This window comes from Cibotium barometz, chromosome 21 (genome assembly GCF_041138505.1).
Source record: "Cibotium barometz isolate CiBa-2024 chromosome 21, ASM4113850v1, whole genome shotgun sequence".
NCBI lineage: Eukaryota > Viridiplantae > Streptophyta > Polypodiopsida > Cyatheales > Cibotiaceae > Cibotium > Cibotium barometz.
This window is the reverse complement of record NC_141066.1, coordinates 31,236,601-31,380,779: the sequence shown is the minus strand read 5'-3', so window position 1 is coordinate 31,380,779 and position 144,179 is coordinate 31,236,601. Positions and strand designations below refer to the sequence as shown.

The window sequence follows — 144,179 nt, the reverse complement described above, 5'->3', positions numbered from 1 at the left end:
GGGGGATAACTTCTTGTACCTCCCAAGAGATAAAGAACTTCTTTTGGGACGTACTCGAATGAAAACCATATCTACTTCTTGAATTTTCTGTCTGATCTCTTCTTATCTACATACTGCTTCTGTCTATCCTGGGTAATCTTTCTAAGCATAGAAATTAAATTTAATGAGAATAACACTTTTATAATAATAAAAATTCCATTATGCATCTTTCTATGTATAGAAATTAAATTTAATAAGAATAACACTTTTATAATTTAAAAAAAATTTCATTATGCATCTTTCTATGCATAGAAATTAAATTTAATGAAAATAATATTTTTATAATAAAAAAATTTCCATTATGCATCTTTCTATGCATAGAAATTAAATTTAATGAGAATAACACTTTTATAATAATAAAAAATTCCATTATGCATCTTTTTATGCATAAAAATCAATTCTAATAATTAATGTTAGTGATATCCATGCATATTCATAGGTGAATATGTACATGGAGTAATTAGAATATTTCCTCTAGATGCAAAAATGGTGGGAATTACTCTTTTGGAATAACATAAAAACAAACTTTCTTTTCTACAAAATTCTAGAAAATTTTGCCATAACCTCCTTTGTATGGCTGACCATTTCTCATTTTTATCATTCTTTAATTGACTTAAACTAACCCAAATTAGATGTATAGGACTCTAATCTACACAATTTTTAAAATTCAAGAGAGTAAACAATAAGAAAAGTTCAATCAATCTTTTAGTTAATCTTTCTAGGATTAAGAAAGGCTGGAATGTAAAGAAGAGAAGGGGTGGCCTTTTCCTCAAAGGCATAACATTAGAATTTAATTCAATCAACAATAAAACATGAAAATCAAGAAAACCATAGATTTAAAAATTAAACAAGTTAGAAAAATTAGCTTACATGGAGCTTGTAAGCTTTCCTTTGGCTTGAGGGATTGAGGGTTCTACTCTTGTTTGAAGCAAGAGTGGCCACCAATTCACTTTGGAGAGGATTAGGCTAAAAACAATTGAATTATCAAGAAATCCAATGTAGATGGCTCAGGGCAAGAGTAGAGTAATAGTGCATAAACACCATTAATATTTTACAAAGGGGGAGGCTTCTATTTATAGGAAAAAGTGAGCCTCAAACCAAGCAAACTGATTCTAGAATTTTTCAAATCAGTTTAGTCAATTTTTGACCATTTTTGGGTCAGTTCAGCTTACTTTTTGGATCTAGTTTTGAAATAGGAGAGAGGAGAGATGAAATATCTCATTTTATTGATTTAAAATGGGGGGTAATGATGAGAAAAAAGGCGCCTACTTCATGAGGGGAGATCCCCACTCTGAGATGTCAAAATCCAGTTTTTTAATTGTTTTCTTTGCTCCTTAGTCCACTCTTCATCTTATGTGAGCATTTACTCATTTTTGGGAGGGTTTTCTTTTATCCTTCAACTCCTCCCTACATTTGGATTAATCTTATTGGTCCATAAGAACCTTAATCCAAAATTTTCAAAAAATCTGGACCCTTAGACTAAGGTCTTTTGTGCAGATTATAATTTATTTCTAATGCACCTTAGGAATTTCTTTTTAAACTTCTGTTTCAGGGGAATTTATTTTAATAAGAAAGGATATTTTTCCATCCAAAGATATCTAAAAACTGAATTATCTCTCTCTAAACAGGCAAAAATAAGATCTTTATTATTCTGAAAAGGGGATTGATTACAGGGGAATAAACTAGACATCTTGAGGGTCTGGGGAGGAATCTTACATCCTCTCCCACTTGAAAAACGCAAGATGTCCTCATCTTGCAAATTGGGGGTAATCCCACATCAGTTCGGCTTCTTTCTCCGAGGTGGCATCTTCAAAAGGATAGAACTTTCATTTGACTAATAATTCTCTCAGAATTCTGTTCCTGAGAACCTTCTCTCGAACATCAAGGATTTCTTCTGGTTGGAGTTCCATCTGCCCTTGGGTTGAAGAAGTTAAGAGTTCATCAAGCACTTGATTCAGGCTTGGTACATACTTCAAAAGGATAGAACTTTCATTTGACTAATAATTCTCTCAGAATTCTGTTCCTGAGAACCTTCTCTCAAACATCAAGGATTTCTTCTCGTTGGAGTTCCATCTGCCCTTGGGTTGAAGAAGTTAAGAGTTCATCATTAAGCACTTAGTAGGCTAACATGAAATACATTATGTACTTTAAGATGAGGAGACAGAAGAATTTCATAGGCTAAGTCACCTACTTTCTTTGTAATCAAAATGGCCCACAATTTTTGGGGGATAGCTTCTTGTACTTCCCAAGAGATAGAGAACTTCTTTTGGGGCGTACTCGAATGAAGACCATATCTGCTTCTTCGTCGAATTTTCTGTCTGACCTCTTCTTATCTGCATACTGCTTCTCTCTATCCTGGGCAATCTTTCTAAGCATAGAAATTAAATTTAATGAGAATAACACTTTTATAATAAAAAAATTCCATTATGCATCTTTCTATGCATAGAAATTAAATTTAATGAGTAACACTTTTATAATTTTAAAAAAAATCCATTATGCATCTTTCTATGCATAGAAATTAAATTTAATGAAAATAATACTTTTATAATTAAAAATAATAATTATGCATCTTTCTATGCATAAAAATTAAATTTAACGAGAATAACACTTTTATAATTAAAAAAATTCTATTATGCATCTTTCTATGCATAAAAATCAATTCTAATAATTAATGTCAGTGATATCCATGCATATTCATAGGTGAATATGTACATGTAGTAATTAGAATATTTCTTTTAGATGCAAAAATGGTGGGAATTACTCTTTTGGAATAACATAAAAACAAACTTTCTTTTCTACAAAATTTTAGAAAATTTTACCATAACCTCCTTTGTATGGCTGACCATTTCTCATTTTTATCATTCTTTAATTGACTTAAATTAACCCAAATTAGATGTATAGGACTCTAATCTACACAATTTTTAAAATTTAAGAGAGTAAACAATAAGAAAAGTTTAATGAATCTTTTAGTTAATCTTTCTAGGATTAAGAAAGGATGGAATGTAAAGAAGAGAAGGGGTGGCCTTTTTCTCAAAGGCATAACATTAGAATTTAATTCAATCAACAGTAAAACATGAAAATCAAGAAAATCATATATTTAAAAATTAAACAAGTTAGAAAAGTTAGCTTACATGGAGCTTGTAAGCTTTCCTTGGGCTTGAGGAATTGAGGGTTCTACTCTTGTTTAAAGCAAGAGTGACCACCAATTCACTTTGGAGAGGATTAGGCCAAAAATAATTAAATTATCAAGAAATTCAATGTAGATGGCTCAGGGCAGGAGTAGAGTAACAGTGCATAAACAACATTAAGCTTTTACAAAGGGGGAGGCTTCTATTTATAGGAAAAAGTGAGCCTCAAACCAAGCAAACTGATTCGAGATTTTTCCAGATCAATTTAGTCAATTTTTGACCGTTTTTGGGTTAGTTCAGCTTACTTTTTGGATCTAGTTTTGAAATAGAAGAGAGGAGAGATGAAATATCTCATTTTATTGATTTAAAATGGGGAGTAATGATGAGAAAAAAGGTGCCTACTTCATGAGGGGATATCCTCACTCCTGAGGTGTCAATTTAGTTTTTTAATTATTTTCTTTGCTCCTTAGTCCACTCTTCATCTTATGTAAGCATTTACTCATTTTTGGGGGGGTTTCTTTTATTCTTCAATTTATCTCCTCCCTACATTTGGATTAATCTTGTTGGTCCATAAGAACCTTATTCCAAAATTTTCAGAAAATATGGACCCTTAGGCTTAGGTCTTTTGTGCAAATATTTTTCCATCCAAAGATATCTAAAAACTGAATTATCTCTCTCTAGAATATTTTCTCTCTCTAGGCCAAAACAGGCAAAAACAAGATCTTTTATTATTCTGAAAAGGGGATTGATTACAGGGGAATAAACTGGACATCTTGAGGGGTTGGGGAGGAATCTTACATCCTCTCCCACTTGAAAAACGCGAGATGTCCTCATCTCACAAACTGGGGATAATCGCGCATCAGTTCGGCTTCTTTCTCCCAGGTGGCACCTTCAAAAGGATAGAACTTCCATTTGACTAATAATTCTCTCAGAATTCTGTTCCTGAGAACCTTCTCTCGAACATCAAGGATTTCTTCAGGTTGGAGTTCCATCTGCCCTTGGGTTGAAGAAGTTAAGAGTTCATCATCATTAAGCACTTCATTCGGGCTCGGTACATACTTCTTAAGTAGGCTAACATGAAATACATTATGTACTTTGAGATAAGGAGATAGAAGAAGTTCATAGGCTAAGTCACCTACTTTCTTTGTAATCAGATATGGCCCACAGTATCTGGGGGATAACTTCTTGTACTTCCTAAGAGATAGAGAACTTCTTTTGGGGCGTACTCGAATGAAGACCATATCTGCTTCTTCGAATTTTCTGTCTGACCTCTTCTTATCTACATACTACTTCTGTCTATCCTGGGTAATCTTTCTAAGCATAGAAATTAAATTTAATGAGAATAATACTTTTATAATAAAAAAATTTCCATTATGCATCTTTCTATGCATAGAAATTAAATTTAATGATAATAACACTTTTATAATTTAAAAAATTTTCCATTATGCATCTTTCTATGCATAGAAATTAAATTTAATGAAAATAATACTTTTAATTTCTATGCATAGAAATTAAATTTAATGAAAATAATACTTTTATAATTAAAAAAATTTCATTATGCATCTTTCTATGCATAGAAATTAATTTTAATGAGAATAACACTTTTATAATAAAAAAATTTCCATTATGCATCTTTCTATGCATAAAAATCAATTCTAATAATTAATGTCAGTGATATCCATGCATATTCATAGGTGAATATGTACATGGAGTTTCTTTTAGATGCAAAAATGGTGGGAATTACTATTTTGGAATAACATAAAAACAAACTTTCTTTTCTACAAAATTCTAGAAAATTTTGCCATGACCTCCTTTGTATGGCTCACCATTTCTCATTTTTATCATTCTTTAATTGACTAAAATTAACCGAAATCTTTAATTGACTTAAATTAACCCGAATTAGATGTATAGGACTCTAATCTACACAATTTTTAAAATTCAAGAGAGTAAACAATAAGAAAAGTTTAATCAATCTTTTAGTTAATCTTTCTAGGATTAAGAAAGGCTCTAATGTAAGGAAGAGAAGGGGTGGCCTTTTCCTCAAAGGCATAACATTAGAATTTAATTCAATCAACAGTAAAACATGAAAATCAAGAAAACCATAGATTTAAAAATTAAACAAGTTAGAAAAACTAGCTTACATGGAGCTTGTAAGCTTTCCTTTGGCTTGAGGGATTGAGGGTTCTACTCTTGTTTGAAGCAAGAGTGGCCACCAATTCACTTTGGAGAGGATTAGGCCAAAAACAATTGAATTATCAAGAAATTCAATGTAGATGGCTCAGGGCGCGGCAGAAGTAGAGTAACAGTGCATAAACAACATTAAGCTTTTACAAAGGGGGAGGCTTCTATTTATAGGAAAAAGTGAGCCTCAAACCAAGCAAACTGATTCTAGAATTTTCCAGATCAGTTTGGTCAATTTTTGACCGTTTTTGGGTCAGTTCAGCTTACCTTTTTATCCATTCAATCCTGTCTCCTTATTGTTTTTGGGTCAGTTCAGCTTACTTTTTATCCATTCAATCCTGTCTCCTTATTGTTTTAAAAGTGTCTAATTGTTGTTTTAAAAATGTCTAATCTTTTGGTTTTATGCAGATATTTATCCATCCAATAGGATAGACTGGCAACCAGTAGAGAATATAAGTGGGATTTTTGACGCTTTCCATGCATCTATAGGAGAACAAATTTACAAAGGAAGAACTCATAGAGATCTTGCAGACCACGACATAGTTTTCTATGATATGCACTACTTTGAACCAAACATATCTTCTGGTGGATGGGGTTGTTGACTCCATTACCCCTCCCATTATTTGGAAGCAAATATTGGCCATTGCCAACTTCACAAGTGAAAGTTATAGGATCAGGTTATATCACGACATATAGAAGTCTCTTAAGGCATCTGTGCAACAAAGAATGTCAAGCTTACTATTTTTATGCTTATTGAAGTGTTTGTTGATTTTTTCTTTGATGAAGAAATAAGAAATACTTCAACAATGTTTAGTCAAGTAAGGCACTAGACTTTTTGGACAATGGTTGGGATAGGAGAAAGATAGAAGACATCATTTCTATTTTGGAGAAGAAGTCAATGGTTTGCAAGTACAGTATTGGCTCTCAAAACTTCATTGTTGCAACTTTTCACTACACCAGATATCATTATGTTAATGGCAACCTTGTTCCATTAGATCAAGATTTAGAGTCAGATCCCGAGAATATGCCTCTAGTAATGAAGATATATTTGGAAGGGCAATTGCTTGTAATGCTGAACACACTATCTAAAACATCTCTTTCTCAAATTAGAGAAGACCTTACATATAAGGAGATTGAACAATTGCCAAAAGATTATACATTTACAATGGATACTAAAAAGGTAAACCATTTATATTTACATTCACCATTTAGTATGTTGTGCAGAACATTATGTAAGATACCACTAACAAAACCCCTTTTTTTATAGGTGCCAAGGCCAAAAGAGAAAATGACTTTCTGCAAAGAATCTGTCTCTCATACTATTCACTTGATTAGTCATTGAATGATGAAAATCAAAACATTGTAACTCTAAAAGCAATTTAATATATGAAAGATTTTTTTCTTACAAAACAATGTCAGGTCTCTTACAAGGCAAAAAGAGAAAATGACTTTCTGCAAAGAATCTATCTCTCATACTATTCACTTAATTAGTCATTGAATGATGAAAATCAAAACATTATAACTCTAAAAGCAATTTAATATATGAAAGATTTTTTTCTTACAAAACAATGTCAGGTCTCTTACAAAATTAATGTTAATGTTACAAATGTAAATAAAAGTCTAATGATGCTAACGTCGATCAGAAGACTCTAGGGCACGGAAGCGATGCCGTGATTGAGAACTTGACTGTGCTTGGGACTGAGGGGCAGCCTTCGATTTTTCTCCTCTTGCAGTTTTTTCATTTCTTCCCATAGTCTTTCTTCTCTTTCCCTCTCTGCTGCCTGCATCTCGACCTGCCTCCTGGATTCCACCCATTCATCCACCTCAACTTGCAACCTGTCATAATCATTGAGGGAAGCCACATGTGCTTCAAATTGTCTTTGCTGCTTCTCGTCTCGCTGACGTACTCTCTCTGTAGCTTCCCTTGCAAATTCATATGCCCTCTTGATCTCTTCTTCTACACGATCAAGGACTGCTAAAGTATTTATTTGTACAGCTTTGGTCCTGAACTATTTTATGTGCAAGGGAGCATATTTGTTCAGAATTATTTCCTGTACATAGAGAAAAGATTTGTTAGGGACATATTAGATTATGCAAGTCTACGTTACAAACATCACTTAGCAAACATCACTTACATCAAGAATATCAAAAAATTTCTTTATTAAAAGGTAGGCGTTTAGGGCCGTCCTCCATCCCATAGCTGACATCTCTGGGCTGGGCTGGCACCCTTATCCTACGATATGTCATGTTTTGTATAAGGTTCAGCTCCGTTAAGAGATGTTCCAATGCATATACAAATTTTTGAGCACATCTGAGAGGTCGAAAAAACAAGCATCATCTTATCCTACTTAAATAAATCTACATGCTTGTGGAAGACGGAGATGTCAATAGGTACTTACTCTCTAACGTGGCCATGATATTGTTGAACAAAGTTTGCAAAATAACACATATTTTACTCAATGTCGTACAAAAGCAAACTCTAGTGCGGCTAAAAAAAACAAAGAGGACATAGGTGTTATTAAAGAAAACACATATAGATTACCAAATATTTGATGTTAATTTAAAACTTAACATGAGACTCACTCTTCATGGTAAGCCGTGAAAATAAGTCTTGCCAAATCGAGGTTCATTGGCTCAAACCAAGACATAAGGCTCAAAAATGATGAGTTATCATTTTGTAATGCTGTGGAAATGAGAGGATCCACAGTATATGTACAGTTTTGGACCTCTTCTAGTAGTAGTAATATACAATACCTAAAGGCAATAATGAAAAGGACAAAGAATTAGTCCATTGGTACTTACAGCTCAGTCATGCATCATACTATATACATCATGCATTATATATACTATACATACCATAGTAAAATATTGATAATGTTATATGTGATTTTCATTGCGTTATTCCTCAATAACTATTGAAATATACAAGTGAATAGGGTGTGTGCGGGAACAAGCCCTTAGTAGCAAGAGGCTGTTGAAACTGTTGAAATATATAAGTGAATAGGGTGTGTGCGGGAACAAGCCCTTAGTAGCAAGAGGCTGTAAAAGAGAATCTGTATATGTGAGAGAAGCTGTGAAAAGGTGAGAAGTATCTACTGGGAAAGAATAAAGGGTAGCATGATAAGATTTAGGAGGTGTGGAGATATTCTGGGAAGAGGTGGAGAGAATCAAGAAAAAGAGGTGGAGTGAGCCAAGGAGAGATCAGTGGGATTAGATTGGCCTAATGAGAATTTGCTAGTTTTTTATTATCCATGCCTACATTAAGCTATCAGTTAATTGCTCACTAATCACATCTTAATTATTATCTAATCTCTTTTCTAATGATGTTGATTCTAGCATTTGATCCACCACCATAGCTCATCACATTGCTGCAAATTTAACATGGTATGAGAGCCTAGCTTAGAATCCATCAAATTTATGAGCCCATTATCTTGTTAATCACCTAGCTAATCAAGATTAGTAGATAATCAAGTTTTTTTTAAAAACCTCTTTTTCAATTAGCCTCTGTACCCCCAGCTGGTGGAGGAGCTCTCTCTCCCTTCACACATAAAATTGGCCCAAACCCTTTTATCCAAGCATAGCCATACCCCTTGTGCTTCAGCCCATCCAATCACATCAGCAAACCGCCGGCGCACGACACCGGCGCACGCTGCAGATTTTCACATTTTTTTAGGCATCTTTTTTCTGAAGGAAATTTGAGATCTTGTTTGCACACCAGAAGACATTTCTCTAATTCCTCTTGGCCCCAGGGGTTTTCAAGGGTGCTCTACAAGCTGGTGAAGATAGTTTTTTATTTCATCAAGTCTATAGTGAGATCCAAGCTCTCCATCAAATTTGCAAGTGACTTGGTAAAACAGAGATTAAGCATTCAATGTTGTTTGGTCAAATCTTGTGTTTCTTGGCTTAATCCTCTACTAGACTAACTGCTATTGATGGCCTTGAAAGGATTTGAGCTCATTTGAACTCTAAGGCCCCAGATCTGGACTCCCCGCATACTCTATTTTTTGCACACAAAACAAAGGATTAATTTGCTAATCAGTGACACTCATCACTATATCTTGGTACAATTGAGGGTTCAAATTAACCATTGGGTATCTGATACAGATCCCTATAACTTCAGATTGGATTTCGGAGATGGTTTGATACTCCAACCATTCAGTACAGATTTGTGGTAAATTTATGCTGATAAATTTGTTGTAATCATCACCTAAACACCAAATTGAGTTTTAAAAGGGTAGACACTGCCCTTGCATCTTGAAATTGGAACAAGAGGTAAGACCCCCTTCACACCATCATGAGCACGACACAAGAGATAGCCAAATTCAATGGGGAGTAGTTTTATACATGGCAAACAAAAACCATGTATTTGCTCATGAGGAAAAATCTGTGGGGGCTAGTTTAGGGAAGAGATGAATGCCCAGAGATGAGTGGGAAAAACGAGTGGAAGAGTAGGAATGAGAAAGCATTAGGACTTATCGCACTCAGTTTAAATGATGAAATCATTCATCACATCATAGGGATACAATGGGCAAAAGATGCATGGGATGAACTCAATAAATTATTTGGCACTCAAGCAAAAAATTCAAAGATAAATCTGTTAATGCAATTCTACAAACTGGATATGAAGGAAAGTGAACCTTTAATCACACACTTGAACAAATATAAAAGCATTAAGCAACAATTGTCAGCCCATTGGCAAAAAGGCAGAAGATGATGAGGTACTAGCAGTGCTTCTAAAGAGTGTGGACAAAGGTGAATATGAAAACATTGTATAGCAACATTAAAGAATATACCTGAATTGAAGTTGCACGAGATAGAAGGAGCTCTACTAGAGCAAGAGACCAGAGTCAAAGAGGAGAAATGGCTGGACTCAACAACTGGAGAAGAAAAAGCATTCTTCACCACCCGAGGGGGATCCTCTTGAGGACGAGGATGAGGAAGAGGAGTAGGAGGAAGGATCTTCACTTGCCACAACTGTGGGAAGCCAGGACACATGGCAAGAGACTGCTATAGCAAACCTAGTGGAGAAGGAATGACATCAGCAAACTTCATGGAGGCTCCTAAGGAAGTGGAGTCAGATCATCTTTTTTGAGAGAGAGAGAGAGAGAGAGAGAGAGAGAGAGAGAGAAACCCCACAACCCAATGTAGCCTGCCCCAACAAAGTAAAACCACCTCTAAGCCACCGATGATGTAGGCCATGTGGTAGATGTATGTGTGAGCACTTTAGTCAAGGTCACGAGCACTTGTAGTAGCCTTGGACACATAGAGAGAGTGTGTGTGTCAAGGACTATGAGTTTAGGGACTTGAGGCACTGGTCACAGACTATCAAGTAAGAGGGAAACTTGGTAGTATAGGGTCCAGGTGTGCTAAGAGTATTCACTTGAGGGGAGGTGTTGAAATATACAAGTGAATAGGGTGCGTACGAGAACAAGCCCTTAGCAAGAGGCTATAAAAGAGAATCTGTAAATTTGAGAGAAGCTGTGAAAAGGTGAGAAGTATCTACTAGGAGAGAATAAAGGGTAGCATGAGAAGATTTAGGAGGTGTGGAGATATTCTGGGAAGAGGTGGAGAGAATCAAGCAAAAGAGGTGGAGTGAATCAAGTAGAGATCAAAGGGATTAGATGCTTTGGATATAAACTCTATAAATTGAGGCATTGGCCTAATGAGAATTTGTTAGTTTTGATTATCCATGCCTACATTAAGCTATCAGTTAATTGCTCACTAATCACGTCTTAATTATCATCTAATCTCTTTTCTAATGATGTTGATTCTAGCATTTGATCCACCATAGCTCACCACATTGCTGCAAATTTAACAAAAACATGTAAATCGAATCCATCCAAATGCCTGACAAGTCTTTGGCCCCGAAGTGAAAATGCCGCTCTAACTGAGCGCAACAGCCTCCAAAACTCTCAATTCTCTGATATTCGCTGCTTTAATTAGACTTAATTCCCTCTCTATCATGTCTACATCTTCTTCTTTTGTAACAAATTCAACTTCAGCAGGAGGGTTGTGGCTGTGCTGTAGTAGCCTCCGGTTGTGGTTGGTCCTCCGGTTGTGGTTGTGCCTCCAGTTCTAGTTGTATGTGAGGTTCTGCTTGAGGAGAATCATCACTGGGGTGTTCTAGTCTTAATCTACTCTGTGAACGGATGTCCTTGTCGTCGTGATGAGGAGCACGGGAGCTCTCAGATGGCCTTGTACTAGGATGGAGAGGGGGAACTGTAAGGATATGCCGCATTCAAGGATCGCTTACAGAAACAGGAACAAGCATCTGGTTGTATCTGTACCAGAATCGACGAAGGGTATCAAAATCCCTCAGCATTATTGTCAGCATATGGGCATGAGCGGTGAGAAAGTAAGCATCTTCAAAAAACTCGATGATCCAGTCCTCAGTGATTTCTTGAAGACATAATAATGTAGATGCTTGCCACTGCATGCCAATACTCCATTGCTCACAAATTTCACACACAATCCTCTAGAAAGGGAGCCTGGATATCGCAGGCTACATGTGTCGCTCAATGCGATGAAGCTCCTGCAAAACTGCCATGTGAGCTTGATACCTCCTTGTTCTACCTTGTGCCTGTAGTGACTCGGTAGGTCTTTCAAGCCTCCGAGTAGTTGCCTTGGTACGAGCCATCTAAACAAATAAACAAAGAGTGATGAGAAACGCATTTAAAAAGTCAGTACCAAGCGATATAACACAAATAGGATTCCATAGTACATTGTATCGCTTGGTACTGACCCCATGACCAACGTTATCACAGTGGGGTCGGTATACCAAGCGATATAAAGTAGACAGGATTTCGGAGGCCTTTAAATCGCTTGGTAGTACTGACTCCATGAAAAACATTATGACAATGGGGTCGCCACCAAGCAATATAAAACATTATGACAATGGGGTCGCTACCAAGCGATATAAAACAAACAGGACTCCAAAGGGCTTCGAATCGCTTGGTATTGATCCCATGAAAAACATTATGACAATGGGGTCTCCGAAACAAGCAATATGAAACAAACAAGAGTCCAGAGGGCTTAGAATTGCTTGTTACTGACCCCATGACCAATGTTATCACAGTGGGGTCGGTACCAAGGGATATAAAGCAGATAGAATTCCGTAGGCCTTTGGATCGCTTGGTACTGACCCCATGAAAAACATTATGACAATGGGGTCGCTACCAAAGTGATATGAAACAAACAGGAGTCAAGAGGGCTTAGAATCGCTTGGTACTAACCCCATGACCAACGTTATCACAGTGGGGTCGGTACCGATATGCATAGACAAAACCCATAGGCCTTTGAAATTGCTTGGTACTGAGCCCGTGGACCACAAGATATCATAGTGGGGTCGGTACCAAAACGAGAATCAATTAAAAAGAAATTCACAGGCCTATTAATCGCTTTATATTGACCCCATGACCAACATTGTGCATGGTTTGTGCCTGCTATGGGGTTTGAACCCGTGGGCAACATTCCACAAGAGAGCTAGTACAAAGAGACTTTCTAATCGTTTGGTACTAGACCAGCGGGCAACATGAGCCAAGGGGGTCAGTATTAAGTGATATGGGACCAGAAGGACCCCAATGAAACCCTAAGCGCTTTATACAGACACCATTATCAACATTCACAAAACAGACAGCAAAACGTTAATAGAAGGTCTAAAAGAACTCTAAAATACCTGCAATGGATGTAGAGGCCGATGGCGTTTGGCTCAGTTTGGGGGGTGTTGAGGAGGCTGATGTAGTTGGAGACTCGGAGGATGATGGATGTAGCAGCGATGGCATTTGGCTCTTGCTATTTTGTCAGAGACTTCAGAGGTGAAAAAAACAAACACATGCAAGAAAGGAGAGGAGTGAGCAGATAGTACATACCATATTGACGTGTCATTAATATGTCTGACCTTTTAAATGTCCACACGAGTGGTATGAGTCGATAACGTCCCAAATCTCCTCGTGTGGTACAAGTCGATAACGTCCCAAGGGAAGAGACCAATACTCACAAAGTAAGCATCAATCCTCTGGCTTCAGCCCATAGAGTGCATTTTATAACCTACAAACTTTGCTTTTAGAACTAGGAAACCACAAAGCCTTGTGGCTATTCCACATATAACTTCTCCTGGGAGAGGAAAGAATATTTTACATCCATTTAGAGAACATGTCATACCCCTTACATTGCTAATGCAAGAATAATACGGATTATGGTGAACCTAGCTATAGGAGAATAAAGTTTCCTGAAAGTCAAAACCTTCGACTTATGCAAGGCCTTTGGCGACTAGCCATGCCTTGTACTTTTCCAAAGTATCATCAAATCTGTATTTAACTTCGTAAAGACACTTAATGATAATACCTTGCACCTTGGAGGATGATCTACAAGATCCCAAGTGTGATTTTTCATGATGGAGTCATATTTTTCTTGCATGGCTACCATCCACTTCAGATCCCCTTGTGCTTCAAAAGGTGGTAGGCTCTTGAATCTTGAGTAACTTTTTCATGAGAGAAAAATTTACAAGATTCTCTTGAGCCTCTTTTTGCTTGCTCCATCAAAAAGTTTCTTGTACCACTTAGGGAATGGCTGACCTTTTTATGGCACATCATGCTCTTATTCTTCTTCTTCAAAATCCATGTCCATAGGAAATGGAGGGGGCTGCCCTTCATCAAACCTCCATCAAAATGTGAGGAAGCTTAGCTACATGCAGAGGTTGTGTTGCTTGTTACATTATGATGAAGAAGAATGAATCTCCTCCTCCATCCAATGTGGTTGTTCTTGGAATACCACATCATGGATCACTACGATCTTCTTTGCCTGAGGGTTAATATAGAGCTTGAGGATCAATATAGAGCTTGAAGGTTATAGAGCCGTTGATATCCCTTCGACTCTATGCACATTTAGGTTTCTTAACCGAGTAGGCCCATAATGGAGTTAGCCCTTTGACGACCTTCGTTGTACTCTTGTTGAGAATATACATGTTAACTATCTCATCCCAAAAGAATTTAAATACATTTCTTCCATTTCACATACTCCTTTTGCCATCTCAATAATTACACAATTCTTGCCCTCTATAACACCATTTTGCTACAGTTGGTTAACTGTCTCATCCCAAAGAATTTAGGTACATTTCTCCCATTCAACATACTCCTTACCATCTCAACAATAGTGCGATTCTTATTCTCTATAACACCATTTTGTTGTGTACGAGTGAGTTGCTTCTTTTTTTCAAGAAACTCAAGAATTCATCAAAACATGAATTCTCCTTCTCAGTTTGTTCTAAACTGCTTCAATATTTCATGTCTCAATTTTAACCAATGCAAGCCATTCCTTAAACGTTCTAAAAGACTAAGAATACACATAAATCTTCCTACTATAATCATCTATCAATGTGAAAAAATAGGAAGAAAATCCAAATGCATTTATACTCATCTTCCACAAAGGCTAGCATATATGAGCTGAAGAGGAGCATTAAACCTAAAATTGGCCTCTTGTGGAAAGGGTTTCCAGTGCTATGCTAACCCATCTTGCTAACCCATCATGCAAGCTTCACATACATCTAAATTGTCAAAAATTAGTGGCAAATGTAACTAGCTTACCTTTCTACATCTCTAAAAAGAATGTCTCCATACTAAGATGCCCATATCTCTCATGCCAAAGTTTGATGCTACCCAAGTCGATCTAGACTCTGCAAACACCAAAAGCTCATACAAGTTATTCCTTAGAATGGCCTATGTAATGACCTTATCATCTCCATCAAGAATAACTACACCATTCTTGTCGAAGTGAACCCGCAAGTCATGGCCCATGATGGCTGATGAGATAGAAGGATGTTTCTCTTTTATATCTGAAACTTAAAGAACAATTGAAAGACTTTTTATACAACCTTCTTTAGACATAAGTGAAATAGTACCTGAACCTTTTATTGGGTCTTTACATCATTACTCGCTACCACCATGATGCCATCTCCCATAGACTTTAGGGAGGAACCAATCCTTGTGACTCGTTACGTGCTGAGAAGGCCCACTATCAATGGTCCGAGAATCATTACGTGCTACACTATTAGCTGTCTCATTGCACAATTCTTTAACAACAAACTCTTCTATTTCTATAGTATGAGTGGATTTTTCCTTAGTCTTTAGATTGCCATTTTTGTATTTGCTTGCTAGTAAAAGTATTGTTTGGCTACATTCCCTTTGTTGTTATAGAATCCTTACCCTTCTTCTTTGTGTTGGTAGAGAAAGCCTAGTCCCTCTATTTTTAGAAAGACCAATACTTCCACAAAAAGTATCTATCCTCTAGTACCATGCTCGAGAGGTCTATTCAAGCCCGTATAATGCCTTTCAAAGTCAGGACACTTTGTTTTTTTGAAATGCTTATCTCAAACCCTCCTCCTTGAGATGGCCATTTAGAAATGCTTATCTCAAACCCTCCTCCTTGAGATGGCCATTTAGAAATGATGACTTCACATCCATTTGCAATATTGGTGACTTCCCATGAGCAACCAATACAAATAGTGATTAATCTAGCCATGGTGTGAATGTCTCTTAAAAGTTGAACGGTTCACCCTGTTAAAAACCCTTTTCCCATGAGCCTTGCCTTGTACTTATCCAATGACCCCATCATCAGATACTCATGAATTTTTTTACTTTTGCACATATTTCTTATATTTCCACAAACTCCAATTTCGCTTTAGCACTAGTCTAGGACTCCTTCCAAGGGTTCAAAGTGCCATTGTTCTCATTTTCTTCCTTCAATCTATATTTTTTGACCACATGACTAGTCTTATCATAGAGTAGAAACACTTTGCCTTAGATTTCTTCTTCTTTTCAAAAGCATTGGCATTACCAGAGCCCTTCCCCATAGCTTTCTTTTGAAATTGTGAAGAATGTTGCATCGCTACCATCTATGGATTTGAAATGCATCTTTTCCTCCACTAGCATTATGCCAAACTCCTCAAAAAGTAAGAGGTGCATTATACTCTTGCGTGTTAAGTGAGGTCACCAAACTATCATACTTTGGGGGCAACACCCCGATGTACCTATGTGCTAGCTCTTTACTAGTCTTAGTGATCCCCATTGCTACCATCTGATCTTACAAATTCTTTATTTGCCCCATGGTATGAACTGCTTTACTGCTTCTCCATCAGAGTGCCTTTTTTGCAAGATGATTCTCTCAAGGTTTTGAATCCTTGTTTGATTCCTCCTCTCAAGGTTTTGAATCCTTGTTTGATTCCTCCTCTCATACTAGTTCTTTAGAACTTTCTGTGCTTCATAAGTTGTGATAGTATATTGGTCATCACCGAATCAATAACGCTGGTGAAAAAGGCACATAGTGTATATGCATTCCTTCACGTCCATGCCACCAAAGTAAGAGAAAGATCTAGTGGTATGGTCTATATTATCAACTTTTATCACAATTTCCCATGTCATATGAATCAAGAATGACCTAATCTTGAACTTTCTAAGAGTGTAATTTGTCCCATCCAATTTTCCATCACCAAAACATGGAGGGTGGGCATAAGCAGCTTTGTTATTTGTAGGTTGGCCCATCTCTCTAAATCTTCCTTCAAATAGAAACCTCCTAAAAGGGTGGATGCAAGTGTTCATGCCATTTTGGATTAACAAGCATGCTCCTCCAATCGAGGACATTAATAAGTGTCATGAAACGGCACTATAAAACTTATACATTATAAGATATTGGCCACCCAAGGCCTAGTTAAGTAAGTTTTGGGCGCCCAAGTGTAAGGGCCAAATGTATACAAGGCCTAGTTAAGTAAGTTTTGGGCGCCCAAGTGTAAGGGCCAAATGTATACAAGGCATTTTCTCATAATGAAAAGACACAATCCCATTTTGTGCTATAGAGAGCTCTTCCTTGTGTCTTGAGAGAGATTGAGAGAGAGAGAGCATTCTAGCACTGTACCTCTTCTATGCTTGTATGATTCATTCTTGTGTGGGAGAGTGAGAGAGAGTGAATGCCTTATGTGATGGTGTGAGCAACTCTACGGTGAGACACCGTGGAGGTAGAGCTTGGAGGTTTAGAGCTTAACAAGTGAGCTAGGAGGCCTCAAGGGACTCAAGTTCAAAGCATTGGTAAGTGCCCTACGATGGTTGTGATCTATTGCTCATCCTTTAGGTGAATGCATTGAGTTCCCTATTGGAGGTGTGGTAGCCCATAACATTTTTGGCACCGCTATCAAGGAACACCTTTGTTTATTCCTTCCTCTTGGAGTTTCAGCTCCCATTGCACACAAGATTCATGATTGCCTTTGCATTCTGGTAGTGCATTGTGTAGAAAATGAATTGATAAGAATTGTGTGGAAGTAAAAAATCACGTGAAATTGGTTGTGTTTGTTGTGTATATGTGTGGTGGAGTGGTCTTGGAATAGAGCTTCACTATTTTTTCTGACTAATTTTGATATTTTCATCGTTGGAAGCATCAACATGAATGAGCAAGTTGGTGTTCTATTTTTCTTCTTTTCCAAAAATCCATAAAAATCTAGAAAATAAGGAGCCATTGACTGTGCCCCCTTGAACTTGTATTCCACTCCTTAGATGTGGCACAATCATTTTGGGAACGATTGGATAAGTATTTTTTGCACCCAAAATCATAATAGTCTACGCGGGAAGTTTCCACGTGAAACTGTAGGAAAATGTTCATGCCGTGAATGCAACTTCACGTCGCGAACCGCTCCTGACATCAGCGCACAATTAACGTCGCAAATCACGGGATTACCTTGCCAAAAATAGGTAACCTTATCCTAACACCTATGATGCCACAAGGTCTGAAAAAATCAAGAATCGTGAAAGGTGTAGAAATTCGTTCACGACGTGAATATTTTCAGAACTCACGGTGTGAACCATTTTTTATTACAACGTGAACCATTTTAGAAGACTTTCATGACGTGAACCCATTATTTTTCACAATGTGAACTTTTTCCTGAAAACTCATGGTTTCGTCCAATCCAATGCACGAGTTTGGTATAGTCAGAGGCTAAGGCTACGAAGGTCTAGAAAGAGGTAACACCTACAACAAGGACAAGGAATTCTAACCCCAAGAGCAAACATTTTTGAACACTTGAAAGAGCAAAAAAATGTTCACGACGTGAACTGTTTTCTGACACGTCATGTCATGAACTATTCTCTGCAATCTCACGGCCTCAGGAACAGATCGATAGAAACTCATCAAAAGTAAATTAGGTCATCAAAGTAGCTTATCAAATCATACATACATGCACTTAAGATCTAGAAAGCTCATCGAAGACGATCTTACACTTGACAATAGTGCATCGAATCACGCGAGATCTTCTTATCAAAAAAGTGTGAGTTCACGTCACTCAATAAATAAGCACACTTGAGTGTCCTAAGGAACCTGACCACCATTGAAACTAGTAGAGTGAAGAGTCCATGGAAGAAGGGCTAAGGTACTCTGGGTTTGGGGAAGAGAAGAAACCACCCTCCCCAACTGGATCCAGTGGTATCATTGACATCGCTCGGGGATTTTTTGGTCTCCAAACAAAGAAGCGCAGTCTGCAGGCATGGGTCTGTCAACTAGCGCTGGACTTGGTCCAAGACAAGAAGTGCCCATCCAAACGTCAAATTCAAGGCTGTCGAACACTGGCACCCCCCAAATGAGAGAGGACATGGAAAGTGCAACCAAGATGGGTCAAGTATTCTTCCCCACCTCAGAGGAAGTAGAGTTAGATCTAAGAATGATCAAGGTGGAATGACCGTTACAAGAGTTGAGCTTAAGAAAACAAGAGCTCGACACTCGAAGGACAAGAGCTGAACTAAAGGAGATGGGAGGTTTAAACTTAAACCAATCACAGGGTAAGGAGCCGGAATTAGTCATGGGAGGAACTCATATTGCATTATGAGATTAAAGTTGAGTTTTGTTGAATATTGTTAGTCCATTAAATTTTCAAGTAGGTATTTTATTACAAAATATGGTCTTCTACTAGTGATGAATGGTAATCATGTTACGAGCATTAAATGTTTGGAAATAGGAAAATGAGAGGGAAAGAATGAGGGAGAGAGAGAATCATGGTGGGCCACAAATAACATGGTGCCTTTAAGTAGGCAAGAAATTTTTTCTAAAATCACACGTACAAAAAGAAAAGATACATACTTGCTCTTCCCCCAAAAAATATGGAAAATGCCTTTATTATTGTGCACTAGAAAATGAGGAAAGATGTCTTTATTATTGTTATCAAAAAATAAAAAAGAGGTTTCTTTTGGACATCCAAAACTACAAGGAATATATCTTTATATACCTCTCCCACTCCTATAAATATAGAGAAAAAGCTCCATTGCACTTTGTCAATCATCATTTAACTAAGCGTTATTAGTAGAGTACACTACCCACAACCCTCCTATATATTTCATATGATGGCCTCATCAAATGTTAGCATTAAAGTTGTTTTTGGGAATATCATGAGGGAGGCCACCAATGTGGAGGTCAAGTAAAATATCGTAGATGTTGCACAAGCATGAAAAGGTCTCACATCCTTATCACTCCTCACACTGATGATATTTCTCAAGTGAAGACCAAAGTGGTGGGCCTAATTGTGATATGAAAATCTTATAGTTTTATTGATGATGGATCCGAGTGTCTCCTGCTTGAGAAAGTGCAAAAGGGAACGAATGCCATTTGTTTACTTTATGCATTCACCCTGAGAAGAAGTGAAGCCCATGGAAGTAAACGAGATTGTGTACTTCTTATTAGTATCTTTCATACCAAAACTAAAAATAGTTTTGACTGAAGAGTTGTATTTGGAAGTGTTGTGGCATCCATAGGGTCACACATGGAACTATGAAGGACGAAATATCATCATCATGGTGGAGTGTGAAGGGGAGAGAGAGAGAGAGAGAGAGAGAGAGAGATTGCACAACTTGAATGAAACTCATTGTATGAGAATGAAGGACCCAAGTACATGCTTTTATCGGCACAAAGGCCTTATCTTTTGACCTAGACCTAACTAAGGGGTGTTCACACCACAAAGGACACGAGACTAGACAAATCCCCCTTCGCAAGTGATGGTGGTGGAGTTGCATGGATTACCTTCAATAGTCCCGTACACCAACTCAGGAAAAGACACAAGACGTGTTCCCTGCTTCAAACTTAGAGGCTAGTAAGCATGGCTCAAGGGCCAGTGAGCATGGCACAAAAGGCTTAAAGGCTTAACAAGCATGGCTTAGAGGCTGGTCTTGTTCTGCCTTAGGTGACAAAGACAGCCTACATCAACATACCAAAACAACCCCCCTCGCCTAAAGCAGGGAAAAAAAGGGTATGATGGAGAGGATCTTTTTATAGAAAGAAGGTGTTACAAAATCCAAAAGGATCAAAAATAAATAACTCAAATTTGGGAAACTACCCAGGCAGAGAACCCTTGACTCAAACATAATGGAAACTAGAAGGTAGATTAAAAAGGAAGTTTAAGAACTTCCACTTGAGCATATGTCAGTGAATATCTTTTTGCGATGTCGTTTTTCCAAGAAATGGATGCTTGGGTTATCCTTTTAGGCTTATGGGCTAGGGTAGAGTGCAAGGAAGTGGATGTGTTCATAAAGAAGTAAATGTCAATGCAGAACAAAAAAGTCTTGAAATAGGCATCAATACTGACTTCTGAAGATCCTGTATATGAATAGCTCCATGAAAGAAGCATAGGATGTATGTTGCCCATGTGCTTGTCCCAATAACAAAGACCGAACGACTTTCTTGGCCTTCTTGGTTGCCATGGTTGAGTAGCAAACTGTTAATCACATCAAATATACTCATGATAGAGTCAAACATAGCAACTAATGCAAAGAATATATCCTCTCTTATGACCAAGATACCACGTAGATGAGATATACAACATAGATGAGATATATCATTGAAGATTTCAACAACATTGAGTGAAGCACCTCTTTGTGTAATTGCCTCCTCCTTGAAGCAAGGAAAACATTGGAAACAAGTTTGATCCATAGAATATCTGAGTGTTAACGCGTTGAGGTGCCTTGTGTGAATGTGGCAACCAGCTCTTTAGTAGGCAACATGGACCAGAAAGGAGTGCCAGTCTGCAGAAAGGTCGTTTCCCACTTGAGGTGTTATAGAGATGACATGAGGAGAGAAGAGCTAATGATGGCCATCGAGTAGTGCACCCTGCACATTAAAACTGAGGTTGAGGAGTTGGTGAGCTTTGAGCGGTTGGCTCAAGCAAAGGAGGATGAAAAAAAAACACACGAGATGTAGGTTCGCCTACCGCATTGGAGTCACGCGTGGTGGAGTGGAGCTACTAATAGAGCCCAAAGCTGCTCGAAGAGGCTGTGTAGAGAGAGCTCTACTACACTGACCGTGTGGATTGTGGTGGTAGCCAAAGTAGCCGAGGTGGGCAGACATCTCACACATGGGACTATGGAGGATGAAATATCATCATCATAGTGGAGTGTGTGAAGGAGAGAGAGATTGCACAACTTGAATGGTACTCATTGTATGAGAATGAAGGACCCAAGTACATAATTTTATAGACACCAAGGCCTTATTTTTTGACCTAGGCCTAAATAAGGGGCGTTCACACCACAAAGGACACTAGAGTAGACTCCATACTAACTACAAAATATCCAACATGAAGTTGTATGTGAATGAACTTGTTTTTATTTTCACTTGGTAGCAACAAACTCAATTTAGAGGATGTACTGTTAACATATTTTTCTCTCCCTCTCTCTCTCTCTCTCTCTCTCTCTCTCTCTCTCTCTCTCTCTATCATTTAATGTTGACATGTCTCTCTCTCCCTCTCTCTCTCTCTCTCTCTCTCTCTCTCTCTCTCTCTCACTCACTCTATTCTTCCCTCTCTCTCTCTCTCTCTCTCTCTCTCTCTCTCTCTCTCTCTCTCTCTCTCATTTAATGTTGACATGTCTCTCTCTCCCTCTCTCTCTCTCTCTCTCTCTCACTCTATTCTTTCCTCTCTCTTGATGAAGGGAATCTTGTTGGAATCCACTCGCCTAATTACAAAAAAGCGCTCCATAGAAATTTCTCACCATAAAAAATCCCCGTTTGGAGGCAATTATGTGTGCCACTTATGTGCCGCCTCATGTTTTTTGGTTAGAGGTAGTTATGTGTGCCACTTATGTGCTGATGCCCCACCAAGGACTTATAAAGATAGTTACCCTTTATCAAGCTTCGAATGGCAGGAAGCTCTTTGTGGATCATTTACGTGTTTTTGGTTGTCTTGCTTATGGTCTTGTTTTTTGAGAAACAATGCAATACGCTAAATAATAAGGCAATAAAACACATTTTTATGAAATAAATCTCAGAAAGTAACGAATATAGACTTTACCATCTAGTCATAAACATCTAGTCACAAAGTAGATTTTGGTGAGTAGTTATCTTTGTTAAGAACTAAGTTCAGTCCATGCTTTTATGGAAAAAAACAATAAAATGTATGCTTACATGACATTTTTGTGGTATAGACTCTCCCATCTAGTCACAAAGCATATTTTGGCAAGTAGAGATGCTATCTTTATTGAGAACTAAGTTTAGTCCATGCTTTTATGCAAAAAATAATAAAATGTATGCTCACAGGACATCAACCATATGTTGAGCAAATGAATGCTCAAAAAGGTGCTAAAAAATCAGCCCACACTAGCTAAAAATTAGCTCGAATTTTAGCACCATAGATTAGGCTACTAATGAGGCAACTATGTGGATAATGCAATGAATTGAGAAAAGGGCATATAATTATCCAAGAGTATGCCAAAATGGTTGGTGAAGACATAGTGGGATAGTAAATTATCTACTCCTTTATCTAGCAAGACATGTGCAAGTTCTTATCACGCATGTTATTCTTTTATGGATTATGCTCTCATTGCTAGTATATGAAATAAAGAGGAACAATGTTTCCTTTGAGGAAGCACATAAAAATGATCATTGGATGTAGGCTTGTAGGATGATACTGAATCCTAAAAGATGACAATTGGTATTTAGCAGATTTGCCTTTTGGTAAAAAGGCCATTGGTATGAAGTGGGTTTATAAGCTTAAGTATAAAGATGATGGTAGCGTTGATGATTGCTATAAGGCAAGGCTTGTTATGCAAAGGGTTATGCTTAAGAGAAGGGCATATATTATAATCAAACCTTTTCATCAACCTCTCGTATGAGATCATGTGTATTATTGCATTGGTAGCACATCATGGTTGGAATGTATATCAGTTGAATATCAAGATTACCTTCTAAAATATGAGGAGGTTTATGTATCTCAGTCTCATATGGTTTTGTTAAGAAGGAGTAGGAATCTAAAGTATACACGTTTAGAAAATCTTGATATGGCCTTAAGTAGGCTCCAAGAGCATGGTATGAAAAGATAAACACGTACAAGTTGGTTGCAAATTAGTTTTTGCAACAGTCTAACTGAGAGTACCATCTATGTAAAGAGGAGTAAACATTTTTTGGTCATCGTTTATACGTTGATGCCATGCTGCTCATAGGCCCTAATGAGGATTAGATTTCATCCTTCAAGATTGAATTACATGTGTCATTTGAGATGGCACATTTGGGCTCATTGTGTTATTATTATTTGGACATCCAATTTTTGCAACATGATCATGGTATTGTGATGATGTATCACTTTATCAGCAAGCTATTGGATGCCTCATCTATATATATATAATATAAAGTTAGACATTTAGCAAGCTGTTGGATGCCTCATCTATCTATATATAATACAAGGCCAAACATTCAGTTTGGGGTATCTTGAATATGAGTAGATTTATGCACAGTCTCAGAAGTAAGCATTGGTAGGCTACCAATAAGCGATTATTCAGCTACCTACAGGGCACTCAGTCCCTTGGATTATTCTATGCTAAGGGGGATATTGTTTAGCTGCATGCTTTTAGTGATTCTGATTGGGCTAGATGTTACGACATATAAGTGTCCACACTAGTGGATTTTTCTTTCACCTTGGTGATCCATGTATATCATAGCTCAGCCAACAATGGCCACTTTAAGCTGTGAAGTTGAGTACAGAGGGTAGCTTTTTACAACGATTATGGAGTGTGCATAGCTCAGACACCTTTAGCAGATCTTGGTGTTCAACAATAGTCCCCCCACCTCCATCTTCACTGGCAGAGCTAGAGTACATAGCCATTGCGAGTAACCCAACATTTTATGCTCGCACAAAGCACATTGAGGTGCATTATCATTACGTTAGGGAGAGGCTCATTGTTGTAGGAGAGATTAGCTTGACTTATGTCTCTATACATGACAATGTGGCATATATATTCATGAAGTCTCTCTCTCTCAACAACGAGATAAGTTTGAGGCTTTTCATCAAAGCTTTGGTTATTTCCATCTAGGGATTAATTAGCCACATTATCCTTGTACATGTTCACTCCATCACTATAGGAGGGATTTGTAGCCATATATATGGTAGTGAGTGTGTGGACGTGGGCTAATAATGAGTAGGTAACTTTTTCCCTTGATCGTATATATGCACTCTTATGAGCGTGTAAGTAACCTTATCATGTCACTTCATTTGTATTTCACTCATTCTCATCAATTTACTTTGAGTGGTGTGCTTCCATCTATCTCTTCTTATTTGCTACATCTATGTGTGTGTTGCTACTTTGATCTCTTCTTACTTGCTACATCTATGTGTGTGTTGCTACTTTGATCTCCACTCCAACACTTCCAAGATTTTAAAAAAAAGGAGATTGCACATACTTGAACACAATGAAAACCTTAGATAGTCATAATCCATGCTAAGATACCTACTAAGATACCATGAACATAAAATGTCTATTGGCCTTTAGATATCTAAAATTGTCCTCCATTCATCCCACCATCACTATAAATCCTCAAGCAATGGAGTCTCAAAGGGTAGCATGAGTCCTACCACCGACGAAGTCTCATAACATGCTAGAGTCACCCCCTAGAACCGAAAGATCAAGGTCAAAGAAGATAGGATAAGGGGAAGATTGCGTGACAATTCAAGAGGGTTTAGGAAGTGGGGATACAACTACCAACGTCACTTCATCCTCTTTAGAGGATAAATCGAATCCTCAGCCCACTAGGGACCGAGAAGAACAAATCATAGACCCTAGAAACCTACCTAAAAAGCTAACATAGTACCACAGTCCTATTGAGGAAAAAAGTATGCTAGAAGTAACCCATGAACTATTTGGTAAGGATATGCAAGCACAAATGGATGTTGAACCTCTAGTAGTTCCCACTAATGAAGTGGATGCCAATGTATATGCCGGCTTCACATTGCTCAAGAGGAGACCGTGCAAAGAACTAGTTCATTCCACAACCCAAGGAGACTTAGAACAAGGATTAGGCAAAGAGGGAAAAATCTTTAAAGCCATTGCCTCCAAGATCCTAGGAGATGATAGAGAGTTCCCCATACATGTTCCATATGCCATTACGAGCCTCATAGCTATGTAAGTGACAATGGACATATAACAAGACTCACTACCTTCCTCTCCTCTCAAGTCCTTGTTGTAAGGAAGCCCAAGCCTATCAAAGGACCTAAAGGATTGGATGGACAGAAGATTAAGGACGGGTATGGAAGAACAACCACCCCATGGCTCCTCAGATGAGTCTGATGATGATGATGAACCCAATAGGAGGTTCTCCTAATTCTATCATTTGAGGCACTCTCTTCTAGTGCAAAATTGAGTCCAAAAATCCTTCTTGATCTTGTGTACATGAAAGGGTGATCAGCTTAGAGTACACCCTTCACTATACAAGTCCCATGGTGGCCCTAGAAATTTTGGATTCAGTTGGATTTTTTTAAAGATTTTTCAGTCTCTTGGACTCATGAACGTGCATTCACAAGTTGAGAATGTGTGTTCCCACTTGGGTATATACATGGCTAGTTGAGTTGGAAACATGCATGTCTAGTGGACTTTTGAACATGCATTCTCAAGTCTAGGAACGTGTGTGGAGAGAAGAAAACGTGCATGGGTAGGTGAGTTAGAAATGTGTGTGGGGTTCTGCGAATGGAAAAATTTAGGAATATGTATGGGCATTATCAAGAGAGAACATGCGTTCCCACTTGGGTACATGCGTACATGAATATGACGGTCTACCACTTCCAGTGGTGTTTTTAGTACTTTTTATCATTATGGTCATTTATGAAGGGAATATTTTTTGGCCTTTCCTTAATGAGAATATTGTGTAGATTTTCCCTATTAGACTTAGGAACATACATTCCTACTTGCAAATGTGCATTCATAGGCTCAGCCGAGCACGTACGTGCATTCATAGGCTCAGTCGAGCACGTACGTAGGCAAACTAGAGGGAAGTTTTCATTTTGGTCAAAAAAATCCAGATTTTGTCCTCTAATTCCTACTTAATGGTACATGTTTTGGGTTTTTGATTTGATAGGATGTTTTAGATTTTTATGACCTATCTAATGATATGCTTAATATAACCTAATGGTATTCCTACAAGTTCTGGCGTGATTGAAGCTTTTTCAGGGTTCTTCTCTGAATGCAGAGTGTGATCTCCAGAACCTGGTGTTAACCATATCTTCGAATGTTACATGCATGTATGTAGGTAGACATCTTAGGCAATGATAATATAACATCATGCCTCTATCAATAGGGCCTTGATTCATGTCAAATTGTAGCTGATCGCATCATATCTCTCTTTAGATTGATCAATGAGGATCACGATCAATTTCAAAAATCGGACACTGGCGGCAATGCAGGGTTCGGGATGCGATGCCATGCATGTATCCAAGTCAGCAATTGCTTCCTCTTCTATCCTATATCTAGAAATGTTGCTGGAAAGAATAAAGGAAAGTTGTTAGCAGACATGTGAATCCCTCTGCTTAGCCTCTTGGAATTCCAATGGTGAACATCTTCTTTTCATTGGCATATACAAAGGGTCCACTCTCTGTGTTGGTAGGGCACACATATACTGATGACTATATTCTGGAATAGTCAGTTACTCCTTCCTCCATGCTGGATGTATACCAAAATCTTGTAGTTTGGGGTTGGCATCATCTGTGAAAATGGTTGTATATCCCCCTCATGTATGGACTGGATTTGCCTTTCTCCACCTGCAGAAGTAGTAATTGATCATGAATGTAACAATTCTAAAGTCAAGCAAATTTTCCAAGTGCAGGTTTGCCAGCTTTATATGTCGTGCCACATTTGACCATAATGTGCCCTCTCCAGCCAAGGGCAATAACTCTTCTAATTCTCGCTTTGGTCCTCGGAGAGAGTATAGTACATATGGCTACTTCGTTGGAGTAACATCAGAATATACCTCTGGTAGGATCCACCAAGTAGGTTCAAAAGGTGTTATTTTCATTAACACTTTGAACATTAACTTTGGCTTGAGTAGAGGATTCCCTGCTCTAATTAATCCCTCGTATTCTGCAGCAGAGCAAACAAAGAATCAAGAATAGTATTATCAGTAAATGGCTCAAGAGTATCTTGGGGTAGAGTGTGACTAACTTTTTGAGTTGGCCGTGGTGGAGACGAGTCAGGTACCGGCAACTCCTCGAGGGCGAGAGTGTTAGTGGAAAATTCCAAGGGATGAGAGAGAAGTCTAGAAAATATACAATCAGCCTGAGATTTGTCAGTAGGAGAAACACTTGGGTATGGATTAAGTAATTTACTTGCAATGTTTGAAAATACAAGGTAAGCTGGATTAGATGAGGAACTTGATGTTTCCTCTTGACTCTCTCTGGAACTAGGGGTTGGGTGGCTGGGTTTATTGAGCTTCAGAAATTCTTGTAGCTCAATGATATCCTCCGAAGATATGTTAGGATATTCAATATGTATTTTATCAAAATTATAAAGTACGGTAGTCAGCATGGCTTCTAGATGTTTGTGGATATTTCGATATAGTTTAAGAATGCCAAAAGGATGATATAGTGTAGACTCACAGAGATTTAAATATTGGTGGGTACTATATACTTCTAAACCACCCATGACTTATGATCCACTGCCTGGTAACTGCGAGCTACAACCTCATAATTGGCTGGTGTATCATGAATATCATCTGGAACAAACGAGTCTAATTTGTCGAGAGACTGTTGTCCAGGATGTCTGAGTTTTGTAACACCCGACACCAACTACAAAGGTTGAGCACAATGGGGTGTAATGGATAGAAGAAAATATCCTTTGGAGGATCAGTTTAGTACTAGGTTCCCTCAGAAAATCCCCATGATTATAGTAGGGTCAGCATCACGCTATGTATTTTGTTTAATTAGTGTTGATTTTCCTAGGCTCAAATCATCACACAGATTGATTTCATATTGTAGTAAAGAGAGTGTTACTGTAGATAAAAAGAGAGTCAAAGTTTGAGGAGGGGCCCAAGGAGTTACTGGCATAATGAAGCTATTTTCGAGGCTCGCTCAAGAAGTAGTCACAACTCGTCGGTAGGCTCTTTGTCTTGGCTGCATTCCTGGATTGCCTGTTGGCGCTCCAATTCCTATATCCGAGAATCCGTGGTGATGAGAAGTTCTGAGATGCTTGTTTCCGCACCATTCTTGTAGCATCCAATTCTTCAAAGCGTCTTGTGGCCGCCTCTTATGCTCGTATGGCCCGCAGCTTCCATTTCTTGAACCTCTGCAATCTTTTGAAGCCTTTCAATGGCCAAGGCTTGACTAGCTTGGAGTTGCTGAGTAATCTACAACATTTCTTGTTTGTGTGTGTCCATCAACTTCTGCATCTCCAAGGATTTGGTGTTGATGGTCTCATTCAGTGCTTGCCCGTACTTTTTCTGCATTGGCTTTATTAATTTGTTCTCTTTCTTGTTGAAGTTGGAGCACTCATTGATCAACATCCTTAAGGGCTGCAGATATTGATTTCAAGTTGCTTTGTAGTTCCTCTTCCTTAGCCTGGAATGTATTTTAGAAGTCCTATAGCTGTTGAGCCTGGATGCTCGCTTGTTCCTTGTTATGTGCCACTTCTCTTTAAATCTGTTCTTTTGCCTGCTCAAGTTGTGCCTTTAAGTCTGTATTTTCTTTAATTCTTTGTACCAATGTTTGGCTCAGAACAAGATTATTACTTTCAAGTTTTTTTGATACCTTAATTCGTGCTCCTATGCAGCCTTTAAGCTTTTTAAGATTACATCTCTGTGAGTTTCTTCTATTGCTGTTAAATGCTCTTGGAGCGTTTGAACTTGGTTGGTGGCATCCTGGACCTACCTCCACAGTGTTGTATTTCTTTCTTGAAGCGTATGGGTGGTCAAGAGATGGCATCGCCACACCCTCTTCTCTTGTTCCCAAAGAGAAGCAGTTGTTCCCATCGCTCCTTCCAATCCAGAGTGTGGCAACTGTGAGAGACTGTCCAAGCCTTCCATAGTCTCATGAAGGAATTTCTTGTAATCCAGGTTATCAAGGAAAGACTTCTCTGTAATCCCCTTTGCATCATCTAAACGTTGCTGTTTGCTGGGGCTTGGTGTCTCCTCAATTCTCTTTCTCTTTCCTATATCCATTCGTTCTTCGGGGAGTTCTCCTTGTAATGATGTTGCTTCTTCTTGGCTTTGGTGCTCTTCTTCTGGAATTTTTTTCTATTGAGTAGCTCTCTCTGTATGCAACTCAGCGGAAGCATGTGTATCTGATATGGTTGAATTCTGAAGAGGGATAGAGTATTTGAAAATTAATTGTGTTGGGCTTGGAGGTGGGATTTGTTGATGTGTTTCTGCTATTGTCCCCTCTGGAGGTGCTGATAAACTGAAACTTGTTGCTTCCCATTGCCCCAGTACTTCCTGGTAAGATGCTGTCTCCTGGGCTAGCTCGGCCTCTAGTCTTTGTGTTTCCTCGGCAACATCACGCATTATTCCCCTCATCTTCCTTTCAGTTTTCTTCTTTCTGACTTTCTTGAGCCCCTTCATGATTTCCTTTGTGTCCTTCAATAAGGCTTTTCCTTCTTGCAACTCTTCAAAGCTAAGTGATGGTGGTAATATCTGTGTTACCTGTTGCATCTGTTCTTCTTATTCTAGATCTAGAAGAGGCCATTGTGCTATATGATTCAACACCTTTATCATTAACTATGGATTGACTGGTGTGCCTTCAAATAGTTTTCCATTTCTCTATGCATGTACCATGCATAGTCATCCTCTTTTTCTTCATGTACTTTGGCTATTTTGTTAAGGGGAACCTTGTTATACCTATCCACTGGCTTCACTTGCATTATGAGGGACATGGCTCTACAGGCTTTTTATGTCACCTCATCTCTGATGTTGTCATACTCAGCCCCGTTGGAGTTGTAGGAGCTTTTCAGCATGGTGTCCAGGGGCATCTTCTTGTATTGTGAGAGTGTATTTTGAGAGTTGGTGGTAACTGTAGAGCCTCCCGCATCAAATCCTCTGAGAGTAATACCTGTTGTGTGGTTCCATCTGCTTTAGTCACTTTTCCCCTCTTAGTGGCCTTGTCGTAGGACTTGAGGTACTCCACACACAATTCTATATTGATGGTTCGGGGGAGATATTCTGCCATTCGCCCTAGGCCAACTTTCTCTACTTTGTCTTTGACTTCTGCATCCTCCAAGATCTGCAAGAACTCTGGGTTGTGGTATTGCAGAGCTATCTTTCCATAAGTCCATAAGTAGTATGGACTTCCTTCCTTATGATAGAGACATGGAACGTATGTGCATACTAACCCAAATAGCTTAATTTTGGGCTCCTTGTGGGTCTTTTCTTTCTACTTATTGGTGATCCAGTTGCAACTGGATTATGTTATTGCCGGAGTCCCCTCAGCTTCCGGGTCATAGTAGGTAGCTGAGGTCAACATCTGTAAGAATGAGAAGAAGGTCAATCTGATGACTGGTGAGAGCATGTCACATGCCTCGTTGGTTTCTCTTCTTCTTCTTCTTCTTCTTTTTGAAGTGTGTAAACCCAAGGCTTCAACCTATCACTCTTGAGTCTTAGAGCACACCTTCTTAAAATAATACATCTTAAGCTACAACTTTGCATTATTACAAGCAATAAATCATAAATGAAAAGTAGCACCGATTGCCAAAGTCTCACATTGTTCTTATTTCGATTAACTTCCCTTGCAAATTAAGTGGTACATCAAACTCTTGTAATAATGTAGCTAATGCAAAAGTAAATCCAACTCCATTAGTCCTTAGAAAAGTAAAAGTAAATCCAACTCCATTAGTCCTTAGAAAATTAAAAGTAAATCCAAATCCATTAGTCCTTAGAAAGGTCAACATGGTAAGATACATACATCAAAGGTTAACTTATGCATCAAATTTCATAACCATATGTCCTGCATTTATTGTAAAGAATACTTCCATTATTAAAAATCAAACTTATATGAAAAAGAATGCATAAAAAAATACTAGCTTCCAACCCCATTGAAGCCATGGACAAGGAGTATTGAATTCTCATACAAATTAGCACTTCATAACTTAAAAGCATATTCAAAGGCAATTTGATTGTAGGTGATTTAATAAGGTATAATGGTTTTATTGATACAGGGAAAGGCTATGTGCCAAAGATTTTACTCAAATGTATGGTGATAAGTTTGATGAGACATTTCACCTAGTTTCAAAAAATATTTCCATAAGTCTTGTGATTACAATAGCATCTCACTATGTATGGAAGCTTTATTGAATGGATGTATCTTGCATGGAAACTTGTATCTTGCATGGAAACTTGTATAAGAGGTTCGCATGTAATACCCACTGGGTTACATGAATTCTAAATTAACAAATAAATTATAAAGGCTACAAAATTTATTATATGTCCTCAAGCAAGCCACAAAGGGCATGATACATTAAAAGAAACATTCTTTTTTTTTTGTTGTGGATTATTACAATAGTAATAATCCTCTACATCAACCATATAGATAAACATGTTATTGTCATTATTCTTTATATGGATGATCTCATACTTGTGGCATAAGTTTGAGAGTATAGATGTAATCAAGTAGAAGCTAGCAATGACAAGATCTTGGTAAAATCTAATATCAAATTGCAGTTACTTTAACAAAGTTGTAAAATCTATTATCAAATTGCATTGACATTATCAAAGGTGTAAATTGGATTGCTCATAACATTTTAAGAATGTTCTTGCAAACTTTGTCATTACTCCCATGGAAGCTAATTTAAAGCCTATAAGAAATGACATTTAAAACTTAGGGATGCAAGTTTGTATAGGAAAGTGATTGGATGTGTATTCTACCTTAGTAGTGGGAATGTATCTTAAAGGCACTTTGGTTATGAATTCACTTATGCTTCTAATACCACAATAAGCTATATCTATACATAATGCCAATTGGGCCCAAAGTTTTAAGCTAGAAGGTCAACTTATGATTATTATTATTTACTAGTTGATAGCATTTTATGTTGTTTAAGAAGTAACCTAAAGTTGTTATTGTTTACTAGTTGATAGAATTATATGTTATTTAAGTAAGAGCTAACCTAAAGTTGCATAGTCATCTTAAAGTAGATTATAGAGGAAGCACATACATTCCCTTTACTTAAGAGAAGAATGCTTAGAGACAATGGGATCTCAAACACATGACCTACTAGGATTTTCTTTATTCATTGCTCCAATATGTGTCATGCTAGCAATCCATTTCTTTATTCATTGTTCCAATATGTCACACTAGAAATCCATTTTTACATATTATTAGGATAAATGGAATTCAAATTCAATACGAATAAAGAGATTGAGTTGACTTATTGTTCAACTCAGTCAAAAGCAGCTGGCATCTTTATTAGCACCTCAACCGATATTAAGTCGAGTCTACTAAGTAAACAACTTGGATTTAAGTGAGTACACTACTCTCATGAAATGGGGGAAAGTTAAAAGGGGGGGGGGGTGTTAGAGTCTACTTTATAAAAAATCGCTCACAGCAAACAACACCAAGTTCACTTAACTCAAAGGGGAGTTTCACCACAAGTCAACAATGCAAATGTATAGATTTTGACCCATATTATTTTTGAGCTATGACATTCTACAAAGTTAGTGGGCCTATTGAAGATTATTATAACCATAAAACGACACTACCACCATCATATTCTTAGTTTATGAGGTCTTATTGCTATGACATGCAGGGTCAAATAAACTTTTGTGAGGGTGCTTTATTCTTGCTACCCCCCCTCTCTCTCTCTCTCATGTACACACAACGTGCACGTGTGTGTGCGTGCATGTATGTATAAGAATTTGTGTAAACCCTTGAGTGATGTGTGTGTATGTATGTATAGGAATTTGTGCAAACCCTTGAGTGATGTGTTTGTGTATAATACATGTATGTGCAAACCCTTGAGTGATGTGTTTGTGTATAATACATGTATGTATAGGGATTTGTGCAAACCCTTGAGTGATGTGTGTGTATATATATGCATGTATGTATATGAATTTGTGTAAACCATTGAGTGTTTGGAACTCATGGATGAGTGGAGTCTTCAAGGTATCACTTGTATTAGCTCTTTACCAGTACTTTACTAACTACAACTAGTGCTAACTTTAGATATGCTATTCTAATTAACAACATGTTAGCATTGTGAAATATTAGTTTTCTATAGCTAACAAACTTTGACTCTTCCATATTTTAAATGATCTTCTTTGTTATGTGAAGTGTTAAGCATAATATTCTCAATTTAATAGTCTTGAGTTGAACTTGGTTTTTAAATCAAGTTTTCAATAGCTACCTCCAAAATTAAGCATGAGTCCATCTAGTAATCATATTTTTCCACATAGTATTATGATCTTCTACCATGGTTTCGTAAGTGAGGTGCTTGAGCATTTATTAGAATATCCCTTTCTTTAAGGCTTGTTCCCCTCTCACCAAAAGATCAACTTTAGGTTTACTCCCTTCTTTTAAGTGAGGTGCTTGAGCATTTATTAGATTATTGCTTTCTTTAAGGCTTGTTCCCCTCCCACCAAAAGATCAGCTTTAGGTTTACTCCCCTTCTTTATGTCTATGTGGTACCATTTCTAAGGAGCTCATGCAAAGTGCATATAGCAGAGTCATTGTTATAGTTAATAATCGTAGGTTCTCTCTCTCTTTCTCTCCATGCCCACTCTAGCATGTAGTCGATTTGCACCCATGCAAGGTGTAGATTACATATTTCTATCATGGTATAATTTGTTAAACAAGCATGCCATCTTGTTGACAACTTAATCTCATTAAAAAGACTTCTCATAAGGTCACAAGGAGGACCAAAATTTGCATGTAAAACACTTTTAGTGGTCGCATTGGAGACAAGCTCACACTAAACAAGTGGGCTTTGTGGGAGAGTTGGTACATGAAGCTCACTCTAAACAAATATTATTGCCATTTGACCCTAAATTAGGCATGTTTTTTTATATGTGCTCTCTTCAAAGTTCTAGGAATTAAGCCCCCTTTGTTTAGTCCAACTAGCTACCCACGATAGCACTTGCTTCCCCTCCCACCATGCCATACATTCTAACAACAAAGACACTCAAGCCTCTCTTCGTTGTAGAGAACACATCGAGCTATACTCGAGATAGGAAGATGAGGGGAGAGAGAGAGAGAGAGGCGTGTGAGAAAAATGGGACCCGACAAGCCATGTTGTAGAGTGCACAAGAGATATCATGCTTGTTGTGACAAAGAGAGCCCCTTGAGTGTGTGTGTGTGTGTGAGAGAGAGAGAGAGAGAGAGAGAGAGAGAGCCGTGTGAGAAAAATGGGACTCAACAAGCCATGTCGTAGCGTGCACAAGAGATATCATGCTTGTCGTGACAAAGAGAGGCCCCTTGAGAGAGAGAGAGAGGCGCGTGAGAAAAATGGGACTCCAGAAGCCATGTTGTAGAGTGCACAAGAGATATCATGCTTGTCGTGAGACAAAGAGAGCCCCTGTGAGTGAGAGAGAGAGAGAGAAAGATAGAGACGAGACGAGACCGCTTAACGTCGACTTTTTTGATCTAAAGAGACCAATCAATGGAGAGACCTGAACCTTGGTGGGTTCATGTCATCCCAAGGGCAATTACACTAGCCAATCTACCACACTTGGGTGATAGAAAGGTAATGCGAATTGTCCTCTTTTACACACACCCACTTGAGAGAGAGATCTAAGTGGGTTACATGCATATATTTTTTGGAAATTTAGTAGAAAGAAAAATTAAAAATATGGGAGGGCGAGACTTGTAGTGCACTAAAATTTAACACGCCATGGTACACAGAGAAAATTTCAACATAGACTAGCGTATGAAGACAAAGAATTTGCCATTTTGAAAACTCAGAGTGAGTTTTACACACGACGCCGTCGTCGTCTTCTTCTCCTGTTCATTGTCTGACTCTTTGTTCTCTGTGCAAGCTTCACAAAACAACGCAATAGCTTCCAACAAGCTCGGCCGCTAGGGTTTTCTGCAGATAAACAGAATCTATCTGCATTGCAGTGCACGGCTTTTCCAGCCTTATTTCGGGGTAGGCCATCTCCCTCTTTCTGCACAGTGCATCGATTTTGTTTACTTTTTCCGTTTGCACGCCATGGCGTCATAGCACCTTCTCGGCAGCTTTCACGCCATATCTCCATTTCAAGGCATTTCTTGGATGCCTTGATCGGATCTTTTGCGATTCCTGCATCTGTGCCTTGGGATTGCACGCAATTCAAAGTAAAGAAATCAAAACGCAGTGCAGATCACGTACATTTCGGCAAGGTTGAGAGATGATCAAGCAGGAAAATGATGTCAGCGCTGCTCATTAGGGTTTCTTGACATCCTCACGAACATATACCTTTCGGAACAATGTTCTGCTTTGCTGCTGATAGCCTGAAAGTTTTGCTTCTCGGCAACATAACTGCTGGATTGAGCTTTTAGAAAGGAAGCATTGAAGCTATGGTTGTGGCGGATCCTTTTCTTGACATAGCCTGGTAATGTAAGCTGTTGGATTTCAGAGCTTGAAAAGAAAGCATTGAAGCCTCAAAGCTATGGCTATGTCGAAGCTTGGACTTCCTGGAGTTGCAGGAATGCTGGTAGGTCCGGCTGCCAAGGAAAACAGTGGCTCGGCCCATTGCAGTTCTCATGGTCTTATTGCTTACGGGGCCGGCAGCAGCATTGTCATTGTAGATGTGCGGTCGATGCAGCTGGTAACAGTTCTCCCCATGCCCTCTCCAGGAAGCACTGCCTTTCTGCCAGCTCCTTTTGTCACAGCACTCCAGTGGACACCAGAAGGTTTACAGCGTGATCTCACTCAAGAATCTCCCACAGCACATTTGCGTCTTGCAGTGGGGGATAGACAAGGCCGGATTGCCATTTGGAATGTTGGCACTGGAGAAATAAGCACATGGCTCAGTCTGGAAGTAGACAGAGGGAAACTAGGAATACAAGACATTTGCTGGGTTTATGGACAACCATGGTTATTGATTGCTATTCATGGTGCATCCTTAATTTCTCTGTGGGACACGAGTACTGGACGGTCTATCTGGAGGCTAGATGCATCTCCTGAAGTCCTCGGCTGCATCAAGTGTGATCCATTTGATGCTAGACAAGTTTGTATTGTAGGTTCAAAAGGCCTTTTACTATCAGTTTACATTGGAGGATTGTCGGAGCTGGATATTTCTGTCAATCGTTACCAACTTAGTATCATGGAAGAGCGGGGAAATAGTTCTGTGGCTGGTTCTGGAAAAGGTGGTGGAGGGTCAGGCGATAGGGATTCAGGAAAAGATGGGGGGAGCGTGTCTGGAATATCGCATTCAGGGTCTTTTGCAGCTGTTAATCCAGCTTTAGCTCTTGTGCCAGGCAACAATATCAGGTGCTTGTTCTCCACCACAAGCAGAGGAATATTATACATCATGTTTCCCAGAGAACTCTTTGTGTTTGACCTGCAGTTTGGAACAGTGCTTTCAAATGCTGGCCTGCCCAGAGGCTGTGGCAAACTCCTGGACCTGGTGGCTGTTGTTGACGGGGATGTCCTATACTGTGCTCACGTGGATGGAAAACTAACAGCGTGGATAAGAAAAGAGTGTGTATTCAATTTTAAATTCCACTTTTTGCATAGTTGTTTTCTATTTATATCTAGGTCTCATCAATGCAGTTGCCCATCCTTATTTGATAAGTTCTGTCAGAACAATTTGTGCTATTTTTGAGGATTATTAAAGTGAAATACTTGAGAGAGAACTTTGTTATGTTTGTTACTTTGTAACCTTGTGCTGTATGCTCAGGGAGAAATACAGTTAAAAAATTTGAGAAAGTTGAGCTGAACAAGCTCAACACAAAGAGAGAACCTCAAAGAATAATGAAATTGTAAAGGAAGGTGATATTGCAGAGCAAGAGGTGATTGTGGGCTCCCCTTCTCATAGGTATAGGTGGTGGGGGGTGGTTTAGTTGGTCTACCTGTTGGGGAGCTAGTGGACCTTTGATGTGGTTGTGCTCAATATACGAGGTGTATACTTACATGCTCATCAATGAAGAAAAGATATTACATCTGCATCTTTTGCTTGCTCAAATTTTTGATGTGTACCAAGAGTTTATATCCTTGCCTTTCATAACCTCCAGAGAACCAATTTTCTCTCATGATGGCACAAATTATGCTATTAGGAAGCTGAAGATGAGTGTAATGCTGCTAGTCAAAGGCTCGTTGAGTATCATGAATCAAAGGAAAAGAGAAGACCAGGCTTGAAGAGTAGCAGAACCTGTGACCCACCTACAATAGATTAGGTTGAGAGAATTATCAAGGGCCATGAACAGCATAAATAACTCTCCACACTTGTGTTCTCCAATTTAGTGGAATCTGCGACCCACCTAGATAGCAGTTTAGTGGAATTCTGTTTAAATTTGTAAGCCTGATTCAGTTTAGCAGTACAATAGATTAGGTTGAGATAATCATCGAGCCGCCTCTCCTGTTCTTTATGGCTTCTGAGATTTGTGCTTCAAAGTAGACACTTTCACATAGCATAGCTTGACATTTGTATTGGAGAAATTTTGGAGAAATTTTCTTTAGAGAAGGTTTAGGTAGTCAATTTAGAGCAACAACTTTTTTGGTTTTTGAGACGATTTAAATTTGCAGATCAATTTTCAAGGTTGGTGTAGTGCATCGTGACACAAGTATAAGAGTAGGTTTCTTTTAACTCTCTACCAAAAGGTGGTTTCTTTTAACTCTCTACCAAAAGGTGGTTTCTTAGTGTCTGGCTTGGACTTCTAATAGATTTGGTGGAACCGCACATGCTTATTGGTCATCCTACTTCATGTGAGGCCTAAAGAAAAGTCACATCAACTTCTCCTACATGGGCAATGTCGAGACACGGGAATATTGTGAGCTTCTTGTAGAAGCACCCTATAGCAATCATCACCCGACCACAAAGGCAGTCCTTGTAGTACAACCATCCATTCTAAATGGTATACTAAGAAGCAATGCCTTGCTTGCACTTGCTCCACGGTGCTTTAAAATTTGAATTCTTTGCATACATACCCTTGATAGGCACAACATGCTCCTTGTCACAAGCCTCCACAGATTGTACAAGATACGGTTTGCGGCTTCTTGGCACATACTCAACTTGGAAGGTAAACTGCAAAGGGAAATGCCAACAATGATGTTGAAGAGGAGACAAATCTCGTAGAGATTTGGTGAGTATATACCTGAGAGATTCGTGGTTTGTCACGTGCATCCTGCACTTGGATGCCACGTGGACATATCTATATAGCAGGAGTGGTAACTGGCCCCTTGTGAGCCCTAGTCCGGGATGAGTCAGCTAGGGACCTACTCTAAGTGTCCAACGTGAGGTGTACAAGTCCTGTACATGGTCATGGTGAGGTGTGCATGTCCCGCACATGGAGCAGTGCCAGTCCATATTGTGAGTCACCCTCTCGAACGATGTAGAGGTGTATCGGACACCAATGTTAGGTTTTAGGAATCTTGTTGCAGGCATACATTGGTATGTGGATAGGTAGGCAAAGGCGTAGCCTTAAGGGCCTTGCCTACAAGGTGGGCAGCTTATGTGTGCCACCCTAGGGGCCAAGGAGGCTCCGTGCCCAAGCAACCAGCCCATAGCAGGGCTGGGCAGCAAGTCGGCAGCCCATAGGAATGGCGTGCACAGAGAGAGAGAGAGAGAGAGAGAGAGAGAGAGAGAGAGAGAGAGAGAGAGAGAGAGTATTGGGTCCTGAATATCCTCTGTAGGGTCCCCACAACGAATGGTGTATTTGCTTTATTAGAATGATGCAAATTCTGCAAATAAAAATTTGGTTCTTGACCTGCACTCTTCACCTTGGTTGAGAGCTCCCCTTGGCTGTCCTGGCCCTTGGAACACACCACTCTTTGTGAATAATGAGATGCTTGACTGGATTTATGCCTAACCTATTTATAGGTCTTGAAAGTGCTGGTCGGCTAGTTCAAATAGGGGTCGGCCTATTCTGAAATCTCCACGACCAGGTCTTATGCCTTTTTAATCATGTGCTTTCACATTGTGGTCCTAGCTGCCCTGTGCATAATGGCCAGGTTGCTGCCTATGCCTGCGCTGGCTGCTGGGCAGCCCTTATGCCCTGGCCACCTGGCTGGGCTGGCCTCAAGGGCCTGTCGGCTGGTTGCCCAAGTCCCATGGGCTGGCCGACAGCCTGCCACAGCCCATCCTTGGCTGGTGGGCAAGGCCATGGGCCATGTTGGACCCATTGGGGTGGCCTAAGGCCTACCCCATGCCCAATGTAAGGGATTCCATGCCTATTCTGGGGTATCCCTAAGGGCTTCCCCCCTTCTACATGCAATCTACATGCTTCCTATACAGATTCCTAGTGTTCGGTTGCAAACCCAGCACTTAGAACACCTGACATCGTTCCAGAGGGAGACTCATAGTACGTGCTGGCCCTGCTTCATGTGCAGGACAATGCACACGTGACCAAGACGATGTACGGGGCTTGTACACTTGACCTTGGACGCTTAGAGTGGAACCTTGGCTAACTCGTCCTGGATTGGGGCTCAGATGGGACCAGTTTCCACTCCCGGTCCTCCACCTTTTGGCTAGATATGTCCACGTGGCATCCAAGCGCAGGATGCACGTGACATCCTCTTTTGCTAACTTGACGAAAGCTGCATAGCCTCCAGATAGTCCATCAATAAAGTTGGATAGTCGTCAAAGAAGTCTTTGTCAAGCCAAACCGTTTCGTGAGTCCCTTGGTCTCGAAACTTTGTGAGGAACTGACTTTGTCTTTGGTTAGAGCCTGGAGCTGTGCAAAAGGATCTGTTCAAGAACCATCACTTCAACTTCATCAACTATGTCTGGTCCTGCTTCGTCTTTAATTTCTGAAGGGATTGGACTTGCATATGGTTTCAGCTAATTGACATGGAACACATCGTGCATTATCTAGCTCGGAGGTAGCTTCAACTTCATTGACACCTCCTTGATCTTTCTCTGGATAGGAAAAAGTCCGAATGTGACAAAATTCCTCGTTGCTTTTGTTTTTCCATTGTTCATGTGTGGCATATGTAGCCTTACATGACATACATGTATGGCTTGTGGAGCTTGACATGGTGTGTTTGTATGGCATATGGACCTTGACATGACAGTATTGTATGGCTCATGGAGCCTGACATGATGTGATTTCCCGGGACTAGCTATCTTGGTGATTATTTGTATTTATGTTTTGGAAAGATTCCGGAAGGATCATGGATCTCTGAACACTTTACTTGATACAACTGAGCATATGGGTGTTTCTTCCGGTCTAGTTGCACTCATGTGTGTGCATGACCTTTAATTTATATTTGGATGACTTGTCTTGTTTGCCTAGACAATGCTTGAGATTACTGCCTGTGTTGTCCATGGGGCCGGGGATGCCTGGGCACCCTGTGGACGTGTATGTGCACACCTGTTTTGGACTAACAAGTGGTCTACATGTGTTTTACAGGTGGAAAGTGTCCTTGCAAACTCAATTTACAGCTTTATGATTTCACATACTAATATTTATTGATGTAGGTTCACACTCACTTATAAGTGATTGGGCAAACTTATAAGTGTATACACTGGGTAGGACTATTTTAATACACGTGGCGGCCAAAGGATGGGCACTGGACAAACTTATGGGCTGATTGCCTGTAGGCGCCCCTCTCTGGACCTAAAAAGCACACGCTTGGATATTTTTGGCGGAACAAGCTCTATTAGTGGAGAGAAGTCGATTTTGGGCTGATCGCAGGCTTTACTGGTGCATGGTGAAGCTGGCCGACCTGATCTCGAGCTGTTTTACTGCTAGTCGTATCGTCTAGGTGGCTGGTGGGAGCTGGTCGACTGAACCAGAGGCTTCCCTTGAGCTGGGCGATTGCTAACAGGCCTTGAAAAGCTGCTGGCTGACTCATCTTTGTAGATCAGAAGCTGATTGATTTGTGTGGGGACTTCTATCTGCTGGCCGGTTGTCTTTTGGTGTGTAAACCTTTGCTGGCCGGCTTCCTTTGAGACCCCTGAGAGCTGGTCGACTGCTGAAACAGTCCCTTAAGGCTGGTCGATTTGCTTTGTGGGCTTGGCAGGGTTGAAGATGGTTTTACAGGGCTGTCCCGGGCTGATGTGGGAACGGTGTGGGCTGTCCATGGATGTCCTGCATGTGCTCTAAGCCGGGAAAGCTCTCCTGTTCTGTGAACGAACACCGAATTCAGCGTATGTTTTGCTTTTGTTTTCATCTTGTATTGGAAGAATCAAGTGCTAGCCAGTGGTGTATCTGAAGCAGACTCCTTTTTGGTAATCTAACCATAAAGGGGGGGGCTCAACCCATCTTCTGGCCCCTAGTGTGGTGTACTGTGTAGAGTTGTCATGTGCATAAAATGCCATGGACATTCTCAGATGCTGGTCCAGAAGAGGCAGCTAGAAAAAGAGTATAAGAACCAGATAGCTCCAGGATTATGGAGCACAGAGTGCAGATTGGCTAGTGTGGACGTGGAGAAGACCAGGATGCTGTCGGCTGCATGAAGGGGTACTGTCAGCTGCTTCCAGGAGACGTCGGCTGTACCAAAGACCAAGGTGGCTGCAAAGCGCAGCATTTTTATGATTTATATAGCCAGTCGGCTGGCCGATTGCTGGCCGGCCAGCACTTCATTATTCCAAAGGGCCTATAAAAGGCACTCAAGTCTCATCATTAGAATCATTCATTCCTTTATGGAATGGGTCATTAGAGTAGGACTAGATTTTGGTGTTTATCACCTTTTGTATGAAGGCAACCTAGGGCTGTAGATTAGGTATCTTTTTGTACCTTATGAATATACTAAATTTCCAGCATATCTCTCTCTCTACTCTCCCTTCTGTTTACGTTTTTGCATCAGCATGTTCTCAGTAGTGTTTAGGGCTGAAAGAAGACCCCTAGAGCTTCCGCGTGTTACATTGGTATCAGAGCATCAGGCTTAGCAAAGCTAAACACTGACTCAGTCCCATATGATGGTGTACAGGTCCAAGGTACAGGAAAGTACACGGGTACGAAGCCCAAGGCAACGAACACAGGAACAGGAAGAGCTCCCAGGAGGTTTGTTGGTGGTGTTCCACAAAGCCAGAGGGGATGGCAGTCCTGTGAGCCAGATAGGTTCTCGGGCAACGGTCCCAAGGGAGGATTATCCTCCAAGGGGTGATGTGAGAGTGCCAGACTCATTTCTCAAGAATGAAGACGAAGACAGTGTTCAGAGTCAGGGCAGGAATGGATTAGGGATTGGAGGGAACATATGCATAGATCTTATTCAGAGTCAGAGTGGTTTTGGAGACCAGGTCGGGTTTTCAGAGAAAAGGGTTGCCAGGGATGGATGGATCACAGAGGGACTCCGGAAATAGAGTGGGATGATGACAGTCATCCAAGAACAGGTTGGAATCCCGTCATCAAGTTTAGCAGAGGGGGATGTCATGTGCATAAAATGCCATGGACATTCTCAGATGCCGGTCCAGAAGAGGCAGCCAGAAAAAGAGTATAAGAACCCGATAGAACCAGGATTATGGAGCACATAGTGCAGATTGGCTGATGTGGCCTTGGAGAAGACCAGGATGCTGTTGGCTGCATGAAGGGGTACTGTCGGCTGCTTCCAGGAGACGTCGGCTGTACCAAAGACCAAGGCTGCATGAAGGGGTACTGTCGGCTGCTTCCAGGAGACGTCGGCTGTACCAAAGACCAAGGCTGCTGAAGGGGTACTGTCGGCTGCTTCTAGGAGACGTCGGCTGTACCAAAGACCAAGGCGGCTGAAGGAGCATCATGACATGGCAAGGCGGCTGCAAAGCGCAGCATTTTTATGATTTGTATAGCCAGTCGGCTGGACGATTGCTGGTTGGCCAGCACTTCATTATTCCAAAGGGCCTATAAAAGGCACTCAAGCCTCATCATTAGAATCATTCATTCCTTTATGGAATGGGTCCTTAGAGTAGGACTAGATTTTGGTGTTTATCACCTTTTGTATGAAGGCAGCCTAGGGCTGTAGATTAGGTATCTTTTTGTACCATATCAATATACTGAATTTCCAGCATATCTCTCTCTCTCTACTCTCCCTTCTGTTTACGTTTTTGCATTAGCATGTTCTCAGTAGTGTTTAGGGCTGAAGGAAGACCCCCAGAGCTTCCGTGTGTTACAGTTGTTTTCTTCTCTCTTATCTGGCATGTCATGTGTTTGATCAGTATTCATGATCGATAAGATTTCCGTGTTACAGCTGCCCTTCGTTTTCATTGGTATCAGAGCCAGGTTTCTACAAAGCTTATGCCATGTATGATGCTAGATATGCCTGTAAGGAGTCATTATCCGTGAAAGAAGGTTGGGATTATGAGGTAGTCATCATTTTACTGTCGTGCTTCGAAAGGGCTTACCTTTGGTTTAAGTGGTCCCTTGTGAGCCTAGTCCGAGACGAGTCAGCCACGGTTCCATCCCAGTCGTCCGAAGTCAGGTGTGCATTGTCCTGCACATGAGTCCAAGGTCAGGTGTGCACTGTCCTCCTGCACATGAAACAGTGTGAGTCCGCGCTGTGAGTCTCCCTCTGGAATGATGTCAGTGATTCTGTGTATCTGGTATGGTACTGGATGCGAGATCATTGGCTAGCTATAGGGGTACCCCAAGTACTTGTGTGGGCATGGGGACGGTGAAACCAGCCCCATGAGGGCCAGGAAGGCCCTGGCTGTACCCACCAGCCATGGATAGGCCATGGAGGGCTGTAGGACAGCCCTAGGGGTAGCATACAGGTTGTCCAGCCTCTTTATGGTTGTAAGGGCAAGTATGGGGCAGCCCATACAGGCTGCCCAGGCTCCAAACAGCATGCATACAGTGCCCAGGCCTGTTAGAAAACCAAGCGCCTAGTGCCCAGCCATCAAGGAAAAGATGCGCAACATTTTATTGATTTTATTCAGCATTTAATGCTGTTTATAGAGTCGTGGGCAATTATTGAGAGAGCCGATTGGATTAGAGCTGGCCGACTGCCTATTTTGGGTAGTATAAATACCAAGGCCCCAAATCCATTGTGTTATCTCATAATTCACCAAGAGCTAAGGCAATCAAGGGCCAAGACAACCAAGGAGTTGCTAACGCAAAGAGGTGAAGGACTGCAGGTCAAGGGCAGAGTTATCTCAGCCAAGAAAAGTCAAGTTTTCGTGTATTTTCTTTTCAGATTTACATCATTCTAATAAAGCAAATACACCATTCGTGGTGGGGGGCCTACAGAGGGTATTTGGGACCCAATATTGTGTCATCTCCTCTCTCCCTCTCTCTATTTTCTACACATCTTCATTCAGTTTTGTGCATTAATTCCGTTGCGAAAAGTGTGCTGATTTCTGAGCATTGAAGCTACCGATCTCCCTCGAAGCTTCCGCATGCTACAGTGGTATCAGAGCCTACTTCAAGTGCAAAGATTCAGCGCTCGTGTGGTTGGTTTTTAGACGCCGGTGGACTACCCTTTTCGAAGTAACTCCTGTCCCTCGAAGGACGGTTGGTTTTCAGCCTTCGGAAGCCTCCGGACGTCTCCCACACACAGTGGATGGTCAGATTGCGGTCTGGAAAGGAAGCGCGTTTTTCTGCTATGGCGAGCTTCGACGACAAGAGAGACCAAGAACCTTGGGACCAGAGTGCACCGGGCAGCCCAGCTAGGGCACCAGGCTTGAGTGTTACAGATATGTTCTAGCAGATGATGCGAGCAATTGCAGACCAAACAACCAAGTTGGAAGAGCAGAAGGCGCAGATCTTGGCTCTGGAAGAGCGTACCCGTTCTCCAGCGTTGCGTTTTCCATCTCCTCCTCCCTCTCCTTCCGTATCCCAGATTCTAGATCCTCGACACAGGGACCCTCTCGTGGGGTCACGACCGTAGCTGAGCTCTTTGCTTGGGTTGAGATGTGTGCATTGGAGATCCGACAATGTGAAGACGAAGCCATGCGACATGTGGAACATGAGCATTACCTTGCTGCTTTGGACGCCAGATTGACACCAGCGGCGCTTTTGAATCATTTTCTCGAGAAAATGAACTTCATCAGTAAGTATAATGGTAAACTCGATCCCATAACTCTTTATTCATGGTTGCATCAGTTTGAAGCTTACTTTGCCGCAGTTAGAAAGACAGATACTGACAGAGTGATCTTAGCCGGTTGGTACTCCGAAGGTGAGGCCATTCCTTGGTGGACTCAGTGGGCTCATGTCCACACCAGATTAGGTATGGCAGCTTATGTGTGGGACGAGTTTGTCTGCAACCTTAAGGAGCGGTTTCTACCGCCCCACCACCTTGAGCGACTCGAAGACGAGTTCAAGGGAGCGCGTCAGAACGCGCAACCAGTTTTTTAGTTTGCCAATAGAATTTTGACTTTATGTTTACAATTAGGCTTATGTGATTCGGACAAGAAAGGTAGTTTTTGTATGGCCTTGACGCACAAATCCAGTGGGAGGTGCGTATGTTTAGGCCAACCACCTTCGAAGACGCACTCTCGCTTGCGCAGAGTGCAGAAATGAAGCATAATGGTGGCAAGCCCAAGACTTCCCAGCCGGCTGCTCTCAGGGCTACTCCCAAGGGGGGAAAAAGGCCAGAACCAGACGAGGTCTTCCCCAGGACAGAGCACGGGAGCCTCTGGCTCCAAGAACTTGAACAAATGCGTCTAACCTTACTCTAGACCAGAAAGCGGAGGCAAGCAAGACAGGCGAAAAGTTGAGTGTTGAGGAGCTTTCTTAGTACAAGAAGGAGGGTAGATGTTTCCTTTGTCATACAAAAGGACATACTTCTCGGGAGTGTCCTAAGAAGACTCCAAAGACCGCCGCCGCTGCCTCCACAGCTGCCGTGGTGAGCCCAGCTCCCACAGAGACTAGTTCTTCAAATCCTAGTGCTTCAGTTGGAGCAATTATTAGCTAGGAACTCAAAGATAAGCAGAAGGGCGCCCATGACCAAGAGTATGAGCGCAACGAATTGCTCAAGTCCTTTGGCTACATAGGTGGCCAGAGAGTCGTTGTCTTGTTTGACAGCTGCAGCACGGAGGATGTGGTCACAGAACAGGCCGCTAGGCGTGCCCGTTTCGTCCTGACTTCGGTGAACAAACAGGTTGAGGGTTTTAGCATAGGCATCACAACGAGCGTCAAGTATAAAGCTCTAGGTGCTAAGTTAGTTATTTAGGGCATAGAATTTGTGCGTGATTTTATGGTTGCTCCTCTTGTAGGAGTAGACATAATTTTGGGTATATAGCGGTTTCAAAATTCACAAGTTTCTTCTCGATGTCAAGTGGGACAAGCACACGTTCCAGATCAATGGGAATGTGTCAAATGCCCCAGTGACCATTAAGTGTGAGCCAAGAATTCTAAACTTTTCGCCCATAAGCCACTTGTAGGCTAAGCGAGCAGTCAAGAAAGGCGCACATTGTGCCATGATATACATCCAGGCAGCCCAGACGGTGGCCTGCGCTTCCGAGAAGTACTCGGCTCTCCATGAGAAGTTCCAGAAGATTTTTCTTTGGGACAGTCTCCCTCCCCAGCACCCCTCGTCCAGACCAGAGGACCACAAGATTGACCTCCTCCTAGGCTCAGAACCCCCGAGCAAGTTTTCGTATCGCCTTTCCAAGGCAATGGAATCGTTTAAAGAGTGGGCACCACCAGGTGAGGATTGTGGAGGGGGACATCCCTAAGACAACCTTCCGTACGGAACGGGGGTATAAAATGGTATACATCAATGAAGGGGGTGTCCACAGCTCCCTGAAGAACATGCCTGGGTCTGCTCTGAAGCGAGCCAGTCGCTCCGCACCCTCTTTGTGAAACTGAGCTATGATCTCTGTCATCTCTCTATGGTATAGGCGTGGTGTCCGAAAGCCAGGTGTCCTTTGTCTCCTGTGGGCTCTGAGTGTCTCTGCTCTCTGGAGAGTGATTCCTTGCTGTGTAGGGGCTCAGAGAACGTGGCACAGAGAGAGAGAGAGAGAGCGAGCAGGGGATTGAAAATGTCAAAACCTTAAACCTTTGCTAAGGCTAAAGTCAATTAAAAAACCCTTACCTCACGTTTTTTTAATGAAAGAAACGTTTCTTATTGTAAGAAACGGCCTATACGTTTCTTTTCGAAAGAAACACGTTTCTTTGCTGATATGGCTGCAATTTTGAAAATTCAGGCCAACCAGTGTCCACACCTCCTATGAGGAAAACGCTGAAGAGAAGGTACCTTTGGGTCCAACGGGAGGAGCCCAAGTGAAGGTAGAGTTACCAGCAGAAACAACTCAGAAAAACGTAGCAACCATGGCTGCAAATCTGAAAACACAGAAGTGTTTGGGGCAGGAGGTAGGGCAAATTCTGGAAAAGCAGAAGAGATATGGCACCACCAAGTCCTCAGATCAGCAAACAGCACTAGAAGAAACAACCTGTAGAAAAAAACGCAGCATGTATGCTGCTGGTCCTGTACAAAACAAGCTGCCAAACACTACAGGGAGTGGTAAATGCTGAAAACGCTGCAAACTGCTGTAGAAAACCACCAGAAGAAAAAACGTAGCACTCTAGGTGCTGCAGCCCTCAAAACGGAGCATAAAACAGGTGAGGGGGAAGTCTCAAGAGGTCAAACCGGCTATGGATGACCATGGGCTGCAATGGAGAAGCGCCTGAAAGAGGCAAGTGACCAGCAGCAACCTGAGAGAAAAAAAAATGCAGATCTGTCCACCTTGCTGAAAACGCAAAAATGCAGGAGGGAGAGGAGGGAGCATCCAACACTGTTCTTCACCGGTGCTCTAATACCATGATAGAATGTGCAGTGGAAGAAGGGAAAGTGGAAACACAGGAGAGAGAGTGAGAGAGAAAGATGGAGAGGAAACACGGGTGAGAACTTGCTCTCAATATCATCATCAAAAGGAATACATGTCCCAAGCAAGAGGGGAGGAAAACCTCGTATTTGAGGGACTGCAGCAAACAATGCTAAGCAAGCAGTGAAGAATGAGGGAGGCAAGCCAGCTATATATATGCCCATAATACATATGAAGGCAGCCGACTAGGGAAAAGGTCCTCCACGACTAGGGAAAAAGCCCAAGACTCCATAAAATGGGGAATAATATGGGAAAACATATGTGAGGGGTGACTAGCCCCTCTAGCTAACATGGTCAGCCCTAGAGGCTAAAATAGGACACCAAACAAGAAGCCAGCAACAAGGGGATGATGTCTAACATAGAGGCACACCTCGTAACAACTATGGTTCTGCAACTTTTGTTGAGATATGTCCGTGTGGCATCCAAGTGCGAGATGTGCTTGACATTGCCGTAAAAAACTTGACGCTTTGATACCTTGTTTATGAATTGATTAATTGCGATTAGCACCTAATCAAAGACTTAAACCTATGCACAAACTGCCTCTTCTTCATGCTCAATACACTGTAGAGAGAGAGAACCTAATCTACCTTGTATTACTAACATGAAATATATACAATGTTGAATGGAGATATCAATGGTAGTACTACTCCTAGGTTCTCAACAATAGACACAAAAAATAGGAGTCTAGGCCCTAGCCATATTCATTCATTGATCAATGAATGAATATGGCTAGGGCCTGGACTCCTATTTTTTGTGTCTATTGTTGGTGAGTTGGCTACCAACACTTCCAACCCTAATAATAATGTCTAACTTAGTGTGTTCACACAATAATCAAATAACTCTGTCCACGCTGGGCTGGTCATTGGGCGCTTGGACAATATTACAAAGATCAGCACAATACCTTTACAAACACATGAATCTGGCCACGTACTCGACTTTTGAGGCTGCCTCACCCTTGTTAAAGAAGAAGGGTACTAAATGGAAAACTGATAAAAAATGCCAAAGAAAGCAGTAAGAAGAGTGGAGGAAAGCAATGGAGATGGAACAAGGAAGAAAGTAGAGGTAGAAGAAAGTAGATATGATGAAAACTTGTGAAGGAAAATCCCCAAGGTAGCCAATACTAATTATGTAAGTGGTTGTCTAATCACTAGCCTTCTAGGTATATCTCAGGATGGGGGCCATGGTACCCAAGTATGCCATGGTTAACCAAGGTAGGTACAATGCTAAAGTAAAGACATGCTAGCCTCTAATAATCAATCCAAAGCCTACCCACCATGAGCTCCAGTTTGGAGCCTCAAGCAAAGGTGTTGTACCCTCAACCTGAGCCCCGATGGATCCCAAGGCTTCTACGTAGGAAACCCCTCTGTTTGGGTGCCAAAAGCCTGGATGATGTCTACTCCGCAACCCCCAATGGATAGAAGCATGTTCACGTCACACTTAGGAGAGTGTGCACGTGAGAGGCTAGTACATTTGTTGCTTCATTTGAGGGTCACACAACACTCTCCCCTGCTCCTAACATTCATCCAACATGACTTGCTATTCTCAAGTGGGTTGAATCCCTTGATGGACAATGTTGACTGTAGGTCCAAAGTGTCATGAACCATACTCCTTTCATTCAGCATTTGCTGTTTTTTTTCATGGCGGGCTGATTTCACCAAGAGAATGTGCTTGGTATCGATTGCATGAAGGAAAGAAGACATTTTGCATTGATGGAAACTGGCAAGTCACACAAGATTTAATAGGCAAAGGGAAGACAACTGCTTTAAGTCAACTTTTGCTTCATTATGATGAGTGTAATTCAATGTGGATGGCAAAGAAACCAGAAGACAGTGGAAGTAAGGGGAAAAAGTTACACAAGATTTTACATATGAAAAGAAGGAACTGTTTGAGATAATCGATTTGAGTCTACTCTTGCATGATTATGACAAGTGTAGATCAACGTGCAAGGCAAAAAACAAAGAAGGAAAACACATGAAAAAGAAAAGCACCAACAAATCAAGTGAGACGCTTCCTCACTTTTGAGGAGATTTGAAGCTTGAAAGTCGTTAGCACCAAGGCAGGTTAAGGTAGCAATCATGACTCCTTTTAACTATATTTAATCATTTGAACTGTTTTTGACTAGATTTGATCCATTTTGAGGAACTTGGATCAGGGTTGATCAAGGCTGATGTATGTGACCATTTCATTCAGCTTTGACCAGAGTCAGACTGTCAGATTTTGAAAGAACTCATAAGCATAGTTTTCTTGATGCTTTTTGGTCATTGGTTGATGGAAATGTGTTTTTTGAAGAAGGAAGTGCGAGTTCCACTTCTTCTTTGGTCTGATTGATTGATTCTAATTGTGATTTGTGTGACTTGGTATAAATGTAGAGTTCCCTTTTGGTAAGGTTCATGCACGCTGAGAAATTAGAAGAACCTTGGGTGGGGCATGGAACCAGCTTGATTTTTTTGGTCCCTATTGTGTTGTACAGTGTACTTGCACAGCATGTTTTGCAGCATCGCCGAGTGTTAGAATTTATCTCTTTCAATATTTTAAGTGCTTAGATCTCTAGCTTTTTCTGCCCTTGAGATTGTTTTTTAGAAAAAGTACATCATCGGATACAATGCATATGTTGGTAGGGTTTGGAGGTTGGTCTTTTACCTGGCTAATTTAAACAGACCTTCGCTCTGGACTTTTGCAGAAATCAGCAGGTCTATTCTCTTTGTTTCATGGATGTCCTCTTGCCTTCATTGGGAACATCTGTGCCTGCCCCAGCTATCCTTTCTGTTGTGAATTGCTCATTCCAGATTCTTGTAGAGAACTCAGGAAACAACATACTGAAAGAGTCCTCCGCTCCTTCCCTACAACTGAAACCATCTCCAAAGCCAGGATCTGTACCTTTAGTAGCAATCACCACTCCAGTAGCTGGCAACAGCAGCCCTTTATCTTCTAGATTGAAGGATGAAGATAAGGCTTCTGTTGAGACTACACTTTTATCTATTTCTGATGATGGGAGATTATGGCATTGGTCTATGGTTTCTGGGGGCTCTGGTGGACATTCTTCAGAAAACATAGCTGTAAATGCCAGTGACAAATCAAGTCTTCTTATTAAAGATGAAGAAAGTAGAGAGAACGGCGAGGCAGGAAGCCAAGATATTCCATCAGGAAAGCTTGATTCAAATCTTCTCACTCTAACATTCAAGGTGGGATACCTAAGGGGATCAATGGTGGACATTCATTCTATTATCTTTCTTTTTCCTTTAAATATGAAAATGTTACCAAGATGTGGAAGAGGCTTAATTGAAAGTTCTGAGTTTGGAGGAAGCTGTCTGTATTTGAGGATCCCTGTGTCTCTTTTGTAAATGATTTAGGTTTTGAGTGATTTGTTTTGTGGCCAGCTATTGCTAACAGGCCAGCTGAACCTTCTGCCGTCTTCAATAACTACATTAGCTGTTCCTGTGCCTTCTCTATTGGCTACCGCACCTGGTGAGAGTTCGGTTGTTGCTGTCTGAACTGTAATCTCCAGTGTAAATATTTTAGACGACTAAATGTTTTTTAAAGTTTGCGTAGGTGGTGGAAATGGGCAAGCAGTTTCAGTTCCCCTTGTAGCTTTAGCCACACAAGGTGGCACTATCGAGCTTGTTGATGCCATGTCTAATGCTATAACAAGTTCATTTCTAGTTCACACCAGTTCAGTTCGTGGCTTACGCTGGCTTGGAAACTCTCGGCTTGTTTCATTCTCTTACACAGAGGTATTTGGACTGTATCAAAATGCCAGCTGATCCTATCATTGCGCAATGCTTTAGAGTTTACTTGTGATTGTTTAAAAAAAAAATCAGTACTTGAAAATGTTGATGGTCCCATGCCTGAAAAAAGCTGCTTGCTATCTTTTGTAAAGTTGCATGTCACATGCACACTCTCCCAAAACCTCTCTCTTCATAATTGAAGCAATGTATCTGTTTCAATATGTTTCTTGGTTCTTTCTTTTAGATTGGTGAGGTAGAGTTGCCCACTTGCAAGCCTGCTACTCGCACATGTAGAGCCCAAGATTGGCGACGCTTGTCTTCTTCAAGCGTGGCCATCATGATGGATGTGGCATTCGGGGTGTGGACTGTTTTTTTGCTTTTTCACAACCTCAACCCATTTGGAGGTTTCTCCAACATCTTCTTTGGTTGCTTCCATGTCTTTTCGGAGGCCTGCATGCTCCTCCCGGAATCTTGATTTGGCCTTTTGAATCTCTACTGTGATTGCCTTCTTAGCCTTCTCTAGTTCCGCCTCAAGTTTGGCATCGGTGTCTCGCAACTGGGCAATCTCTAGAGCAAGGGCTTCTTGTGTAGCTAGTTCTCCTTCCTCTTTGCCATACTTGTGCATCTCTTCTTTGCATAATTCCATACATTTCTCCATTCATGCAGCCAGACATGTGTCCTTCCAGGCTTCCATCTCTTGTCGCATCTCATTTTGCAGCTGTTTGAACTTTGTACATTTCCTCTTTGCCCTGGATCTCAGTCTTGACAACATGAATCTCTTTTTGATGCTGGTTTGATGTCCTGTCTATCAGCTTCTTTTGGTTTGAAAGGGCCTTTGGAGCCTATTCTTCGATCTTGTTCACTTTGTCTTCAAGAGGGAGCACCATTTTCACAATCACCTAGGTGTAGCTGTGGTCAAGGACACGGGAGAAGACGGAAGCCGGCCCGATGCGCGATGGGGTAAGGGCAGGAGTGCCTAAAAAGATGTCCATCATCGAGGGGGTGAGGAGGCCCCCTAGATCTGTAGGGCTGAGGAAAAGCTGGGGCGAGGCAGCAGCTACAGATGCTCGGTGGCGGGCGAGGATCTCATCAATCTGTGGCTGGTGAGCCTGGAGTGCTCAAGGTCTAGGAGGGTGAGGCTGTCTGGCTCTTCGAAGTGCGGTGGCACTAGGTAGGGTAACTCCAGTTGAGGGGCGAGATGATGGGCCCCTCATCACTACTGTGGTGGCCTCATCGGTTGTAGTGTCCTCCTCCTGTGGGCGGAAAAAACTAGTGATGGGTGACGGGGTCAAGGATCACTGAACTCTCTGTGTCGTCGGATCTCCATTAGGAAGAGCCTGAGACAATGTTGATTTGGATACTCCACAACCCGAGATAATGGCCGAAACCTCTCTCTGAATGGGCAGTGGAATCTCCTCCTAATCTCATAATACACCGGGCACTGACAAATATAATGCTCCTCAGACTCTACTCCTCCATGGCACAATCTACAGAGTTTGCTCTCTCTAGGGATCCTTGTTGCCCTACCAACCTCCAACTTGAGCCTGCCAAGTTCTATCCTCATGGCATGCGACATGAAAACATCCACGTACCCTGGCCTCTGTAGGGTGTAAGCCTCAGAAAATGGTCACTGTAGTACTGCATCTTGGGTGGTAGGGGATTCCTTGGGGTAATCCATGTATCTCGAATGTGTAACTGTAGCAATCATATCGAAAGGTGAACTCGGACATGAGTGAAGCAAGCTCAGGGGGTCCCATAATATAATCCATCGAGACTAACCTGTATAGCATATCGCAAAGTATCTATTGCAAAGTAGCAAACCACGATGTTTATGTATCTGGTGGGTGTAAGTTGTAGCCTAATCCACATGTATCTTGCATCCTTATCCCACCTGACTATGCTCATCATACCCTGAAGTTGTGACCTAAATAGGACTGCTACTCCTCTTGACCCCCATACTCCTGTCCTGCGGGTATGCATGCTGTTGTAAGCTGACTCCAACTAGTATCTGGCAACATGAGGCAATCCCCTCTCCGAGCTCTGGTGTGTCTCTGTATAGAAGCCGATATCTCGTCTTGTAAATGTCTCCCAGAAGCCTCCCACATCTGACCACAGAGCCCATTATAGTTCCAGGTTGCCATCTTGATGCGTGTAGTCTAATAGACCCCGTCCCCCTATTTAGGGGTGGGACGCCGCTCCATAATGATGAGTCTTCCATCTCGGTATACTGCCCACTTTCCTTCCCTATGGGCTGCCATGGCCTTCTCCAACTCCCCCTTCAAGGCTACCCTACTATCAAATGATGCCTAGTGACTCCCCAAGTCTGGAAAACGGAGGACAAGTGGATGTAGTCGGGTGGTATCCTTTTCTTGCTCTTCTCCATACATCCACGAATAAGAGAGAGAGAGAGAGAGAGAGAGAGAGTCTACTAAAGACCCAATGGGCCTATGAGGCCAACGCGATACAATAATGTCCATGTAAACGATACTTACATAAAAACGCGTTTGACTCTCTCAAACGGCACGAAACTTTGCGAAACAAAATGAAACCTCTACATTGAATCGGCATTTCGCCTAAATGTCATGTAAGGTCAAAAAATGGGAGGAAGTTTCTTTTTTTTTTTTTGGTGGTTGTGTACAAATGTGATTTCTGGCTGTCATCCCACGGTTCTTCCCGGCGGCTCCGTGCTGCAGTTGGCTGCTCCGCCTCTTCTCCTCGTCCACTCCTCTTCCCTCCTCGATGCCTCCTCTTCCCTCCCCTTCTCTTCCCTTCTCTCTTTCTCTCTTCTCCTCCACGGTCCACCCTCCTCTTCCCTCCTCCTCTTACCCTTAAGTCCTCCTCTTCCTCTCCTTCTAAGCTCTCACCTCCTTCCTTTTCACCTCTTCCCTTCCAATTTCTTTCCTCCTCTCCTTCTCTTCTTTTCTTGCCCAAATTATGAAAATACCAAAAACCTAGAGTGAAACCCCTCCCAACATCATGAATTTCATGCCCATTAGTCTCTAATCACGTTCTCTCCTCCAATCTCCCATAAATTTGGGCATTTTCATGTTGAATTTCTGAAATTTCAGATTTTCTCCCAAATTTTTAGCTTTCAATTGCATGTCCAAACCCTTTCCCATCATGGCTCCTCGCAAATCCCCTGATACGGTATGTGTATATAAGAAGTGTCATTTCGAAACCTTTGCGTTTCGTCCAAAACAGAAGAACAAAATGAAACGAAACCTTTGAAACGACGAAACGGACAAAACGTTTCATGTTACTATGATGTAAACTCATCAAGGAATACTAGGAACATGGAACATGATACGAGCATCAACCCTCAATAGATGGTATATCACTCTAAAATATCAATCAGGGGCTAATGAGTATGGTCGAGAGGTCTCCCTCAGCTACGTCACGTGGAAAGGTAGCTCGATGGTGATGGAGCATGTCTTGGATCTGGAGGTGATGAGGGGATCATGACTGACGTCCGTGAGGCTGGGGGTGTGGGGCATGCTGGAATGTAGAGGCCCGGTCCGAGGTAACTCCTCTCGGGCAAGGTGGGTCCACAGGATCCACTGTATGGGTGTCCTCCACCCCTTGGGTCTGGAAGAAATAGGTGATGGTTGGTTGGCGAGGGAGGGGTCGGGGTGGTTGGGGCCGAAGCTCTCTCAAGAAAGTGTCTGTGTGTCTTTGGAGCTCAGCTAGGAAGAGTCCTAGGCAATGCTGGTGTGGGAAGTCAATGTTCTTAGAGAGTGGACCAAATCCCTCATGAAACAGACAATGAAACCTCCCGTGGATCTCATAGTATTGCTATACTTTCCCATAAGTAGTCTTGGAGTCTTTTGACGATTATACTTAACCTTTTTGATAAGTCGAACACTTGGTTACATACTTTTCAATATCCTTTCTCATGCTACACCAATAGAAGTACTGTTCCAAAGCTTGCGTAGTAGAAGAAATACCTCTATGCCCTGCGTAAGGTGGTACCAGCATGTGACTTTACAATTACTTTTTGCCTCAAATCCTTGGTAACGTGTATCCATCATCAAATATCCCTCTTTCAAGGAATAGTGATTAACTGTCTGACCATCCTCTAGCTTCTGCATAATCCCACCAAAGTTCTCATCATGCTCGTAGTGATCTCTCATGGGATCCAACTCTCTATGTTGTATGGATAATCTGGAAATGAAACATGGACAAAAAGTGTGCCCACCTCATATGCTTCTCAGAAAGCTTAGTTTGGGTCAAAAAATATCTCAAACTTTGATGATCTGTCTTCACCATGAAATCAGCCCCAAGTAAATAATGCCTCCATGATGTAAGAGCATGAATCACGGCTAGAAGTTCTTTCTCATAAACCTTCAAGTGTTTCTTGGCATGTTGCAACCTTCGGTTCTAAAAGGCAACCACGTCTTTCTTGTTGCAAAACTGTGCCTATACAAACTCAACTTGCATCACATTCCACCAAAAGGTTTCACTAGGTCTGGAATGATCAATACTGGTCCAATAGTAAGCTTCTCCTTTAATAAGTTGAAGGCATGTCTCTGACACTCACCCCATTTGAACACTACTTTCTTCTTGGTTAGATCATGCAACGGAGCGGCAATGGTAGCAAAGTTTCTAATAAGCCTCTTGTAATGGGAACATAACCCTAAGAAACTGCGCACTGCATGTACGGATTTCAATTCTGGCCAATTCTCGATGGCCTCAAGCTTTACTGGATCCATCCGCACTCCTTCCTTAGACACTATATGTCCAAAGTAACGTATTTTTTCTAAGAAAAATTCACTCTTCTTTCCATCGATGAACAACTTGTGCTTCTACAACTTCTGAAATACCTTAGCTAAATGCTTTCTGTGTTCTTGGTCAGTCTTGGAAAACACAATGATGTCATCAAAGAAAGTGCCTGCATACTTCCGATGTGGTCTAAAGATCCGATCCATCATGCGGTTGAAGGTATTTGGAGCACTTGTGAGTCCAAAAGGCATCACCGAATACTCATACAATCCAAAAGTGGTACGGAAGGTAGTCTTGTGAATATCTTGTGGCTTGATCCAAATCTGATGATAGCCACTCTTCAAGTCAATCCGCCTAAAGCATGCCATGCCTTCTAGCCGATCCAATATATCATCAACCCTCAGTATAGGAAACCGATTCTTGATTCTAATCTTGTTCAAGGCTCTGTAATCCACGCACATGCGGAATGAGCCATGCCTCTTCTACACTAGAAGCACTGGAGAATAAAAGGGTGAAGAACTAGGCCGTATCAACCCCTTTGATAACAAGTCCTGTACTTGTGTCATAATCTCTTCTTGTTGTATCGCACTCACATGGTAAGGAGGTCAATTCGGGGGTGAACTCCCTAGAATCAACTCACATGATCCTGTGGTCGCTTAGGAGGCAATTCTCCTGGAATAACATCCGTGAAACAATTCTTGTATCCCTCTAGAAACTGTAGTCCCTTCCTCTGAAGAGAGTTCAAATCTTTCATTGAGTCTTCACTCTTATCCTTCACAAAGATCATATACGCGAAGATGGAAGACTTTATTGCTTTGGAAATAGATACATGGGATACAAAGGGATGGTATCTCCCTTCTTCTTTGCTACAATAGTGATATCCTTATTCTTATGCTTAAGAGAAATAGTCTTCTCGGGAATCTGGATAATAGCACTCTTCCTATGGAACCATAGCATTCCTAAGATGACATCCGAGTGCTTCAAAGGTGAAATATAGAAACCCTCATAGTCCACATAACCTTGGACATGAATCCTCAACTTACCAATGATAGGCATTACTGCCACTGCATCACCATTAAACACTTGTTCTGCAAGCTCTATGGAAATCAAATTATGTGTGCCTCCCATGTCAAACAACACTAGAGCATTCTTGTCACGCACTTTGGCTCAAGAGAGGCATAACTCTCTAGCCTTGGGTTCTGAAGTATTTCCCAATACATCAGGGATCCCACCAACCAGTGGCTTAGACTTTTCCTTGGGCTTTACTTGCTCTCTAGGTCCCTTAGGATGATTTAGACACTGGGCCGACATGTGCCCCTCTCTGCCACTTCTAAAGCATTTTCCTTTCTTGTGGTAGACCTCTATTTGCTTGTTGGTCAAGTTGTGCTTTCCTTTGTAGGAGTTTGGAATACCCCTCGGCTTCATAGGTTGAAACTTATTCTTGGGGTTTTCATGCTTCTCAAGTACCGAAGACTTTCATCTCCAATACTTGTCTTTTTCTTACCATGTAGACCCTTGCACCAATTGAAACTAAATGCATCAAATTTTGGATGGTATCATTCGCGCATACATTCACAAAATGTCGAATGTTGTCATGCAAACCATCTCAATACGATACTTCTTAGACTTCTCAGAAATCTCATTAAAAGGAGTAATCTTGAGATATGCATCCCAAAATTTCTTATCGTAGTGATCAACTGTCTCACCTATTTCTATCCACTATCTTTCCCATGTAAGGTGCACATCATCTTCAAACTTGTTAGGTAAAAACTGATCATAAAATTGCTTTTTGAAGTCTTTCCATTTCTTGGGAGATGTTCCCTGAACCATGAGTGCACCCCACCATGCATTAGCTGTTTCCGTAAGATGCAAATTAGGTATGCGAATCTTGAATGACTCCGAATAGTTTTCGAAACCAAAAGCAATATCAAATTGGCGGATAAAAGTGAGGGCTTTGTTTGTGTAACCATAAGCTCCATCATATGGTGTAAATTGCACCGTCCTTCCTCCTCCTTTGAACTCCTTAGCTTTGCGCTTACCTTTCTTCCCTTTCTTTCCATGCCGTGGAGAGGGTGACCTAGAAGAAGAAGAAGAAGAAGAAGAAGAAGATGAGGAAGATGAAAGGCTTTATGAAGAAGATGGGTTCTTGGACCTTTCTTGACCATGTCGACTTTTCCCATGATGAGAGTGGGCTGATTTGAAATGGCACGAGGACTGGGTGATCTCTTTGATGAAGACTCTTGATTTTCGACCGCATTATCCTTTGTTGGTTTCTCATTCCCTTCTTCATTTGCTCGATCTTCTAAGATAGTTGCTCAAGAATTTTCATCCAATTGGGATCTTGGAGAGTAGCGTCAAAATTGGTCATAGTTTCTTTAACCATCTGAGTTCTTTGGTCTTCTTGGGTTTGCTTTCCACTTTTGGTGGCTTGGTCCTCTTCTTGGTGGTGAGTGCTTCCGATTGCTTGAAGAAAAAGCAAAAAGCATTGCATGTAAAGATCGTTATCCCTTGTAGGAGAGAGATATAACCTTCACTCCGATACTACTGAAATAGGCCTTCGTAAGGTACTAAGGGCTGTGGCATGGGTACTAGCTTATCTTCAAGAAAACAACAATTTCATGGGTTAAACTTTGAAAAAATATGAAACTAAACGAGAGAGAGAGAGAGAGAGAGAGAGAGAGAGAGAGAGAGAGAGAGAGAGAGATGAAATGAAATGTTATATTAACGTCTTCGAAAGGCCATAATGACCTATGAGACCAAAAAGTTACATCATGGTGGATATAGTGAGGGGGGGGTACGCTATGGAGGTGAGTGGAGTACAGTGAGGGGATACAATATCATGTGGGACGGGGGGTACACTATGGAGGTGCCTCCATCTCATAATATGTGCCGCATCGGACGCTGGCGGATCTCCTCAATATCCTCCGTGGTCAGCACCCTGACTGGGTGTCCCGCATGTCTCGCAAGAATAATCTGAATCCGCCGCTGCAACCTCCGTCTATGCTGGGATGCCCTCCTCCGTAGTCGTGGGCGTCTGGACCACCCAAGCTCAATCGCACGATCAATCAGTGTACCGTTGGTGTGGGCGGTATCCATGTCCTGCTTCTGCTGCTGTGGTCCATCTGGCGCAGTGATGGCTGGACTAAAGAAGTCTGTAATGTGCCTCTGAGTCTGGCTCTCTGTGCGCCTAAGCAGGCTATCTCTATATCTCCGCAGCTCAAGCAAGAACAATCCCAAACACCTCTGGTCTTGGTACCCCATGACTCTGGAAAGTGGTCCAAAACCCTCTATGAATAAACAGTGGAAACGACCACGTATCTCATAGTATGCAGTACAATGGCATATATAATGCAACTTTGTCTCTGGCTATAGAGAGAGAGAGAGAGAGAGAGAGAGAGAGAGAGAGAGAGAGAGAGAGAGTGTAGAGAGAGAAGACACCACACTAGGGGTCGAAATAGCCTCTGGCCGAAACCAACCCCCCCCCCCCCCCCCCCCTTCGAGTTTTATTAAATAAAACTCCTTGGAGGAGTCTTGAGTACAAGTTCTTATACAGCTAGAGAGCTTTCTTGTCTTTTTACATGTTTCAACATTGAGAGAATAGGTGAATTTATAGTTCTTGCCGAAAAGTGCACCACTTTAAAACTCACTTATAGTCCAAAAAACGTCTTTTTAATAATAAAATCTCATCTCTTTTTGGTATTTAAAAGGCTTTTAATCTTTTTCTTTCCAAAAGTTAGTCGCATCATTCCAAGCCTGTAAGGTGACCTGTGCTATCTTGCCATGTGGCAGTGCCATGTCACCATCGCCATGTCATTAGTGCCACGTCACGTTTTTTCCCCAAAAACTTTGGGGCATACATGAAAGGTATTTTGGAATAGCCTAAATTCTTACTGTCACCTCAAATTGATGTTCTCTTGACCTTGGCCTTCATATTTTGAAAGAAAGAGGTAACAATGTGTTTGACAGTTGAGCAGTCTCTCTCTCGAAAATCATTGAATTGTATTGAAGCCCAAAACCTTCCTGGAATAAGCAATTATATCTACCTTGTATCTTATAGCGGATATGGCATTTTTCTCCTGTCTCAAGTCTTCTACATCTGGCATAGGTGGCAAATGCTGCAAGCACTTCTTGACTCACTCTAGTAGATGCACACCCACGGCTATGGCATGCCATTAACAATGCCTATCCCCATCTCTCCACTAAGGCAAGCACTGTATATACCCCCTTAGCATCCTCATTTTGTACCATCGCATATGGAAGCAAAGATGCAATTGACGCAGACCACTAAATGAAACTTTTTCGACACAGTTCATGTGGTGTACCCATAGGACACCTCTAACAAAGAATCCAACGAGGTCCTAGACTTCATTAATCTATGAAGCAACCTACAATGGAGGTCAAAGATGAAGAGGAGGACATCACTGCCACATGACACTGCCTGGGACAATGACAATGATGACACGTTTTGGTAGTAAAAGACCTCTCCCCGAAGAAGGCCCCCCAGTAGGTGATGTAGGTGATCCTAACATGGCTCTCTAGCGCCCTTCACCATCAAGTGAACCCTCTTCCTTCGCACCAACTTGTGGTCCCTTCACCAAAGGCAAAGAGAATATACAAGAATTAGCGATGCCTCTTCTTTGCTACACCTCTCCTTGCCTTCACTACTGTTAACCCTTGACCCAGTGGATCTAATTAAGGGATGACGTGAAGAAAAGGTAGTCATAGGTGGTTATCACCGCACCACCAGTCGCATCCCAAACTTTGTGAGCAGACCCTAATCTGACCACTGGCAATCCTCAAAGCTTGTGACATGTGCCTCTGGAGATACCTAGGTCTTTGAATGACTCCAACAGTGGTAATGTGTAGGAAATTGTCCTTATAAATGGAGTATATGGAGTGTGGTTCCTGCTCTTGTACATTGAAGGTGAATGCGAAGACACAAGGTAGGCTGCCCTGCTTCTAGATTATGCAGTGGTCTCTTTACTGGTTTTTAGTTTTTCCCATTGTTGCCTTGCTTTTGAAAAATGTGTTTTCTGAAATTTCTATGTTAAGTGTCTTAAATTGGTTTGCAATTTCTTTATGCTGATCAAATTTGTGGTCTGATTCTATAAAATCATCTGCAGATTAAAGGAAAAGGTGGTGGGTTCATTAACAATCTTGCCGTGACGTGTGTTCGAAGTGGACAAAGCAAACCTTTCCGTACTCTGCAAAAGCCTGAAAGGGCTGCAGTGAGAGCTCTTCGAACATCTCCTTCTGGCAGGTTCTATCCTTTTGTTCTTGGCCATGTATGTGAAACTAAATTTGGGAACTTTCCACAATTTCTCCAAGTTTTAATTGAAATAGCAGTACAGTCCATGAAAAATGTGAGGGTTTGATGTATGGAGTTACAGATTTTTTTTGAAGTTAACTGCTAGTCCATGTCTCTCCGCTTGTAGATTCAAAATAAGTTCCAATTTGAAGCAAGTTATCACATTCTTTTATGGGTTGGGTCCTGTGGCATACTTATAGAAAGGGAGCAGGAACATACAGCTCGCACATTTTTTTTTAAATTTTTTTTTTTGGGGGTAATATGTTATATTACCAGTGGGAAACCTCCAAGTGGAGGAGAAAACCCACATTCAAAATACAGAAAACATATGGTACGATATAAGCCCAGCTGTCCAACTTTGGGACAGCTAACATTTAAAAGCAATCAAAGAACACTTGTGAAAGGGAAGATCTCCAAGGTCAAAAGAATCCCAAAGAGAAAAGAAGGGATCTCCCGAAGAAAACAAAGCGGGGAATGTTTTATGTGGCAAAGATCAGCTGATTCCTTGCATGATAAATGGACCATAGGGCCCAAAATCTAGTCCATGCAATGAAAATATCAAATTCTAGCAAAGTGGCAGAAATGCTGCCAAATAGCCAAAAAAATCTGCCAAAAGATTTGCCCACAAATCTCACACGAAGGTGTCCTGACAATCTGTCTAGAAGAGCATGGGAATAGGGGCAAGCGCATAGAAGATGACAGTCTGTCTCACGTGGATGTGAAAGTCTTCTACAAGATGTAGGATCAATACGTCTTTGGGCCATAAAACTACCAACCGGTAAAGCACCAATGAGAGGCATATCTAGAAGAAGATTTTTTGTTTGAGGGGTAATTTGCTCTTCCAAATCTTCAAGAGAGACACCCTCCACCAGCCAGAAGGCTTGTTAATGTGCCATAGTGAATTTCCATGAGCCTGTATCCAAGGTGGAGGTAGAAGCAATTTGTATGCATTGGCTACAGTCAGATTGTGAAAGGGCACCACACGACAGTCTACATTTTGATCCACCAATATCCAATCTTTCAGGCTATGACTCAATTCTAGAGGAGTTACAGGCATGAAAACCATGCAGTAAAGAAGCTATGGTTTGCCATATTGGTATGTGATGTAGACCTAGAATGTAAAGTGCCATAGCTTGTGGAAAAGAAAGTACATACCCCCTATCATTCATCACATCCTCAACATATTTGACTTCTTTGGTAGAAAGGAAATAAGCCTTTCTCGGTTGTAAAGGAGCAAGATGCTACTAAAATGCACGACTCCAATGAATGCTCTCTCTGCGAAGGGAGTTGCCTCGATCAGGCGGTCGACTAGACCACTTCATTTGAGCCATTAGAGTCTACCAGTTTGAATTAACTTCGTGGAAAACGGGCATCTAGGAATGCATTCCTCTAAGTATCCAAATATAAGCTCAACATGAGTAATCATCCAATGCTCAAAGGTTGGAGTTTTCATTGCTGTGACAAGACTTGATAACATTAAAATCGAGGGCTGTTTTCGCTCCAAGAAACTCAAAAGAAGAGAAGCTTTCTTGGCAATAACATGAAAGTGTAAATTCAGTATATTGAGACCGCCATGCATTCTTGGAGTACAGTCCAAATGCTTTTTGAGTAGTGTGATCCGTTTTTTGTCCACCTTAGTATGCCACAAACATGCTAATGCTTTGCAGACATGAAACTATCCAAATTTGCCGAAGACAAGGGAACAAGTGGCAAGTGAAATTGAATATGAGCCATTAAAATGGATTGCACTATTCTCATTCTCAATCTAACAATCAACGGCCAGGTAGATAATTTCCAATATTGAAGTTTGAAATTTAGCTTGTCTAGCATCCCCTGCCATTCTCACTTTACAGAGATATTCCAACCCAGAGGATACCCAAGATGTATGACCATGTGTTTTGGTGAGATTATCTACCCCGGCCAAAGAATAGAGTATGACTCACAATGCTTGAGCGGTAGAAGCTTGGACTTAGCAAAATTAATTTTCAAGCTTGCCGCAAGACCAAACAGATCCAGAGCATCCATTTTAACATCATCTTAAGTATTCCTTGGAAAGAAAAATGAGTCATCTGCATAAGCTTGGCTAACAAAATTGTTTACATCCGAAATCTGTGTTCCATGTAGCTTGTTTTCTGCAAGCAGTTTGTCCATTAATAAGAGCATGGGATGAGGGGCTATTGCATAGAGCAATGCACTGAGGGGCAACCTTGTCTTACTGAATTGCCTAGAGACCAAACATCTGAAAGACCCTTGTGTAATATACATCGAGTAGAGCCTCCTTCATAGAGTTAGTAAATAATATTTCTCATCTTAGGCCCAAACCCCATATTTTCCATGACATTGGCAATAAATTGTCATTCTACTGTATCAAATGCTTTTTCTATGTCTATTTGCATTATGAGTACATCATGTTGAATATATTTCACATTGTGGAAGCATTGGCAATGTTATCCATTATTTGCCTTCTAGGCACAAAACCATATTGTGTAGGGTGTAGACCCTCGTATAAGATGTTCTTTAAACAGTTAGCCAGCATTTTTGGAACTAGTTTGTAAACCATAGGCATAAGAGTTATTGGTCTCCAATTCAATAGCTTTTCACAAAGATGTCTTTTGGGAAATAAGCTAACCAATCCCTCTTTCCAGGAAGAAGGGAGAATCCCCGAATGCCAACAACAATTAATCATAAAAAGCAGCTTAGATTTCAGCATATTCGAGAATGTTAGAAAAAATTCTACCGTCAAGCCATCTCAACTTGGGGATTTCCATTTGCCCAAATTGTGTAGTGCATGTTGTAGTTCTTCCATGGTGAATTCAACCGCCAAATCAGATGCTTGTTGTTGGGACACAATTCTATTTACATTGTGAAGCAACAGGAGTTGCACACATCAATAATTTGCTAAGTAGGTTCATTGGGGGCTTCAAAAGGTCACTGAAATAGCCATAAACTTCTCTTTCTATTTGTTGCATATTGTCAATTCAACAACCATCGTGATTCTTAGCTCTATGAATGCATTGCAAAGTCCTAGAAGCATGTAAGCCCTTGAAAAATCCTCTAGACGAGCAACGTGTGTCTTTTAGAGGTTTTTGTCTCGATGTGATCTGCAACTTTTGCACCTTTCTTTCATCATTTCTCTTAAGACAAATGCGTGCTTGCATCAATGCCTCTTGCTCTGAATCATCAAGACTTCTTTGATGACTACATTCAGTGAGTTGTTGACCCATGAGTTGTGCATCCTTCACTCTACCTTTTTCTTCTCCCAAGAACCATTTACCATGATAAAAAATAACAGCCTGCATGCGCGTGGCAGATTTGCGCCAAGCCATGTCAATGTCAACAAACATATGCATCTTCAAGGGCTGCATTGCATGAGCCACCAATCAACAAAAAGTTGATGTTTTAGGTAGCTATTGTTGATCAGCAATAGCCTCTTTTGTGGGAGTGGAACATCCATTATTGACATGCCAAAATACATCATCATCCACAATGGGTAACGATGTGAAAGACACATCGAGTAGTCTATCGACTTTTTGCATAGATAGTGTTTACCCACCCTTTGAAGCGGTGCTTTAAATCAAGGATACATCCTGAATCATTAGGAGCTGTTAGACACCGTGGAAGTGGAAAGAGAAGTTCAACATGAAGGAATTTGGTGATACTATCTTTGGTAAAATTGTTCCTTGATTGAAGGACTCTGTGTCTACAAAAAGGTTTCATCAAATTTGACATCATGTGGAAGATATAAGCTATGCCCTGAAACTCTGGTTTGTTACTAATTGTGCAGTCCTCATGAAACTGTCAAAAGTGCGCAGCGGAAAGCGTGAGACATAGGCACAGAGAGAAAGAAAACGAATCTGCATAATGAAGAAGAAGCAATGATACAATCAGCCCTGTGCAAGGGGTGGTCATGATGAGCAACTCCCCTGAGGGAGGACCCGGGCCTGCAAGCCCCTGTCAAGATGTCTACAAATGAGTGAGAGCCTGGCCTTATATAGTCCCTACTGGAGCTGGCCCACTTGCTCTAGAAAAAGACCCACGACTAGACAAAAATAAACATGTGAAAAATGGGTGGCCAACCCTACAACCAAAGGCCCTGAAGAGAGGAAAAAATATGGTGCTGCTCGGGATAAATCTGGGCACCCCTGATACTCAACTTGGGCACACTACCAAGAGATGAATAATGCTAACACCCCCTCTTAGATCCTGGGAGAGAAACCAGTCCAAGGAGCTGGAAAAGGAAACCTCCAAAGCAAGTCGAGAAGTCGATCTACTCTCGCCTCTGCCACTTCAAGAAACTGCTCCCGGTCCAGAAGTCCAGCAAAATCCAAAAAATGAACCACCAGATGTCCATATCTCCAACCCAATCTGTATCACACCAGTCCACACAATGTGCTCCCTCTTCAGCCCAAGAAAGGATGTTGTCTGACTCTACCTCCAAGAAAAAATCTGCTCCTTAGAGAACACCGCTAAATTGCCTCCCTGTTGGCACCCCCTCTAGACACCCTAGAGGCCCACAATGTCTACAGCAGCCCTGGTACTCAAGCCTCCAACTCTGAGCTTGTTGAACATTAATCTCCAAATACAAGGTTTCCAGATCTCCATGTATCCCTCGGTCCAAGAATGCCTCTGTGTCTTGCTAACACTGCAAGTGGAAGAAACATACCTCTAGCACTGTAGCTGACAATCTTGCCGGCACCTAACCTTTAAACCTATATCCATAACTTGCCGTCGCGTGATGGGACTACTACTCACACACCCCTATGAGTCACCCAATCACATGGCAACACCCCCTGAGCTCTTTGGTGTGTTAACTATGGCATTGAGCTCAAGAAAGCTCTTGCCAAAACCTGACACCCCCCGCTAGCAAGCTCCCAACCAACTAGTCACGTGTCCATGTGAAACCAAACATCCACAACACATCATCCCAAAGCACAATCTGATGTAAATCATCTGCTCCAAATTGCTGCTCCACTGGTACCTACCTGTACCCAATGAACCTGTACATCTACCATGCATCCTGTTCCCATCCTGCAATTGAGCAAGTACCTGTGAACCTCGACAACAGCTCTCGTTACCAAGTGACCTAGCCTGCCTCTGCATGAATGCCGATATCAACTACTGGAGCTGGCCGACTTGCTCTAGAAAAAGACCCATCACTAGACAAAAATAAACATGTGAAAAATGGGTGGCCAACCCTACAACCAAGGGCCTTGAACAGAGGAAAAAATATGGTGCTGCTCGGGATAAGTATGGGCACCCCTGATACTCAACTTGGGCACACTACCAGGAGATGAATAATGCTAACAGAAACCACGCTCAATTTGCAATAGTAATGGTGCCTTATAGAAGCATCAAATGACTGGTGACATGGTCATAAGTGGAAGCTTGTGGTTTTACTCATAATCTCTTAGTGCCTAAAAGGGTTTGGTGAGATTCTTTGCTGTACGATTGAAGTCTGAGACAAATGAAGATCATCGTGCAAGCCCGATAGTTTGGTGAAAGATGAGGCCGAAAGCTGGCAAATTGGAGTCTTTTTCGGGTGACCATGCCCTATTCAATGTGTTGCTAGATAGTTAAGGGAAGAACGCGCATCCTGCTCCTACGATATTGGCTCGTCATGAGCAAGACCATGGGGGCCGAATAGCACGAATAATTGGCACGGATCATGACGAATTTGCACCAGTAATAGCAATAAGAACGCATATTCCATGTTACCCTGTTCCCAAGGGAGGACTTTCACCTTCATGGAAACTCAGTTCGCTAACTCCGCCATCCGAACGCGAATGAATGCGAAATGAGTGCATGGATGTGACTCAACGTCTTAACTTGTGAATAGGTCACGCTACCCAACCAGAAAGATTTATATCTTAACGAATAGCTTTATAGGGCATTCATTGTAATTCATATTTAGCCGAAGCTGCCAATCTCACAAAGGTTTAGGCCATTCTACAAGACCATCCCTCCACAGCAGGAAGAGATCAAGAGGCAAGTTCAGGAACTACTTAAATCGGGTTTCATAAAGCCGCCTCCTTCTCTATGTTCAACCTTTACCATGCTTGTTCCCATACAAATACAAGATATGCCAAGCTCCTACTCTGTGGATTCTGGATTGTAATGTAGCATTCCTCTTAGAGTGATGCATATAATTATGCAATGGGAGCTTTACTATTTGCAAGAAGGATATCTTGTAGTCTTTTCAGAAATTCTTCATGGTGCCATTTTTTATTTTGTGGCACATATGATAAGGAACTTTATGATTTGGTCCAATCTCTCAAGCATTGGAGACATTATCTTTTGGGTTACATAGTGGCTGTATGCACAGATCATCAACCTCTTCAATATGCACAGCAGCATCACAAACTATTGGCAACTCAAGGCAAGCCAATTGGGCGCGCGCACACACACACACACACACACACACACACACACACACACGCACCCACCCACCCTCACACTCAACTTCTCAAGTTCTCCCTCAACTTTCAAGGCTCAAGGTATTAGTGTCTGAGTCTCCAGGTGGTCTACAGCAGCATCTACATGCACTCGATGATTTCTGCACACAGAGGGGTCTTACTGTGAACCTTGGGAAAACCAAGGTTATGGTCTTTCATACATCGAGACAGGGCAGGAGTCAGCTGACATTCATCAATAGTCATTTGGGCCATGTGGTCGCATTGATTGCTTGATTGTGAAATCCAATACAGTTATCTGAGCCATCTGGTCGCATTGACTGCCCAACTGCAAAATCCAATACAATCATTTGGGCCATATGGTCACAAAAATGACCGCTCGACTGCGAAATCCAATATAGTCATTTGGGCCATTTGGTCGCAATGATTGCTCGACTGTGAAATCCAATACAGTTATCTGGGCCATCTGGTCGCAATGACCACCCGACTGCGAAGTCCAATATATCTGGCATCATTGTCGTCCAATGGGTCATCTGGCATCGTCGCCTCCCATATACAAATCTCGTTCTGGTCGTTGCCGTCCAATGGGTCATCTGGCATCGTTGCCTCCCATATATAAATCTTGCTCCTTGGGCTATCGGGCATCGTTGCCACCCAACTAGAGCATGTCCAAGTAACCATTATAAGCAGAATGATGATCAATTCTAGTCCAATATATATACAATGAAGAGGGCTAGAGGCACAATCCCTCGCTCTTGAATTTGTCTTGATCGCAAGATGTCCATATCTGTACTTCAAATACATATGGACCAACCACTTCCTCATAAGCTTGAAGTATATCTGGATAGTCCTTGAAGTACTTCCCTGGCATCCATTTTTCACATCCAATAGCGAATAATCCTCGAAGTCCAAGAGAAACTTTCTGACCTCTGTCTTTTCTCTTTTTCTCATAGAATGAAACACAATCTATTCTGGCTTTTCCATCCCTGATGGATCCTTCACTTCAAGCTCCTCTGGGGGTAACCCTGTACATGGTTTCCATAAATTGCCATGGAAGGCATCCTCCAATGATATGAAAGGTCTAGCCGGTGACATACATGGTTGATCTTCTTGGTATTCTGAAAGGTCCATATACCATCGTTCCTTGACTTTGGCAATCCAAAGATAAAATCCATAGCAATAATCTCCCATAGATCATTCAATGGGTGCAATAATCCTGTTGGTGTTTGTTGTATCAAACTTGACCTTTTGACAAACTACACATTCTTGAATCATAAAGTTCAATGTCCTTCCTCATAGTAGGCCAATAGAAATAGCTCTCCAAAGCTTGAGGTGTAGTCAAGGTGTCTCTATGGCCCATGTAGGGAGGAGCATGGCACTCTTCCATTACTTGGCCTCAATTCCTTGTGTTACACATGACCTGGGTTCATAGTCACAAGGGAACGGGAACGTTTTGGGGAACGGATGACTGTTTGGAACGGGAACGAAAAGCTTGAATAAAAGGGAACGGAATCGGGAACGCCACATCATTGCATAAATGTGTTTATAAATGTACTTTATATATCTGTAAATGCTTTGGAAAGAGGCATAGTAAAGAAAGAACCTCAAACCATCTCAGTAGTGGCCATGATAATGCATAGATGTGTTCTACATGATACATAGTTCACTTATATTTCTTACATGGTCTGCGGTGCCATTTTGGAACGGGAACGGGAACGGCTATCTCTATGGAACGCGTTCCCCCGTTCCAAGAGCTTGGAACGATGTTCCCTTGTGACTATGCCTAGGTTTGTATCGTAAGAAAACCCTCCTTGATGACATAAAAAGTCACCAAATCTGTATTCTACAATCTGTTGCAAAACATCTTTGAAATCCTCTTTGGTAGCATAAGGATCCTTCATCAAAGTGAAATCCATACGGTAAGTCATAGAAACCTCAGGGCTCAAGGGTCTTCGAGATAGAGCATCTGCTACTTTGTTGTCTTTACCATGGGTATGCATAATCTAAAAATGAAATTGGGCCAAATAGCTAGCCCATCTTATATGCTTTTCTAATATCTTAGGTTGAGACATAAAATACCTAAGACTTTGATGATCCGTCTTGATAACAAACTCAACATCCATAACATAGTGCTTCCAAATCTTTAAAGCATGAATGATAGCCATCAATTCTTTCTCGTAAGTGGGTGCGGTCTTTTCAGCTCCTTGAAGTCTTTGATTCTCATAGGCCACAGCATGGCCTTCTTGGTTGAAGACTGCTCCAATGCAATCTCCTAAGGCATTACACTCTACCATAAATGGTTTTGATAAAACTGGAATAATCAATACTGATTCTTTGCTAGCATAAAACTTTAGTGCTTCAAAGGATTCTTTTTCAGCTTTGGCCCATTGAAATCCCACGGCTTTCTTTGTCAAATCATGTTGTGGACTTGCTACCACAACAAACCATTTGATGAACTTCCTGTAATAAGAGCATAAGCCAAGGAAACTTTGAACTGCATGCACACTAGTCAACTCTGGCCATTCCACAATAGCCTTGACCTTATCTGGGTCCATCCTGACCCCTTCCTCTGACACTATATGGCCCAAGTAGTGAATCTCTGACAAAAAGAACTCACTCTTCTTGCCATTCATATACAACTTGTGCTTTCACAATTCCAGAAATATACCATATCCAAGTGCTTTCAATACTCTTCTACGTTCTTTGAATTTACAATAATGTTATCAAAGAAAGTAGCTGCAAACTTTCTTTGTGGTCGGAATATTCTTTCCATCATTCGGTTGAAGGTAGCCGGGGCATTGGTAAGACCAAAAGGCATCACCAAATACTCATAGAGTCCAAAAGCAGTCCTGAATGCGGTCTTGTGATTGTCCTTTGGAATAATCCCGGCTTGATGGTAACCACTCTTCAAGTTGATCCTGCTAAAGATAGTGACTCCTTCCAATCTATCTAGGATATCATCAATCCTGGAATAGGAAACCTATTCTTCACAGTGATCTTGTTAAGAGCTCTATAATCAATACACATACGCCAAGAACCATCCTTTTTCTGAACCAATAAGACTAGTAAGCAAAAAGATAATGAGCTAGGTCTAATCAAACCCTTTTCCAATAGCTTGGTCATTTGCTTCTTCATAATCTCTCTTGTTTCTTACTTTGGCTTGTCGGGACAATTTGGAGCCAAGTGTCCAGTCTTTTCGTTACCTGTTTTGAAGAAGCGACATCTGAGACAGCAGGCCTATGAGTAGCCTCCTTGTCTCCTCCACAAGAAATAGACCAAGTAGCTCTAGATCCTTTTGAGATAAGCTTTACCAGCTTCAACTCCCTTTGCTTTGGTGGCTCAATCCTTGATGAAATCTTCAAACATTTGAGCCCTTTTTTGATCCTGTTCCCTCTTGGTTCTCCAAGCAACGACTTCTTCGTCTCTGAGAAATCGCCTGAACTACTGAAAGTCATGATACTCTTCTGATGATCCTGGTTCCCATCCTGAAGTCCTAGATCGGTCTCTTAGTTATTCCCTTCATGAGGCTCTTGGTCTCCATGTGCTCTCGACATGGCTCTGTCACCCCAAGAAAGTTTCTTCAAGAGAAATCTTGCTCTGCTACCACTGTAAGCCCAGCGGGGCGTGCAGTGACAGACTCAACCATGTGTCCAAGAGATAAAGATATATACAGAGAGGGAGAGAGATGGAAGGGAATAGGGGATCTTGCACAGTACACCACATTGAGCAGGGAACAGGCCCCACCCCTTTTCAGGAATTTATTTAGGAACAATCCGCGGGCACGTTGGCCAGGATCAATACAATCAATGAATACAAAACAAACAGATATACCGATGTAGGATATCCAAGTCGATGTCGATGTCGAGGCATGAGATCTCTGATGCTGAGCACACCACGAGAATGACCCACAAGTATCTCTCACTGGGCTAGTACCAGATCCAATATCCAAATCCAAATCCAAATCCAAAACCAAGTGGAGATCAAGTCTAAGTCCAGATCCATGTCCAAGCTATATGTCTAAGTTCCATGTTCAAGTCCAAGTTCCATGCCCAAGCTCTATGTCCAAGTTCTCCATGTGTGCTCCATGTCCAAGCTGTATGTTCCATATCCAAGCTCTATGTCCAAGTTCATATCCAAGTTCAAATCCAAGTTCAAGTAGTCCAAGTTCCATCTGTAATCTCCACAACTCCTACATCCTTGTCGATAAAGAAAACCATGGAAAAGCTCTTTCTGGCAAGAAAACTGATATACAACTTGTTTTAATGGTTTCTGGGCGATAAAAACATCCAAAAAGCAGTTTTTAGGGTTTTTGGAGCAATTTCAGGGTTTCTGAAATTTTTAGGATTTTTGAAATTTTTGTCCGTACATTTTTGTACATGTCCGTGTACGCATCCATTTCGCCCATGCATATGTCCATGCAAGTCTAGGGCTGACCGTACATCTGAAAAGCAAGTTCGAGAAGGTATTGATGGCGAAGAAGAAGCTCTCCATGATCATAATGATGCCCACACACTCCACGATCTCCTTCACGATGCTACAAGAGAGGTTCAAGCCTTTTTATACTTGAAAAGGGCTCTGCTTTTTGCCAAAAGCTTGTCCATGCTTTTGCTTTGCCTTTTTATGCTTTGCTTTTTTCTTTTTGCCTTTGCTTTTGCTCTTTTTACTTTTATTAATAAAATATTACTCAACTTTTAGTGCTTTGCTTTTCTGGCTTTAAGGCCTTGCTTTTTGGCCTTAGAGTTGCTTTTTGAGAAAGTGCCTTTTAGCTTTTTGATTTGGCTCAGTCTCCTCTTTCAAATGGTGCCCTTGGCTTGCGGTCAACCTTGTTTGACTTTTTGCTTTTTCTTGCCTTTTGACCAAGAATGGTGCTTTTTCTTAGTCAAACCTTATGGACTCTGTCCCCATGTCTTCTTCCACTTGCCTGGTGTCCGGGCATGGGTTTCACCGTTTCATCATGTGAAATAGAGCTAGGAGGGCCAAATAGTTACAAGAGGTGTTTAGCATGAGAAGAGATGTTATAAAATTTGTCAAGCAATGTTGTCTTTGTCAAATGCCCAAGTGCAAAGCATCTTTTCTTCGTTTGTACCACTGTCCATCTCGATGGATTTTCGTTTTGGGATTGCCTTTGACGAGAAGTGATCACTCTCCGCCAATGCATTGGAATTGGTGCAGAAAGGTCTTGTGATCAATTCTCGCCAATGCGTTACTGAAAAGAGTTGTGGCAGGTATTGCCGGGTAGTTCTAAGGAGTGTTTTCAGCACATGGTACAAGACGAGGTTCAATGGCGGTTAGTGTTTGATCCAATTATGATTGCTCATAGGAGAAGTTGGTAGTTTTCCTTGCACATTTTGGTATGGATGAGGTGAGGATGGAATGTTAGCCTTAGAAGTGGACTCAAGGTGGTTGTGTAATGCTCGGGACAGTCGGCATCTTGGATGGAACTGGATTTGGTTTTTTGGTTTATTGGGCAAACACTTTGTACGGGCGCCGTACAACCAAGGACAATTGTAATTTTAGTGGGGGAGAATGTGACACACTTGCACGCAGGCGATGGACAACTTTTGTGGGTTGTGTTTGAACAACCATGTTGGGGCTGATTTGGGGCCAATTTAGTAGGTGCCTAGAAGTGCCCATACAAGGCACCCATGGATGGGACACCCTTTGGGCACAATTTTGAAGCATTTGGAATGATGTTTAATATAATTTTTCAAGGTAATCCAACTTGGAATGTTTTTCCCGTAAAGGAAGATATGGTCCTCATTTGTTCATTGAACAGTTTCGGGAGCACATAATTAAGAGCAACCATCTCAAGGTTGATTGGAGGTGCTGGAAATAGATCAGCAGGAGGGCGTTGAGCTGAGCACTAGCTTCTAATAGTAGCGTTAGGGCTCAGATTAGAGATCACTTTTCAAGTAACATTTTGTACTTGAAATTCACTTGTAAACCTATGATACATACATCAGATTTAGGGCTACTTGTGTGTGGTTGTGTTTTAGTTCTTTTTTACTCATCTCTCTCTATTTCTCTATTAACTCTTGCACATAGGCACAAGTGCTCTACACTATGTTGATGCAACAAATAGGGAGGGGAGATCAGCAGGATACCACGTAGACATCCATGACGGACTTTTTGGACCCACTTGAGGGAGAGATGGATCATTGACAGCATACATGAGCTCCTCAGGAGAGTGCATTGTGGACCTGAGATGTATTGGAGCCCCACATGTGCGGTATCAAGCAGAGAGAGGGCATAGTTGCTCTAGAGAGTCAGGCACCTCCCCCCCTCCCCTTCCCAACCCTTAGAGATCTAGGCCATCCTTCTAGCAGCTTTAGATCCAGGATATACTTCGACGCCATATAGCAGCACATTGAGGTTGGGAAAGAGGACACATGAGGTGTCCTCGAATCATTGATTCATTGTACTTGTAGGGCCCTCGCAGTTGTCCAGTTTATAAGGTTCTCACGACCTTAGCGTTCAAGGACTAGTCACTAGGCTCGCCAATCAGCTAGCCACCCATAGGCCTTCCACGATCTCAGCCTCTAGGACTAGGCCACTATACAACTGGCCACTCATAAGTTGCCTAGGTCACACTATTGGGTATAACACTAGATACAGTATGGAGCGATAGTGCTTCGAAGTCACTTTCATGAGCCTAGCACTAAGGGATGGCTTTTCGACACACGTGTGGTGACACGTGATGTGATTAATAGGGCCTCCTTTTGGGGACCAGATTCTTGGGAGGATAATTGGAGGAGGATAGAGAGATTGTAGGTCATGATGTTTTTTCAGATGATTCGGAGTAAGCATTGAGTGCCCCACCCCATTATTCTTGCACAGCTTGGAGTAACCCCCTTGGTAGTTGATGTGTCACATGCAACCATGCATTGAGGTGCTATGTGACACACTAGCTCATCATGAGTGCTACATTTGTACGTCATTAGAACCCTTTTTAGGATTTATTTGTTGTATGCTATGACCCCATTGTGAGCCCTAGTTCAAGGACATGTCAGGCACGAGCATGTAGGTCATCCTAGCATATAGGAACATATGGCAAGCATATAGTGCATAGGCATAGGCTTGCCTTATGGACAGCGTAAGGGCCTTGCTCGTAGGGCCATCAAAGGGGCTAAACATTGGCCTTATTGCCCAGCAGGTCAGCCCAAGAGGGCATGTGCCCACAGTCAGCCAGCAGAAGGGCCTGTTGGGCAGCATAAGCAGTCCATTCAGCCTAACCATAGCGAATCAGCCAGCAGATAAGGACTCACCAGCCACGGTGGTCCAAGTGACAATACCCCAAGTGATGATCCGGGTCGATGGCCTATCCATAGTGAAGATGCGGAGAATCCGTTGCCAAATCTGCTGAGCCTTGGGGCAATCCCGAAGGCAATGTCGTTGAGACTCCTGGGGGTGGCCGCACCTCGGGCAAGCTGCTGACCGACCTCCGACTGCCAACCAAGTACCGACTGCCAAACTCCTGTGTTCCATCAGCCAAAGAAAAAGAGCGATCTTCCTCGGTCGAAAGCTGTCCCAAAGCCTCTTCCAGAAATTTGAAAGGAAGCGCTGTGATAGGCCTTGAGACTGCCGGTGTGCTGTTGTTGCTGGTATGCCATCTATCTCAGGCATCTAGATCATGCGGCCAAGCCGCATTGTATAAGCAAAGAAGGGGGCATCGAGAGTCTCCTTCCGATCTGGGGGATCATGCCAAGTCCACTCTCCAGGGTCCCATTGTAGCCGCGTGAGAGGTCAGCTCTCTCAAATCCATAGCCGCCATAGTCTCTCCCTGGCCGCCTTGGCCAGTGCTAGATCTATGTGCCATTCTTGTGCTTGAAAACCAATCACCGTCACCCTCTGCAAGGTTCAGCCTTTGAAATCCTCCAAGGGGTGCTCTGATCTCTCTATTCTGCCATGGGATGTCCTCATCTGCCCCATGGACCGCTACGAGAATATCGTGTCTAGTAAACACACCCAGCCATACCGGGGGCGCTGGCCGGGGGGGGGGGGGGGGGGGGGGGGGGGGGGGGCGCCGGTCGGGTTTGGAATAGGAGTCAGCCACTCTTGAGGAATAGCTGAGTCAATGTCGATGCTGAGCTTGTCTCTACCCCGTATCCTTGTCAGGCGTCTCTTTTGCTCCTCCTGAGGTAACTGCCTATGTGCCATCCAATCTCCGAGAGACCTGGCTGGTCCCATGCCCAAGGCGCCCTAGGATATATGCGGTCGGGCTCCTAGCGTGTGGCCACTAGGTAATCGGATCAGGGGGTTCCAGACCAAAGGTTGTCGACGCTGCTCCTCTGAGGCCACTGGAGTCTGGAACAATCTGTCCGAGGGCTGGCTTGAGATGATTCCAAGCACGAAGTAGACTGGTTGCGAATCTGTCCTCAAAGGTAGGGCTAAAACCATGGGCTTGCATCTCTGTGAAGATCCATCTAGTACTCTGCGGCCACGGGCCTCCAAGGCTCGGAGTGCGGGCTAAAATCCGGGCCAAGAGGAAATCCTTCCAAGGCTCACCACCAGGTAGGAGTCCTTTGACAATCAACTTGCCCAGTAGGGCTCGACTCTGTATAGCGGGATTGATGAGGCCAAGCCCCCCTTTGCTACGTGGTTGAATGATCACTCTCCTTGCCACCTTGGTCGTGGCTGGACTCCCATCACTTTTGGTCCACAAGAAGTTTCGGATCAAATGCTGTACCTAGCCAATACATGCTCGAGAAAAAGCCCTGCACGAAGTGATGTACCACATGGTAGCAAGCGGTACTCGGTTCGCCACAATCACTCTACCTGCTAGGGATAGCCTCACCGAGCTCCAGTATAAAAGCTTCATTCGAATACTTAAGAAGAAGCGGAACGAGCTGCTACTCGGTAGGGATATCAATGCCAACGTGGCAACCGAGGTAGCGGACTGGAGTGCCCCTCGGGATCCACTGGAAAGCCTCAACTGGTCGCCAAGCCGGGGTGGGTGTTGAGCTTACCCACAAACCACACGACCCATGCCAGTTGATCAGCGCTCCTGATGCATGGCAGAAAATCTTGATTGCCTTCGCGAATCTCTGAAGATTCCCAACATCTCTAGTAAGGTAGGCTGCTGTGTCGTCTGCAAACTTTGAGTCCAGTAGCTCCTCCTGCATGCGAAGGGGAAGGTGCAATCCTTGAAGTCTGGTCTCCTGGGCGTAGAGAAAACTCCTCATGGCGTCGATGACAAATAGGAAGAGGTACGGCACCAGAGGACAACCCTGTTGAATTGAGTAGGAAAGGGGGGAATCTGTTGTCTCGGGCTCCCTGAATGAGAACTTGGCTGTGTGATGCTGAATAAAGTCCTGAGACTCCACGAATCCACTCCATGGGGAATCCCATCCGGCTCATTGTGCCCTCCAGAAAGCTCCAGTCCACCCTGTCATAAGCTTTCTCAAAGTCTACGAGTAGCACAATGAGGTCCTGCTATCGCATCCTGTCCGAAGCTGTCACCTCCCAAAAGGTATGTTGTCGAGGATGCTCCGATCCTGAACAAAACCAGTCTGAGTGTCGTGGATCAAGTTTGGGAGAGAAAGCTGAAGTTGTTGGCTGATGGCCTTTGCCAAAATCTTATAAGCAGTCCTTAGAAGGGTGATGGGTCTCTGTTGCCAGATCTCCAATCTATCACCACCCTCCTTGGGAATCAAATGTACAAGTGCTCTGTGAACCTCTCTGGCATGGCACTTGTGAGCATAATCTCATTGAAAGCAGCGCGAATGCCACCTTTCAATAGGTACCAATGGCGAAGAAAGAAAGAGACAGGAAGCCCATCCACCCTCGGGCATTTTCCCTTGGGCAATGCCGTCATTGCCTCCGCTAGCTCCTCTGAAGTGAAAGGGGTCAATAAGAAAGACTAAAGGGAGGGGGGAACCACCTCTCTCGTGTGCCTCCAGACTCTCGCGCGCATCCATTACCTGGGGGAATAGTGAGGCACCAGTGAGAAGAGATCGGAAGAAATCTGTGGCAATGGCTCACATGTGGGGGGTCAGAAACAACAGCTCGATATTGGCCACGCAGCATGCGAATACTGTCTCTCCTCTTGTGGGAGCCAGCTATCTCAAAGAAATCTCCAGTAACTCTGTCACCAACCTCTTTCAATATGGTATCAGAGCGCAGTTAGGTGACCCGATTTGAACAGTTGACGAGCTCGCTGAAGCTACGCCCCATCCCTGCCTGCGCGACCTGCACACCAGCACCCCCCCCCGCCATTACGCCTGCTCTTGCCTCCCCCCCCCCCCCCCCGCCTGCTGTAGTTCCTGCGCCCCTCCCCTTGTTGCTCTGCCCGCCGCCCGTCTCTCCTCCCCCCTTCGCCTGCTTCGCTGCTGCGCCCCATCCCTCGCTGCTGCGCTCCCTCCTCGCCTTCCCGCCCCTTCCCTCCTCGCCTCCTCGTCTTCTCGCCCCATCCCCTGCTTCGCGCCCATCTCTCCCCCCTCCGCCAGCATTCGCCTCTTTCGCAGCTATCTCCTCGCCTCTTTCGTTCTCCTCCCCGCCTCATTCGCCTATCTCCTCCTTGCCTCATTCGCTAGCCTCATTCGCGCAGCCATCTCCTCCCCGCCTCATTGCGCAGCTGCCGCCCCCCCCCCCCCCGGTTTTTTTTTTAATTTTTAATTTTTTTTTAATCCCCCCCTCCCTCTCGTGCTGTTTTCTGCCCCCCAGGGGGTTTTGCTTTCCCCTTTTTTCCTCCGGTCTTCCGCCTCTCTGTGTGCAGCCCGCTTCTTGCAGGATTTCTGCTTTCGCCTCGCCTACGCCTGAGCTTCAGACTCTGATGGAGACTCCTCCCGCCTCGCCTCAGAGGGACTCATCCGCAGCCCCCTCGCCCGCCCCCGAGGACACCCCCATCAGGCTTTCTCTTTCGCCGGAAGAGGAAGCGAGCCTCACCGCAGAGGTGGAACGCCTCCAGGCTCATTCCACCATCTGCCGTATAGTCGGCACTCGCCCCAGCAGAGGGGAGATCAGGGATCTTCTTCAGGCTCGCCTTCTTGCAGATGTGGGCAAGATCCTGGATGTACAGCTCCTGGGCCGGGGCCATTATCAGATCGAGTTCGAGGCCGCCCAGAGCGTTGCCAAGGTCCTTGCCATGAGTCCTCTGGACATCAGGGGTGCTCGGGCTTTCTTCAGACCTTGGCAGCATGGATTTGACCCAGCAGCGGCGGAGCAGGGAGAGCGCCTCTTCCATATTACAGTTTGTTTCCCTGGGCTCCGCCGGGAGTATCTTCCGCTCCTCTCCAGGCTCGGAGCATTGGTGGGCTCGGTACTAGAGACGGGCCCCTCAGCAGCTTCAGTGGTGGCCAGAGCAGCTGGGCTACCTTCGGTCAGAGTGTTGGTGTCTGACATCTCCTCCCTTCCTAAGGTCATTCAGCTACCTAGGATAGGGGGGGGGGTGGATAGATCAGAGAGTGGAGTTCTCGGGGCTCCCGAACCAATGCTTCGTTTGCAGGCAGGTCGGTCATCTGGCCAAGGCCTGCCCTCGCAGGAGACCTCGACCCTCACCACAGCAGCAGGCTACTGATGGCCCGCCCACAGATTCGGCTCGGCAGGCTGCCTCAGGGACGCCTGCTCAGGCCACAGAGACCTCGGAGTGGCAGCCTGGACAGGGGCGCCGCCGAGGGAGACAGCCACAGCAGCACGCCCAGAGACCGCTGCAGCAGCAGCCACTGTCTCAGCCTCACTGGGTTCCCGTGAGGAACAGCTTTGCTCCCCTTCAGGAGGAGACCCCTGCAGCGACCGAGGACCAGGAGATGCCAGCTCCCCCTCCTTCACCCCCCCCACCCCCGTCCCCTCCCACCGCCTCGTTTCCACCTTCGACTCCTCCCGCCCCCGCTCCGGTTTCGGCAGCGGCTCCCTCTCCACCTCCTTCGCCTCCCCCTCCTCCCCCTCCGCCCGCCTCACCTTCCCGGGAGACCCTGGCAGTTCCCTGGCGCTCACCTGCAGTCCGGAGAGCGCTGAGCACTGACCTCGCTCGAGCATCACAGAGGAGACCTATGCCGATTAGGGCCTCACGGATTTCATCTATCCGCAGTCGGCTGAGTCGCCTTGGCATTAGACAGCGCTCGGAGGCCTTTGATTATACCTTTACACGGCTTTTTGGAGCAGAGAGCCCCCATGAGCCAGCACCCATTCGAGTCCATGTAGTGATACCTCCGGCCCGCGGGGAGGAGGCACTAGACTCAGCGGTGGCCTTCTCTTTCCCTCTATGTGGACCTTGTGATCGGGAGTGGACTCTAGAGCTCGCTCTCAGCACTTTGAAGACTCAGGCAGTTGAGTTTTCTCACCACATGAGCGATCTGGAGGTGACAGATGTGATAGGCCGACTTTGGGAGTTGGCTCATTTTTTCTTGGATCCCGGGAGTGTGGATACCTCAGGGATTCGGCATCTGGTCGTGCGCATAGTGGCAGACTTGGCACGCGACCCTGGATATGTGTGTATACACGAGGTTTCTCTGTCAGAGCAGGAGGCAGTTGCCATGGGCCACAGCCACTGGCGCCTGATCCGGGATTCTTGCAGTACACCGGGTGGGCAGATTCGCAGCCGTTCGGATGGGGACTACTCTCCATCCAAGCCGCTTGCGAAGGCCCGCCGCACGGCTGAGACAGCATCCACCTCAACAGGGCATCCATGAGGATCATCTCATGGAATGTACAGGGCCTTGGCGGAGCACACTTTATACGCTATCGAGGTTGCTTGAGGCAGGAGCTTCAGAGATGCCTGGTTGGTGGCAGCATTGACATTTTGATGATGCAGGAGCACCACTTGGGTGAGAGCAGGATCCGGAGATACGGTTCGGTGATGCCTGGTAGATGGGACACTTTTTGGTCTGCAGGGTTTGGTCCTTTGGGTGGACAGGGAGGAGTATGCATGGTTATTGCAGATGTATGGCGGCAGGCCATTGTGGATCGAGGGATCATTGTGCCTGGTAGAGCACAGTATGTCATTCTGAGGATGCATGATGAGCTATTGGGTGTGCTCAACATCTATGCGCCCAATCATGCTAGTGCTAGAGCAGAGTTCTGGACTCAGGTTACAGATGCATTGCCAGAGGCCGCACATTGGTGTGTTGGGGGAGACTTCAACATACTTGAGGACCCGGCAGATAGGGTGGGAGGCAGTCATGTTACAGTGCACGGCACGGAGCTTGCAGCTTGGGACCGGTTTTGCATGTCACTGAGGATCACTGATGCATGGCAGCATGGGGCTTTCTCCCGGTCACAGGACAGTCTTAGTTTCTCTCGGTCGGATCGCCGGCAGGGAGGGACTAATCTATCACGGATTGATCGCTTTTATGTGGGCGATTGGTTAGGGGAGCGAGGGGGCTCCGTCGGCATTCTCGCTGGCACCTCATTTTCAGATCATGCGCCAGTTATATTGACATTGGAGGAGGGGACACGGGAGCCCAGCTTGCAGTTGAGGATCCCAGAGAGGGTACTTGCAGATCCCAGTCTCGCTGAGGATATTGAGAGGATCTGGCATGATAGTCAGTGCTCTGACCAGGATGCAGCGGGCCAGTGTGCCCAGGGACTCATTGATCTTAGCTCTTTTCTGCACGCTGCAGCTTTGACACGTCTGGGAGAGATTCGCGAGCGGGAGCAACGGCTGAGACGCAGCCTTGCTTCGCTACAGCGCCTTCAGGAGCAGCAGCCTGCATGTGAGTGGGTGGCGTCCCAGTTGAGCCAGGCACGCCAGGAGGTTAGAGAGGCAGAGGAGCAAAGACATGAGTTTTACTATCGTCGTCAGGCCTCTCAGTGGACGCAGCTTGGTGATAGAGTGACTGGGGAGTTTTTTGAGATCACTGGACCCCGTCATGCGCGAGCAGGAGTCCGCCAGCTTGGTAGACCGGATGGATCGGTAGCTACTGAGCTTGGGGAGATCAGAGCCATTGCCACTGCTTTTTATAGTGACCTGCTTTCAGCGGAGCCAGCCACTGAGGATCGAGATGTTTGCAGACAGACTGTGTGGGCCCATGTGCAGAGGAGGGTCACAGACCATATGCGTACAGTTCTAGGTGCGCCTCTGTCAGAGATTGAGCTTGCCGAGGCCTTGAGGGTCCTGCCGCGACATAGTTGCCCAGGGGAGGACGGACTGACGCCGGCCTTTTTTATGCGCTATTGGGACCTTTTGGGGCCAGGCCTCCGCAGGGGCTTTCAGCATGTTTTGGACACTGGGGTGATGCCGCAGAGCTTTTCAGAGGGCTTGATCTATCTTATCCCCAAGGGGGAGGGAGTATCAGATGACATTCGGCATTGGAGGCCTATTACGATCCTCAATACTGTCTACAAGGTCTTAGCAAAGGCCTTGAGTTTGAGGATCCAGCCCTTCCTGGGGGAGTTGATTCATGCTACTCAGACAGGATTTGTCAAGGAGCGCAGTATCCTTGACAACATCTTTACTTTCTGGGAGGCGACGGCCCGAGCTAGATTTCTTGGCGAGGACTTGGTCGTGATGCTTCTCGATTTCGAGAAGGCATACGATAGAGTTGATTGGGGATTCTTAGAGGGCACTATGCTTCGCCTGGGCTTTGAGCCAGGATGGATCAGAGGGGTGGCAGCTTTGTATTCCACAGCTCGCAGCCAGGTGCTGATTGCAGGAGGACGGGGGTCGAGTTTTGAGCTGACCAGATCAGTCCGTCAGGGGTGTCCTCTCGCCCCTCTCCTTTTTCTCTTCTTTGCGGAGGCTATGAGTATGTATTTGACGGCAGAGGAGGTTGGTTTGAGAGGACTTCAGCTCCCAGTCCGGGGGGAGGATTTGCTTGATGCTGAGTTTGCAGACGACACGGGCTTATTTTTGCATGGCCAAGAGGCCAATCTTATGCGGGCTGAGCAGTCGCTCCAGGTTTTTAGTGCAGCTTCGGGAGCATTGATCAATTGGCGCAAGACAGTGGCCTTTTGGATCAGTAGTGCTCCCACTCCGGCATGGAGCCCGGACCCCGGTTTTAGATGGATTCCTCCAGGCACAGCAGTGCGGTATTTGGGATGCCAGATTGGCCTCGATTTGTCACCTGAGCAGCAGATTGCCCCGCTTCTTCTGAGCATTCGGAAGAAGCTATTGTATTGGAGTACAGCTTGACTATCCTTGGCTGGGAGGGTGGTGGTGGCAAATCAGGTGCTGTTAGCGACCATGTGGTACATTACGTCTTGCTGGATTTTCTCGAGCTCTTGCATCAGCCAGGTACAGAGGCTGATCAGGAACTTTCTGTGGTCTGGGCGGGACGGTCAGCCAGCTCGGGCAAAGGTTGCATGGGCAGTTATTACACTTCCGCTGGCTCAGGGCGGTTTGGGTATTATAGATCCAGTCGATTAGAGTAGAGCCTTATTGGGGAAGCTTATTGTTCGGGGGTTGCTTCCAGGCGCTGAGCCTTGGAAAGAGCTCCTCTTGCAGCGACTGCAGGCTCGGGCGCCCCCTGCAGGGGGTACTTGGGCACCAGAGATTCGCTGGATCTTCATAGAGATGAGGAGGACAGGCCTCAGTAGAGGATGGAGGACAGATTTGCTTTGAGTATCCTGAGAGCTTGGGAGCTGCTGAGACCGGGGCTCTCTCAGCGGCCTCCTTCTTGTGTTGAGGAGCGGGCCAGGCAGCCGCTCATCTGGAGCCCAGCGGTTCGTACGGAGCAGGGTCATATGCTGGGTTCTCGGCCTCGTCTAGCCTGGGGACCTTTAGCGGCAGGCCCAGCTCGTAGTTTTGGAGACTGGCAGGCGATCCAGGTGGAGAGGCTGAGTCACTTCAGAGGGGGGTTGATTATGAGGGATGATATTCAGGAGGCACTTACAGAGGAGTGGTTCACACCTCTCGAGCCAGTGGCCCCACGGTGGATGGGAGCCTTTACGCAGTTGGAGATCCTGATTGCTGTCAGAGCTAGCACTGAGGATGGCAGATGCCTCTACTATGAGATTCAGGATGAGGGCAGACTACAGAGAGTGGAGGTGGAGTCGCCTTTGGTTGCAGAGTGCACCTTCCAGAGGATTCGGGTAGTGGCTGCCGCTTCTCGGCAGTGGCATATTGACCCTGACCCTGCTGATGTGCTCCCGGATTGGCGCATATGGGCATATGCAGCGCGCCCCTTGGCCCGGCTACAGTGGGACCCCGGGGAGTACGAGTGGCATGATCCTTATGCATCCCTTGAGGCCACAGAGATCACCTTTTTCCAGTATACTGTTCGGCTGGGACGGCATATTTTGACGGCGAGGAGGACGGTTTCTCCAGCGGCAGCGGGGCATTGGCGTCTACAGGGACTCTCACAGGAGTTCCTGGAGGATTTCTGGGCTCGGCTCTGGGCTAGTCGGCAGGCCCGCAGGATCTCGGCTTTTCAGTGGCTGGTCGCCCACAGGGGCTCAGCAGTTGGCACTTGGCTTGTTTACAGCGGTCTTCCGGCGGCCTGCGGCCGATGCGGCCACCCTATGGAGACACAGAGACATTGCCTTTGGGACTGCCCTCAGGCACAGCAGATTTGGCTGCGGATACTGCGTATTCTGGCCCCCCTCTCTCCAGAGGGTATGTTTACGTGGGGTGCCGCTGCTTGGTCGACTTCGTCAGGGCCTGCTATGGGCTATGAGATGGAGCAGGGCAGTCAGGCCATCAGATTTATTAGGGGCCAGCCTCGCCTGGTTCCGGCACCGGATTTCTCGTCCGCCAGCTGGACACAGGAGAGGGATTTACGATGGGAGCTCCTCAGCAGCCTCACCATCTGGTTCACCTGGAGGGCCCGGTGCTTTACGGCCTTTGAGGGGAGATTAGAGCCACCAGCAGAGACTGTTCGGGGGATTTGGCAGGAGTTGATCCACACCCTGCGAGGACAGTACGACCGCATCCGGGGAGACTCGGATGAGGCGATCTTACGGCGCCAGGCCTTTCACACCACTTGGCGCTGTGGCCCGTTCTACACCCTACACACGGGATGCCCCCGTTGGCACTACAGGCCACCTGTTTGGCTCTTCCCCCCCCCTATTGTATGATCTAGCCGCTCAGTTTTTTATACTGATGCTTGTATTTTGCAGCACCTAGGGAGAGTCTCCCGGGCTGCCATGATGTATTCACTGCTCTTCTCTCTCTTAGGAGCAGGAGAGATCTTTTGTAGCCCTTCGGGCGTTTTTATATAACTAATGAAAGGATCTTTTCTCGGAAAAAAAAAAAAAACTCTGTCACCAACCAGAGTCCAGAATGAAGCCTTGGTATGGTATCTATATTGCACGCTCCTCTCCTCAATGGACTGAATCTCCGTGCGGGTGGTAGCAATCTGACTCTCAATCCACAGGCTGTTTGGGGAACTCTCCTGAAGACGTTGTAAAGAGGCTAGTTCCCTCCTCAGATTCCTCTCCTGCTCCCGAAATCCCTCCAATCTACTCTGGGCTTCATCCTATAAGAAAACATTGATCTCCCCCAAGCCATCATCCAAAGTGCACGCTGTAGAGCCTGAGGAAAAGTCGAGTCCCGCCCATATCTGCTCGATCCGGCTGCAGATCTCAAGGTCCTGAATGAGGCTGTCTGGAATCCTGGAGCTTGCATGCCTGTCATGCCTCCATGGGTCCTCTAGGGACAGAGTAACTAGGCCATGATCTGAAAATGTAGTGCCTGCCAGAATACCAACCATGTGTCCACAGCTGCAAGCCCACTCGCCGATGTAAAACCTATCCAGTCGAGAGACGTCGGGGCCAATGCTCCACCTATTTGATCAAGAGAAGCTAAGACTCCTAGGGCTATGTCCAAACTCTGGGGGATGCCAAGGGTCTTGTCTCCTAAGAATCAGTATCATCTTCTCCTAGGTAGAGTACTCTGCTCCTGAGACTGTGGCTGTGCCACCTCCAAGTTTGTCCTTTGCTGCTTCTATCATATTGAAGTCACCGTCCATGCACCAAAAATCAGCCTGGGGTAGGGCCTGTCGGACAGTGCTCCAAAAGATAGCTCTACCTGTAGCAGCATTCGGAGCATAAATGTTGAGGAAGCCAACGCTATCCTCACCAATTAGAATGGTAACCCACTGAGCACGTCCTGGAACTATGACTCCTGGTCCTGTCACAAACGGCAGAAGCTGCTCACTGTAGAGACACACTCCTCCTTGCGTCCCTGAAGGGCCAAAAGATGGAGACCAAAAAGTAGGACTCTTGCCTGGTAAAATCTTCCTGTGACAGTAGGTGCGCCCCTCAGTAAGGCGATGCTCCTGGAGGAAAAGAAGGTCTATAAGTGCCCCCACCATAGCTCGCTGAAGCTCTCCTCTAAGGACACCTCGTCCTTGAAAGCACTGAGGCCCCCCCTAAACCCTGAATGTTCCTTGAGACAATCCTCATATCTATCTCTGTGTGAGGCGGACCTATTGGAACTGTCCTCCACTCGAAGAGTCTTGGGCGTGGGTTTAGACGGGGAATAGTCACAATCTGTCTTGGTGCGGAGATGCACCAAGTGGACGTGGATCTTGCCCTCCATGTATTGCCACTTTGCCCAAGTGCGAGAGTATGCATACGCCATGCTCCATCGATCACAATGAAGATATCTGTAAGAAGGGGGGATAGGTACTGTGATAAGAGGTATTCATGAACACAAAAAGTAGCACCTCCAGGCTGGAGGTCACCATCTCCTCCTTGGTCCCTGTGGGCTGATCCTCAAAGCTCCATCATGGCCAGAGGCCATAGATGAGTAAGAATGCGGAGATCTTGAAGATGGTGCGATAGCTCAACTGCCTGGCCCTCAATGGTTGGCCATCGACGCTGGATCCCACACTGTCCCCGGGGGGGCTGTGCTCAAGCGGAAAGAGAAGATCATTGCACCATTCTCTGGCGTAGAGGGTTTGGAGTGGTGGAAGACCACACATACCCGGATAGGGGCTACAGTCCCCTCAAACATGTCTGCCCCTTCCGTCGGAAGACACCAGAAGAAACTATAATCCACAGGCTGCCCCAAGATCTTGGGGGGCCTGCCTGGAGACTCAGGATGGAGCACCCTCACCGGTGAGGGTGCAATGGTCATCTCCACTGGCCCTGAGAAGCGATGAATCAGGTGACGAATGGAACTCGCCGACTGTCTCCTCTCCGGATCAGGGGATGCAAGGGGCCGACGGGAATGCTCTGGAGAGGCGGAGGGGGGGATAGTAGGATGGAAGAAGAGGAAGGAGCGATTGCGGGCAGAGTCGGAGGCGAGGGCGGGGGAGGGGGGGAGGAGGCGAGTGGGAAGGCGGAGAGGCCGGAGAGGGAGCTACCGAGAGGCATCCATCGAAGAGGGAGGCTGCCGGGGAAGGCTCGATGGGGAGAGGGTGGGGTCAACCGGTCCCACTGAGGGCTCAGGACCAGAAGAGGAGTCACTGCGAGGATTGGACCACCACATCACGCCGCGGGGGGGGGGGGGGGGGGGGGGGGGGGGGGGGCTTGCGGGTGGGTGCTGTGATAAGTGCTTGTAACGGTTCTCTGACAGAATCGAATCCTCCTGCATGCTACTAGCCTGGTGCGCACGGTGGCGACGCTCAGCTCTGGTGCTCGGCCGAGGACCCTAGCGGGGGCCAACCGTCCGCCACTCTCTCGCTGATGGCTCATCCATGGTGCTCTGCGGCTTGGGAACCTGCTCCTCCCTTGCCCCCTTGGTGTGGATCTAAGCGGGAAGGAGGAGGGGGACCAACGGCCCAGACTGACGCCGATGGCAAGCTCTGGCCAGATGACCCATCTGCCTGCAAATGAAACATTGGCCTAGAAGGCTGGAATACTCCACTCTCTGCATAATGGGGTTGTCCCGAAGGCTAGGAATAGATATCATGTGAGGCAAAGAATCCGGCGAGGCTACATAGATGCGGAGAGATGGAATTTCGGCTGCTCGTGTGAGGGCCGAGGCAGCGGTGGGGGGGATTCCATCACTCTCGCGATGACACCTCGAATCACTGGGGAGAAGAGGAAGGTATTCCTTCTCGAGGCCTGGAAAGCAGACTGTCATGGGAAGCTTGAAACTCTAGCTAGAGGGTTATAGGTGCTGGGTCGAAGCCGTGCTGCCACCATGCAAAGAAGGCCTGGGCTGTACGCAATGCAACAGGGCTCAGTTGCATGACAAGATCAGACACCGCTGGTGAACCGAACTCAACGTGGTAGTAGCCACGCCCCAATGTATGAATTTCTGCGATCTTCGTAGGCGCATGTAGGAGGCTAGCTTGAAGGAGATCTCTGAGTTGGCCACGTGCGGGGCGGCTACCGACAATCTTGCATACCAGAGTGGAGGCCTCTAGGGATGCTACAATCGTAGCGAGAAGCTGTAGGTCCGCTTCAGAAAACGAAAGGTAGGTAATGGCGGCCTCTGTCGGGGGAGATAGAGCGGCTGCCATGCAGTCCTCCTGGGGGCGAAGACCAGAAGAGGCCGAAACTGGCCGAAATTAGAGAAAAAGCCCACAAGCTGAGGGTGCTGCCGACGACGAAGGACGAAAGGGGGCGACAAGACAAGAGGCAAGAACACGGAAGGGGGGGGTGCAAAAAGGGGGAGAACGGAGGAAAAAGGGAGGGGTGCAGGAAGGCGTGGGGAGGCGCAAGCATGAACAGAGGGGGAGGGGGGGGGACCAGGCAGTGCTGGCGGGCAGGACAGAGAGGAGGGAGGCGGAGCTGGCAGGCAGAAGCAAGGGGGGGGGGGTGTGTGTGCAGTCGGTAGGGGGACGCTGGTGTGAGCAGGGGGGGGGTGCGAAGGCGGGGCAAGGGAGAGAGGAGGTGCAAAAGCGCAGGTGGGCAAGGGTGCTAACGGGAACAGGAGGGGGCGAAGGTGGTAGTAGGGGAGCGAAGGGCGGCGAGGACAGTGCTGGCGGGCAGGACAGAGAGGAGGGAGGCGGAGCTGGCAGGCAGAAGCAGGGGGGGGGTTGCAGTCGGTAGGGGGACACTGGCGTGAGCAGGGGGGTGCGAAGGAGGGGGCAAGGAGGGAGAGGAGGCGCAAAAGTGCAGGTGGGCAAGGGTGCTAATGGGAGCAGGAGGGGGCGAAGGTGGTAGCAGGGGGAGCGAAGGGAGGCGCAGGCGGGCAGGACAGAGGGGAGGGGGCAGATGCAAGGCGAGGAAGCAGGGCGGTGAAGGATGGAAGAGGGGGGGGGGGGGGGGGGCAGCTTCGCTCAACGATTTTCTTTTGTCATGTATACTTTGAGTCCTAGGACTTGGGCATACATTTTTTTAGCATAGCATTTCCTTGCGCTTCAGTCAAAGGCAGTAGAAGAAGTCATCTTCAGCATTTAGCCAACATTCTCGCATTCCTCAGCAGATCTGGGTGTGCATTATTGGCTCTCGAAGTGACTTCTAAGGTGTCCACAGACCACTTGATGATGATCAGTCGACATTTAGTCTACTTCATCCCTGTGTTTGGCATTCTGCAGTCAACCGTCGTCAAGTAAGTTTCTTTTAAAGTCTGCATTGTAAAAGAAGTTCACCAAAGTAATAAAGCAAATACCCTTGCTTGGAGGAGGGCCCCCTTATGTGGGTAGTTGGGACCCAATTTGGTGTCAACTCTCTATCTCTACAGCTTTGTCTGGTGTGTATAAAGATTAAAGTGGATTGCTTAAAATCACTAAAAGAAAAAGTACAACGAAGGCCTTGCTGCGTGCTACACAATCCTACTGGTTGCATGCTACATGATGCCTTCTTCCAGACAGTGACTTTCATATACTGCATCTACACCTTGGACACTGACAAGCTCTTTCGATTCTCTAGGCGATTGCTGAGATGAGACATGTTGGGGTTTGGCATACTAGGGCTACATAATGGTTTCTCTCACAGGGGCTTCATGCACCCATTCCACTACAGTTTTTGATGCACCTCTACTACCTCTCACTTAACAAGACATTAACGGACTTATCTGTGCTGACATCTTCAGATTAGAGACCCATGCCACTTGGCTGGATCTACTACGGCTTTCCATGAAGATGCAGTTCTATTGAGATCACTTTACGAGGGTCACAATGGATGGCTTCATTCAAAACCTGTCTATCTTCACAGACATATGTCACATGCCATGAGAATTGCAATCGGCCACATCAGAGTCTCATCACATCGCGTGAGGGTGGAGACCGGGCAAGCAATGCGTATATTGATTCTGTTCACTCAAGGTGGAGATGGAGGAGCACCATCTTTTCATATGCTGAGTGTACTGTGACATACGAGAGGTTTCATTGCCTCTTTACGGAGGGATTTTGCCCACTATCTTAGGTCATTGACTTTCTAGACCAGCATGCTTGGGACTCTACGTGATGGAGCTGCATTTCCACAGAGACCAGCTGTGGAGAGAGGCACAGATGCAGACTCCAGATACCTCACAGCCCTCACAGGATGGTGGCCTTGGCCAGCTACCATGAGAGAGCTCAGACCTGGACGCCCTTACCCGACTGACTAGGTAGTGCACATTAGCAGGCCATATGCACCTGGCCTTTGAGGTGTCTCCTTAGACAGATTGTTCCAGGTGCAACGAGCTAGACACCCAGTGCTCCACTGGACAGATTCATATCCGAGAGCTCCTCGAGAGACACATGAGTGCCACTCCAGAAAGGTCATATAACCTGTATCCCTTACTCTCACTACTATAGCCCAAAAAGATATATTTCATAGTGGGACATGGAGAGCTTCTATGTAGCACTGATGTTGAGAACCCAGTTTAGTCCCATCATGTTATATCATTGTATCAGTTCGAGTTGACTTTTTAGTATGCTTTCCATAATTTAGCCACTTCATGGATGAATTGTAACACTTTTGGTCTCATTTTTGGTCTTTTGTAGATGTTAATAGAACTTTCATTCTTTCTCCTCTTCCCCAAAACTCATTTCCATGCTTTTGGCACTGCTCTGACCTTCTCCAGTTTTGCTTCTTTTTGTTTGAGTTGTGCCGTGTGAGCTCCTCTAATGTTCAGTTTGTGCCTCATAGAGTTACTGATTGTGTGAGGGCTGCAGCTCTTTGCCCTCGTACCCTCATCACATCTCATCCATTCACATCTACCTCGATCCACATCACATTCGTTCACATCACCTCTCATCATCCATTCACATCTACCTAGATCCACACCACATCACATTCATCCACCTTACATCTCATCCAGCCATTCACATTACATCACATTCATTTATATTCATTCAGATCCACATCTCATCACATCACATCCATCCACATCACATCTCATCTATTCACGTCTCATCACATCATATTCACATCCATTTACATCTCATTATATCATATTCACATCACATCACATCCATTCAGATATCATCACATCACATTCACATCCATTCAAGGTGGTACCAAACGTTATGTACTGTACGGATCTGTCCGTACTGTACGTTGTTTGGTACGAAAAAAAAATTTTAAGGTACGTAAAAATACGTACTATTGGTAAAAATACATAAAAATACATAAAATCTCGGAAATTTCAGCCACCTACATAAAATTTCAGTCCATGTTCACATTGACATATAAAACTTTCGAAATAGAGACACAACAAGGTCACAAACCTACTAATTCAAAAGTGAGAAATTAGAATCACAAGTCGTCAATCATACTTAATAAGTTAATCGTACTTAATACTTAATACTTATTACTTAAGACAAGTCACACTGTCACAAGTGAGTCGTGACAACTCACAATTCACATCAAAAAATGATAAAATTTGAAAATGAGTCCTATGAATAATGACAAAATGTGCCATGTCCATTCAACACCAAATCAAAACTAAGGTAATCCAAATCAAAACTCATCATCCAATGAGGATGATGACCCTAGAGAATCAAGCATATAACCCTCCGTGATGACATTGTCCTCGTCATCATACTCAGGTCCTGTCATCATGGGCACAGGTGGGTGGGCTGCCTCAGATGTCCCTGTCCCTGCCTTTGCATCATCTTGTTGGGTAGTGTGAATGAGGCGAACGGCCTCATTCGCACGTGCTCGAGGAGTCTGAATAGGCAGCTTCCTTCTCCGGGCGCCTCTCCGGCCAGAACTCTCTGCATCTGTAGGTCCCTCATGTAGCTGAATTTTTATAAGCCCGGGCTCTCGATCTCGTCACCCGCTTGTCTACACTCTCCAGCTCTCTATGCAGGAGATAAAGAATCTCGTCCTGCTCATCTCTCAACCGTTGCTCTGCCTCATCAATGGTGGTAGGATCTGGGACCAGCTTGACACGTGTTGGATCCACCTATTCAACGTAAAACCAAAGAGAACGCGGAGTGTCAACGACTCAACTGTGTGTATACTATAGTATAAAAGCTATGTAAACGGGAGGCCAATCCCCATAAGAGAATGAATAGGATAAACTCACCTGTTTTGGGGTGCCCAAAGCATGAAAAGCTCGTACGAGCTTCATGTTGGCCCTACAATAGATCAGTCTCTCTAGTTGAGAGGTGCTCAAACGATTGCGTATCTTTGTATGTATGAGCGAGTAAGCGCTCCAGTTGCGCTCACAAGCACCTGTTGAACAATCCTGTACTACTCCAATTCAAAAAAAGTGCTTCATTCATGTGAGCTCGGCAATTCCCAACAAGCTTCACAAGACTAGTTCATATGGCATAGTACATACATGATATACATACCTGAAATAGCACTCGCAGAGCTATATCTGTAAGCTGTGGAAGACCCTGTCTTCCATAGTTTTGCCACCAAGTAAGAGGAAGCTTGGTGGCCTCTAGTCTAAGAGCAACAGCTCTAGCAAATGAGGGTCCCAAGTTGTTGACCCAGCTGCAGAGCTCCGCATAAATTTCCAATTGCTGCTCCACATCATACATACTATTAGTTTATCGCAGGCAAAACCCAAAACAAAAAAAAACGTACAGATTCCCGTACGGTACGGATGTATGGCACGGATTGGATCCGTACGTACGTTTTGATCCTACCTTGTATCCATTCACATCTCATTGCATCCATTCAGATATCATCACATCACATTCACATCCATTCATATCTCTATCAGTTCGAGTTGACTTTTTAGTATATTTTTCCATAATTTAGCCACTTCATGGATGAATTGTAACACTTTTGGTCTCATTTTTGGTCTTTTGTAGATGTTAATAGAACTTTCATTCTTTCTCCTCTTTCCCAAAAGTCATTTCCATGCTTTTGGCACTGCTCTGACCTTCTCCAGTTTTGCTTCTTTTTGTTTGAGTTGTGCCGGTGTGAGCTCCTCTAATGTTCAGTTTGTGGTGCCTCATAGAGTTACTGATTGTGTGAGGGCTGCAGTTCTTTGCCCTCGTGTCCCAAGTGATAATTGCAAGGCCAGTATCAAGTCCAAGAAAACGAATCGCATGCTTGCCTCCTCCTTAGAGCCCCTTCTTGGTTAAGGAGCTCACCATGACACTTGACGCTCTTTCCAAAGAAAAGTGTCAAAGGAAAGGATGGTTTACCCTTTAACTTCTTTTAGCTGCACCGGGAGTTCAAGGAGGAAAAGTTACAACCTACCATTGGCCCTTGATACCATGCCAGAGAGCCTACCTGAGGGGCTCATGTATCTGATCGCAAGGGACGGTCAGTGACGTTGGTCTTCTTGGCACAGCATATAAAATATTGGCCAAAGCCATCAGTTTTTGCCTCCAACCTTTTCCCCCCAGATATTCATGGCATCATCTTCACTTTTGTGGAGGATATCATGCCATCAAAGGCCTCAGGGTCTTGCTGGATGGCTAAGCAGATGCGAATAGAATATAGTGAGGCTCTAGCTATGTGCTCATGTAAGGCTGCACCACTCATTGTCTATCACAGCAACTAGACCATAGAAGCATCTAGAATTTCATCTTTCAGGGTCTAGATTGTGAATCACATCTGTCCACATAAATGTATGTCCCTTGCATCCTGCCCTAGCTTGCTTCATGGTTGGAATGTTGTTATATAGCTACGTCATCATGCAATTTTTTGCTACGTCATCATGCAATGTTTTGCCCTAGCTTGCTTCATGGTTGGGATGTTGTTATATAGCTACGTCATCATGCAATTTTTTGCTTGTTTGTATCAAACAGAGACTGAAAGAACTTAAAAGCAGGATTGCTTAGTGATCTTCCCTAAAGCATGCTTTTTTTTTTTGTTTAATAGGTACTTACTAATTTTATTTCGTGAAGCTCCGGCTGAGGTCTGGGCCATGACAAAAAATCCTCAAATGGTAAGTTTTTAATTTTGCTGTAGAGAAGAACTTTTCATTTATTTATTCCTTTTTGATGCTACGTAAGGAGATTGGGGTTTTTTTTTTTAGAAAACATATTTATGATCAAAGATGTTTACATAATCAAGAGAGAATTCTTCGACTTGATTTTAATTCTAATGTACATAAGCATGTATGCCAATTCAAGTTTATGAAAATTCGTATTAAACTGCATAAATTTCGTTTCATATGTTCATCTCATGTACATGGATATGTATATATTTGTCAGAAGCAGTTTGCCAGCTTTGCTCCGTTTCCCCCCTCCCCCACCCCCCACCCAAAAAAAAGGGAAAAAAGAAAAAAGAAGTAAGAAAGAGATCCTTAAAAAATGTACATCTTAATGAGAACAGATATCAGCCCTCTTAACATGCTTAATTAACTCGAATGTTTGTTATTTTGTTTTTATGCTCCTTGTTCATTGTGCTTTCTTCCTTAAACCTTTACGCTCAGCTGTGGCTTGTGCTCTTGATGCCCCTTGGCTTGTGCTGCTGGCCTTCTCATTTCTCTATCGGATCCACATCCACATCCACATCCCCTCCCCACCCCCTCCCCCCCATGGGCGGGCGCCCAAAAAAAAAATCCCCCTTCTTTCCCTCTCCTACATTCCGAATTGCAGTACTTCTCATGAACTCTTCCTACCCCTTTTCAATAATATTTGATTCTACATGACAATCATATTATTATAGCCGGTGGTGTCTCGACAGAAGTACACGTACCTGTTGATCTGAGGTTGTGCAAACATCTCATAATTACGATGCAGCCATATCGTCCATATAGCCAATGTCTTGCCCATGTAAAGAAAAGAGCATATTCCTGCAGTTTGGAAGGATATCTTCTAAACATCCAAAACATTTCCCGAAATGTTACCCTAGGGAATCTTGTTCGTATATCCAAAAATAGACGATTGAGAAAATCCCTTGTGTCAGTGCATGTCCATAGCAAATGATAAATACTCTCCATCTGATGATTGCATTGCAAACAATTTGGAGCCACAATTTTCCGTTTTGCCAAATATTCTCCTATTGAGAGCGTTCAGGTGAGGCATCTCCATAGAAAAACCTTAACATGCTTTGCCATATCTTTCCCAAATTACCTTTCCACCAGCCTAAGGACTTGTTTATTTGCCACACTCGATCCGCATGTCCCTTTATTCATGGCTGTGGAACCAGTAATGTATGTGCCCTTGCCATTGTCAGTTTACAAAGAGAAAACTCCGTAATATAACCTGGTCGGTGGTTCTTTAGCAACCAATCATTGTGTCGTTGTCCAACCGATATATACAACATATCCCCATGTCCTAGTTGAGCAACAACAAGTCTCCATACAAGGCGGTAATGGGTCCCAATTTCCACCGTTGTCATGCTTGTGAAAATGATAATGGTGTGTCTTTAGTCGATATGACATCTCCCACTGTGAAAATTCTTTTTTGTACTAAAAAATAATCTTTTCTTTGCTCAGCATGGCGTATCAAATGCCTTGCTCCAATGCACATTTTCAGCTACTAGTGTGTTTTCAGGAGGCAGTGGCCTATGTGCCCAAATGTATGAGCACAAACTTCCAGCCTTGCCCTAATCTTGAAGAGTAGGGGCAGCGTGGGATTTTTCCTTGTACCTGACCTACCAAGATATCTCAGTAGGAGAGATTCCAATGCCCAAAAGAATCAACCTTGTAACGCACACACATTGCAGCCAACTTCCATGTCCTTGTTCCACGAAAGTTATTATCATGGTCTGAGCAAGTACATGGTAATGCACATCCAAGATATTCAGTCATTGATATTAGAGCATACTGTTCTCTTTCACTTCTATCATGAGAGACGATCACCGTGAACATTATGGATAGCCATATAGTGAATGTTGGAGATGCAAACATAAGAGGCGGGGACAATGAAATGCATGCCTCCAATGCTTTACAGGATGAATAAACTCATGTGGTGCACAATAGGGAACATGAATATGTGGGACAGCCGTCCCGTGGCAAAGAGAAGATGCAGGAAGAAGAGTCTATAGTCTTGAGGACTGAACTTACTCGTATGCAGGCTCTTCTCCATGCACAACAAGAAGATTTGAATCTCTACCGCCGCAAGGATCCATTGGTACATGATCGTTTGAAAGCCAAGAAAGCTAAATCTTATATGGATCGTGCAATGGCAATGATTGCTCAAGAGTTGCACATGCAACCGAGGGATGCAGCACGTGCATACTTGGCTCGTACCAAGGATGCCTATGCAGAAAAGGCAACCATCCCACACGTCTTGGAATCCCCACGGGTGCCTAAACAAGAATCTGTCTAAGAGGATGAATCTCCATGCTATGGGAAAGGAACAATCGAACATCAATGACTTCACGCCATGCAAGAATATCCTATGTAGCCCATGAAGGACACAATGTTTATGGCAGTGTCAAAATGTATGTTAAATGCCATTGCCGGTTGAAAATGTGCATGCACAACACATGCAACCTGGGCTGCAATTTTCTGTTGGTGCAGGTATTCCGCGTATCTCTCATGCCACTCATGCCTTCGAGTGTGCTTGTGAGAGAGAAGCTATGGCTGAAAATGTACCAATGCATGTTGAGAGGCCAACCATGCCTCATGCTTACAGGGCACATGTATCTATGGCTTATGCATCTCACCTTTTGCTCCTAAAATGATGCCAGTCACAGGGGCTGTCCCAATGGAAAAACATGTTGAGATGCAGGCACATGCATCAAAGTCTCGTGACTTCAAAGCCGGAGATAAATCTGTGAAGTTTGACACATATCATGTTGATTTATGTTATTCAGATGTTCTGTTTCATTCGGCAGGACATAGCTTTCTCATTGGTCTCTTAGGTTCTGTTTTCAGTTGGGCAGATCCTTTGACTGAACAATCGAGGACGATTGCTTTGTTTTAAGAGGGGGGTATGCTACAGGGCTGAGTATTTTACCTCTTTTTTAAAGCATTGCAATTATATTTTAAGCATTCACTAATCATGTTTTACTCTGTATATCATAGAAACATGGGACGGGGAACGGAAACGCGGACGGGGACGGGGCAAAAGGCCGTCCCGGGGACGGTGAAAAAAATGGCAATCTGAAAACGATTGTTTTTTTGCAATTTTTTTTAACACACTTGATTTACACTTAGAAACCAAGACATTAAGCACAAAATTGCGCGCTTTGCTGATCAGAGAGATGTGGGTCCTGCTGTGCCTGCTCCCATTCGGTGAAAGGATCTGCCTTCTTTGTCAAGCCCTTGCAAAGCATTCGCAAGTTGGCACCGACAAATACCAAATCATTTGCACGCTGTACACCAAGGCGGTTTCTCTTCTTAGAGGCAATGTGGCTATAAACTGACCAGAGTTGCGCTAGGCAATTGCTACTGCAAGCCTGCGAGAGTACGCGCACAGCAAATTCCTGCAACTTTGGAGTTTCTGCACCATAATCCTCCCACCAAAGTGCAGACCCTATCTTGAAGCGGTCCGCCTGTGCATCTGCCAAACCAAAAGCCCCCCGCTTCTCTCTATAAATCTGCAATTGGTCCTTGATTGTGCGGCGATCCTCCTCACTAGTGTAAAGGCGATCCAAGGTTTGTCGAAGGCCTTTGCTCACCTCTTTGTCCTTGTGTTGCCCTTTGCCTTGAAACTCAGGACCAACAATGTAGGCAGCAGCATGGAGGGGAGAGTGGTAGGCTTGCCACCTTTTCAAACATAGGGATTTGACCTGTTTATAGTGAGGCTTGACTTTGAACATTGCTTTTAGCTTCTCTATCATGCGATCAATTGCCTCGTACACTTTGCCAATGCATGGTTAAGTGGAATTCACTACCCTATGGAGATCAATAATCGGTTGCACCATCTCCACAAGCGCCTTGGTCTCCTCCCACCATGCCGCATCGTCCGCCCTTTCCCTGCAAAATTTGCCGACCGTCGTGGAAGCCTTTGAAGTGCGTGCAAACTCATCACTGAGGAAGAGTCCCCTCAATGCCCCGCTACATGTACACAAGCGGCCTAGCATGAGAAAGTTGAATGCAAACCTCGTCTCGGAATACTTAAGAAGAGAGAGGCTTGACTTCTTGGAAAACTCGTGCTGCACCCTTTGATGGTTGATGACAAAGGTCACTATTTTGTTGGCACCCTCAATGACAGGTGCAACCCAATCCAAGGCCCCTATGTCTTTGATAAGGTTGTTGAGGCAATGGGCCATGCAAAAGCACACGGTGATGCGAGGATAAGTTGCTTGGAGAATTGTCCCCGCCGCCCTATTTGCTGGTTCTCCATCCGCACATATGGCAATGACATTCTCCGCCCCCACCGTCTCTAGTGTTGTTGTCCACTCTGCAGCAAGTATCTCGGCACTCTTCCCCGTCCCGGAAGCATCATGGGAGTCGACAAAGTATGTTTCCCCTTGTGAGTAGGCAACAACTCCATGGATGGAGCGCTTTCTAGTGTCACTCCACCCATCAACGACGAGGGTAACACCATTTTCAGCCCATTGCTCTTTCATGTGGTTGGCCGCCACCTCCACGCTTGCCTTCTCCTTCTCAAGGAGAGAGGTGCGGATGGTCTCCGAAGAGGGGGGAACATAAGAGGGTCCATACTCCGCTATCAATTTGCACATGGCCCGAAAGTATGGAGATCTATCCAAAACACCATATGCAAAACACAAACAAAATTCAGATTTTTACTATCATTTAGTCTTTTAGTCTTTAGAGCATGATATTTGAATAGTACATGAGCAACCCTACGGCCTAAAGTATAAACGCATAATACATAATAGTATAAATATTAAATAATAATACATATGCATAGTGCCAAGGACTTACCGTGCCGCCCGAAATGCTATGTGGTCATGAAAGAAGAATCGTGCCACCGCCATGTCCACCTCCTCTTTCAATTGAGGGTTCCAATTCTCATCAAGAGTACTTTGGCGTCCCCGGGAAGCGGATGCCTCTCTTGATGAACGAGGTACATGCGGCGTTGATGTCCTCACAAAGGATGTGGGGTCGACGGCCACTTGAGGATTGCGTTTTGCCAACTCGGCCGCCTCATAAACCACAAGCTTTTCAAGGAGCTCCTTCTTCTTCTCGGCCGAAATCTCCTTGCAAAATTGCACTTCGTTGCCGGGCTTATGCAAGAAGTGAGCACGCACTTTGTGGGCACCGCCGGTTCGCTTGTAGCCGCAAAGCTTACATACCCATGGTCTTGAACCACTCCCTTGACCGTATTGTGAGCACTCTACCTCATCCCACCAACTCCATCGATGTACGGCGGGCCTCCTCCTTCGTGATGGAGCGGGTGTTGAAGTGATGGAGCGGGTGTTGAAGTGGTGGAGGCGGCGGCGGACCCGGGTTGAGTAGAGGAAGGGGTTTGAGAAGAGGATGCCATAGTGATAGAGTAGAGCTTGAGATGGATGGTAGAGCTTGAGAAAGAGTCGAGACGGAGAATCGGGATGGAGATGTTGGAGAAGGAGAGCTTGGAGAGGGTGAGCTTGGAGAGGGAGAGCTTGGATGTTGGAGAAGGAGAGCTTGGAGAGGGTGAGCTTGGAGAGGGAGAGCTTGGATGTTGGAGAAGGAGAGCTTGGAGAGGGTGAGCTTGGAGAGGGTGAGCTTGGAGAGGGTGAGCTTGGAGAAGGAGAGCTTGGAGAGGGAGAGCTCGAGCCTTGGGTCTTGGAGAGGGAGAGCTTGGAGAGGAGAGGGCTTGAGGAGAGCATGGAGGTAGAGGTCTCTTATATAGAAGAAGAGGGGAGCCATGTGGGAGAGAGAGACTCGAGAGAGAAGCTTTGGAGGAGTGGCGCAAGGGCCAAACGATCAAGACAGACAGCCGTTTGCGCCCCAAAACGGTCAAAAAAACCTCCAACGGTCTGTTTGACCGTCCCCGTACGGACAGGGAACGGCGTTCCTGGGACGTTCCCAGAACGCGTTTCCGGCGTCCCCACTTCACCGTCAGATTCTCGTCCCCGTTTTGCCGTCCCGCGGACGTCCCGCCCCCGTCCCACGCGCTCCCCGTCCCTAGGGTCCGTCCCCCCCGTCCCATGTCACTATGCTGTATATGCATATGTAAGATTGTACACGTGTGTGGGTACAGATACATGTTTAGTGTGTGTGAGTACATGTTTGTGCATGCTCATATGTATGTACATGTGCATATATGTGTTTTTGGGTATTTTTATCTTACTGTGTTGCAGGTACAGCTGAGATCTCTCTTTCTTTTGTTGGGCACTCAAGGCAGCCTGTGGGGCAACATAGAGGTGGCCAAGGGGGGAGGCAGCTGGGTAGCAAGCCCTGCAGCGCAGCAAAAGGACAGCCGTCTAGGTGATGTGGCGCTGCCACATGGCACCTGACTGCAGCCAAGGGCAGCCGAGTAGCAGCCCTTCAACATAGCAAAGGGGTAGCCGGTTAGGAGCCAGCGCAGCCCGTCTAGATGACGTGGCGCTGCCACGTGGCAGACACACTTGTGAATAGTCATGTCCCCGTGGATGTTTTACCTGCTCCGCTCATGGCTATCCCACAGGACCCACAATCAGCAGTACATCATGAACATAAGTAAACATTGATGCATCAAGGCAAGTTTCTATATACATGCATATCAAATGAAAGTCGAGAATAGGTGTCCTCATTCTCTCAAAAGATCTGTATATCCATGAATCAAACCATGTGACTAGTACACATATATCATAGAAGTCCCATAGGCAGACATACTGTCAGTTTAGTATCTCAGGTGTGCTAAGAAGAACACCAAGCGATTTCTAGATCTCATCCAAGTGAACTTTGTGACAAGGGAGCAGAGTCACCCCCCTCTTGAGGAACAGGTAGTACTCCAGAATCCACAGTTGAACCTGTTGAAGCACTTTCTAAAGTAGGCTGCAAACCAAAAGCCTCAAGATAAAGTTTTAGTATCCTCGGTGAATTTGCGAAGTCACCCTCCTCCATCCACTGAATCCATAGGTGAATAGTTCACAAACTTCACCAGATATCAACGTGAAACTTTTCCTCAGACTTTTCTTTCTTTATGTGCCAAAATCTGTTCCGGTTGAAGAATCTCATCTAGTTCTTAGACTTCTGGTTGTGTCTCATCAACCTGATCTCTAGGCACTTCACCTCTAAGAAGACTCACATGGAATGCATTATGAATCCTCCAATGATCCGGTAACTAAAGACGATAAGAAACATCACTTATCTTCTCAATCACCTGAAAAGGCCCATAGTACCGCATACTCAGTTTAGGATATAAGTGCTGTTTACCCTTCACTTTCCTGATTCTAGCCTTCTCAAATCTCAAAAGCACCAAATCACCCAAATCAAAAACCAATAATCGACAGTGAAGGTTTGTTGCTTTCCTCTGTTTCTCTTGAGTCCTTTGAAGAGCCAACTTGACCTTCTTGTAAGCCTCATCCATATTCTCCACAAAACGATCTGCTTTGAAGATCTTATCTTTTGTATGCAGGATCGGAGGTACTTTCTTCCCGCCTTCCACAATCTCGAAAGGTGCCTTACCTGTCGAAGTGTGAATGATGTTGTTGTAAGCAAACTCTACCAAAGGAAGATATTTTTCCCACTGCTCCTTATCATCCGAAACATAACACTTTAGAAGATCCAATACAATTGAGTTGGCAATTTTTGATTGCCCATCTGTTTGTGGATGAAAAGACGATTTGAACTTCAACGAAGTCTTTATGTTCTCGATCAATGCTCTCCAAAATAAACTCGTCATTTGAGGATCTCGGTCACTAACAATAGATGTGGGCATCCCATGGTACTCGAAGATTTTTGTAAAAAATATCCTCACCATTTGCTCTGCATTAATCTTCTTCTTGACTGGAATGAAATGGGCTTGCTTGCTGAAACGATCCACAATAGTCCAGATGCCATCATTCCCACTCTTTGTCCTAGGAAGATCAAAGATAAAATCCATAGCAATACTCTCCCACGGTTTATCTGGAATAGGCAAAGGATGAAGTAACCCAGGTGTCTTTTGACGGTCATACTTCACCTTTTGATGACAAATGATGACAAATGATGCAATCACGAACAAAAGCATACTTCACCTTTTGATGACAAATGATGCAATCACGAACAAAAGCATCAGTATCTCTGCGCGCATACTAGGCCAATAAAAGAATGCCTCCAAAGCTTTCAATGTAGCCTCAATACCACGATGGCTTGCATAAGGCGGAGCATGGCATTTTGTCAAAACCTTCTGTCTCAACTGAGATGTGACACAATTTGTCATGCATCATCAAAAGTCCTTCTTTGAGAGAATAATGATCAACTTGCTCTCCTTCAGTCAAACGATCAAAAATCCACTCAAAATCTGCGTCATGAGCATACTGTTCTCGCATATCATTAAGTTCATGATGAAAGATAATAGAGACGGTGGCCACATGTGGTTTCCTAGACAAGGCATCCGCAAGCACATTCTTTTTGCCATCCACATGAACAATCTGAAAGTGAAAGACAACCAACCTATGTTTTCTGAGTTCCTCAAACACTTTGGTCAAATGCTCTCGATGCTCCTTCTCTGAATGAGAAAACACAATCATATCATCAAAGAAGGTGCCTACAAAAGTACGGTGGGTCGGAAAATCCGATCCATCATCTTGTTGAAAGTCGCTGGAGCATTCGTAAGACCAAAAGGCATGACCAAAAACTCATAAAGTCCAAAAGTTGTCCTGAAGGCTGTCTTGTGCACATCTTCTGGTCTGATGCGAATTTGATGGTATCCACTCTTCAGATCAATGCGACTGAAGTAAGCTGCTCCCTGTAACCGGTCCAAGATATCATCAATTCGTGGTATAGGGAATCTGTTCTTGATGGTTATCTTATTCAATGCCCTATAATCAATGCACATCCGCTAAGAACCATCTTTCTTTTGTACCAATAGCACTGGTGAACAATAGGGCGAAGAGCTCGGCTGAATCAATCCTTTGTCCAACAAACAAATCATGCACTTGGCTCATAATCTCTTCTTGTTGGACTGACTAACCTTATAAGGTGGCTTATTCGGAGGTGAACTTCCAGGAATTAAATCAATCATATGATCCTCAGGTCTAGCAGGCGGCAACTCGCCTAGCAAAGCCTCTGAAAAACAATCTTGAAAACTTTTGAGAAAATCCATTCTTTACTTGTCCAACTTAGACAAGTTGGACTCTGTTGTGTTGTGATTCTCTTTAGCATACACTAAGTAAACAGAAAGATGTTTCTTTATTAAACGAGAAATGGCCTAGGCCGATACAACATGAATAGATTCTCCTTTAAGCTTAACATCAAGAGTGTGTTCCTTATTCTTGTGAGTGAGAGTAATTTTCCTATTGAAAGTATCTACCACCGCTTTAACTTTATGGCACCAAGGCATACCCAACAAAACATCACAACTCTCCAACGGCATAATGTAGAAATCATCCTCTTTGTTCGTGTAAGTCTACACACTAAGACACAGTTTCCCAATGATCGGCGTAACCTGAACCGTATGTCCAGGACAAGCCAAAGTAGCCTTATGCAACACACCCATCTCTTCTGGTTTGATGCCCAACTTTGCCGCAAGCTCAGGGGTGATGAAGTTTGCACGAGCCCCCAGGATCGAAAAAGATCAAAACCTCCAGATCTCGAAGTCTTCCCTGTTGGGTGTTGGACTCACACACTCACACACACAAACCTGCACATTAGGGTTAGGTGCAGGGTAGAGAAGCTCACACACAGAAATGAGAGAGAGAGAGAGAGAGCCAAAAGTGTGGTATCCACAAAATGCAAGTCAACCCTTGCATGTGTGCCACATCCATATAATATAGAACTACAAAATATTATATGTGTCCTTTCACACTTGATGTCCAAGGGGAAAAACCACATGGGAAAAAGTGCCCTTGGTTAAGCCCTGTTCACACATAGCACTACTATAAGTGAGCATATGCCTACAAATCCCCCCTGTAGTGGAAGTGTGAACCTGTACAAGGGTAGCAGATCACTCTCTGTATGAGAGTAAGCCCAAAGCTTTGCGGAAAGCTTCAAACTTTTCTCGAGGTAAAGCCTTTGTGAATAGATCTGCAACATTATCCTGTGTAGGGCAATAAGATAAACTGATCTCCCCTGCATGTAGCCTCTCTCTGACATAGTGATAATGAATTTCTATGTGCTTGGTACGTGCATGAAATACTGGATTTCGTGCCACGGCCATAGCACTCTGGCTATCAGTGAGAATGGTGGTGGGTGTCTGCTGACACTCATGAAGATCAGCCAATAGTCTCCTCAACCATACACAATCTACTGTAGCTGTAAAGACTGCCCTGTACTCAGTCTCACAAGTAGATGTAGCAACAGTGGGTTGCTTTTTACTCAACCAAGATATGCATGAGCTGCCAAGAAAAAAACAATTCCCACTGGTGGATTGCGTGGTATCATAATCACCAGCCCAATCTGAATCACTGTATGCATAAAGCTGCAAGCTGCCCCCCCTGGGATAGAACAAACCAAGATCCAGGGTACCCTTAAGATATCGAAAAATGTGTTTGACTGCTTGCCAATGCTTTGTGCCTGGGCTGTGCATGAATTTGCTCAACAAAGACACCCCAAAAGATATGTCTGGCCTCGTGTTACACAAGTAAATGAGGCATCCCACTGCCTGGCTATAAAGACCGGCCTCAAAAGGCTCTCCAATATCATGCATAGTAAGCCGTACACCTGGTTCTACCGGAGTAGAAATGGGCTTACATTCATCCATGTGAAACCTTTTTAGCAAACTTTTTATGTACTTAGTTTGCTGCATAACAATGCCATCATCTGTATGCATAAACTGTATGCCGAGATAGTAGTGTAAAGGCCCCAAATCTGACATATCAAATTCAGCTTTCAAATCAGCTTTGAAATCTGAAATTTGTGCTTTGCTTGTACCTGTAATGAGCATGTCATCTACATACAAGATGACTATGAGAATATCGGCATTGGTTTTCTTTACATATAATGTGCTTTCAGCTGGACTATTCTCATAACCTTGGCTGGTTAGATGAGCATGTATCTTATCATACCAAGCTCTTGGAGCTTGGTTTAACCCATACAATGCTTTGTGCAACCTGCATACTTTATGTTCCTCACCAGGAACTACAAAACCAATGGGCTGATTTACATATACTTCCTCTTGTAAATCCCCATTTAAGAATGCAGTTTTGATATCCAATTGATGCACTTTCCATCCTTTATGAGCAGCCAATGCAATCACAGATCTTATTGTGGTCATTCTCGAAGTAGGAGCAAAAGTCTATTCCCTTTTTCTGGGAGTAGCCTTTAGCCACAAGTCTTGCTTTGTACCTGTCAATAGTACCATCAGACTTTCTTTTGACTTCGTACACCCACTTTGTGCCAATTACATGCTTGCCTTTAGGCAATTCCACAAGATCCCATGTATTATTCTTCATGATAGAAGAAATTTCAGCTTGCATAGCTTGCAACCAATGCTCATTCTCATGTGCTTCTTCATAAGAAGAAGGCTCTTCTGAATCAAAGAGACCACCCATTGCGAATGCAGACTCCCCACGATGTACATTCAAGGCATGGCTGGAACTAGCCCTTGTTCTACCTGTGAGTGGAGCTGCAAGTTTGCTTTCTTGCAAAGTTTTCAGCAACCATCTTGGCACTGACTTGGTTGTGTCTATGGCTGTTTGCTCTTCCCTGACAAGATCTTCCACTTCTTCCACAGAAGGGGGCTGAATGGCTGGCTGGTCCACATGTTCTACATGTGGATTTTCTTGTGTAGGGGCTGGCTGATCTGAATCCCCCCTAATTGCAATGGGTAAAAGTCCATCAAACATGTCCTGTAAGCCTGTATCATTGCTTTTATACAAGCTGACCATGGGCTGTTCTGAATTTTCAGCAAATACCACATCTCTACTCACAAAAATCCTTCGTGTAGTTGGATTATAAAGACGGTATCCTTTGCTTTCATTGCTATAGCCCACAAAAATGCATTTAATTGCTTTGTCATCAAGCTTTGTTCGGAGTTGTTCTGGCACATGTGCATATGCCAAACACCCAAATGTACGCATATAATCCACTGTTGGCTTTCGGCTATACCAAGCCTCAAATGGTGTTATGGTTTTCAAAGCTTTTGTTGGACACCTGTTCAACACATGAGTTGCACACATTATAGCTTCCATCCAAAATTTGTGAGGCAACTTTTGTGCTTTCACCATGCATCTTGCCATCTCCATGAGAGATCTATTTTTCCTTTCAGCTACACCATTCTGCTGCGGTGTATAAGGCACAGTACATTGGTGTTTGATGCCCTTTTGAAGCATATAATCCTTGAATGCATTTGACATGTATTCTCCACCTCTATCTGAGCGAAGTGTTTGGACTTTACATGCACACATATTTTCAGCCATTGCTACAAAGTGTCGAAAGCATGTAAACACATCTTCTTTTGCTTTCAAAGGGTAAGCCCAAGCAAACCTGGAGTAGTCATCAATGAATGTGACGAAGTAAAGATGCCCCCCTATGGATGGTGTCCGCATTGGACCACATACATCACTATGTATGAGCTGTAATTTACTTTCAGCTCTAACAGCTCCATCTTTGGGGAATGGTTTCCGTTGCATCTTTCCCAAAATACACCCCTCACATACATGTCTTGGTGGAGACTCAAGAGGCGGCATATTATCAACCATATGATGCTTCTGCAAAAGCATCAAACTCTGAAAATTTACATGCCCAAAACGAGCATGCCATAGCTCTGCATCATGCATAGCAGGAGTGTGGGCAGCCACTGTATTTGCATCATAAGTGCGCTTGTCATAGCTGTCCAGCTTATACAAGCCTTTGTATCGTGTTCCAGAAGTGACTATTTCATAACCCTTTGATGGGTCTTTTACCAAACACTTCCCATCTTCAAATTCAACCTTTAAACCTTGGTCGTTTATGGCTGAGACGGAGAGCAGATTTTTCTTTATTCCTGGAACATACAATACATTTCTCATACATATATTGGCACCATTGGCTGCAATAAGTATGACATTACCAATTCCCTTTACTGGATATGTGGTATGATCTGCACATGATACAGTGCGGCCATTTGAAGCATAAACCAAGTGCTGAAATACATCTTTGCATGAAGTGATGTGGCTCGAAGCACCACTATCAAAATACCATGATGCATTCTGTCTGTCAGATGCAATGCAAGACATATCAGTGTCTGAAGCACCTGGTGTGTCACTAGTGCATGTGACCAAAAAAGTGTACTCTTCCTGGATTACATTAGCTGATTGCTGTGCTTTGTCATCCGAAGAGTCTGCTACTGCATTGCCTGCTTCTTTCTTTTTCTCTTTTGCAATCCTTTTCCTACATTCACTGATGTAGTGTCCAGGCTTATGGCAGTAGTGACATTTGCCCTTCTTTTTGGGCTTGTTTGTATCCCCTTTGTCAGACTTTTCACCACTAGAAGAGGGCTGTCCATGACCAGCCTTGCTAGACTGTTGTCCCCCATGCTTAAAGCTCTTTGCTTTACCCTTATCCTTGGTTGTAAATGCTTTTTCTCCACCACGGTTGCTCGATATGTTTGCTCTTGTTTGCTCTTCTTGCAAGAGTAAACCCACGAGTTCTTCAAAAGTGACGGGATCACCACCTCCTCTCATCGAGAGGTTGAGAGAGGTGTGAAAGCCCAAGTAGGAAGGCGGTAAAGAATGAAGAGTGTTGGTGACCATCTGTCTGTCTGGGATAACCTCATCAATGTTGAGCAATTGTTCCTGCAAATCTTTCACTTTGGTGAGATGATCTGCCATGGAGTCACCCTCATCCATAGAAAGAAGATCCAATTGCCTCTTCAAGTAGGCAACTCTTGCCTCGTTGCGTACCTGATACATTGCTTCCAATGTGTCCCATGCAAGCTTCGATGTCTTGCATGAACGAATGTGCGGAATAATAGTCCTTTTCACTGAAAGGGCTATCAATGACATGGCCTGTGCATCTCTAGAGTCCCATCTTTTCTGCTCTTGTGTGGGAGCAGGATCTACATCAGGAGCTCTTTGAGCACCTCCCCTTTGAGGCGTGGCTGGCTGAATGGTATGTGGGCGTGTGTCATCACCACACACGATGCCCCAAAGCCCTTTGGCTACCAGCAAATTACGGATCATAAAACTCCAGAGGGAGTAGTTAGATCCATCCAGCTTGTCCTCCTGGGTGAGCACACCAAATACATCCGTAGCATTCTGTGCCATGTCAACAAAGTATAGCTGCAAGCAAACCAAGCACTAATGTGCACTGCCAGGCAACCAAATGTCCTGCGCAAATGTATGCCTGCAAACCAAAGCAAGTGTAAACCTGCACCAAATTGTCCAATTACACACAATGTGTATACATACGCGACAAATCGCAGCTGTAATGCCCAATTACATGCTCCAATCAAAAAATCCCCAATTTTTATGCACTCCAATCACTTCAATGTGCATCTAATTTGCCAATTTCCTCAAAAGCCCCAAATTTCTGCAAATGTAAGAGCTTCAATTTGCCAATTTTGACCTCAATTTTGAAAAACCCCCAAATTTCTGCAAATGTGAGAGGTTCAATTTGCTGATTTTGACCTCAATTTCAAAAACCCCCAAATTTCATCTGCAATTTTCTTTTCAATCTGATTGCACAGTATTTATTGTCTGCAAAATCGGCATATGACCTGCACTGCAATAGCTGCAGATTTTGTATTTGGGTTTGATAAAAAATTTTGACAGAGAAATACCTTCAGGGAAGGGCAGCAGGCTTGGAGCAGACAAATTGAAAAGGAACTTGGGCAATGGACCAAGTCGTTGCAGGTGGAGAAAGCGGATGGCTGTGGGCAGCCGACGGGGAGCTTGGGTTGAAGCGTACGGAGCTGATGGCAGAGGCGAAGGCGAGCTGCACCAGGCAGGTAACGAGCTAGTCGCTGGAGTTGGGCGGGCGTTGAAGACGGAGTCGCTGGGCGTTGGTGTCGGGCGAGCAGCAAAAGGAGGGAGCAGCACGCGCTGGAGTCGCTTGTCGAGCAGGCGGGGCAAAGGTGACGGGGCTCCCGGTGCTTGTGTCAGGCTGGACCAGCCGGGACGGAGCAGACGAAGGCGCAGGGAGAGTGGACGCGCTGGCGTCGAACAAAGGCCACGCGTGGGCTAGCGCGCACGGAGGCCGGAGCAGACGGGAACGGAACAGCGACGGCGGGCTCGGAGCGCTGGGCGAGGCGACGGCGACGGAGGCCGAACGGGACGAGATGTCCGGTGGCTGTGACGGAACGGCTAGTCTGCAGGCGTCGACGGAACGGGACGACGCCGCGTCTGTTGGAGTAGCGCCAGCCGAAACGGGGCGGTGGTAAGCGACGGCGGCTGTAGCGCTGACGGAGCTGGTCGGCGCCGGCTGCAGACGCCGCCTGGGAGCCTGGGCGGAGGTGGTGGGCTCCCCACTAGTGCCGCCCGTCTTTGGCGGCCGGACGGTGGAGCAACTTGACGAAACTGGCGGACGGACGTCGACGGAAAAACAGTGTCGACGGAAATTCGCAGTCGACGGAAAAAACACAGCGTCGACGGAATTTTACAGTTTTTTTCAGCAGATTCTGCACAGCCACCACTCCAGGGCCAGCTCCCAGCTCTGATACCAAATGTTGGGTGTTGGACTCACACACTCACACACACAAACCTGCACATTAGGGTTAGGTGCAGGGTAGAGAAGCTCACACACAGAAATGAGAGAGAGAGAGAGAGAGCCAAAAGTGTGGTATCCACAAAATGCAAGTCAACCCTTGCATGTGTGCCACATCCATATAATATAGAACTACAAAATATTATATATGTCCTTTCACACTTGATGTCCAAGGGGAAAAACCACATGGGAAAAAGTGCCCTTGGTTAAGCCCTGTTCACACATAGCACTACTATAAGTGAGCATATGCCTACATTCCCCATGCTCTGCACAACTCTGAAGATGCATCCCCTTGCTTCAATCCTATCAAGTCAGGTACCAGTCCAGCATACGGTTTTTGTTTCTTTGCTTTAGGCTCTTCCTGTGAATCATCTGTGTTTTTAAGTGCTCTCTTCGGACACCTATAGTACCGATGTCCCTCTTCTCCACAAGAGAAACATTTGTTGGCAGCTATAAGTTCTTTCTTTTCTTCATTTGTTCTTTGAGGTAAGGGCTGAAATTTCCTTGCCCCTTCTCTCGTGGTTTAGTGTCTTTGTTGTCCTTTGGCTCCTTTGCCTCTTTAGATGCTTTCTTTGACGAGAGACGTTGATCCTTAAATCCTGACATTTGACCAGTAAGCATGGCATATCGAGAGTGAGCATTTTCTATCATCTGAGTCATATTGGTGACCTTTGTTTTAATGCAATAGTCACGAAGCTCCTTGGGTAACCCACATCAATATGTCTCTTCCTGCTCAACCAGTGACATTAGCTTAAAGGACCGGTAGCAAAGCATCCCAAGATTTCTTGTTATATTCTTTTAGATTATTACAGTCTCTGGAATCTAATCGATGCCAAGCTGTCATAACATCCACCTCAAAAGTCGGTGTCAACCATAAAGAAGAGAAGATTTGCTTGAACTCCACCCATGTGCTTGGTGCTATACCTTGATGAAGAAGTGTCGACCACCATTGAAGAGCATTTCCCTTTAGGAAAGAAGCTGCCTTGCATACCTTAGATGCCTCTGTGAAGTTACCACCAGAAAATGCCGCATCAAACTATTGAATGAAGGTGAGAGCCTTCAAATGATCCTTTGCACCACTAAAAGTATCAAACTTTACTGTAGCACCACCCTCTTTATATAAAATCTTTTGGCTTTTCGCCTGGAACAAGATTATCATAGGGATGTGGTTTGAGAAAAGAATTGCCCACAGCATTAGACCCCATGCTCATCATACCACCTCCCTGACATGACATACCAAAAGCACTTTTGCCACCACCACCATAAGTTCCATACATACCTCCTGGCATACCTCCATACATACCTGGCTGCATACCATAGCTCCTAGTCATGTCCATGTTGGGTACACCCATCATGGAATGAAAGAAAGAGCCTCCGCCAAAGTAACCAGGACGAGAAGTATTAGCAGGGTTTCCATAGGTAGGTGGGGGAAAAGAAGAAGAAGAATTAGGGTATGGCTGAAAATTTGGGTAGATGGGAGCCGAATGTTGAGGCTTAGCTTTCTTCTCAGACCCCTGCATCCGTGGTTTGGAATCAACTTTGAATTTTTGTGGAAAATGTGAGCCCTTTCGCGAGTTCCATTAATCCCTCCATCAAGCTCTGCATCTTTGCTTCATAGGTGGCATCATCATCTTCAAATTTTGGCATATCGGGAGGTATTTCTTGCTCGCTTTCCTCGTCTTCTTCGAAGTAGTCATCCTCTTCTGAAGACAAATCCTTCATATCTGCACTAGTTCCAGCCATAGTGTTAAGTGTGGCGGCCATGAGCTCGCCCTCTTGAAAAAGTTGACGATGAATTCCGGCAATGGAACCTTGAAACCGGCCTCAGAGACTTGACGGGTGGTGAGCACAACTTAATCACACTTAAAACTCTTGATGAACTGGAATAATAATAAACTTTGCAAAAGAAGAAGAAGAGATGGAGCTAGAGCACTCCTGCACAAGAGACCGATAGGCCCCAAAGCGTGGCATCCCCGCAGGTATTTATTTATCACTTGAAGTTGGCGTAGCCCTTGTACAACTTCCGAGAAGAGATCTCCTTGCTTCACGTAGAAGGAGTCTCCTTGAAGCTTTCACCCAAGTTTGTTGTGAGATACAAAGAGCCTTGGCTCCCTTTTTATACAAGTTTGGGGTAAAAAGCATGGCTTTTTCAAAAACTTCTACAAACGCTTCTCCCCTCTTTTTTTTTTATAAAAGAAAATTACACAGTGATGCGTTTTTGGATTCAACGCAACTTTCTCTCCGCGTTTTGCTGCTCGACGGCTTTCTCTCTTTTGCTTAGGGTTGAGCTATGCGCCTGCTGGACTGCGTCGCCTTGAGTTGCAGTTCATGTGCCTCTACCACCTGGCAGTGCCAGGTCATCTAGATGGGCTGTGCTGGCTGCTACCCGGCTACCCCTTTGCTATGCTGAAGGGCTGCTACCCGGTTGCTCTTGGCTGCAGCCAGGTGCCACGTGGCAGCGCCACGTCACCTAGACAGCTGCCCTTTTGCTGCACTGCAGGGCTTGCTACGTGGCTGCCCCCCCCTTTGGCTACCTCTATGCTGCCCCACAGGTTGCCTTGAGTGCCCAACAAAAGAAAGAGAGATCTCAGCTGTACTTGCAACACAGTAAGAGAAAAATACCCAAAAACACATATATGCACATGTACATACATATGAGATGCACACACATGTACTCACACACACTAAACATGTATTTGTACCCACACACGTGTACAATCTTATATATGCATATACAGGGTAAGACATGATTAGTGAATTGTAAACATGCTTAAGATATAATTGCAATGCTTAAGAGAAGAGGTAAAATACTTAGTCCAGTTACACATGGAGAATATGATGCTTCAAAGACACTTGCTTTTATTGTCCAGTATGATATTGCTTTTAGTGATGAGGATTTCACTGAGAAATCCATGATCCGGCATGTAAGCATGTTTATGAAAGGCACTGCTGTCCATTGGTGGCTCACGGAGAAGCTCTCACCGAATCTTGTTAGATCATGGGAATAGTTCAAGGAGAGGTTCTATGCTCAATTCTTGCCTCGCAATGCATTGAATGAGATAACAATGAAGTGGGATTGGGTGAAGCAAAATGAGAGGGAAACAGTGAATGCATATGTACAAAAGTTTTGGAAAGTGCTTTTGGAGGTGTCTTTATTTACGCATGTCACCGAGGCGGAAAGGAAGAGAAGGTTCCAATTGGGATTGCAACGCGTGTACAAAGCGGGACTACAAATGTATCCTGGTCACACCTTACACCAACTAATCGCAGCCGCCATTGTCACTGAGCAATTGGAACTCAAATTGAGTCGATCCAATAAGGCTAAACGCTCATTTCAAGGCAAAGAGAGGGTTGTCCAAAACCTGCAAAATAATGGGCAGCCACCTAAAAAGGACCAAAACCAAGATAAAAATGGTCCAAAGGCTGAAAATAAGACTACCAAGAAGCGTCCCTTCAAAGTGAGAGACTATGGTCTCACTCAAGAGCAGAAAAAGCAATATATGAGCGAGGGGAAATGCTTTACTTGTGGTAGCACCGAGCATATTGCAAAGGCATGCCCAAACAAGAAGAAGCGTGATAATGCAAATGCATCACAGTCTAATGTGCATATGGTTTCGGATGTGTAGGGCAACACATCACGTGATAGCAAAGACAGGATTGTATATAAAGCTTGGGGACAGCTTAAGGATCAGCCCGCTTTGTTCATGTTTGATAATTGTGCAACTGAGAACTTTATATCTACACAGATGGCAACTGCTTTGGGTATTGAAGTGGAGGACATGGGTCCTCAAATTGAAGCAGGGGTTGCCTTTGTTAGTATTGAAGTGCAGGTTATGCCTATTATTGGCAAGTTGCGCATACACATTTATGGCTATGTGGATCATGAGGATTTTCTTGTGGCGCCTTTGAATGGCTGTGATGTAATGCTTGGAAAGCCTTGGCATACACGTATTGATCTGTGCAAGGCTTACAAGACCAACAGGATCACCTTCATGCATAAAGGCCGAGAGCATGTAATTGATGCTGTGGGGTGGCATTAGCCCATAGTGGCGGGGGTACCTGCTTGCCTTATCTGCTGGTACATCAGATGGAGTACCAAGCGTATGTCATCCTGCTTGTAGTGGGATGAGAGACCCGTATCCTTTGTGTTGGTGACTGTGCACCAAGTGTGAGCACTCAGGGGTCTAGGGGTGAAAAGGCACAAGATCCTGAGCCAAACCTGCAAATAAAACAGGGCACTGTGTTCCATGCCACTTCACACTGTCGACAGCCAGCTGGTTGGTTCGTTGTTGCCAGCCATACCCAACTGAAATATTGTAATGAAATGTGAAGTGATGCTTGGGTCCGAGCACAAGGAAGCCTGTCTATGGAGATCTCTACCACCATTGGGGTGAAATAGGGATGACCCCTATCCCCTACACTGCTTGGATTGTACATTGTCGAGGCTTCAAAATATAACGGATTTGGGATCACAAGTTCTTGGCTAGCAAAGATGGTGGTGCCTAGCCTTATATACAAATGACACAGTCCTCAAATCTAATTACACTATGATGTGCTTCAACATTTTTATCATGAGAGGAACGTCCTAGTGAGTCTTGTAGAGGCGGAAGCTGCTCCAGTATTTTAGGGGCTTGTCTTGCTGTGAGCTAACCAAATGCGGTTGGGGGTGAGGGATGAGGCTTAACTTAGGAATCTGGATTTGTAAGCAGGCTTAGTAGGCGAAGAAGGGATAGTTGGAGTAGGAAGGGCGTGCTAGGGGTCTTAGCAGCTTGATTGGCAACTATAGTAGAGATGTCTGAATTTATGGGAGAACCTTGTGAAATTGCTTGCTGAAAAACTTGTCAGAAGCTTACATGCCAGTTTATCTTTTTATCATTTTAAGACATGAGCAGTTCTTGTTCTTTTGCATAACAATTATCTTCAAATGATGTATGCTGATTTTCTTGGGGTGGGGACAGCTTCGTTCATTGGCCCTTCCTTTTACTGTGATGGAATGGGCTTTGCCTCCTGCTCCCAAGGTTAGTGTGCCCTCGCAACCATCATCCTCATGGAGAACATCACTTTTTTACAAAGAACGCCCCACGATAGCTTCAACGGTTGCAGCTGCCAATTCCCCTTCAGTTGTACATTCACGTTTGTCTGACCCGGGTACACACTTGTCTTCCAATGTACATTTTAGTTGTGGTGGTGTTTTTGTAGACTTTGGAGATACATTATGACTATAATAACAATCATGCCTATGTTGGTGCTGTGATTTCTGTAGCAGGTAAGCTGTGATTCACATAATAACCCAAGCTATCATATTCTTTGTTTGTCCACTGCCTACAGGTCCTGGACAGAACACAGAGGTTTCTCAGGATGAATCAGCAGAAAGTTTTGCTTTTGCTCTTGTCAATGGATCACTTGGAGTATTTGAATTACGTGGAAGGAGGGTTCGTGATTTCAGGTTTAAATCTACATTATGCTGTTTCTAACGTGGAGTGCTGACTTGCCTTAGCATACTAAGGGCTAAGCCACCAACTTTGAAATAATCCTACCCGTGGAAAGGTTGCTTCCCATTAAAGATTTTTCTGTTTTGTTGAATGCAGACCCAAATGGCCTTCAGCATCGTTCGTCTCAGCAGATGTCCTTGTGACGGCTATGGCGTATCGAATGCCTCATGTGGTATAGTATTGGAATATTCTTGCACTGTTTGTTGTTTATATCTTTGCCTAACACATGAATGTAGAGAGTTTGCAATAAGAAAAAAAATCAGATAAACCAAATGTTTTTACAACTCAGGAAGTGTAGTGCTTAAGATGGATAAAAAGGGTATTTGCTGTGCATACAGGTCATGGGGGATCGATCAGGCAATATAAGATGGTGGGATGTTAATTCTGGGCTTTCTTCAACTTTCAATAGTCATCGAGGTGGGGTTCGAAGGATAAAATTTGCTCCTGTTGTGGTAGGAGATCAAACAAGAGGTCGTGTCGCAGTCCTCTTCAATGATCATACATTTGCTATATATGATCTTGTAAGTTGATGGTTTTGACCATGCTCAATAATTTGTCACTAGGGTCTTTTTTTGTTTTAGATTTTTTATATATGAAAAAAAGTTAAACGAAACTGCAGCTGAGCTCAATTTTTGAGATCCAGTATTATCAACCCTGTTTCATGAAACTTGAAATCCTGGTTATACTGGTTTTCTACAAGAGTTTCATTTTTTTCGCTTTGAAATGTAAATTTTTGAAACCAATGCTCTTTTTTAAAACTGGACTAATCATTCTCGTAATCTATGTCATTTGCGACAGTACATAGATCTTGTTTTTTTAAACTGGACTAATCATTCTCATGATCTATGTCGTGTGGGACAGTACATAGATCTTGTTTGTCTCCAGCATCGCCAACGGGCGGATAATTAAGCGCCTATATAGGCGGTGGACTCTTGCGGGCAGTGGAAAATCAATAACTACGGGGATATCTTGGGCCCAAGGCCAGTCGGGAAAAAAAAGGCGGACGTGCATTGTGGGGATTTAGGGTTTGTGGCGGGGAGGTGGGGGCATAGTCACTAGAAACGAGAAACGGGAATGGAAATGGGGAAACGAGTTTTTAGGGGTGGAAACGGCCATTTCCTGTGACAATATCACTGGGGAAACGAGAAACGGCCATGGAAACAGATGGGGTTCTGAAATGGAAAAACACGTTTCTAGGGTTTGAAACGGCCGTTTCTTGTGACTATGGGTGGGGGGAACATATGGTGAAGGCTAGGTAGGTGTGAGCCGCCCTCATGGTTTGGTGGTGGAATGGTGAAGTTCCGGATATGTTACATAGTACCGGAGACCCTGTTGGAGCCATTTTTGTGGGGAAAGCAGGTCAGGCTATTTGAGGTGGCCCAGCGGGACATCTTGTTGCAGGTCAACAACTCATGCATGGCTACCATGTGCAACAAACTCTTGCCAAATCTAGTGATGTCCCCAGTGTCTTGTGATGACTGTTGTAGCCCTAACTGAGTATTCATGAAAGTCACACATAAGCACCTGCATCTCTGCTGTCCGCGCATTGAAGTTGCTCAACAGGAGGATGTTCCCCTATTGGGCGAACTCCACAATATTTGCAAATAAAGGGGCATATGGCAACTGGCCATCCTGCAACAAATCCTGTGCATAGGCACAAGGTAGTTTCAAACGTACGAAATGTGCGAAACGGCACAACATTGCCGACCAATAAAGTACGTCAAAAACGTTACGTACTTTACAATGTTAAAATCATATATATGTTGTGTGAGAGATTGGTCAAGAAAGCTTGAAGTCTATATCTAATATCCTTTGATAGAAAAGGAGTGGTGTGTCAACACACGTTGCATTCTAGCATTTCAGCCTATCTGAGAAATTCAAAATTAGCACTCACAACATAAGCAATGTCTAGACATACCCAAATACACCATGATTGGAATTTGACAATTCAGGTAGATAGTAGAAACAAATGATAAATCAAAATCAAATGACAATGCCACATCTGTCTGACGTCATGAGCGTAAACGGGCTATACAAAGTGATCGCCGAACGTAATAAATAGAAAAAAGGACACGGGGAAAGAAACCAAAACACAAACGTTTTTCAAGTTTGAAATGTTTGGAAACGTTCGGAAGTCCAAAAAGTACTAAATAATAAAAAACGGTTTTAAATGAAACCTTGCATAGGAAGGTGCCTGTGGTGGGAAACAAAATGCCGCAATGTGTAATATTTGGGATCCTGGCCGGGCTTAATGCATCCACATAAAACAGGCCTCTTCATCCTGCTTGACTATTGTGAGCACTCCTCGTGACCCCTGCACCTCTAATTGATGTGTCTGCCCTCTATACGCTGACTCCCATACGTATCCTGATAGCTCGGGTAGCCCCCTTTTGGGGCATGGATGAGTCTTTGTATAAAAAATGATCTCTCTCTGCGTGTAAGTCTCCAGAAAGAAAGAAAGAAAGAAAGAAAGAAAGAAAGATATATTAAGCGTCTACTAAAGACCCAATGGGTCTATGAGACCAAAGTGATACAATAATGTCCATGGCATATCTCATCATGGAATGGAAAATAAAACAGAAAGAAAACATAAATATAGCTATCTCACTAGGGTGATACAAAACTGTCCCCGGAAACTCATCATGGAATACTAAGAACACAAAAACATGGGAGCAACATCAGCATGAGAGGGAGAGAGAGGGAGAGGGGGAGAAAGAAAGAAAGTAATATTAATGTCTACAAAAGACTCCTAGGGTCTATGAGAACGAAAGCATTACAATGGCACCATGGAGAGAGAGAGAGAGAGAGAGAGAGAGAGAGAGAGAGAGAGAGAGGTTTTGCAACTGGTTGTAATAACAAAGACATGTTTTAACATTTATAACTGTGAGATTTGGTGTGATTTGTTTTGGTGTGCAGAACACGCAAGATCCTTTGAAAAATGCAATTGTTCAGTCACAGCTTGGAGGAATTTTGGTGTTGGAACTTGACTGGTTTCCTTTACGCTTTGAAGAAAGCGAGTCAATGCTATTGTGTATTGCTGGAGCTGACAGCAGTTTTCGTCTTCTCGAGGTTAATACGTATGTGCATTTTGTAAAACATCTTGCTTGTGCTACTTGTAGTGATCTCTCTCTCTCTCTCTCTCTCTCTCTCACACACACACACACACACACACACACACACACACACACACACATACACATACACATACACACACACACACAACAACCCCCCCCCCCCCCCAAAAAAAAATAAAATAAAATATAAATAAAATAAATAATAATAACAATAAATAGAGGAGAAAAGAAAAAAAGAAAAAAAAAGGTCCTTGCCATAGCTTCAGATGAACTTCTCAAGTAACATTTCTAAGATTTTGTATTTGTGTGAGGTTGTGAAGTGAAAATCGGACATACATACATACATACATGTATGTGTGTGTGTGTGTGCTCAGATTTAACAAACTCTTGTGACATAAAAAGACAGGCTCAAAATCTTTTTCCTAAGCACTTTGAAAAAGTTTACATTGTCTGGCTGGCTGGCTTACAGTGTAAAGTGTCTGTTGCCATCAGTTCTACTGGATCCAAGTCCGTTCATGGATTTCAGAAGAAATCGGCTTCATTGGAACGGTTTCGACCTATGCCATTGTGCTCTCCTGCTTTACTTCCCTTACCCCATGCACTGGTAATGATGTAAACATAAATTTGCATCGAGTGAGGGGTGGACTATTATTTATGCAGTACCTGTTGAACTGTTTTTCCTTTTATAGGCATTACGCATGCTGCTCCAGTTGGGAGTACATCCTTCGTGGTTTAGTGACCAGTTCATACAAGTGTTTAAGGTTACTCAAAGCATAGGTGGAGACCTTCGAAGCTACATGTTGGATACATCACTTCCAGGTCTAGGAGAAGTAGTAGTTGCTGAGCTCTTGCTAAAGGCGCTCGAACCTTATCGAAAGGCAGGCATGTGGTCATATTTGTATCGTGTAACCTATCTGTTCCTGATGTGTTCAAACATGAAAGCTTCTTTCTAGAGTACTTTTGTGAAGAATTTGCAGATGTGTTCTTAATTTCTTTTGCAGGACGACTGCTAGATCTAGAGAGAGCATGCACATATGCTGCTTTAGCTTCTGAAAGTTCTACATTGCGATTTGCATTTGCTGCTGCTCACTTTGGCGATTATGCTGAGGCTGTGTTCTGGCTGCAATTGCCACAGGCCCTTGCTCTCTTGAGCAGAGGCTCAGGTGGACCTGCAGCTTTTTGGGGGGATGCAAAAAGTAGTTCACAGGCAGCGAGGATGCCATTTTTTAACAAATTAGGTGTGCTAGATACATCAGTGCCTGCCAGTAAACAGTCGCCGAGCTGGAATGCAAAGCTTTCAAGTTCATTCAGTTCTGGATGCCCCATTTCACAGAATGGGCCATCACAGCCTGACATGATATTGGTAATAAAATTTAGAGATCATTTGTTGTCTGACTTGGGCTCTTATCTGTTATGTGGGAAAGTCTGAGTTGATGATGTTTTCTCGTAAAATTTGTTACAGCCAATTCAAAGGAGACTGGAGGTAGTTCCAAATGATCAAGGACTAGTATGTGCAGCCGCTCGGGAACGCATCTACTGGCATGAGAAACTGCGAGGACCTGAGGCTGTTCAAAAACGTGTACATGAGTAGGCACTTCACTTGCATGCGTGGATTTGCAAAGCTTTTGTTGACTGTTCATGTGGCTTGTGTGACCTTCAGCTAACTGCAGGACGGTTGGAACAAACATACTTCACATTTCTCCTTGTATTCACATTTAGCTAATGATTATCCTAGATAGATGAAGATCCTGAACGTAATGGAGGGGAAAATACATCGGGAGGAGTATGATAGTTACTAGTATAGGAGATCTTCTTATTTCTGATTTTCTGAATGCAGGCTAATTTCGTTAGGGGATTTTGAGGCTGCTGTAACACTGTTACTCTCTACTCCACCTGACAGTGCCAATTTCTATGTTGATGCTCTTCGTGCTATTTCCCTAGCATCTGCAGTCTCCCCAGCATTGCACGAACTTGCTGTGAAGGTGCCATAATCTTATCAATATTTTCCTTTAATGCAGAACATGCTGTTGCATGGAAGTTCAAACATCATAAAACCAAGTTAATTCATATTTACAGCTCGCAGTTATTCTTAAAAAAAAAAACAGTAACAAGACATTTATTGTAAGGAAATATTTGCAGGTTATAGCGGCCAATCTCGTGGCAACAGAGAATTCTCTTTCAGGAACACATCTACTCTGTGCAGTTGGATGTTTTCAAGAAGCATGCACCCAGGTATGATTTGACCGGCATATGTAAGTATCAATAGAGCATACATCATTTCATATGTATGTAAGGCTGAGTCAGTCTGGGACTTGAGTAAGGTTTCACCAATCCTTTATGTGTGAGATGATAGAAGACCACACATCATCACAATATTCACTCTAGCAGTAATTCTTCTCAGTGCATGGGTTTTGTTTTTCATGTAACATGTTTTTGGTGTTACAATAATGTCACAGCTCCAAGATACAGGTCGCTGGGTGGATGCTGCAACTCTGGCTGCTGCTCATCTCCAAGGAACTGATTATTCAAGGTGTGCCTTCTTATCAAATGATTGTATGGCCGTTTTCCTTGAGGTTGTCAAACATGCTATTGCAAACAGGCTACAAAGCTCTCCTCTTGGGGCTTTTCTAAGTTTACCACTGGTTATTTTTAACTGCCATTCAATATGGAGAATCCAGTGATATATGTAAGTATATATGGACGACTTTTTTAGGCACAGAGCGAATCACACAGGACCAATGAAAGAGGCTGAACCAATATCTAAGCCAGACCTGCATGTAACCCACTGGCTTGTTTTATGAGACCATTTGCCAATAATAACCTAGTGATCAGTTGAACTTTTGTGGGGAGCATGCTTTATACTGTCGTGCTGTAGGCTTAATGTATGTTTTAAGCCGTGTTGAAAAGTTACACCTGTGAATAACATCGAAAAACTCAACCTTGATTCTTTTCCCTTGGTGTTTGTATGATTGTACAGAGTTTTGCAGCGATGGGCAGACTATGTCCTTCACCATGAGAAAAACCTGTGGAGGTGAACTCAGTTGAACAGCTTCTTGTGCTTCTTGTACAGTTTCTTCTGAGTTTCTTTTGATTCTCTGTACATTTTTGTAGAGCAATGATACTGTACGTGGCAGCTGGTTCTCTAGGAGATGCTCTTGCGGCACTTCGGGATGCCAAGCAACCTGATACTGCTGCCATGTTTCTGCTGGCTTGCCATGAGTCAAAAGTGTTGGCCTTATCACAACAGATTCCTGGACAGGAACCCTCATCAGCGAGTGGGGATAAAACTGCTTCAGATTGGTTAAACCTGCCAGGGGATTTGAATCATAAAAAAGAGGAGATGCGTGCTGTATGTGAATATTATGGTCAATATCAGATAGCATTGGCACATTTATGTACTGGAGTTGCTCCTGTTCTGTACTGAGTTGCTGCTGGGTATTGCGGAAAATACACAGCATTGGTCAAATCTATATAGTGGGGTGGCTTCGGTTTTTTCTGAAGTTGTGGAGGGTGGGATATACTAAAGATCAAATGCAGTGGATGCCTAGAATGGTAATATATTGATCCCTCACAAGCCACAACCTATGCTTGCAATTTGGTCACTGGTATTGGACTGTGCCCTTTTCAGGAATAAGTGGTCGGATCTCATGAAGACCTATGTTGTGAAGTACAAGGTGCACATTACAGGTTCCTTATCTATCACTGGGGGCATTTGCAGGAATTACAACAGGGAGTCAATGCAAAGAGCACACTTACATAGTACAGAAGAGGATTGACCAAGGCTGCGCAGTGCATCCAACCACATTCAATTGTTTTATCAGGACTGGGAAAAAAGATACCCGATCAAGGTAATCAATACCATTTTTGGAGGAAAATTTTGCCATGAATGTTGGCTCTAGAAATATCTGCATCTCCAATGTGTAATCAGTGGAGTGCCTGCTAAAAATAAGACACAACAAAAGCAATTATTTTTTGTATAGTTGAGCAAAGAGGATGTTTCTTAAATATTGAAATTAATGCGAAGGGATGTTGATCCCAAAAAAGAGAAGTAAATCTCCAAATTCATCAACAAAATGCCAGTTGACACATTCCTGCAAAGCATTGAAATAATTGAGTTTTACGAAGTGTTACAAGCGGTCTCTTGGGCATAATCAAAGCTTGTTGTACGACCCCATCAAATATCTCAAGTTCTGAACTGCTCTTTTGTGCAAGATGGGCAAGAACTTCAAAAAGAAGGCTTCTAATGTACACCACCGTGAACCAATTTTCAAGAGGGGCATAAAGAATCAGTCCTAAAGTATGTTTTTGGAAGAGAGGTTTCTAATACTTGAGCTTGGGTCAAGACTTTATAATCATAAAAGAAGATAATACTATAAAAGAAAAGAAAATATGTTGTCCAAGTCCAATAAGCTCACAAAGAAGCCAAAAGCATCCATATATTGAAGGTCAAATGTTATGAAAGCTAACCAAGACTAGAAGCTCACTCTAGCTGTTACAAGCAAGCAATGCTATATCAGATTGATTTAATTTGAAATTATGAGAGCTCATTTTTTATTTTAAGTTTAAAGGACACTTAAAATATCATCTACATCCAATGACAAGTACAATTATTAATAGAGTTGGTGATGAGCTACTTGCCCAAGATCAATGTGATGATCTTCGAGCCGTACGGGTGCCTACTCATTGGTAACTCATTAGCAAAACAATCATTGTACTCTTGTGTATGTGCAGTTCTATTGTTACAAAAGTTTAAGGAATCTAAAAATAAAAAGTAGCCTCCCTAGCTTAGTGGATTGACATGTCGTAATAAAGGCTTTGTACTTGCCTTTAGTAGATAAAGAAACGTCACATCTTGGAAAGCTAAGAGATGGTTGCATTGGCATAAAACAAATCCATTGCTTTTAGTATTCTTTCTATAATTAAAATCATTTATATGATTGAAAGTTTTAATTGTGGATTTTGGTATTACATTCCACTAGGAATGGTGGCACTTTGGAAGGCGTGGTTGAAAGTACTTTTAAGTTGATTGAATTTTTACCATATGTGAGACAAAAAGTCATGATTGTTAGAAAGGAATCTAAGAACCCTCTTTGCTAGACTCCAATTGGCATTCTTTAGATTAGGCATAAATTGAGCCGACAATGAATATTATATTGTATATGTGGCCTAGTAAATAGTGAGGTAGATAAGAGATCAAATAATGAAACTCCTATAGATTGGCTCCTCATCATAGTTGAGAATCTTGAAGGTTGTAGTTGTTGGAATCTTGTGTTGGAATCTTTATTTATTTATAATTATTATGTTTTAAAATTTTCTTAATGTTGCAAGTACTTCTCAAATGGTGTCTTGAGACCTGTAAATATCGACACTTAAATATATTGGTCGTTAAGATGTCTTCCATGTTAAATTCAACATGGAATGGTAAATAACATGAAATTACTTGACTATATATGGAGTTTTTAGCATTATTTATTTTATAAATTACAAGAAGATTATGTACAATTCTTCTCTAATTTTCAAATGAAAATCAGTATGGGCATAAATATTTTATGCCAAAAGAGAGATTTTCATGATATTTTATTTTGGAGAAATAGAGAAAAGAATGTGAAAATATTCATAGGGATGTATCGAGAAAATATAGATAAATTTTTACTTAGAAAGAGGAATCATGAACATAATTAGCTTTTGAAATTATGAAGTATACGTCTAGATTCTCAAGAAATAGAATCTTAAGTATACTCAGAACGAGAAAAGGATTTTTCAAAAAAAGATCAGAAACATGCTTAATTGGATGAAATGTAAATACTTGTGACTAACTTATTCTTAGATTCCCTGGAAAAGGAATCTGGATCTCTTAAATCAATAGAAGGTAATGCTAATGGATTAAATATATGTTGGAGAAACTTATGTATCGTATTTATAGTGTGCTACATGTTTTGTTTAAGGCATTTTCAAAGTGAAATTGAAATGAAACTTTTAAAAAAATAGTGTCTGAATGATGGTCATGGAAAATTATGATTAATAAAGTTTTTTAGTGGTAGATATTTTCTAAAACTGAGTTCTTTTGTTAAGAGAAGGAATTTCTTTGAGATGTTACAGTTCCAAAAAGATACATTTGTGCTATAAAAGACTAGAAGCCACTATTTATTTTTTTGAGATAGTGTTAAGTTTGCATATGAGCTTCTCCACGCTTGAGTCCTTTAAAAAGTACCTTTTGATTTGATTAAACCAACTTTTACTTACTTGCTTGTGTTCATTTTCTTACATCACAAAATCTTCTAGATGCTCCATATAGATTTTTTCATCAAGATTAGAACTTCGTAAACTTGTTCTAACATCTATTACATATTAACCATGGACAATCAAGGCACAAGAAAAAAGAAATCTTGGATTTCTAAAAATCCTGGATCAATGCGATGATCTTCGGATCGTACGGGTGGCTACTCATTTGGTAACTCATTAGCAAAACAATCATTGTACTCTTGTGTATGTGCAGTTATATTGTTAATCTAAGAATAAAAAGTAGCCTCCTTAGCTAAATGGATTTACATGTCATAGTAAAGGCTTTGTACTTGTCTTTAGTAGATAAAGAAACATGTCACATCTTGGAAAGCTAAAAAATGGTTGCACCAGAATAAAACAAATGCATTGCTTTTAGTATTCTTTCTATAATTAAAATCATTTATATGATTGAAAGTTTTAATTGTGGATGTTGCTATTTCAGTCCACTAGGGATGTTGGCACTTTGGAAGGCATGGTTGAAAATACTTTTAAGTTGATTGATTTTTTACCATACATGAGACAAAAAGTCATGATTGTTAGAAAGGGATCTAAGATTCCTCTTTGCTAGAGTCCAATTGGCACTCTTTAGATTAGGCATTAATTGAGCCGACATTGCATACTATATTGTATATGTGGCCTAGTAAATAGTGAGTATATTTTGTTGCATTATTATTGGCTCCTCATCATAGTTGAGAATCTTGAAGGTTTTATTTGTTGGAATCTTTATTTACTTATAATTATTCATATTTTAAAATTTTCTTAATGCTGCATGTACTTCTCAAATGGTGTCTTGAGGCGGCCTATAAATATCGACACTTAAATACATTGGCCGTTAAGATATCTTCCATGTTAAATTCAACATGAAATGGTAAATAACATCAAAATTACTTGACTATATATATTTGGTTATCATGCATTTACATATAAAAGTTATGCATCTAGAAAATATATGATTTATGAAAATACTAAAAATAGCGTTAAGTATCTCTTGAATCAATAGAAGGTGATGCTAATGGATTAAATATATGTTGGAGAAACTTATGTATCGTATTTATAGCGCGCTACATGAGTTGTTTAACGAGTTTTCAAAATGAAATTGAAAATTTTGAAACTAAAAAAAATTATTGTCTGAATGATCGTCATGGAAAATTGTGATTAATAAAGTTTTTTGGTGGTTGATATTTTCTAAAACTGATTTCTTTTATTAAGAGAAAGAATTTCTTTGAGATGCTACGGTTTCAAAAAGATACATTTATATTACAAAAGACTAGAAGCCACAAAAATAGATTGAAAAAAAAAAACAGGATAGTGTTATGTATATGAGCTTCTCCATGCTTACTTGAGTCCTTTAAAAAGTATATTTTGATTAGATTAAACCAACTTTTACATGCTTACATGCTTGCTTGTGTTCATGTTCTTACATCACAAATCTTCCAGATGCTCCATATAGTTTCGTTCATCAAGATTATAACTTCTTAAATTTGTTTTAACATTCATCTAATGCACATTGCATCTATGCATTTGAGTCAATAAAATATTTTAATGTTCGCCATGTTGACTACAAGTGCAAAGGTCTCCTCATAGTCAATTCCATGTTGTTGGCTAGAGTATATCGATAATAGTTTAGTCTTATATCCATCAATTAAACCATTCTATTATATTTGACTTTGTAACGCTACTTATTACAAGTTATTGGTTTTCTTGCAAACTAGTAAGGAAGTTAAATCTCATGTTCCATTCATTTATAGGAAATCCATTTCATCATGCATGGCTTCTTATCATTAAGTATGTTGATGATGTAGAGCAATTATTTGATATGTCAACATCGTTAGTGGGTGGGTTGGTACTTTTAATCTTCTATGCTAAAATGATTGTTGATTTTCATTAACAAAAGTTGGGTTCGAATCGATAGCAGTAGTGTGAGTTGGAGTTGAACTTTATGAGATTGGCATTCAAATATTCCAAATACCTTCTTCATCAAACACTAGGCATGAGTGATCTATGTAGGCATCTTGTTCATAAGGTAACAAAAAATATCGAATATTTTAATCCAATATTGATGTGGTAGATTTTTCTCATTGAGCATACATCTACCACTTTCTATTAGGATATTCTACCAACATATTATTTTTTTCTTTTTATCATCCCATTGTGTTGAGGGGTATGTAAGCAAGTCACTTGTTTGGAAATGCCATGCTTCATAAAGTCATAAAATTATACAAGGTTTCTCTTGCCAGGCACATGGTGAGTACATAGGTTGGAATGTCGAGGGCCTACAAGAAGGCTTTGGCAGTATGGTACACCTTACGATGATTCCCATATATATGAATAAACAAGGTTTGTTATAATGTCTACAAGTAAAGCTCAGAAGCTGTTAATGACAACCAATAATACTAAATAATAAGTGTGAATGCTTGTATATGGATACCAATTAGACACAAGAGACATGTGAGCTCAGTAAGGTACACATTGGACGTCCATGGTATGACATTCTAGGGTTTCATCTATCTTTCATCTTCTTCATCACATTTTTTGTGTGTACTGTTTTTCCATATTTAGGGTTTGATGTTGGCTTGGTCCTCATATTTAGTGTTAGAGGAAGACAATAATCACCACCATTTGTTCATTTTCATAGAGGAGGTTTCCTCTGGTTTATTCATTTGTGAGAAAAGTGATGAGCTTTAATGAGAGAGGTTTCTCGGTCGCTTTGGGAGGTTGAGAGCTATGCTACAACGTGCAAGGAGGAGGAGGAGGTGGTGGAGGAGGAGGTGGAGGTGGAGGAGGAGGTGGTGGAGGTGGAGGAGGAGGTGGAGGTGGAGGAGGAGGTGGTGGTGGTGGTCATGCCGCTGGCCTATGCGTGCTACTGACACTTCTAGGAGAAGAGGGCGTCTTCTTTGTGGTGGCAGGGATGTGATGCACTCCTCTCGATGCTAGTTTCCTTTGGATGGTGGTGGTCATTCTCACTAGAGTCCCACCACCATGATCAAGAATTATGTGTATTTGATCAATATATTTGAGAGATTTAAAAAGAGAGAGAAATAAGTGCTATTTTGTGCCATTTCCTTTAACATGCTCTTTGATTGTGCAAATGTCATCATGTATAGTCCTGAAATGAACACTTGTCTAGGTATAATCGTAATATTATATTGAGAAAGAGAGTATACAACTTAAATTTCTCGTTTGATTTTCAATCTCATTTGCTCAGAGTTTCGACTTCCACTCATCATCAACACTGACATTTTTTCCTTGATGTTGTGATCAATGACAACTTTGTCATATCATTGGTCCCTTGACATGGCTATGGCCATTGCTTTTGCATATGGAGGAAGCACGCTACTAACAATCAATCACATGCATTAATTGCACTTTTAGTAGTAATGGAAATAAAATCAAAATGAACCATCACTAACACAAATCTAAGTACAATATTCATACTCTAAACACTATAACAAAAAGGCTCAAAGTTATGTGGCACTATCAGACATCGCCATGCCGACTCTTTTGTCTTCTCCTTCTCTAGGCTTTTTCCACATCCATTAATATAATGGCCTAGCTTTCGGCAATAGTTGAATTTGTCTTTCTTCTTAGGCTTATCACCCTCCTTCTTAGCATCCTTGCCAGAAGATTGGTCTCATTCTGCCTCAACCGCCCTAAGAAAATCCATTTCCTTTACCTTTTTGACTCAGTCATCTTGCGAGGTGACTTGTAGCTTTGTAGGGTTACAACTGGTGTTTGGAATGAGCTAGCGCGTTGTTGGATAAACCGGGGGTGGCTTGGTGTGATTGAGACGGAGAGGCTGGGGTTTATGTCATGGAAGAGGATGGGAAGGTTAGCCTTTTTCTGGTCCTATAAAAGCTTAATCCCTAGCCTACTGCACAATAACATTGTTCTCAAGAAGAGGGTGGGAAGGTCAGCCTTTTTCTGGTCCTATAAAAGCTTAATCCCTAGCCTACTGCACAATAACATTGTTCTCAAGAAGATGGCATTAATAAACAAATGTGCATGTGTTTAAAGATAGCTTCAGTGCGGAGCATGCATAAAAAAGGCTCTCTATCCCACACTTGTTCAATTCCTCTTCCCTTCCTTGCTGCATTAGTACAACCCGCTAGGCATCCTCTGACTGTATGATATAGTCTACTTTTGCCTTGCCCAAGCCCTCGCCCCATTGGAAAAGCTACCATTCATACCATCCATGTGGCTTACCCATAGGACATCTTTGTGGTGGATGAGACATAGGACGCCTTTGCCTTCTTCCGAAGCCATATGCCTAAATATGGAGAGGACGATCTCGATGAATTCTCACAAGGAACCTAGGGTAGGCACCTGTCTTCTGGAGAAGAAGCCTCCCCACATAATCAAGTCTCCCTCCCGTTAAGCTATCCACAACATCTTAGCTTAGGACTTCCTTGACATAGCCCGATTGGAGTGAAAATCAATGATTGTTGGTAGTGTTTAACTCTTGTCTTGTTGTTTGTTTTTTGGTTTAATTGGTTACCATGGTTGTTAATCCCATTTTGGATTAACAAATGTGCTCCTCCATTTGAGGACATTAATAAGCGTCATGCAATGGCACTATAAAAGTTATACATTATAAGATATTGGCTACCCAAGGCCTTCATTAGTAAGTTTTGGATGCCCAAGTGTGAATAAGGGCCAATTGTATATAAGGTATTTTCTCATAAATAAATGGACACAATCCCCCTTTGTGCTATGAGAGTTCTTGCTTTTGTCTTGAGTGAGAGAGTACTCTAGCACATGTGCCTTCTCTATACTTATATCCTTGTATGCTTATGTGGAGAAGTGAGAGAGAGTGATTGCCCTATGTGGTGGTGTGAGCGGCTCTACGTGAACGATTACATTTCACGATGTGAATGGTTTTTGTACATCTCATGGCGTGAACCAGTTACATCTCACGGCGTGAACGGCGTAGGTTTTCTCACGGCATGAACGGTTTACCATTTCACAATGTGAACTGTTTTTGGAGTCTCACGAACCTAGTATTGTCAAATTAAGGTTAGGGAAGTGCTTGAGACTAGTAAAATTAGAATGAGGTAACGCTAATTTTTGAGTCCGAAGTAATTATTGGAGCACGTGAAAGTACATAAATTAGTTCACGACGTGAACGGTTTACCATTTCATGACGTAAACGATTCTCTGACATCTCACAACGTGAACTATTATCTGCAATTCCACGGCCATAGAAAACAAAGAAAATCAGATCGACAGTATCTTACCAAAATTCAATTGGGGTAGAAAATTAGCTTATCAGATCACATTCACATGCACTTGAGGTCTAGAAAGCTCATTGGAGATGACCTCACTCACGACAACAGTGCATCAAATCACCTAGGATCTTCCTATCAAAAGAGTGTTGGTTCAGGTCACTCAGTGTGAGCACTCAATTGAGTGTCTTAAGGAATCTAACCACCGTCCTCGAGACAAGTAGTGAAGAATCATGGAAGAAGGGCTACGATTCTCTGGGTTTGGGGAAGAGGAGAAACCACCCTCCCCTACAAGATCTAGTGGTGTCATTGATATAGCCCGTGGATTTTTCGATCTCCAAACCAGCAACGATGAGGAAGCGTAATCTGTGGGCATGGGTCCATCAACCAGCACTGGACTAGGTCTAAGGCAAGAATTACCAACCCAACCTTCAAGTTCTAGGCTGTCTAACATTGGCATCCCCATAATGAGAAGAGACTTGGAAAGCGCAGCCATAGAGAACAGGTCAAGTATTCTTCCCAACCTCAAAGGAAGTGGATTTAGATTTAAAAAGGATTGAAGTAGAACGGAAACTATAACGAGAATTGAGCTTAAGGAAACAAGAGCTCGATACTCGAAGGGCTAGGGCTAAACAAAAGGAAATGGGAAATGTGAATCTATTTCAATCACGTCGCAAAGAATCAGAAATAGTTATGGGTAGGGGTGAGGGAGGAATTCCAAACTTAGAGTCCATTAATGAGGAGCCAAGAGCGGAGGAAGGGTTCATGATGATGACCCAGGATGAAGGGGATAACCTACCGAGGGAAATTAGTGAAGTAGAGGACCGATTGTACACCAAGAAGGAAATCGAGCAAATGATCAATCATCCCACGTTCTTAGAGGACATGAAGCTCTTGATTCTACAAAGGCGTACGGAGGTTACGAGCTAGTCCAGAATGAAATGGCCGAATCGACCTATAGACCAAAAATGCCTAGAAGAGCCAATGTTGGAAAGGGCAAGGTTTGAGCTAGGGGGGAGTAGCTCCTCAAAGACCAAGGGCGGATCCAAATGTAGATCTTAGTGCGGCCACAAGGATAGATTTGTTGAATATGGCTGTGGAAATGGGCCAAGGAATGGTCAAGGAACTAAGCACTGCTCTAGAATCTAGACCATCCCAAATGAAGCCACACATCATTTCAAAGCTCATACAAACGTTCTTAGGGGATGGGGACCCAATCCAACATGTGGAGATCTTTGAGTCCACATGCAAAACCTACGGGCCAGTAAGTGATGTAACCATGATTCATGCTTTCTCACTGACCCTAGAAGGAAAATCTCATCAATGGTTTCGAACCCTCAAGACAAAAGATAAGATCAATTTCACTCGGCTTAAGAATGTGTTTGTGCCAAGATTTTTTCGAAGTGGTGACTGATGGAGTTCTATGGCATAGATGCATAACATCAAACATAAAGAAATTGAGTCTATGCGATCAGTTATTTCCATGCTTCCGGAAAGAAGTCCGATACCACAAAATGCATGATTATCTAGTATTAGCCTGATCGGCTACTCTGGATGCATGTTGTAAGTTGGCAATCGAATATGAAGACAATATGTTGAAATTGCCACAGCCAGAAGATGTCAAAATATCCTCAGCAGCAACAACTTTGTGAGTTTCAAGCTACCAAGAAACAGGAACTCGAAGCAAGCAAGTTGGGAACATGATTGTGGATGAACTCAGTAATGCCATACTCGACAAATTGAAGGTGAAGAATAGAAGAGAGAAACATCTAGGCATAGGCATACCCATCTTTCCCCTTGTAGAGATTTGGTATGTAGGGAATCATGATGCCTCCATGTGCAGGTATCCGAGGTTCCAAACCGTAGCATAACTGCTGGCACCTAAAACACCACTGGCTTTACCAGCACCACCCATGAAAATCACTGATGTAGCTGCAAGACAGCCAAACTCTTCATATTTACCTAAGAGGATGTTTCGAATGTAGGACACTTCACCTCTTTGTAGCCACCTGTTCTACCACCACAACCACCACAGGCTAAAATCAACCAAGTACTGATTGAGGAGCCATTAGAGGATATTGAAATGGTGTGTGAGGTAGAAACCAATTGTGATTACTATGAGGAAGCTGCAAAGATTGCACTAGAATTTTGTCTTATAGAATAACTCACCAGTACCTGTGTTTCAAACCACAGTATAATGGAAAGGTAAGGACATAAACACAAATATGAGGAGGGGGGCCATTACAATGTTTTGGTTATGGTGGACCTCATCGAATAGCTGGATGTCCTAACAAGAATGTGGCTCATACACATCAAACTCAATAATTGACTACGCCACCTAATGACATGCCAGTACTTACTTTTACTAAATGTGGGATTGATAATTTGATCAAAGATTGCCCATACTGGGCAAGGTTCTGCTTCCACTTCTAACCAAGCCACCACGTCCGAACCATAAGTGTGCAACCTAGAAACTTCACACCACTAAATGTCCTGACACGAGCCCAAGCCCAACTAGGGGACAAAGGGAAGAACCCAGCAGATGCCACCACTTCTAGAACTGGCAGGAGAAGAAGGGTAAACAACGTGGGTAAAGGTAACACTAGGGTCACAATTCAGGATGGATCTGAAGAGGATACTATCAACATTGGATCCACTCAATCAATAGAAGAGAGGGATCAAGCGCTAAAACCAAATGAGCCTGACCAAGAGGCACAAGGAGAAAGACCATCAACCCCTAAAGGAATTGGTGAATACCCAAATGCTGAAGAAGAGATAAGAAAGCTCAAAGAACTCAGGACCCTAGTAGAAGAGTGTCAACAACTTCATGAAGCCAAATTATGGGCTAATCAGGCTAGGGATACAATGTATCCAAGAATTGAACCGACAAGGGAAAGAGAATTGGACGTACCTACTCCAATTCCAGAAGAGTCGAAAGAGGAATCTCAAGGAAACTTGATGTCAAGAATGTTTGAGGAGGTTGTGCAGGACAAGTCCATTCATTCATTCCCTAGGTATGGATATGAGATGCACACATGGAAGGAACCCTCATTTGCCAGAGAGCCCAGAGATATAGGCAATCTTGTAGATGTACTGTCCACTTCCATGCAAATTCCATTGGGACAACTACTACTACACAGTTCACCAACATTGTGGGAAGACATAAAATAATGGGTAGAGGGAGGAATAAAGCCAGCAGATATTGCAGCACCTCTAGCAGAAAGAAACTTAAAACAGGCAAGGAAAAGAATGCCTAGATTCGTCAAAATACTTTTGGTTAATCAATTGGGCCGTTATAACAAAAGTGACGACACTAATGCTACAATCCCAATTCATCATAAAACGGATACCAAGTACTGGCTATCCTAGATGGTGGGGCGGGAGTCAGCATCATCACAAAACGATGTTGGGAAAGTTGGAGAAAACCCGATCTAAAAAGAGCAGATCTTATCATTAAAATGGAAGATGGAACATCTTCAAGACCCATTGGGTTTTTAGAGAATGTGCGACTTAAACTCTTTACGTTCTGCTACCATCATACATTTTTGGTAATGGACTTTCTGTGCTACCCAGACTCATATGACATAATCTTGGGGAGACCCTTCATGAGGGAATCCAAATTGGTGCACCATTGGGCATTAGACCATGTGTATGTTTGAAGGGACTCACAAATTCTAAAGATAGATATGCGAACATGGAAAGCACACCCCATGGAAGGGCAATTGTTTGGTAATGATTTGGTCACAACCGAGCGAACCACATCCGTACAAATGTCATCCCACGGTGGAAGCTTCAAAAGAGGAAGAGGAAGCAGAATGTATGCATCACTTCCTCCTCCATATTTCAGTGAAAATTGGATGCATGTACTACCACCATAGATGTGATGCAACCCCGAGGAACCCAATATGTTGAATCTGGGACTGTTCCCACCACCTCTGTCTGTATGTCGATTGGCAACCCATTGAAGAGGAATCAGAGGAGGAAGTTTCAAGCATAGAAGGAACTGGATCACAAGGCCGTACCAGTTCCCAATGCCTTAGAAGATGGCAGAAGAAGAAATGGTATATCAATCGATGAAATGCCCTACTCGAAGAAAACTCACGGATGTCCAGTGGCTAAGATACCTCGAAGCTACTAAGGTACGCGACAAGTTTTCTGAGAGTTGGGATGAGGAATTGAGCAAGATATCCCTTGAAGGGAAGCATAGGAAGGAAGTCACTCTTCGAGAACCAAAAACGCCTAAGCTTACAAAAGCTCGGTGCCAAAAATGAAACAAAGCTTTGGCATAAGCCGAGCAAGTAGCTAAGAAGGTGATGGATAAAACAAAAGGTGAGGATGAGGATAAAGCAAACCTACTTTCAGTACACCAAACCATTTTAAGACATACACAATTTATGAACGAAAAGTGGCCAGAATAGAAAAAAGGGTTAAGATGGGTTATCCACATTATACGATGACCCAACTGAAGAAGTCAAGGAAATTGATATTGCAGAGCTAGGGGAGGAAACCAAACCTGGTTATATCGCTATAAGGACTTGACTCTGGCTGAAGAAAAGGATCTTATTGCTCTCCTTAAGGAGTTTAAGGATTGTTTCTCCTAGAACTACAAAGAGATGAAGGGTGTACCACTTGAAGCACGATCCCAATCATGGACGGATCAAGACCAACCAGGCAAAAACCATACCAAATGAATCCTAAATATGCAGCAATTGTAAAGGAGGAAATTGATAAACTCATTTTAGCGGACTTCATCTATGAGATAGAACATATGGATTGGCTGTCACCAATCATAATAGTGCCAAAGAAGAATGGGAAACTTAGGGTCTGTGTCAATCTCAAAAAGATCAATGTAGCTACTAGGAAGGACCATTATCCCCATTGCCTTATACGGAATATGTTCTGGAGAAAGTAGCTAGTGATGAAACTTATAGCTTCATAGACGGATTTTCAGGTTACAATCAGGTGTCTATAGCACCCGAAGACCAGCATAAGATAGCTTTCAATACAATGTGGGAGACGTTTGCTTATAAAGTCATGCCTTTCGGTCTCACCAATGCCCCAACAACATTCCAATGATTAATGTGCATAGCCTTCTCAAAGACTACTTGCAAAAGTGGTTGGAGGTATTCGTTGATGATCTGTGTGCACACTCTCAATGGATAGACCATTTGGATTGCTTGAGAAAAGTGTTTGAGCGATGTCGATTATATCGTATATCCGTAAACCCTTTAAAGTGCCAATTTTGGGTCAAACACGGTGTGATATTAGGACACATTGTCTCTAAGAATGGTATCTCCACCACTGCTGAAGGCAAAGTCAGGTTGATCTTGGAATTTCCCCCATCCACTAATTACAAAGGTATGTAGATATTTATGGGCCACGTTGGGTATTATCGCCGCTTCATAATATTTTATGTTGAAATTGCCAGACCATTATATAAGCTACTCATTGTCTTTGAATGGACTGAAGAATGCCAGGAAGCATATGATAGATTGAATCAAGCATTGGCTAGTGTGCCAATTTTGAGACCACCTAACTGGGACCTTATATTTCATGTCCACATCAATGCCTCGAACTTTGTTATTGGATGCGTATTGGCACAGCCTGGTGAGTTCAAATTGGACTACCTAGTCTGCTTCACTAATTGCCAATTGAATAATGTAGAGGTGAATTATACCACCACAAAACGAGAAGGGTTGGCCATGGTTTATGCTATCAAGAAGTATTGACATTACCTGGCGAATAAATCCGTACCCTTTGTGGACCATCAGGCCTTATTATACCCGACGAACAAGCCTTGCACCATGAGAAGAATCACCTGGTTGTTATTATTACTATTGGAATTTGACTTCACAATCACGGTAAGAAAGGTAACACAACATGTGTTGGCCGATCATATGTCGAGAATTCCAAATGGGGAACTAGCAAACTGGTGTTGATGAGATGACCTCCCAGATTCTTATTTGTTCAAACTAGACATGGTGCTCAAATCAAGCGAAGAAATATCAGGTTATCTAGCTTATGGTTTTTTGCAAGAACGACCCTTGAACAAAGATAAAATGCATTGGCTTGTTAAGTTGGCTGCACCTTATCAATTAATTGCAGGAGAACTATACAAGCTAGGTAAGGACAATGTCTTAAGGAGATGTGTGCGAGAAGACAAATTTGTCACAATATTAGATGAAGCACACTCTGGGATAGCTGGAGGACATTTTGCTGTGGGGAAATTACAGCTTGCAAGGTGCTTCAAGTAGGACTATGGTGGCCTACGTTATTCGGGGATGCCATGGAGTTTGTTTAAAGGTGCGAAGAGTGTCAGAGCGATTTGCCATTCCGTAATAAAGGGATAGGATGCCACTTACCCCTGTTATTGTAAGACAAACTTTTGAGAAATGGGAAATTAACTTTGTTGAACCTATTAGTCCAGTTGCGAATCCATCACAAGCCCGATATATGATCGTGGGCCACATACTATTTCATGAAATGGGCAAAGGCCAGAGCCTCTAAGCAAGATGATGCATGAATAATAGCTAAGTTAATATATTGAACGAATCATTTTGAGATTCGGCTACCCATTAGAATTAGTCAGTGATCATGGTTTACACTTCACTAATGAGGTGATTGATCACTTACTTGCTGGATTCCTTGTAGTCCACTTAAATTCATCCCCTTATTATCCACAGGAGGCTAATAGTCAAGCAGAGAGTACAAACAAGATTTTGTGTACTATCTTGATAAAAACATTAGAAGCAAGTCGAACGGATTGGGAACATAAGCTAACGGCAGCTTTATGGGCATATCAAACATCGTATAAGGTAGCGACGCGGTATACTCCCTTCCATCCTAGCTTATGGTGTGGAAGCGGTAATGCTTATGGAGTACCTAGTTCCAAGCCTAAGAATTGTGATGCAAGAACGATTGACTGAGAATGTATTAGCCGAAAGGCTAGTTGTCTTAGAGAAACTTGATGAAACCTGACTAATTACATCACATGGTCTTATGGTCAAAAAATTACGAAGAAATCGTTGGTTTGACAATAACTTGAAACAAAAGGAATTAGAAACGGGGAACCTTGTCCATATATGGTGTGGGAAGCACCAGAAAAAAGAAACTCAAGTATAGAGGAAAGAGCATACAAACGGAGGAGTATGTCAATGGAAGCAATCTTAAAAAATATTTTGGACCACTGACCCAAGAGATACTCGTGTAAGAGCATGTTTTAAAACAATGGAAGGAGCTCACAAAATAAAAAATTAGGCAAGCGTAGGAAGACGCTAAGGCAAGAGAGGCCAAAGCCAAATAGATACTCCAAAAGAGAGTATTGCATGTGAACATAGCTTCACTAACCCTCCTTGATGAAGATGAACTGGAGATTGAGCCAGCATAGTGTTACCATATTATAGTAGTGATGTGTGTGAACACACTTAGGACCGCCGGGGCACTTTTTCCCTCACTAGGAGGTTTTTTCCCCCGTGCATTGTATATACGCCCATTATCTTCTAGGGCTTGTTATCTTTCATTTTAGGCACTCATAATACACTACTGTGTTGTGCTCAAGCTTCCTCATCTTCTTGAAGTTGTGTGTGCATTCCTGCAACCCTAATTCCAACAATTGGTATCAGAGCAGGCTTCCTCCTCCCGGGCAGCATCACCGGCACCTGCCGCTTCATCTCCTCCGATTGCAACGAGGTTTCACGAGCGTCTGCAGGCTAGTATATGCCGTGGGAGAGCCCGTAGGGCTTGGTCGTTTCAGAATTTTGATCTGAAGTCATTTCGCCCTCCGTTTTTGCATTCCAAGTACTGCGCAGGCAAAATCGTCCTACTGTGCAGATTTTCTGTCAAGATTAAAATCTGCAGGACAGGTGCCCGTTCGTCTGTTTTGGGCTGTGCTATATAGCACAGGTCGATTTTATACAGGTTTACCTCTTGCAGACAGCATTTACATCTAGTAGTACAGTCATTGGCCATGGCTGACAACAATGATGTATTCCGCATGTTGGCTGCTGAGGATAAGTTGGATGGCACCAACTATCCATTGTGGGCATATATGATGCGACATGTATTGGTAGCAAAGGGGTTATGGAACATTGTGCAGGGTATTGATGCACGTCCTATTGTGGCTGGGAATGCTGCAAACACATCAGAAACAGGTACTGTTGATGATGGTGCAGGCACAAGTGCTGTAGCAGCTGTTCGAGAACCACCACTTTCAGCAGAGCAGATTCGTTGGGATGGTAGAGATGCGCAGGCTCATGCCTTGATTGCGCTGTCTGTCAAACGTACCATTATCCCACATATTCGCTCCTGCAGGACTTCTAAGGATGCTTGGGATGTACTTGCCACATTGTATCAGGCAAGAAATGAGGCTCGTGTTGCTTATCTCCGAAAACAGTTGGAGAATGAGCATATGAACGAAGGTGATTCTATGGATAGCTTTTTGACAAAGATCAAGGATTTCAAAGAGCAGCTCGTTTCTGCAGATGAAATCCTGTCAGACAGTTCACTTGTGCAGACTGTTTTGAATGGTCTACCAGATTCTTATCAGGGTTTTGCTTCCACTCTTCGCTTGATGATGAAAGGCAATCCCAATGCCTTATCATTTGAGGAGTTAGTTTCTGTTTTGCTGCAAGAAGACCAGTCAAGGCAAAACAGGAATAGTATGCGTGTCGCAGATCAAGCTTTCGGTGCTAGTCAGAGAAGCGGGAAAGGTAAAGCTGGCTTTTCTTCTAGTAAGCAGAAATCTGCAAATGCTGCGCAACCAAAGAAGGAAGACAAAGATGAGAAGAAGGGTGACAAACAGAAGACATTTTGCAAGTACTGTAAGGGAAATGATCATGTCATCAAAGCGTGTCCTAAGCTGGCTGCGAAAGAGGCTAAGAAGAAAGAGGCTGGTATGGCTGTTGCAGATGCCTCTCCTTCTAACAATGAATCTGCTAATGTTGTGCTAGATACAGAATGGGCATTCAATGCGCAGTGCAGTTATGACCCATCTTTGCATGACACATGTATGTCTGCAGTAGATTCAGATGTATGGTACTTTGACAGTGGTGCCACTAAGCATATCACCTCGCAGCGCAGTTTATTCACTTTCCTTGAGTCTGCTCCCACAGGGAATACTGTCACTTGTGCCAATAACTCCTCTTATCCCGTTAAAGGAGTTGGACAGATTGTGCTGAATGTTGCAAATGGCAACACCTTTACACTTTTTGATGCATTGTATGTGCCAGGGATCAAAAAGAATCTGCTGTCAGTCTCCGCATTTGCCAAAACAGGTTTGGTTGTAAAATTTGTGGATGACAGATGTACTGTTCATGATCTCTCTTGTGGTGACATCATTGTAGCATCTGGTTCACTATGTCGAGGGCTGTATAAGCTCAATATGGATGGCAAATGTGTAGAGGATTCAGCATGTGCTATTATGGATATGCAGGCTATTTCAAATGCAAAACTGTGGCATGCACGTTTTGGTCATCTGAATTTTGCAAGTTTGCTGCGCCTGCAGAAATCTGAAATGGTGTCTTCTTTGCCTAAGCTTGAGGCACCTGTCAAGCATGTTTGTGAGGGCTGCATATTGGGTAAAATGCAGCGTGCTTCCTTTCCCAAAGATGGATCAGTGAGAGCTGAACGCAGATTGCAGCTTGTTCACAGTGATGTTTGTGGACCCATGCAAACTCCATCATTTGGAAACTACCTTTACTTCGTGACTTTCATTGATGATTTTACCAGGCATGCATGGGTATATCCTTTGAAGGCAAAGTCCGAAGTGTTTTTGTGCTTCAAACAGTTTATGGTTATGGCTGAAAATGTGTCAGAAAGTAAGATGGGCACCCTCCGTTCAGATCGAGGGGGGGAGTATATGTCTTCAGAATTTAATGCATTTCTGGCTGAGCGTGGGATAAAACACCAATGTACAGTGCCGTATACACCACAGCAAAATGGTGTGGCTGAGAGAAAAAACAGGTCTCTCATGGAAATGGCAAGATGTATGGTTAAGAGTCAAAGTCTACCACATGGTTTTTGGCTTGAGGCTGTCATGTGTGCCACTTATGTACTAAACAGGTGTCCCACCAAAGCATTACAGGTTGTCACTCCATATGAGGCTTGGCATGGCCGCAAGCCATCTGTTGGCCATTTACGTGTTTTTGGTTGCCTGGCATATGCATTAGTGCCTGTGCAACATCGCAGAAAATTGGATGACAAAGCTGTCAAATGTATTTTTGTTGGATATAGTGCTGAGAGCAAAGGCTATCGTTTGTATCATCCACAGACAAAGCGCATTTTGGTTAGCCGTGATGTTGTATTTGTGGAAGATGCAGTTCAGCCCTTGGTTTCATGTACTAAGGAGACAGATATCAGCTCACGTGATGTCTATGATACATTGTTGCCTCTTTTCAGTGGTGCACAGTCAAGTGCAATACCTCATGAGGCAGTTTTTCAGCCTATGCAGGTTTTAAATGATGGCACAGATCAGCCTATATCTGATGCAGATGTGCATGATGCACTTGAGGATGAGAGACAAGAGATTGAGGGCTCTAGGAATATGCCTAGATGGCTGGTGCAGACTTTGCGTGACAGCAAGTTGGATGCCCCTTTGTCTAGTCGCACTCGTTTTGGCTCTCATGGTGCCTCTTATGCGTCAGATTGTTATGCATTGGCTGTTTCTAGTATGTGCGATGAAAGTGAGCCTGTTTCATTTGATGAGGCACAAAGTTCAGAAAATTGGATGGCTGCTATGCAAGCAGAATACGATGCTATTATGAAGAATGGTACATGGTCTTTATGTGACTTGCCCCCTGGCAAGAAGGCCATTGGCACTAAGTGGGTATACAAATTGAAGCGTAAGCCTGATGGCACAGTGGATCGCCATAAGGCTAGGCTTGTTGCAAAAGGTTATGCTCAAGAGAAGGGCATTGATTTTGATGAGACTTTTGCTCCCACATGTCGTATGACCACTGTTCGTAGCATCTGTGCATTAGCAGCTCATAATGGTTGGAATGTACATCAGCTGGACATAAAGACTGCGTTCTTAAATGGAGATTTGCATGAGGAGGTGTATGTATCGCAGCCTCGTGGTTTTGTTCAAAGAGGGCAGGAAAACAAAGTGTGCAGGTTAAAAAAGGCTTTATATGGTTTAAAGCAAGCTCCACGAGCTTGGTATGAAAAAATACATGCATATTTGACTGCACATGGGTTTCAGAATAGTCCAACAGAAAGCACTTTGTATGTTAAACGTGTGGATGGTGTACATCTAATCATTGCTCTCTATGTCGATGACATGCTGCTCACAGGACCAAATAAGAGTCATATTGCTGATTTTAAGGCTGATTTGAATGCCTCTTTTGAGATGTCAGATTTGGGGCATTTGCATCATTATTTGGGGATACAATTTAAGCAGTGTGATGGAGGTATTGCTTTGTGTCAGACAAAGTATATTGAAACATTGTTGCGGAGATTTGGCCTTGAAGACTGCAAGCCTATTGCTACTCCAATGGAGACAGGTTTGAAGTTGAGTCTTCATGATGCTGGAGATCACTTTGATGTCACACTCTATCAGACAGCTGTTGGTTGCCTCATTTATGTATGCATTACGAGGCCAGACATTCAGTTTGCAGTCTCACAGGTGAGCAGATTTATGCATAGCCCAGGCATTAAGCATTGGCAGGCAGTGAAGCGTATCTTTCGCTATTTGAGTGGTACTCGGCATCTTGGGTTGTTTTATCCCAAGGGGGGATCATTGCCGCCAGATTTACATGCTTTTTCAGATTCTGACTGGGCTGGTTGTTATGACACACGCGTGTCCACGAGTGGTTTTTGCTTCATGCTTGGAAGCTCATGCATATCATGGTTGAGCAAGAAGCAGCCTACTGTGGCCACTTCTAGTTGTGAAGCTGAGTACAGGGCAGCTTTCACAGCTACGGTTGAGTGTGTGTGGCTCAGACGCCTTATGGCTGATTTGGGTGTTGGGCAGCCATCTGCCACCACCATCTTCACTGACAGTCAGAGCGCATTGGCAGTTGCGCGGAACCCAGTGTTCCATGCTCGTACGAAGCACATTGAGGTGCACTACCATTATGTCAGGGAGAGACTCTCTGCAGGAGAGATCAGTTTGGCTTATGTGCCAACACAGGATAACCTTGCAGACCTTTTCACAAAGGCTCTGCCTCGTGAGAAGTTCGAAGCTTTTCGCAAAGCTTTGGGCTTACTCCCTTTTGTGGATTCGTCCACATAGCTAGACACTTCCCTATACATGAGTGCTAGCTCTTGTTCACCGCATCACTCCAGGGGGGATTTGTTACCATATTATAGTAGTGATGTGTGTGAACACACTTAGGACCGCCGGGGCACTTTTTCCCTCACTAGGAGGTTTTTTCCCCCGTGCATTGTATATACGCCCATTATCTTCTAGGGCTTGTTATCTTTCATTTTAGGCACTCATAATACACTACTGTGTTGTGCTCAAGCTTCCTCATCTTCTTGAAGTTGTGTGTGCATTCCTGCAACCCTAATTCCAACACATAGCTCAGGGTGGAAGTCTCTACGATTAAAATTCATACGACAAGCATTGGATTAATAGATACGGGATCAAGTCATAATCTGATCTCTTATGAGACATGGGTAACTCTAGACAAACGACACCTTGAGGACACCAATGCACTAGTACAAAGTGTCCACTTGTCAACTACAAAAGCTGAGGGATCTCTAAGTGTTAATGTTTCCATCAGAAATAATCCCTTGGTTGGAAAGGCGTTTGTTATGCGTGCGGGATCTAAGGAGGAAGAAATGATCCTCGGTCGATCTTGGATTTGCACCAGTAATTGTAATATCTAGTGGGAAAAGAGAATGACACAATTGAACAAGGTAAAAATATCATTTCCGTGCCCTTGTGGAGCCTAATAAACAACGGGAAGCAAGCTATGATTGATGGTATGGAAACACCAAGGATGGTAACAGCAGGTCAGGTACACTAGAGAAGACATCAACCCCACAATCCATACACAAAAAACAGCCAAAGTCACCAAGTACTCATTCAGCAGTGGGTGGTGGCTAAGGATCATCTTGAAAACCAACTATACAATGATGGGAAGGGAGTGATTAAGGAGTTAAGGAAAAAAGTTCAAATTACAAACAAGGGACAGAGATGGCCTAAATGTTAGTTGGAAGTATTCCAAACAAAGCCGCACTCCACAAGGCACTCATCGTAAGTAATGGATTCAAAAGGAATCGCTCGTGGCATAAGGCTATTACCAGGGCAATACAACAATATGGGTGCCCAAATCCCACCCAAAGCCCATCGTTGTTGCAAATACCTTCATAAACAAAGAAAGGGACATTAAGAGCAACCAAGGTTAAATCTCGGCTAAAACAAATGCTAGGAATGCAGAAACATTAGTGTGGAGAAAGAAGCCAATTCAATAGGATGAACTAAAGATAACAAACCCGACACTTGTACCCACCACAATAGAGGAGCTAGGTAATGTTATTGAGAAGAAAAAAGAAAAGGTGCAACAAATGGACACAGATACAAATCCCAATCAACAAGATTCAATAGAGGCACTCTTCAGTTGGATGGAGGGAAAGATCAAGCACTCTCACACGGAGCTAAAACAATTGCAACAAAAAATGCCCATAAGTGCCAAAGTACCACCTTGGTTCCCATGATGGCAATAAACAAAAGAAAGTACAAAGGTATCCATTACTCAAAAGTAGACATAAGGTAAAAACGAGTTAAAATGAAAAAATGAGCATTCACTTCATTCAACCAACTTTTGATTGCATAATTGAGTGTTTGAGCATGAAAGGAATGTAGGGTATCAACCTTTCACGCACTCTATA

The 144,179-nt window shown here is 43.3% G+C and overlaps 1 protein-coding gene across 2 annotated transcripts; it reads left to right on the top strand.

Annotated features, from left to right (window-relative positions):
• The first annotated feature begins 35,414 nt into the window (after nucleotides 1-35,414).
• On the top strand, nucleotides 35,415-123,173 carry LOC147627075 (uncharacterized). 2 transcript variants are annotated; one of them, XM_086815643.1, is made up of 20 exons: nucleotides 35,415-37,207; nucleotides 51,088-51,589; nucleotides 51,785-51,872; nucleotides 51,957-52,138; nucleotides 61,975-62,111; nucleotides 94,559-94,625; nucleotides 115,235-115,424; nucleotides 115,605-115,722; nucleotides 115,865-115,940; nucleotides 116,107-116,289; nucleotides 118,685-118,845; nucleotides 119,335-119,446; nucleotides 119,532-119,724; nucleotides 119,844-120,205; nucleotides 120,305-120,429; nucleotides 120,680-120,824; nucleotides 120,982-121,074; nucleotides 121,299-121,372; nucleotides 121,820-121,873; nucleotides 121,954-123,173. In XM_086815643.1, the coding sequence occupies exons 1-20, from the start codon at nucleotides 36,174-36,176 to the stop codon at nucleotides 122,264-122,266; spliced, it is 4,209 nt and encodes a 1,402-aa protein (XP_086671769.1). In that variant the 5' UTR covers nucleotides 35,415-36,173; the 3' UTR covers nucleotides 122,267-123,173. The 2 variants fall into 2 exon arrangements, with proteins under 2 accessions (XP_086671769.1, XP_086671767.1); XM_086815641.1 differs by having other exon boundaries at nucleotides 35,476-37,207; nucleotides 51,948-52,138.
• Nucleotides 123,174-144,179: the final 21,006 nt, after the last annotated feature.

Bases quoted from the DNA above. Each gene is read 5' to 3' on its own strand.
- LOC147627075 (XM_086815641.1), top strand. From the start codon at position 36,174: ATGGCTATGTCGAAGCTTGGACTTCCTGGAGTTGCAGGAATGCTGGTA. The intron at 52,139-61,974 runs GTATTTGGACTG...AATCATCTGCAG, and splicing joins TTTCATTCTCTTACACAGAG to ATTAAAGGAAAAGGTGGTGG. The intron at 115,723-115,864 runs GTTTAAATCTAC...TGTTGAATGCAG, and splicing joins AGGAGGGTTCGTGATTTCAG to ACCCAAATGGCCTTCAGCAT.